At 40.6% G+C, this 144,179-nt stretch overlaps 3 protein-coding genes and 1 long non-coding RNA gene across 28 annotated transcripts; 1 reads left to right on the plus strand and 3 right to left on the minus strand.

Moving 5' to 3' along the window:
* Window positions 1-12,204: 12,204 nt before the first annotated feature.
* Window positions 12,205-22,681, minus strand: CUNH4orf33 (chromosome unknown C4orf33 homolog). 7 transcript variants are annotated; one of them, XM_087736831.1, is made up of 7 exons: window positions 22,555-22,583; window positions 22,249-22,295; window positions 18,980-19,169; window positions 17,165-17,225; window positions 16,919-16,970; window positions 16,603-16,802; window positions 12,206-14,916 (listed from the first exon to the last, which is right to left on the minus strand). In XM_087736831.1, exons 2-7 carry the CDS (start codon window positions 22,285-22,287, stop codon window positions 14,817-14,819), a joined length of 642 nt encoding a protein of 213 aa, XP_087592957.1. In that variant the 5' UTR covers window positions 22,288-22,295; window positions 22,555-22,583; the 3' UTR covers window positions 12,206-14,816. The 7 variants fall into 7 exon arrangements, with proteins under 7 accessions (XP_087592956.1, XP_087592957.1, XP_087592962.1 ...); XM_087736836.1 differs by lacking the exons at window positions 22,249-22,295; window positions 22,555-22,583 and adding exons at window positions 22,031-22,065; window positions 22,209-22,234; XM_087736830.1 differs by lacking the exon at window positions 22,555-22,583 and having other exon boundaries at window positions 12,205-14,916; window positions 22,204-22,295.
* SCLT1 (sodium channel and clathrin linker 1) lies at window positions 22,522-67,061 on the plus strand. Of its 3 annotated transcripts, none has more exons than XM_087736826.1 (22): window positions 22,522-22,536; window positions 23,119-23,201; window positions 26,351-26,418; window positions 27,120-27,172; window positions 28,087-28,156; window positions 29,294-29,349; window positions 29,722-29,854; window positions 30,648-30,770; window positions 32,774-32,839; window positions 35,505-35,575; window positions 40,591-40,681; window positions 40,835-40,926; window positions 42,608-42,785; window positions 46,252-46,350; window positions 48,024-48,095; window positions 49,034-49,108; window positions 49,620-49,765; window positions 50,714-50,906; window positions 52,301-52,497; window positions 62,358-62,436; window positions 63,522-63,617; window positions 66,396-67,061. In XM_087736826.1, exons 2-22 carry the CDS (start codon window positions 23,168-23,170, stop codon window positions 66,456-66,458), a joined length of 2,055 nt encoding a protein of 684 aa, XP_087592952.1. In that variant the 5' UTR covers window positions 22,522-22,536; window positions 23,119-23,167; the 3' UTR covers window positions 66,459-67,061. The 3 variants fall into 3 exon arrangements, with proteins under 3 accessions (XP_087592952.1, XP_087592954.1, XP_087592955.1); XM_087736828.1 differs by lacking the exon at window positions 22,522-22,536 and adding an exon at window positions 22,749-22,810; XM_087736829.1 differs by lacking the exons at window positions 22,522-22,536; window positions 23,119-23,201; window positions 26,351-26,418; window positions 27,120-27,172; window positions 28,087-28,156 and adding an exon at window positions 28,174-28,351.
* Window positions 51,915-62,337, minus strand: LOC148051571 (uncharacterized). The gene is made up of 5 exons (XR_015699755.1): window positions 62,099-62,337; window positions 58,820-58,980; window positions 55,808-55,939; window positions 52,465-52,568; window positions 51,915-52,047 (listed from the first exon to the last, which is right to left on the minus strand). It is a non-coding gene; the product is annotated as an uncharacterized LOC148051571 (long non-coding RNA).
* On the minus strand, window positions 65,828-116,062 carry JADE1 (jade family PHD finger 1). 17 transcript variants are annotated; one of them, XR_015699754.1, is made up of 12 exons: window positions 115,800-115,932; window positions 105,668-105,745; window positions 94,373-94,455; window positions 90,707-90,864; window positions 86,946-87,133; window positions 83,396-83,607; window positions 81,779-81,946; window positions 81,068-81,184; window positions 76,810-77,340; window positions 74,401-74,518; window positions 71,680-73,499; window positions 65,828-66,211 (listed from the first exon to the last, which is right to left on the minus strand). XR_015699754.1 is itself a non-coding variant. In XM_087736813.1 (11 exons), the coding sequence occupies exons 2-11, from the start codon at window positions 105,717-105,719 to the stop codon at window positions 72,598-72,600; spliced, it is 2,529 nt and encodes an 842-aa protein (XP_087592939.1). In that variant the 5' UTR covers window positions 105,720-105,745; window positions 116,042-116,062; the 3' UTR covers window positions 69,841-72,597. The 17 variants fall into 17 exon arrangements, 16 of the variants coding, with proteins under 16 accessions (XP_087592939.1, XP_087592935.1, XP_087592936.1 ...); XM_087736813.1 differs by lacking the exons at window positions 65,828-66,211; window positions 115,800-115,932 and adding an exon at window positions 116,042-116,062 and having other exon boundaries at window positions 69,841-73,499; XM_087736809.1 differs by lacking the exon at window positions 65,828-66,211 and having other exon boundaries at window positions 69,841-73,499.
* Between the last annotated feature and the right edge of the window lie 28,117 nt (window positions 116,063-144,179).

The raw sequence follows: 144,179 nt of genomic DNA on the forward strand, positions 1-144,179 counted from the left end.
TTCTTTTTAATGTGAAAAAGTACACATGCGGGTAGAATGGTTAGTGTACAAATATGAAATCACGTACTTGTATTTCTCTACCATTAACATTAGAATACTGGAGTATCTTTCCAACCCATATACTTGCCTGTTTATTCACAACTCATCATTGTGATATTTTCGTGTCTGGATGAAAACCCATAACCATCAACTTTCTACTTACTGGCCAAGAAGCTAGAACAACAAATAACTAGGAACCAGTCTCATCACTTGGCTAGCAAGGAGAAAGGACAAGGGCACCGTTTCCTCTTGTAAAATTACAGCAAGGCACAACTTAATCCCAATTCTCATGCAAGATTTACAGAGAAATGCTGTACTTACAGAAATAACTATGAAGTCAGTGACATTGTACCCAATTAGCTGTATCCAACTTATTTATAATCCAATTATTGTCCCCTATTAATGGAGGATTTTGTCGGTATTTTGGGAAATTTACAATCTGTTGTCCTGAACAGAACTCTCTTCACATGGTCTCAATTGTTTTTAAGCACTGAACACATCTAGAACTCTCCAAGACTTCCTTACTCATTGTTTTCTCTATGAAAATAACTACCTTTTTTCCACATAAGTAGTGGAAAAATATAGAAGAGGGGAACGCTGTCTGCAGAAAACTTTCTCCATCAGAATGCCTTTAATTCAGTAAAAGTTGCAATCTGGTTTTATTGTGTAAATTAAAGGGAAATGCAGTTCCTAATTAAGGCTATGAAGACATGAAAACAATGTGAACTGTGTCTTTCCAAAAACCTGAGCTTTCTGAAGTTATTTTCCCTGAAAATTCTCTGATCTCATTGATAAGAACACAAACAAGAAGTCCTTTAACTTGTAAGAAAATGAAATAAAAATAATAATGGAAACAAGAATGAGTTTCAGATGGCATTCCGTTATCCTTGCAGGATACTACTCACTGCAAAGTAGTCTCCTCCAGAGAGGGTTCCTCCATATTCAGTCAAAAAAAAAAAAAAAAAAAAAAAATCACCTGAAAACATAATTTCAATTACAACATTAAAACAAGCTCAGACTCACCACTCATTAAATACTGAATTTAACTTCACATCTAACCTCTTCTTCAGTCAGCCACTTGTCTGATCTATCCTAATTTTCCATCAATAACAAAAACCACAGGCATATGCAGTCACATAAAAGGCGGTGGTCTGTTATCCTCATGCAAATGATTGCAATAGTTACCAGCTCAAATTAAAACAGTTTCCAAATTTAAATTATGCACAGACACACAGAGCGTCAGTCAAAACTTCATCAGCTAACTTTTTTGCTCCATCAGAAGTTAATTACTAAACAGGGAAACAAATTTAAGGACCAGATGTTTGTATTCATTTTATTAATTGCTCATCATACTGTACATAACTGGTAAAGAACTCTATATACAAATTCTAAGTCAAGTGAAGTTTCAGCAATCAACAACCTCAAAATCAGTGCAATGTCTGTTACGGAAACTAAGCTGTAACTTTACTTACTCAAAACTGAAGCGACTGACAGTTTATATAAATTCTCATTGACAAAACTAGTAAAGGCACTTCAACCCTGGAGGTTTGGCAATGGCCTTGTCTTTTGGCAGCTATATGAACTTTTGTCTGGTTATCCCAAAGTGAAGCTTATGTGGTTGCACGACTTGTGTACCTGTCCTGTTCTTATTACTTTTGAATCCATGGAGCAACCTCATTTAAAAGGGGGGGCAGGGGAAGCAGAACACATTAACGGTAAACAAACTTTTACAATTTTTGTGGTGAAAAAGACAGTGAATAGGTAGAAGGAGGTTCAAGCTACTGCCCCTATAAAGTAAGCAGGGGTACAATTTTCAGTCATTTCCATTTTGTTTAACAAGCAGTTGCTAGTCAATCGGCTGACGCATGTACCCAGCATATCAAGCAGATTACTCACCAGCCCCAATAGGGTGTGCATAGCTCCAGGAGTAAACTGTCTTCTGCCTAGGATAGGCATCAGAGGACAGAAAGGCACAGGGAGCACGGAAAACAAAACTGTAAGAAACTACACTCTGCGAAACTGTTTGTAAGCAATATGTTCTAATTATGTGACAAAGGATTCTTGGTTCATAATAAAGATTGGTGGATATAATTTGCATGTTTGTGGGTTTTTATAATAACATGGCTCTGTAACTGTCAAGGGCTCTGATCCTGTCAACAAGGAAGCATCCACAGTTCCTAGAACACTAGATTAGACTACTTGCTAATCACAAGCTTGCAGATGCTGCTCAGCAAATCTCAGAATTAGGCCCAAATTTGATTCAGACTACGGATGCTTATATACTTTAAATCTAATCAATATGTCAATCATTATAGCAGGGCAATTCCAGCAGAGTTTTTTTGGGAACAACAGAGTTGATTTAACAAAGCTGTAATGGACATTTGAAATTACAACCTCATCACCCACCATAGGTTCCCCCCTGCGCCCCATGCGAACGTTGGTATGAGTTTTCTGGTTTCTGTTTTCAAATTCACTTGCACTCAAGACTGCTTGGTTCCAAACGGGCATTCTGTGCTGCAAGGTACTACTCATTGCAACTTACGGCCTGACATATCTAATCATAAATATAAATATTGCAGAGAGGGTAACCGGTAACATGGGTGGTGGGTGGATTTCTTAAAAATATAGCTCTTCTAGCGTGCAATGTCTCCTTAGACCCAGCTTTTCGGACCGACACATCACTTCAGATTCTGCCAACTTTTAACCATTAGATAAAAAAAATAACTGTCAATACCAGCACTAATGGAACTTAAACAAACGTGAAAAACTTCAGACTATCTTTTACTTCAACAAAACTCCTAAAATGTCAAATGCAAGCTTGTAGACCTTACTGAAAGCTGACGATATGCATGCAAGCAAAGAAACAGTTAATCTTTTGACCAAAAAAATCTCAACATACTCCTCTTGTCTCCATTTGCGAGAAACAGATGACTGATACTGAGCTCAATCAGAGTCTGACAGCAATTACAAGCTCCTTAAATGTCACTCTTCTAACAAGACCTAAGATTCTTAAGCGATTTCTAATGCAGATAGAAGGGCTCGGGGAACATGGAACACAAATCCAATGGAAACTAGGCTTCACAAAACAGCTTGTAATTAGTATGTTCTAATAAGATGCTGAAAGACACACCACCATGCACAATTAATTCTATTTGTGATATGGCTTAGGCAACATCACAACTAAGTTAGAAAAGACCACAAGTGCCAAAAAAAATCTGAAAGCAAGGCTAGGTGGCTCCCATTATGTGCCCTACTGAAAAACAAAAAACTCATCTTGTATAATACCTGGAATTTATTTTAAACAATCCAGTCCTTATGACCATAATTAGTTACATTACAGCTGCTGAGAAAACTAGACAATTAGTAGTTCTAATAAACTAGCCATTAACTTGTACCTATAAATGCCTGATTTTAAAAGCAGTATATTTAATAGTTTAAAAGAATCATTACATTTGTCAATTAGCACCATATTTTTTTTAATTAAATCATCTTTCCATGAGTGGAGGAAAATAAAATACAGGAAATGTTTCATGAAGTTTAAACAGAGCAGACAATTCTTCTGACTAAAATCCAATTTTTAAGGGCTGTAACGGCTAAACCAACATTTTGAGCTGTAAATGTTGATACACGAGCTAAACAGAGAAAGAAGAGAAGTTGCACAGATCTTTGGACAAAGTTCTACTTTAAGGATGTTATTCTGGTCTTGTTGATCAGGAAAAAATGGATTTCAGCAGAAAAAAAAACAGATGTTGTTGAAAACTACAGAGGGCTTTCAGAATACATTTAAGAATCATGGAAGGAAAAGGTGTTAAAAACCAAAGAGAGGAATTCAGCATCTCACATTACAGTGAACACAAAATTGGGTGAACACAGTCAATGCTTGTGATGCTGTGCAATAGTTCCCATTTTAACAGATAAATTACACATCTTATAAGCAATGCTATCATGATTTTAAGCACTTCAGGCATTGTAGACTCAGGAGGATGAAAATAAAGACTTGGCACCGTGATGCTAACACATGCAGAATATGATTACTTTTCCCTGTATCATTTACTAAACTTGCTAATTAATCTGGAGAGCCTCACCCAAGCATCAAATCCACAGATTAACTGAGATGGAAAGCAGTCAATTTACTTTTCTATTAAAACTAACTAAACAGGTGCAGAAATAAAAAAAAAAAAAATATTCCACTTCTCATTAGCTCAGATACTCTTTTCCAATCCTGAATGCTAAATCTCAATAAGTCTTGACACCACAAAGATGCAACATGTGGAAATGGACTCATGTCTGAAGGAACCTCCAGTATATAAAAAAATCCCCTTCCTTCAAAGGAAGCAAGTGCCTTACATTTGCCAATACCTTAAACTGTAGTAGTTATCCCTTTTCCCTGACCTGATGTCCATGTCTATGTTCCTTTTGTTATGTCAATACTCATTCAACTGAAGTTTACTTTGGTTTAGGGTTTTTACAGGCATTTTGGTGTTGGTTTTTTGTCCCCTCTCAGAGAGAGGACCTGGGGTCTGGGTTGGGTGGGGAAAGGCCTTATCTGCTTCTTTATAGATGGAGTTGCTGTCTATACTGATTCACCTCGTGGCTGGAAAAATTCCACTGAGGCACTGGCCAGACAAAGCTGCCCCCTTTTAAGCAGCGGCCAGCACTCAACTTTCAAAACCATCTTTCACCCAAAGACTTCACTAATGACCATCTCATCAATTGTATCTGAATAGATATAAGAGTCACCATTTCCTACCCAAAGAACACTATCACTACATGACCTGACAGAGTTTGAAGTATGAGGTCCCTTAAAGGAAGATTTGACTCTCTTCCTCTCTCCACAGATTATATCAACAATTTAAAAATTCAAATAAGATAGCCAGATCTATTTAACAATATAAGGAAAACATGATTAGCACCAGTTTGACCAGTGATTTGTGATATATTTACCTATTGTCCTCAAGGCAAAAAAGCCTGTAGAAATGACTGAAGGGTTCCATCAAACAATAATAAAGGAGCATAAAAAGCCACTGTGGCATAAACTACTCAAGAGTTCAGAAGTGATCAAGTACTCTGCAGCCTTATATATCTCATATTTAGTTTCTTGTCTATGACTATATGATCCTACACCACATTGAACTACATATACCACATGAACTACCACATTTATTCTGTACTCTCATTTCATGTGAGGGACAGCATGGAGGGAATGAATCTGTTACCAGCAAGATTTCTGCATTTACTGCAGAAGCTGGGAAGAATATCCAGAACAAACAAACAAAACAAACCAACCAAAAGAATGGAATCACAGTTCAGTAACTTTAATGATATCCTGGTAAATGGAATTGTATTTCTTCCTCTGACACAGGATTTTCTGTTGTATTTACCAAGTCACTGAAACCTAACTTTTCACAACAGACCACTAAATGTAATCCCATCCTGCCCCACATTCCACCTCCACAATTTTATTCATCAGGTTAAAATCTCCAGTACAGGTTAAAAGCAATAGCAATGAGAGGCTAGTTATGTTCTTCATGGTCCACCAGGTTAGAAAAGACAAATTTAGCACTTGGCTTTCACAGTGATCTGCTAACAGCAATAGAATGTTAAAGTATTCCTGGATCTAAAGAAAATATCCTGTACAAGTTGCTGAACTTCTTTCATTTTTTTTTCCTGGCTCTATCTCCGTTTCCCTTTTTCTCTCAAAGCTCTTTCCCTTGACTCTCCTGGACTTTTTGCCAGGCCAAGTCTGCTCTCTCCTACCTTCCCTTAGTTCTTCTGCCATGTACCCCCAGCTACCCCCTTTTGTTTTCTTGTCTAGCTGTTTTAACATTTTATATCCTTTTCCCAGAATTAGTCTTCCTTCACAGCTCCATGTCCCACCCTGCGTTTCCCATCCCCTCCTCAGTTCATGGTTCGCTCAGCCCACCATAGCTAAGACTGAGCTTCCCAATTTCCTGAATTCTAGCAGCTTTCTTCTTCCACTTCTCAGTACCTTGGTTCAGCACGAGATTTTGAGAACATCAGCAAGAAGAGTTGCTTTGTCCCTTGGTTGTAACACACAGTTCTAGTATAAATAATGAGAAACAACTGCAGGGAATTACAAAATAATTCCTTCAGCTGGATTTCCAGATATAAGAATAGATAGTGTTTCACAACACGAGTCCATCTAGCACAGTGGCCTTTATCCATAAGTAGAAGCCTAAGGAAGAGTATGAACAGGAAGTAAAGAAAGCGTATGCTTATCTTACTACACTCCCAACCTCCAATTATTTTCAGTTGAAGGGATTTCTTGAACCTGATTTGATATACTTAAAACCCTCCACTTTATCTTGCTTCCAGGTACCTTTCCCAATCTCCCACTGAGCCCACAGAAGCTTCTCAAACACACAGTGGCAATACAATGTTATGAAAAGCACCACCTTTCTCTGCTCTGAGCATGGCACTCACTAACTTCATATGATGGTCCATCCTCCTCATATAAGAACAAGTCAACCCCCACCCAGCTTCTCTTTGCTGTTACATGCATCCAGACTCTATACAGTAATTTGTAGCCCTCTACCACAGCCTCAAACCACCTCTTTTCCAGGCTGAAGACAGCCCTAGCCTAACCCGTAGATGCTCATAAAAAAAGAACATTCCCCATCACATAACCTGTCACCGGGCGGCAGAAAGACCACTCAACATTGAATAAGCAATTCTGCCTGCCAGTGGTGTATTCCCACTCCCTGCAGAATCTTCAGAGAATTCACCTGTCAAGATGCAAAAAGCTCTTTTGAAGACGTACAGAATACTTTCTGAAAAGCTGTTTCACAGAGATTACAAAAGACTCCTCCTGACAATAATACAGACCTCTCACCAAGTCTCAGGATTTCATTCTAGAAGTCGTAAGAATTTAAGAAGGTACAAGGCCACATTTTTCTCTTCTGACATCATGAACTACCTTCCTCTGAGAAACAGCTAAGTATTTTGCTGAAATTAAAAAAAGGTTTGAAGTAGATACCTGGCATAAGAGGTTACAAACCACGCTGTTAACATTTAGGAAAGTAACATGCAACTTTAAAACAGGAACCAGTTATTTAAAGTGCCAGGCACAATTAAATATAAATACCATGGCTTGTATAAGCTATAAAGCACTCAGAAAGAGAAAGCACCAGTTTCCAAAAGTGTTTAATTTGCTGATGAGAGCACACTCAGCAGTAAGAAGGAAGTGAACCAATTACATTGCCTAGACTTAAGGAGATGAATAATTTTATGATAGCTACTACTGGCACCAGGATATAAACTTCATTGCCTGCAGTGACTGAATTCAAGAGGGCAAACTCAAGAAATGAAAGACAAGATTAAACTAGCTAAAAATGTGTTCTACAGAGGGGAGTTCTGTATTTTAAAAAGACAACATCTGAAAATTCCTTTTTTTTTTTTTTTTTTTGCCCCCAAGAATCTGCTGCATATCCCAAGAAAGCCACTAAACTAGTCTGGCTAGGTTGGTTTTAAAACAGCAGTGAAGGCACGGTAATTTAGATTTTATTTCAGTGCTATTTTAAAACAATTTAGTTAGTTCTGGTTTACCACATGTGTAAGAATACATTTGTATTGGCAAATAAACTACATAACCGGCAAAAGGTATTTACACACATACTCAGTGGTAGTCTATGGCATTATTTCTGAAAATGAATCACGAACATATTTTCATATGTTTGTAGCTAGTGCAGATACAAACAGTGCCTCCTGAACCATCACCTAAAACCCTCCCACAGACCCTGCAGCTAAGGCTTTTGCTTGTTTTAAACCAGAGCAAAGAAAACAAGCAGTGCCAAGCAGTATGCTTGGATAGAACTAGCTCCTAGAACTGAATTCTCCTGATAATACTGATACTAATTTCGACAGATAGACAAGTAGATGGAAAAAGGCATAATTGCAATACACTTTATGTTTAAACTGTTGCATTGATCTCACTGGGACTATTTGTATGAGCATGTGTATAGCTGTTTATACAACCAGTGTAAATAAGGGTTCTATAATCAGGCTTAAAGCACTTCCCAGTACTTTTGCTGAAGCACTGTTCAGGGACACTGTAGTAAACCAAAGCATTCACTGAAAGCAAAAGGAAGGAATCATCAATAAAATAAATGCAGGTTAACTATCAAACTTCAATAGCATTATTATAAATGTACCATAATCAAATGCAATGAAGTCCACTTTAGAGATGGCTTTGGCAGTGTGAAAGAATAGTTTTAAATTTTACGTGCAGCAAATTATGCACTGTGCTGTTCATATTTTGAAAGTATTTTACATGGTCAGAATTTAAAACACAACCGACGTTTTGTGCTGCGCCTTTCAGAAGCACAAAACACCTCAGCCTGGGAAAAAAGGAGCAGCAAGCAACATAGTACTTAACATCACATCCACCAGTATTGTATCATCATAGTGCTGGGCAGTACAAATATTAACTGACTCGCATTTCTAATGAGTTAACTAGAACAGATAATACAGTAGCTATGCCAGCCATGGCAAACAAAACATATAATCCAGCATGAAGTTAGAGCTTACTAGCTCTAACACCTGACCTGGCATATTAGAGAAAATTATAAAAAGTATACAAGGACATCAGCAAAATTTTACTCCCATTCAGAGCTTCTGCATAAAAACCCCCTGCTGTGTGGTGTCACTACATGCAGTGCCAGATTTGATCACCTACCATACCCGACAGCCTAAGTTGCTCCACCTTTGCATTTAAGACACAAATCAGTGCTGCCAGTAGGACACATTACCACTCAAATTCTCTTTAAAGAAAACTTTCTTTTTGCATTTTTGTATCGAACAACAATAATTTTTTGTCCCTCTTAAGCTACAGTTTTCACATTGTTTCACATTCTTCTCTAAGCTTCACTCCAGAGTGTTCGCACCACTCACCCTTGAAGGGGTGCTGCATCTCTTACCAACCAGGCTGTATTTTAAAAAAAAAAAAAAAAAAAAAAATTCTTTCAGAATTAAATACAGCCTTTTTGGAAAGTTTGCAAGATACTATCCAAGATATTTGTAAAAAGAAAAGAATATTCAAATAATTTGCATATCACAACACTATGTTTTATATTACAGACTGACACCTCATGGAATTTATCTTCTGTTAATTTTGTCTCAAAATTATTTTTAGAAATACTACTGTAGGAAAAGAAACATTACAACTGTAACTACACAGCATGGCATAGTGTTTCTTTTGATAAAGATGTCTCAAAAAAAAATCAAAATAAGCCATCATCAGCTTGACTGAAACATCTTTTTTCTAAAATCAAGTATATAGTAAGAAGGAATGGATCTGGTTAAGGATAACTAGGCTGGTAGCACCAAGGCATAGTTTTGATAACCTTCTTCTTCCCCCTAGTGGCAAGAAGCACAAAAAACAAGGTCTTTGGGAGTGCAGTCAAAAGATGTTTTCAAACACCAACTCTATAAAGAGTCACTGACATTATAAGGAGGACTGAGTCACGTAGAACTCTGGTTTTCATGTTCAAATTCACAAGCAATAAACATACTATCACAAGGAGCTTAGAAATACACTTATGAGATAGAATTGTTGAAACTAACCTAAATTCTCTTTACAGGTGTATTTTTCATTCATGAAGCTCAGTATTTTTGTTTTCCAGGTTATTCAGTCTGATCATCTTGTAAGTAAGAGGTTGCAACTATCCAAATCTGCATTCTGCCTCAATTGCTCAAGTGTTTACTAAGAAGATTTAAAAAAAAAAAAAAATAAAAAACATTACAGCGAAACTGCTCAGCATTTCATTAAACTTAGTAAATCAAATACCACAATATCATAAACTAAGACAGATAATACTATTGCCCTATAGACAGGGGGTGGTTGTAGCAGAATATAAGAACTAATTAAAAGTTTCTGCTGAATTATCTGGCCACAGTGGAAAAAACATGCCTATTAGTACTGAGCACTATGTAAGCAATAGAAATATATCTGTTATCTCGACTGGAATTTTAAGTAAGAGCAGTGTTTTCAGCCTCACATTCTGCTTCTCTTTAGGATCAACATTCTCACAACAGAACCTACTGAATTAGAAAATGGATTAAACCAGAAGTGTATTTTCAGGGGCAATGATAAGTTGATAGTACATTCTTGTGTTTTCAACTAACCCTGGCATTAAGCTTGGGGAAACTCCATCCCTTATCCTTTGTGCAGGATCTTCTCCTCAAAAAGGACAGGAACAGGGAAATTGTTTCCTCAAGTTTCACACACACACACACACAAGAAAATTAAGCACTGAAAACATGCTTGGATATTTACCATGTCCGTTACCTGTTAGCAGCAGGACTAACAAAACATGGCTCCTCATACTTTTATATTTTATACATACACTCTGTCTCCTAAGCTTCTTACCTCAAGATAACACTAGGTCACAGGTCTATGAAATCTAAGCTCACCTCTGTGACAGCACCTTATATCCCTTAAGTCCCACACATTTCCTAGTTTCCTAATCAAAGTGTAAAGGTAACAGCCTATATGTACTACAGCTGAGGTTAAGCATGCACCAGCTGCTTCCAATACTGGGCACTACAGCTACAGAATAAGGGCTAAGAAATGATCTCTCCTTTCCCTCAGTTTGGGGTGCTATAGTGAGGAACTGCCTCCAGCTGTTCATGTCCACACATTTTGCAAGAACCCAGTATCTTTCGAGGTTATTTGTTCCTCCGATCCAGCTGAAATTGGCTAATGGATTTAAAAATTGTTGTGGTAGTGGGGGAAAAGGTAACGACATTGCCAGAAAGGCAAGAAGGTAGTGATAACCCACCAGCTTCATGCCCTTAGGAAGCCTGGCTAAATATGGTAAAATAATTAAAAATTGCCACAACACTGACATTTTCACATGTGAAAATGTCACACTTAAGCTTATCTAAAGCCTTTGCAGAGCTAAAAAAAAATCCCAAAACCAACAACCCCAAACCACAAATACTGTGCACTCCCCAGTGGGTATTCCCCCATTTCCAAAGTAATAAAATTCCTGCATCTTAGACGCAGTATGCCACATGATATAACTGGCACAAGGCCAAATATTATCCACAGGAAACATTTATGAGACAGGTTGGGTTTTTTTGTTTTGGTTTGGTTCTTTAAGAGAGCAATGGATAAGAGGTGCTCACAGAGCTGAAGTGTTTAAATCCATTTCAAAGTGAAATGGATTTATGGATAGAGTGCTTCCATGAGCTATGCTTTCTATCATGCAGCTCTGTATTTTAACAAATTGATATCCTACATAAAGTATATCCGGCATGATAATTTAGAGAATTTATCTGTATTATCCTTGATACAAGTTTGACATACAAAAACAGCACAATGCTGAAAGTCTATATATATGTATGCGTGTACATACACACATACACTGAGCTAGACTGGATTGAATTGCATTCCTTCTAAACCAGGATTAACAATTAATGAACACATACTTAAATGGAATTCATGCAGAACAGAGTTTGTTTTATCTTTTCCTCACATTTGCATGTCATCACAAAAGAGAGCCAATTCAGGAAAGATGGGCTACAACTGGACCCCACTGTGTAGAACAAGGCCTGGTGAAAAAGTAGATCAGAGCGAAACAGTCACGCACTAGCTAGTCGTCTCAATGAACATTGATACCCACCCCTGGAAAGTCCTGGGAGCTTGAAGTGACACTGGCAAGCATTGTATTGTCCATTGATGAGCCAGGAATTCACTGCTATGTGCCAAGACACCGTATTTCCATCTAACATATGCCTTATGTAGAGATTCCCTCCTACAGTAAGTTTCTACCAAAGGGAATAATTTAACTTTAAACCTTTAGAAACAAGTCGGTGCACGGGTTCTAACTCTGCACCCCATGAACCCATTTGGTAATCTTCTGATGAAAGCCAGCACTTACAGTTCAAACAGATTCTTAAAGCTTAGAAACATACAAGCGAACCACCTGACAGCAGTGCGGAGTAGCACGTGCCTTGAATAAAGCCTGTAGGATAATTCCCATTTTCAGAAGAACCAAGCATTACATTTTGTACTGCAGAGACAATTATTTTACTTTAAATTACTTATTTAGGGGAAGTAATCTGTTTCCCTCAAAGTCTGTAATTCACATCCAAAGTCAAATCTGAAGCAGTCAGTTTGAAGTGGGAATGAATGAGATGAAGTCTCTGAATAAATAATTTGATTTGCTGTCCTTTACATACAAAACATCATTCATCACATGAAAACAACCTTTGTGAGAAAAACAGTAAACTCATTTTGAACCTTTGCATGCACTTTTTTGACAAAGTGTTTAAAATGAAGTCTAAAAGTTTAGTGAAATGCTTTTTGCTTTTGACTGAACTTTCAAAAGCAGCTTTGAGATGCCAGTATCTAGAAGATGGTTTTAATCAACATTTATTGGATTATTCAGTATTTCAGACCGATGCCATTCTTTAAAAAACTGTACAAGGATTGAAAGTAGAAAAGAAGCCAAACAATTGAATGTACAATACTTCTCATTTTCAACAGATGGCACTTTATAGCAAGGAATTTATAGTGTCTAATTAAAAGATAGCAAAAACAACTGGATGGCTGAGTGCATTGACATGCCAAAGACTGCATCTGAAAAAGCCTAACATCCTTAAACTTGAAAGTATAGTTCTATAAAACTGCAAGTACAAAGATGGAATCTAAGCCAAACAAAAACTCTGAAGTAACATTCTGTCTCAGATATTAATCACACCAAGATGTTCTTCACAAAGGCAGGATATTCCCATCTTCTTTTCTTCTCCGGCAGAATTTACAGGTAGAGTTAAGTTTAAAGATAGCAAAGCAAACATGACCATCAGACTATGGTTATTACTGCACACAAGCTCAGAAGAGAACAGAGAATCCTTTTAGTAATATGAGTTAGAGTGCAGTCTTGTGCAAAACTTTACAGGCGTTTTGACGTCTAAAGCTACACACAAGATTTTTAGAACCATTTATGAGGTAAACAAGCAAGAAAGGCCTGGGAGCATTGCTGCCTCTGAATTACAACCCAAGTTACACTTTTAAGTTGTCTGTCAGTATTATCTGAATGGAAGTTGCTTACTAACGAGAGTCACAAAAGGTAACAGTTATCTTTAATTAACTAATCAGTAGTTATAGGGAAAAAGTCACTCTTCTTGGAGATGTACAGAGAAAGGACAAAAGGCAATGGACACAAGTTGCAGCATGGGAAACGGCAATTAGGTAAGTTTTTATAACAGAACTAGTTGAGTACTGAAACAGGCTGCCCAGAGCATTTGAAGCTCCATCTTTGGAGTTATTCAAAACTCGACAAGGCCCTGAGCAAACACATCTAGCTTCAACAATAGCCCTGCTTTGAGCAGGATGTTACACTACAAGAACACCAGTCCCTTGCAGAAACCTGTCGGATACTAAATTGTTCAGCAGAAAATGCTACACAAAAGGATGAGACCCAACACCACATCCTCGGGGCATAACTTCTGAAAGATACACCCTCAATTATGACTGAGACATATTTTCTCAGACTCCTAAAACGATCCCTCTCACAAAACCAGAGAACACGACCACCTTTTACCCTGTGACGATGACATGTCAACAGGATGCAGGAAGTCCTCTTTCTAGTAAAGGACTGAGGACCATGTCTTGGTCTGAATTCTCACTCTGAACTAAACCAAAGAAGTTTGATTTTAAAGTCATCTAACTTTCCAGATGTAGGATCTGTTTAGGGGTCAAGGTTCCCATTTTCTAAGTTAATTTATATAGGATCAAGTCAGCAGCCACAATCAAGCAGCACTTACTATGCTAGACAAAAAGGAAACATCTCATTTGTAAATCCTGTGAGAGTTTACAGATTAGATGTTACCATCTAACAGTATTCAGTACTGTTAAAAACATTCATGCCCATGTGTAGAAAATGCAGGCACATAAAATTAGAGTATTTCCAATGTTAGGTAGCATGCAAACAAAATTCTCATACGTCTGAGCTGAATCCTTAAGGTGATATGACAAGATCTTGGAACAAACAAGCTTTTGCAGGCACACAACTATATTAAAAGGTTTTACTAAACATTATTTCTCCCAGAAACTTTTCCTGGAATACATAAAACCTTTTGTAAATCTATCCTCTGTACCTAAATATCACTAGAAATTCCATACTGAATTTGAAGCAGAGATTAAGTTCCCCCTTCAGCATTGTGCAAGTGAAAACTTTAGGTACAAGAAGGTACAGGAAAGGGTAGTGTTATACCTCTGCAGCATCTTGCAATGCACGTACTGGGCCACAAAATGCCATGATAGCTATATTTTTTTCTGTTCCTGAAGGAGGCATTCTTTCTCCTGATTGCAATCAAAAAAATTAGGCAAGAAGCTCATTAAACAGCCAAGAAACAACCTAGCAGCAGTGAAAGTACAGCAGAAATGCAGCAACTACAGGAAACAAAGATTCCAAGCCAGATATTGGCCTTGTGAGGCTTAGAGCTGTCATGAAAACACAGCTGTAATTTTAGCACATTTTTCCCCCTTCATCGGTAGGAGCAGATTCATCTCTTGCATAGATGGAAAACTCCATACCCAGATGAACTGAAACACAAGCCACTGCATACTTCATACATTTAGAATCAACTAGCCCAGATACTTTACAGTTGATTTTAAGACTGATCAATGACTTTGGCGTCAAGGAAAGCCTTACTAATCCAATATTTACAAACTCTGCTCAGAATGAAGAAGTTGTTTCCATACAGCTTCATCCAACCTTAGTGCTATAAAAATTTATGCTTCAATCCATTTAATTAGTGAGAGACTTCCATATATCTGATTCAGGCTGCTTCCAATCTTCTCCCATTAGTCCCTTCAGATTCAAATCTTTGAAAACTTCCAGGCGATGACTGCAAAGAGAGGAGAAATAAACAAAAGCATTGTAAGTCTTGTAGTATGTGTCTTAATAAAAGGCAGTATCCTCAACAGGTTTAATTAATCTTTATTTTCAGGTTTTCTTGGACAGGAATGTAACCAGCATTCCATGTGTTCATTCTCCAAAACTTGAGTTTATAAACAAAAAACACTACTGTGCTTCTGAAAATCTTGTACTGGAAAACACAGGGCAAAATCCTCAACTATGAACAAGCATCACACAGCATAAAGTGAAGTTAACAAAGTGCTCACCTTTTAAACTCCCTCAACTTATGTTGCCTGGAACTGCAGTCAGAGCAAGAGCACAGTGATATCTTGCTTTATGACTTATCCACACTCCAATAGAGTAAAAATTTACAACTCTTGACCAATTGAAAAATCGTATCACAGGAATATCCTTTCCTTACAGAAAAGAGGAAGACCGGATAATGAAGCTAGTAAATGTATTTTTTCTGTAAGACTACAAGTGTTGTTTTCTTTTAAACATTATGAATCAGTTCTTGCTAAGAATGTCTCCTTTAGGCTACCACACAGAAACAATAGAAGGAAGGCACTGAAGCTAATTGCTAATTAATACTTACATTAAACAACTGCCAAACAGTAGATAGAACATCTGACACTACACTAATCATTTAAAAAGGTAAATGGAATTCTCTTATTAGGAAGTCATTTGTAAGAGTAAAGGCAAACTAAGAGCAATGAAAGTAGCAAGGAGCAACCTCTTCACATAATTGCATCTGCTAGCAACGTCTGAAAAAGTCAAGAGGTTTTTTGGAAGGGGTGCTATAGAAAGAACAGAAAGAATCCCTTCCTGAAGAATATTACAGGCATTCTCCAGTTTACCACAGAAAAATAAAAGTATCTATTTCTTACAGAACGCTGATAAAAAGCATGTATTTTATTAGAAATAGCTTAGAATTTTTTTTAAACAAACAGTTGCAGCAGCAACTTAGCTTTCTTAAATAAAGGCAAAAATGGTAACTTATCTAAAATTTACCTTACCTGGCTGTCATTGTATGTTGAGTAACAAGTTCGCATAAGCACTATAGTGTACCCTCTAGAGCTAGTTCATTTATACAAAATGCCAAGAAGTAGCTGTTTTTAATCAAATCATCTCAGCCTCACAGTCAAAGAAAATAAACAGGGCCAAAGCACAATTTAAAAATCAAGATATTCTAGTTTTTCTATTGATACTGGGTATCCTTTTATTATACTTTTCAGTTTAGTCTGCCTTCTCAAATTTTTTTCGATCATATGGAGCCACCTGTAGAGGTGAGGTTGTTTAGAACAGTAGGGGAGAAGCAGAAGAGATTTACTGGAAATTTATCTGGTGAAGTTAACACTAAACGGTGTTCCAGGAAGTGCTGGAGGCAAGGAAAAAGTAGAACCACCTATCTATGATTTAGCTGAGGAAGGTGATAAAACAGATGCCAATGGTGTTGAATGCATCATTTCCTATGCACCTGGGGGATAACATAGAAATCAAGCGCTAATTACAGCTATCTGCCACAGTGCTTTATACAAAGTACAGTGCCAATGGATCTGGGGCTAAGCAGTATAATTAAAATACTAGTGGCACTCAATCTGAAAGCCAGATTAGCTTTTTTAAGTAGTCCAAGAATAGTGCAACTATATTACAAAGGAGTTAATTTCATGCTTACAAATCTGGTTTCTGTCCTTCCTGTAGCTCATGTCGAGGCACGGGATAAAGCGCTTCATATTTTCTCTCTTCTCCTGAGCCATGAATTGCAAATGCATTGAACTTGTTCATGCACGGTGGAAAATAATTCCAAGGAAGATGAGCTTTACCCTCCCACTTGGTTTTCATTCTGGTCACCTCAAACTCTAAAGGAAGTTCTTCCTGTTAAAAGAGGGGAAGGAAAAAAAAAAAAAAGGTAATGCCACCTTCCAATCAGGCAACACGTAGCTGAAAACAATTAGTTTTTCTGTACATCATGAATGTACTTGACCACTTACTTTCCACACTCTCTTTTTGCCAGAAAGCAGCAGTAGCAAGTGTTGTCCATGGCTGGTCAAAAAAAAATCAGAGCACAATTTTCTTAAAATGATGCCAAGTTACCAGTGCACTGTCTGCCACAAGTGTGTACATTCCCCATATTGGAATAATTTCTGTATCCAGTCTTCCTCATACATATATCTTACACGCATTAGAACTGGAAACGCAAATTAACATTTGTGACTTTTTCAGAGTGCTGTACTTACGGACAAAGTTCAACTTCTAAATACTGTTCAGTTCTGTCACTCAGGAAAAATGCTTCTACAACTTAAAAAAAAAAGAACAACAGGCTGTCAGTATTTTATATTGACTATTTTGTAATATCCTGACACCTTCATATCCCACTAAAACAATTCTGTTTTCATGATTTTTGGTCTGTGCCATGCCAGAGTTTATCTAGCTGTGTCCACGCTACTGACAGCTTCCTAACTATTTGAAATGCTGTGCCATAATTGTAACTTCAAGAGCTTTCATTTTTAATGCCTATCATCATAAAGAGCTTTATAAAGCACCGTACTAATTGTATTTACTTTACCAACTCCAGCTTTGGAAACACTCGTCTTGATGCAGCAGAGAAACAGCAGATCTAATAACTCATGTTGGCTGCCAGTGCAGTAAGAAAAGCATCAGTACACAGCTGTTTCACCTAGTACGGTTGCTGTGAACAAAGCTGACCAAGATAGAGTGATCCCAGTCAATCATACTCACAGCACACACTCCAGGTAGAGCACTTAAGTGCAGAAGTCTTGTGTTTGCTGGTACCCTGAGGATTCAGAGCACCAGAGAAAAAAAAAACAAAAAAAAAAGAAAAAGAAAAAGAAATAAAATAAGAAAAGAGGAGCATCTGATACCTTGGACAGGGGATTACTGTTTCAGGTGTACCTGAAAGCCAGGTGTGACTGCTGAATCACCTTTCAGGGACACAAAGCAGAAATATAATGGTGTTTCTCACAGCAATTACATTATTAGAAACCCTGAGTTAGAATTATAATTAGATATGATTATTTTATTTTTACATAAGCCTATTTAGTGTAATATCATCAAAGAGGTGCTAATACTGTTCCAGTAGAGCTTTAATCAGAATAGCTCAATAATCAGGAAGTAGAGAGCTGCTGGAAACATTAAATTCTTGCATTATTCAAAGCAACAGGTAAAAGCGAAAGTATTGACAACAAAGGAGAAAGAAAACAGCATTACTATGAGAATATTCCCCATTCCATTTGGGTACAGTTTTGAATCATGTTTTATAAGCTGCCCTTTGTTTCATACCTTCCTATTCCTCAAATATACTTTGGAAAAGTGATTAAAATAGACAAATGTTTTAGCTATTGCTCACTACTTCTTAAAGCAAAAGTAGAACCTGTCTTTAGGATTTTACTTCTATTTGCCTACTGCAAATGCATTTAAATGTATATGCACAAAATTGTTTTGATATTCAAACAGATCAAGCCTCTATTATTCCAGTAACCCAGAAACTAAGTTTGAGTGCCTATACTATTGACAGGTTCAGGAAGAGTCAACCTCATCATTCTTGAAATCAATCCAGCTCATCGTACTTCATTTCTTCATGGCCACCGAGTGACATAACATATTAGCTTCTTTTCCCAGTCATTTGTATTGTTGCACTACAATAAAACAACCACTCACCTTACAACCAGCAGTGTTAGTGATGAAAAACAATTCACCACCTAGGAAAAGAGCATCATTCTTGATACAGTTTGGGGTGGTTTACAGCTGAATATAGCATGGGGCTTACAGTTACTTAAGGAGCTGTATAGGGGTAAGGTGGCGATTACAACTAAATTATTTCCCAGTATTCTTCCCCACAGAAACTAAATTTTTTAAATTTTTTTTTTTTAAAGAAACCAAATTGAATTAGACATCATACGCTCACAACCATTAGATCAGTTTGAAAAAATAACCATCATAGACTCTTAAACAAAGACCAGGCATATTAACTACAGAGGAACATCAGTGTCTACACAAATCAGATAAATTTGCAGCAGAACAGTTATACTTACCCTCATAGTCCCACAGTCTACTAAAAGGTTCCCCTGGCTCTCCAAGTGGTGCTGGAGGATCATTAAAGAAGGGAGCATTAACTTCCATCAGCAGTCCTGCATTGTCTGACTTCAGCACAATTGTTACTGGCTCATGGCTCACAGGTAAACCATCCCATGTGTGGTTAACTGTAAATTCCATCTTCATGTGCTACATAAATGAGAAAGGAAGTTTCTGTCAAAGAAGATCACAGATTCCATTTCAGCACCGGCTACACTGTTTGCTTGGCTAGGAAAAAAGCATGATTTCGTACAAAGTCAATCATCGAATCATGATTTTAGACATTGGAAGAGATGGGATAGTTTAGCTTCATAAAGCAACTAAATAAACAGCTACATGAATGCTTTTTATAGGTTTTCATACCTGCATGGTTACAAATCGTTCTGAAGTGTTAACAAGCTTAAGGCATTTCAACTATGTACCTAAATAAACACCTTCCAAAACCATCAAAAATATTTATCAAGAAAACAGATAAACAAAACAAAGTCTCCACCACATGATCTTAGATGATTTGGTAACATAAGAAAAACAGATTGACAAAAAACTTCCATGAATCTGAGATTCAAGAAGATGAAAGAGTTAGCTAAAACTTTCCTTTGTGGCCATTGCAAACCAGCTGAACTACAGGATTTGAAGGAAAACTACAAGCACGTCTTGTTAAACACGCTGAATGTTTGCGGAGCAGCAAGAACAGAGAACACTGCACTCCAACAGCTGTTGTTACTTAGAAATAACTGTACGAACCTGATGAATAGCCTTAATCTATTTAATAAGCAAAAGAATCAGTGGAGCCCAGTTGCCAACAAGTTTATGGCCCCTTATCCGTCCCCTTACACATCTGCTAGCCATACAAGAAGTGAACTGGCAGTACACAGCCTGAGAATTACGCACATGCTGTTAAGTCCTGTGACCAGAGAGGTGCTAGCTCAGTACCTAAGTTGTAACCACGTTTCCTTCAGTGGGGAATGCTAAATTGTGTTGTTTCATCTCTACCCAGATACCCATTTTCCTGGGACTCACAGAAAGGTAAGCGCAACTGACCACATTCTGCAGGTGTTATCAACAGATGCGGTACCATGAGACACAATGTAACCGCATGCATCACACTTCCCTATAGGCCGTAGCCTTGCTCTTATGACTACACATTAATTGCATCTCATACCCTCTGCTACAGTTGCACTAGCCAGTTTCCATTCACTCATGTTCATGCTGAAAAGCACCAGACCTCCTATCTTTGAGTTCAAGTCCATAAAACAGCTAGAGTGACATCAGGTAAGTAGATATACTCACAATCAAGGAGATAATAATGTGACCAAAGAAGTGTGACAGAGAAAATTTGAAGCAATAGATTTAGTAACTAGACACCTTAATTTAAGAAGTCCAGTAAAAAAGGAAAGTCAAATATCGGACTATCACTTTTGACAAGGTTGTATTTAAATAAACTGAAAACCAATTAAATTTTTAGGTCAGAATTTTAACTGCATGATATGCTAGACAAGCATCAGATGTGCTTTATGCAAGAGACCTGGGATAGCCCTAGAAACTATGACTCTACCATGATTAACCTTCACTGCAATTCAAGTGGCAAGTTTCTGGAAACAAGATGACACAGGTTGAAAGAAAACAGTCAGCGTACAAAGCGTGGGGAGGGAAGACACCCAGCAGTGTCCTAACGGCATCCTTAAGCCAGCAGAAACTGGCTCGTCGTCCAGCATTAGTAGTACCTCAAACAGGCAAAGCCGAATCATCCACAGTTTAAAACAAAAAGAGAGAACTAGTAAAAGGTATTCTAAGCAAGTACAGTGACAACTCTTCTGCAATAATTACCATGTACGCCACCAAATAAAAGAGCAATATGTTAAATAACAAGTCCATTTCACAACACAAACAGCTGCTGAAACATACTCAATGGGCTATTTAGCCTTAAACTGATCTAGAAAATATTAATCCACAGGAAATGTAGGCAAGTATTGTGTTTTTAATTTTCTAAGCTGCGAACACTGAGCAGCATGAGCATAAAGTATCCACAGACGGTAAGGCTCTTCCTAGAGTTTTTTGAAATGAACAGGAGAATTCCTGTAAATGGAGCGCACATGCCTTATGCACACCTACTCTGAAAGGAAACAAGACAGAATTCCACAAGTAGGATCACTTACTCAAGAGTAAAGTTTAAGAGTAGATGAGTGGATCTATAGAAAGTTAATACAGTGTTATGAACCCATCTTATACTACACTATTAAATTAACATTATGCACCTAGAAGTCAACATTTCCTTCTATTATTCTATTTTCAGTTTGTGCTAATGTATTTAACTCTTTGCATTCACTGGTCAAGGCATATATCTGAAACACCTATTTGAAAACACTGCCAGATTTCAATAGTGTTTTAAAGTAATATAGCCTTCTAATAAAAGTAGCCTGGGAAGCTCTTAAAATCCAGGGAGAATTACATGACTAGCTATTACAATTCCTGACTGAAGTAAGGAATGCGAAGCTTCTTGTGCACAAGATCTGAAAGGTTGTCTCAGGAAAAAAGTCACAACGTACCAAGTTTAAAAAAAACAGCAAAATAATAGAACGTGCTAAATTACTTTAGACGCTACTGTAACTGTAGCGTCTAAAATGAAGATGAGACACAAGATGCATCACACATTCCTATTTGTAGTGTACCAAAATGAACACACTGAAGATTTAACTGATTGTTGTAAACCGATATTACTCTTGAATAGAAGAACATGCAATTTTAAAAAGAACCATAAAGTAATAAGGAAAATTGCAAAACATTCTCTAGCTTTTGTTAGAAGTCTACCTAGTGCTAAGGTTGCTCAATTTACAGGACAGCAAATCTAAGATTTTCCAAATTAATGGCCATTGGTGCAAGTTTTAAGTTTATTACATCGCATAGACTTAGGTAAGCTGGCTACTAGCATGCTTTTCAATTATAATAAAAACAGCAACACGTAGCAATGGTGTAAAAGTCATTTAAAACAGCAAGAGGAGACCTCTCATTACCTTTTAACACTACACCTCAGCCCATTGTTAATACACTGTAAAGAGATGCAAACGCTAAATGAAATAGTTTTACAGCAAGTATTTTCTCAGCCATTTAAAAGCACTCGCACTGCACGGCTTCAAGCGACGCAGAGCTGGCAGCCCCTCAGACCTGAGCCACACGAGCGTCCCACCTCACCAGCAAGGAGAAAGCTACTGCTGCTTGCCGTTGGAATCACCTCACGCCTCTCCTCATCGAGGGGATTTACGTCTTCCATCCCAAGCCCTACCGACGTTGGTAACAAGGACAAACACAAGCAGGAAGTAATTAGCCTGGCGTTTTTCTTAATTGCCCCAGGAGGAGAGGGGGAAAGTTGGAAACCGTGCAAGAGCCAGCAGCTTGTGCGGTAGTTCATGACTAGACACAGGCGCGAGCTCCCAGAGGTTCCCGCGTCGGGTGACCCCCCCCCCAAGCTACTCCAGCCCCAAACAGCAGCAGCGGCATTTCCTGGAGAGAAACGTAACGCGTAAGCGCCTATCTTTACCCCACAAGTTTCTCAGAGAAGTTTAACGCGGATTTCTTACACCTCCAGACAGCCGCTGCGACTCCGAAGCAAAACCCGGCTCCTGAGGCAGCTGAGCGCCTCCACCTCCCGTCCTGCGCAGCGCGCATGCGCGCACGGCCTCCCTCACCCCGCCCGCCCCGCTCCGGTCGCTCCGCCGCCACGTGACCCAGGCGCCGGTTGGGGCCGCGCCGGTCGCTGAGGGAAGGGGCTGCGGTGGCCACCGCTCCGGGGGCGGGTGAGCGAGGGGAGAGCGGCGGCGGCGGCCGTTTCCCTCTCGGGTGGTGGCGTGGTTGCCGCGCCGGGCTGAGGGGAAGGGGCCGGTGCGGCGGGGGAGGTTGTGGTTGCTGCCCCCGCCTCAGCCAGCCGCAGCCGCGGCTGTACTTCCCGAAGGAAGTGCGAGGCGGTAGGCGAGGGGAGTGCGTCCCCGGCGCCCGGCGGTTGTCGCCTCCGTCTCTCTCCCGAGTGGTTCTTGCCTTCCCTCTCTGCTGGGGAGGCGAACCCCGCCGCGGGTGGCGAGCGGCTCAAGTAACCGGGTTTTTGCAGGCTTTTCTCGGGGGGAAACTCGGCGGCGGCGAAGCTTTCCACGGGAAATATGGCCACGGGGCTCGGCGGCGGGGGAGAGCCAGGTGAGGTCTCTGCCAGTGGTCGGCCTCGTGGGCCGCCCGCCGGCTCCCGAGGCACCGCGGGCCCGGGAGCTGCCCGGGGCGGGGGGAAGGAGGGAGCGGAGGAGTCCAGGCCCGGACGCTGCCTCTCGGAGCCGGGGTCAGTTTCTACAGGGGGTAGAAACCCTTTTGCCTGTGGTTGTAGCAGTGAAGGTTTATGTTCTGTAGCTCTTCCAGTGTTTGCTGTAGTGAACAGCATCAAAACTGGTTTTTTGGTTCGCTGAAGACTAATAATTAAAAGCTGCTAATGAGGGCAATAGCCAAACGCACATGCGTTTTTTGTCATAATGCCTCTTTTCTCTAGTTAAGAAACTACCGCGTTTCCTATGCTTGGCTTACACTTGAAAGGCAAAAAAGTTGTCTTGCCAGTTGCTCATAAAATGGGCTTTACAGACTAAAATCAGTATTTTTAATTAAGTGGTTTTTGTTACAATTTTGATAATTTTAACATAAGCTTAATATGATTGAATTAGAGTACACTTTAATTACTTACCAGCAAAATACTGGCAAAAATTCCTTCTGCACAGTTTATATTCCTGTAAATAGGGAACGGGTTGATGTGTTGTCCCAGGAATATTGCTGTCCCTGTCACTAATTAGCGTTATGGGAAAACTTGGTAGGGCAGAAGGAAGTAGGACAAGATCATGGTGCATAAAGTGCTATGGCTGTGCATCACTCAAAAATCAAAATTTCAATTGATACTAAACTTTGTATGGCAGCTTTGGGTGGCCAAAGTTGAAAGACCAGCTCTTAATTGCAAGGACCTTAGCAGCAGAAAAGCTTTTGTCTGAGCCAAGAGGTATCCCAGCTCAAAAGCCCATATCTTTGTCGAGTTTTGCATGAGTATTTATTATACTGTGATGTGAGAAAATCATGGATTTTCAAATATTGGTATTTTGCTTTTTCATATGTTTTTAATTTGTCTGGGTGTAGCTTCTTATTTTGTAAATCTTTAGGCTCTAAACAGAGCTCAGACTATTCACTGTGAAGTGGCAAGAGTTGCCTTTTCTGTCAAGGAGTTAAATTCCGTCTTTAAAAAACTTCATACATTTTGAAAGGTGCCAAATGACGAATTTGAAGTTGGCTTGCGTGCCAGCCGAGACAAAAGTTGTTTGAGGCCTACTCTAAGTCTGATACATGGATTGATGTTTCTCTTGTTTCATGAATGTGAAATCAAAGTTCTAAAATGCTGAATGTGTGTAATACACATAAAAAGAGATTCTCTAAGCACTATTATATTTAGCTTTGTAGAATAAGTATTTGTTGTGTTAAATGTGTAGCTGTAAAGAAGGCTCTCGGAATGAAATTCCAGTCTCTGGCACTGATCAGTTATAAATTGAGTTTTACCTGAATGCTTTCTGCAGTATCAGCAGCCAACCCTACAAATAATAATTCATCCATGCCATGACATATTTTTGTGGTAAGCTACTAAATACATAGAACTTTTATCAGAATGTATTTAATGATTCACTGTTGAAGGTGAGTACATCTGTAAGGGGTGTTTAAGATTTGTCCCCTTTTGCACCTGTGGCCTCTCATGTTTGCAGACTGCTTTGGCTGGTGAGGGCAGCTACTTTCCCCTTTCTATTCCTTGGCATCCTTTTACTATTACCTCCGTTCTGTCCCCTCTGTCTTTTTCCTATATCCTCCTTTAGAAGATCAGAACCAGAAGAAGGACCATGGGATGTGTATCAAGAAGAATAGGCAAGAAGTTATTTTTAATCAAAATGTATACGTTACCTTCCTGGCTTCCTTTTTCTTCCCCTTTACCCATTCCAGCTACAAAGGTGTCACTCAGATTCTTATAAAATAGCATGGAGTATTTCAGTTGGAAGAGAGCTACAACGATCACATAGTCCAACTGCTTGAGCAATTCAGGGCTGACCAAAAGTTAAAGCATGTTATTAAGGGTATTGTCCAAATGCCTCCTAAGCACTGCCAGGCTTGGGGCATCGACCCCCTCTCTGGGAAGCCTGTTCCAGTGTTTGACCACCCTCTCAGTAAAGCAACACTTCCTGATGTCCAGTCTAAACTTTCGCTGGTGCAGCTTTGAGACGTTCCCAGGCGTCCTGTCAGGATCCCAGGGAGAAGAGATCAGCACCTCCCTCTCCCCCTCCTCAGGAAGCTGTAGACAGCAATGAGGTTGCCCCTCAGCCTCCTTTTCTCCAAACCAGACAAGCCCAAGTCCCCAGCTGTTCCTTACAGGGCATGCCTTCCAGCCCTTTCACCTGCTTCGTTGCCCTCCTCTGGACACATGCAAGGACCTTCACAGCCTTCTTAAATTGCGGGGCCCAGAACTGCACACAGTACTCGAGGTGAGGGCGCACCAACGCTGAATGCAGCAGGATAATCACCTCTTTTCACCGGCTGGTTATACTGTTTTTGTTAGGTAAAGAACGCTCTGTGAACAAGTGGAAAGAGCTGATATTTCTCCCTTCCAGCTGTCTGCTGGTTCTTTTGTTTGTAGTACAAGTAGTAGAAACAGTAGAAATCCCAATAGCCAAAGTTAGATGGGTAAGGAAAAGTGATGCTTTAGTTGATGTTCCCAGGTCAGCAGTGTGAAACCTCATTGCTCGTTATGCTTTGCTTCTTTCAGAAAAAGCAGATGCTGACAGACGGCATTTCTTCATTCTTGTTTGGGTTTCTTCTGGATATACTTGAGTGCTCAGATCCATTTATCAGCGAAGCTCTCTTGACCTAAGTTTGTTGCAAGTTTATTGAGAACTGCAGGGTTGAGTTCCCAAGAACAGGTTAATTGTCAAACATCCAGCTAATTGAACTGGACACACAATGTGATTTGTTGCACTTAGACCTTGTGAATCATTAAGATGTGTATGTGTTTGTGACTTTTCTGGGCAGAAACTTCATTTTTTAAAATTTCTAAAAGAAAACAGAAGGAATATGAAAGAAACGGAGTTCATTATTATTACACAGTCTTTTTAGGCCTTTTCAAGCCCTATTTTCATTAAATAATTGTGCTAAATGGAAAAATTTTATGAAGCACGTGTGCCTTGAAAGCACTGCACCTTTAAACATATTTCTGACTGCCAGTCAGGTTTATCTAGATAATGGCCCGTGTCGTAGCTATGATTCTCAAACTTTGTATTTTTCAGATCAGAGGCTAAACATGGCACTTGGACAGTATGAAACAGATGAGATTTTGAGAGCTACTGCTGAGCAGGTATGTGAACTCAGGGATGGAAGTAGTGAGAATTTTTGTGATGAGGGTTTGAGACAAACATCTTTGCATACATAGAGCACAGCCCACTTCACAGCCTTGCTTTGGGTCCATCACACAACTCTAGAGCTGCTTGTTGTTTTTCCAAGCAGCAGCAGAATAAAACTGTCATAACGGTGAATTCCAGTATCTCTGGTGCGTTTTCAAAAGTTTGTCATATGCAGGAGAACACATCCCTGCAAGAATACTTGTTTTCTACTTCAGTAGACTTTTTCGCTTTTATAGGCTTCTCTTTTCCAAGAGATTGGTCTCATGTGAAGATAACTTTTTGTGCTGGGCACCATAAGCCTGTCTGAAAGTCTGTACAGAAGCTAGGGCATCAGCACTGTCCTGATGCTGAGGTGCATGGAAATGAACTTAGCATTTACACAAACTTGTGATTGTTCTTTCAAGAGCAAGATGATTCCCCCTCGGATGCAATTATGCTGTATATCAGAGCATCTCCAGGGGAAAAAAAAAAAAAATTATAATTTGTTCAGATTGGGCCAGCACTCAAGGATTTTTGAACATAAACCTGGAAGCAATCACGTGGGATATTGTGTATGATTACGGTCAGACAGAACAGCAGCTTTGGGTTGCGTATAAACATTTAAAACTACATAGACTCATGTGCAAGTACTAATTCATAAAGTATACCATTACAGAAAAATGCCCCTGGTGTTGATGGCGTATCAGGATCCAGGACGATGAACCAAAGGTAACCGATTCCAAAGGATAAGTGGGAATACTACAAAGTATTCAAAAGCAATTGTCATGTGCTTTTAGAAGTGTAAACATCCAGGTGAACGTGGTCTTACGTACACGTTAATGGCTCTGAGAACTTCTGAATGGAGGTCTGTGAAAGTGTTCCTGTAGCAGTTGTTTTTAGATGCTATTCTGTTTATTCAGTAGATTAAATATATGACTCTTCTTGCACAATCTGTAAAATAAAGGGTGAGATATGAATGAAGGAATTCTCTAGTCCAAATTTTAAGGTAATAAACAAAAGTGCAGGTAAGATTGTACTGATCTAGGTAACACAGGTAACTGCTGTCTGTTGAAGTCAGATGGATGTTTTTAAAAATGCTTATTTGACAATGTTCAACTAAGAGTTGCCTATTAGTAAATTGTTTAAAAATCGCTGTCATTTCCTTTCTGTTATAAAAATAACCTATCCTTTCTTGTTAGCTTTTAAGGCATTATCACTCCAAACTAATATAGAACTTTCAGAGAATTACTATCATTTACAAAAATATTAGGAAGGAAAAAGTGTATTAGTAGAACGACATTATTTTACATTCTTACAGGCCGCTTTACTGTTGTATGTGAAAGCAGTTATAAAGTCTAGGCTTTAATCGTTTGGGATTCTATGGATGAAATATTAATGTATTAATGCTCATTTATAATGTCCCGTGTTCTAGTTCTGTTATACAGGAAATCTGCTGTTAATGATCATACTTTAAAAGTAGTAATTAAATTTGTTCATTTGATTCTGGTCAACGTCAAGCTTGGAAATAAAGTGGCTGTTTTGTTCTCTTCTCTAGATTAAGAATTCTGTAAAACTAATTAATTATCTGAACAATGTTTCAGCATTTACAAAATTTATTCTAAGCATGTTTTTCAACTTTTTAGCTTGTCAACTCTAATCACAGAGTATGATAAACACTTGGAAGAAATGAGAGAACAGCTGCAGCTTTATCAGGTGTGGATGTTCGTAACATTTCGGACTGTATATTCTTAGTATTTTATACTGTTCGTATTTAGGCCATCAGTTTTTGTCAGTAAAGGAAAGCGTGCCCGCACCGTGCTTCACAAACTTGCTGGACTGCAGTCTGCCTCAAATGGATGAACGGAGAGCTTTCTATGAAAAGGCTGAGAGATTGTCCAAATCGCACAGGTTATTGTGTGTTTCGGGAAGTAGTGTAGGGAAATGAAACATGCATGCTTTATTTCTCTAGATGTTCTGATATGGTTGCAGGTGTTTCCCTAGGTGACATTCAGAGGAGTCAGCTGTTTCCCCCTTTCCTTACAGGTCTGATCTTGGCCACGCAGTCCAGCTCAGTCCTGCAAGTGTAGATACACCCAGCCTTCTTCATCCTTAATAATTCTTCAGATTTAAATAATTCTGTAAATGTTTATTGTCATGGAGGCTGAGGTGGAGGGGGACTGTCTTCGTTTCAACCACAGAAAAATGAAAATTTTTAATGCTTCATATGATCACCAAAAAGCGAAGTGATATGTTTAATTATTAAAAACCTGTGGCATACAGAAAGCAATTTTTACTTGTGATCTACATGCAGGAGTTATACTCTGGTTTTGGTTTAATGCACTTAATTTGCTTGCTCTGTCCATCAAAAAGATTCTGCAAATACCGTCTTCAAGCTTGACCGATTTTAGAAGGCAATAGAAGCACTATGCTGGTGGGCTATTTAGTTAACAAAACAGTCCATTTGACTCATGTAACTGAAGTTTCTCCTCAGTTAATTCCTAAACTCTTATCTCGAATGCTTAATGCATAAAAGATGAGAGTTATCCACTGTATCTCTAAAAGAACTTAGTTAATTAAGAATCAATCTGTAAAAGCTATAAGAATTCCAAAAGGTAAGTTTAGTGCTCGTAATAACTTCTGAATGCTCAGGTTTAACAGGACTTAGCAGCTGTTCAATTTAAGCGGCATCCTGTGACTTCCCTTAAAGAAGAAAGTGTCTTTCATTTACTGTATTATACTGGATTAAATTCTTCATCTTTTACAGTATCGGTCAGAATTAAAAGATGAAAGAATTACCGAAGTTTGTGTCACTTGAATGAGTGCTTACTCTTGCATGTTTTTTTGTGTTAGGCGCAAATGAGTGAGATGAGACTAAAATTTGAACAAGTCACCAAGGAAAATGAAAGGTAAATAACTGCCCTGCCCTGTTACTACTGCTGTTTTTCTTGATTTCTAAACCTTAAAAAGCTTTTTTCTAGGACCTTGAAATCTTTTGAATCCACTTAAGAATTGAAGATCTCATACTCACAAGCTTAATGTTAGAGTCTTTAAGTGCTTAATACAGATTACAGCACCAGGTTTAGGAGATTTAACCATATCTCTGGAAGAACTAGATATTAAACTATTTCAAATTGTCTGTTATGTTTATAGAACATAATGCATTTAAATCTGAGTTAGAAGTAAACAGTATGTACAGATTGAAGGTACAGTATACTTCAGTTGTTAAAAAAATCCCTGTTAAAGAAATACTTTGCTGAACTTTGTTCTTTGAATTTCAGGCTGCATGCAGAGTTGAAAGAGGGTCTTGAGAAGCAACTGGAGGCTCTTCCTTTCATGCCTCTGGGAAGTGACATTCCTGCAGATGAAGGAATAGTGAGAAACCTTCAAGAACAACTACAACTGACAAATCAAGTGTGTGAGATGAAACATTTGTACTGTTTCATTTCTCTTGTTGTGCATTCACAGATGAGGGGAAGCTGGTTTATTTCTTTGTTCAGAATTCATTTGTTCAGAGTTCCTTGAGACTACTTTGAGGTCCTCTTGACTTTCTGTAGCTAAAGAAACACATACCTATACTTCCAATTTAAAAACCTGAAAGAACTTCTCTCCTAGATTTGTATAGGAAGTTTTTAATATTAATTTGTGCCTGTAATTTTACCTAGTTGACTTGATCTTTATATTGAATTCCCGACCAGGAAATTAATGAAATACTTGGTTTGATTCATGTTTTTGTTGTAGCGTGTCATTTTAATCAAAAACGTTGTAATGTGATATAAGGAGGCAAGTATATGTGGGATATAGAAAATAATATTTAAATCTGAAAAGATAAGGAAAATTTTTTTGAGCTTATTACAATGATGTATCAATCCTGTTGCATATGATTAAGTTGAAGTGCCAGCTGAATTTTGGTATTTGAATATTATATTTACTGTAGGCCTACAGTAAATACCTGTAAAAGTTTGAGCTAGAAAAATAATCTTGAAAACTTGCAATTCACTTGTAGGTGAAATTTGAACTTGTAAGCATCTATTTTTCTGCGTCTGAATTCGGTATTTTGTCTGTGTAGTTGTAATGTGTGCAGAGAAAAGTACAGAAAATGGCATTTCTTCAAAACAGAAGTTGACTTCTCTATTTAGAGAATGATAGATGAAGGTAAATGTGCTGTAATAGAATATTTTATGCAAATCGTTGTTCTGTAACTTAGGAAAAAGAACAAGCAATAGAGCTCTGGCAGACTGTATTAGAGGAGCATGATCGACTCCAGCAGCAGTACCAGGAACGCATGACTGAAACGCAGATTCACGTGGCTGAAAGGCAGAAGCAGAAAGTAATTTTCATTTATATTTTTGTTAATTTTGGAATGTCTTTCTATACTGTAGAGAGTCTGGGTCTGTGTGGAGTCAAACTGCAGTGGGGGGGTTCTACCAGTAATGTTAATCGTTTTCCATAATAGTCATCCCAAGTTGAGTGGTCAGATGTGGTTACTGATTCATCAGCTAAATGCGCCATTACAAGTGGAAAAGTTCTTTATTTCAAATACATGGGCAGGAACTTGGGGAATGCACTGAGTCTGAGTCTTAGCATATGTATATGTGCACGAGATATGCATGTGCATATAAATAATCCTATGATTGAATTGCATGGTTGGAAATCTTCAGTAGAGTTCAACATCTGAAAAAGCTGCTAAAGATTTCTGAATTCTAAGGTGGAAGTCTTTCACGTTTTCTACTATGTTTGAATCCTGAATTTTGTCTGGAAGGTCACAGTGGGAAGGTGGGAAAAGTAGTCTCCATTTCCTGGTCGCATTCAGTAAAGCAGCATGTGTAAACAGATGAAAAATCAAGTTCACCAGCATTCTTCTAATGCTAGCTTGTGTTTAGCAGCCTGTTTCTGGGGAAGGCCTCTCAGGAAATCTTAGTTCAGAAAGGAAGCTGTTTTGCCCTGACAAGCTATATAAAAATGCTCAGTGTGTGAAGAACTAATAGAAACTTCATGCCTTTATGTACCTCGCTACAGATATTTCTAGCTCTGTAAAGAGATGCTACAAACTTTCAACATTTGCTTTCCATTTTCAACTGCACTAGACTTGTGGGTACAGTTACAGCTCACCTGTATAACAGAAATTTTTTTTACTGGTTTTTGTTCTTTTGTGGTATTAAGTCCACCTCAGCAATATGCTCTTTTCTGAGAAACAGGAAGAATATCTGTACAGCTATTGTGCTCTGTCAAGTTCCATAATTCTTTCAAGTAATAGTTACGAGGACTCTCTTATCTACATGTAGTTCCAACTTTTTGCTCCTGTTCTTTCTATTAGATTATTTCTTGCGTTGCATTGTCGGTTACTGGTAACACACACATAGTAGAGCGTACAGAGTCATTGGTAGCTGTTGGAGGGTTTAGGGCTGTCAGACTCCACTTTTCATTGGTAATGAAATTCTTGGTGGATTTTAATGCCATTGTAACAAGAACGAGGTTGAGCTGCCTTTTATTCTTAAATGCTACTGGTCTCCCACAGAAAAAGACTTTTCAGTTAAATAAACTTTTTTGGTTTAGGTTTTGCTTTTAATGGAGGAGCAGAAAATAGCTATCAGAGGTAAACAGAAGTAGTTAAGACCAACTAGAATTAGAATTGACAGAAAGCAAAGGTGAAAGAGGATATCGTTGTAAGGGTTGGACATAGTAAATAAGGGAGTTGTTGGAATAGGTTTCTGGCAAATACTTGGCCTTGAGGCTGTTAAACGCAGCACAGCTAGTAGATATTCCAGCTCAGCGACTTGAGTCCTCTCTATGCTGTGAAGACACTTGGCATGCTGCAGATGACTTTTTTGTGTTATGTTCATTTTCCTAGGAAGACAGGGTTCATGTTCAGAGACTCAGGAGTTGAATCAAACAATTTTTTTGTATGGACGCAAGACATCCTATATGGCACGGAGCAAATGAAACATGTCCATACAGGCATTTTTTAATTGAGGGGTACATGTCTGCTACTGTGCTTAGCAAAAAGGCTTATGGTAGCATTGTAGTCTGCATGGCTCTTTAAAGGCACTACTCATGTATGCTTTCATACTGTGATAGTAAGTGTGTATGAGTTTTGGAAGGAGGCAGTTTGTAACTGCGTGAAATTCAGATACGTTTTTCAGTAGTAAATCTAATTTGCCAGACTACTGGGTCAACAGCTAAAAGCAATCTAATTAAAATCTACAAAGGCATATGGAATTCCCTGCAACATGTATAAATTTCTTTGAAAATGTTTTCGGTTGACTATGAAACTCTAATTATACACTCTTTTTGATGATAATGATTATAAGCAGCTCTGAATTATCTTTTTAGGATCAACTGACTGGCTTTCAACAGTTGACTCGGCAACTGCATATAGCCAATGAGAAAATAGAGTTGGTAAGTAAAACCTTCTGAACAGTGACCTAGTAAATTATTGGTTTTTTTCTTACTAGAGCCTCAAAGTATAAAAGCAAAGCAAAAAGTCCTTCATACATACCTGGTTGGAAAAGAACTTGAGCAACACAGACTTGCCAGCTTCTCTAGGGACCAGTCAAAAATCAAGTAGTAATGGCTTTTTTCCTGAACTCCAAGCACCAGGTCAGGGTGATTGAGAGGTTAGCTCTTAATATTATGTGAGCTGTTTCTTCAGGAAGTCAGTGATAAGCTTACACACGGAATTTTAGTATATGGCGAGTGTAAGTCATGCATTCAAAACCACCTTCGGAAAGGAAAATTTTATTTAAATGATGACCTCTTACGTATGCTAGCTCTGCCACATATTTGTCAATTCCTAGTTTGGCACTGCTGGCTTCAGTGTCTGTCGTTGACCTTTTTCAGGGATTTTTCTGAGCCCTAATCGTCTTCTAGTGCTTCATCCATATCCTTAGATAGTGAGACTTCTTAGTCTCTAAGCTTTAGCCTAGGACTTTCAATATTGACAAAACAATTTAATATGGTAGAAAAATTGAGGTGAAAGACTTGAAGTTTCTAGCTGAGCAGCTTCTTCTCTGAAAGACATGATTCCTGTGTGAATTTTGATTAATGTTTGTCTTGGATACTGGGAGTGCAAAAAGACCCCTAACCTGCTCTAGGCAGTCTCCTCTCTCCTGTCTTTATCACTGGAACTTTTTTTCCTCACATGTGACCTGTTGTTAAAATATAAGTCTGTTTTGTTGGTGTGAAATATTGTAGGTATGAAGGAAAGATTACTACATTCTTTGTCGTAGTGCCCGTTATTGAACACTTTTATATTGCCATTTTTCTCTTTTCCCGCTCTTTCTATTCTGTTCAAAGCAAGTCAAGTCTTCAAATGTTCTTTGACTATGTTTTTAAGGTGTCTAACCATTCTTCTTGCTCGCCTTTAAATTCTTTCCAGTTGTGCCGTCATTCTTGAACTGTGGTGCTGGAAACAGTACAGTACTCCAATCGAGCCCTTTACAGTGTTGTGTAGTATGTTGCAGATTACTACAGAATTGTATCTTGCAAGCAGTTGTCCTGTTTACAAGCTGTTTCATTAGTATTAATAAAAGCAAAATTATGCACTCGGAGAGGAACTTTTGCCTTATGTAGTCAGTGATGGTCTCAAAATTAACCATTCTCTGAAGACAGATACTTTGGAGTTACTGGGAGGTTGCTGTCTGAAAACAGTCTCAAGCAAAAACAATGATGAGCTTTTAAAGCAGTTTTTCCTGAGGATTTGGAGGTCACAGACTGTTTGATCTGCTGTTACAAGCAAATCGGTAGTAGGTATCTCAAAAAAATAGAATCACTGAATGCTTAAAATCGTAAAATTGGAAAGAGACGATGTGGAGAGGAGAGAGTGAAACAGGTGAACTCTTTGAAGGAGATGAAACAGACGATGTTAAGATAAAGGTAATCCATTTGTTTGCGTTATCCAGAAAAACATTTGGCAAGGTCTATTGCCAAAGGCATAAAGATGTCATGGGATAAAGAAGCATGCCCTTTCTTGAACTAACAAACTGAAAAATAGGAAGTGAAGAGACAGAGTAATTAGTCAGGCTTTTTATTGTGGGAAAACAGCTGCGTTTCCTAGATGTCCTCAGGTTGGAGTTGTTCGGCATATTTATAAGTGTTCTGGAAATGAGATTCAGTATTGAGGCAACAGTGTTCACTACTGATGTTAAACTATCCAGGGTAGTGGAAAGTGAAAGTAAACTGCAGAAATTTGCAGAAAGATCTCAGGATGTTGAGTATCTTGAGTGAATTTTATGTGACATTTCATTGGTATTAATAAAAGCAAAATAATGCATGTGGGCAAGAGGGAGCTTTCACTTTGGGTACTCTGTGATGGTCTTGAATTTAACTGTTACCACTCAGTCCTGAGTGGTTACCACTCAGAACAGGTATTTTAGAAGTAGGAAGTGTCTGAAAACAATTCTTAGCAACAGTCAAAAAAGCAAGAAGGATGTTAGCAATTATTAGGAGAGGAGGGAAAAGGAATATATTGTGCCTAAGTCCACAGTACAGTAGCATCTTGAATGCTGCCTGCAGTTGTGGTCATCTCTAATATCTCAATGTGAGATATATTTAAGATCTAGAAAAGGCCAGTAGGGTAACAAAAACATGAAATGATTCTCAAATGAGAAGGCAGTTGAAGGAGAATGACACCTCCAGCACTATGACGCATAGAAAAAATGAAGGAGGAGCAATTGCTCATTGTTTCTTGCCTCTAAAACAAAGGAACTCTTTCCAGCAATATCTGGTCTACTGCGGTACTCATTGTGACAAGGTATTCTAGACACCTAAATTAGATGGGAATGTGGATGGCAGGTCTGAGCTATTACAATTCTCATCTCAGGAAGTTCTTACACTACCAAAATATGGGGACAGAAGGGGAGGATTAGGTAACATCACTCTGCATTTGTCTTTCTAAAATACTCTACATAAACCTTGGCACTTGGAGACTAGCCACAGTGTTAAATAGACCTTACTGCCTGGTTTTGTGGTATTATATTCTGTAGAAATGCCTTATAACAATTCTGAAAATGTAACAATTTCAATAGAAAAAGGAACATCTTACAAATATCTCCTTACTTTGCAGAGCAATCAACAGTTTCTGAAAACCGTAACAGAACAGAACGTGGAACTAGAGCAGCTACGAAAACAACTGAGGTATAAACCAGGCAATTTACAAAACTATTAAATATCTTTTCTATAGCTTTTTCTAACCTCCTGCTGTATCATGGGCCTTGCTTGTACTGCAAACGGACTGGATAGTGATAGTTACAATGGTTTCAGTTAATGCCTCTTCAGTTTGTTACAAATGTGTGCATCCTTAGTGTTAGGGTAGCATATTTCCAGTTAGTGGTGTTTGGTTCAGCTGTTTCCTGAAACAGTCAACATTTGACCTTTGATTTGAAAGGAACAAAGTGTCAGTATCACAACAAAACTGACTCTGAAGAAAGGTTTTCAGTCGAATACAATTTGCTCAAAATCCAGTTACATAATTACTCATTACAGCTCTGAAATTTGAATGTTCAAAGTAGTTTCAAGTTTTAATGTTTTTAATAAAACTTCAATTCATTGTTTGTCAATAAAGAGCTCTATACCATAGGCTCTTTGGAAGTTAGAGGTAAGAGAAGCATTAATCATATTCCTGAAGTATATCCAGGAAAATGAGAAAAATACCTGCGACACGATTTCATGATTATTAGCATTTACCGCCGTAGTCTGTTCAATGCCAGTTTACTGTATCTGTTAACTCTTTTTGTTAGTGGTGGTTGAGGTCAAAGTAAAATTTAATTTCAGTAAACAGTGGATTTGTGGACTGACAATAAAAAGGAAATGGATTATTATTCATTATCGACCAGTGATATTTTTTTTTCTATAGCATTACCTAAAGCTTTAAATAAGCTTTTAAAATACACTTCTAAGTTTATAAGCTTAAAATTTATAATATACTTAATTTTGGTTTAATGATTAAATTTTCCTTTGATTTTAGTGATTGTAATTTCCTTTGAGACTCTGATTAAAATATTTAATATGGTTGGACTGCTATGATGTTTTAATTAGTTTTATCTTTTGATTTTAAAGAACATCACGGTAAAAATAATTCCCGTTTTTATGTAAACAGTTAAAGATGGCTCTGTGTGTTTGTGCATGCACATGTGTTCATGCACTCAATTTTGTATGCAGCTTTTGCAGGTAATGCCGGTATTTAGAAACCTAGGTTGGCTGAACGCATGCTGGTACTGATTTTTATCCCTCCAAGAAAGCATGGCTGCATCAGGCATTCCCTCTCCTCTCTTCCAAACCCATGCAAAATATTACATGAAGAGCAATTGGTATCTGTTGTAATGCTCAGTGCTTATCACTGTAAAGATTGGGTGCTATACAAATTTCAGCATCTGTTTAATGAGTCTAGTCGTCAATTAGTAGATATTAAAGTTACTGCGTCACAATACCCACAGTAAAAGATACAGCTTTAGAGTGAATGAACAGATTAATTGGTGTTGAATATTGGTCATTGTTGAATATTTATTAACTAATTTAAAAATTGGTCTTTTTTTCAAGATTGGTTGTATCCAAACTTTCTTGCTGTGAGAGCAATAAAAATTATCTGCTTCTAGTATTAAGCTTCCACCCCCTGCTTGGTATGTTATGGTTTACTTACTAGAAGAATTTTGTTTTAAACAATGTTTATTTTTACATTTCCTTTGTATAATAAATTAGGACCAGAACCTGCTTACAAGCGCCAATTTACCTCAATGGCTGAAGATATGTTTTTGAGGGGGGCTTGTTAGCACCTCTCATTTTTATTAGCCAAGGTTTTTCCATGGAAAAACTATTTTCAACAATAGTGTGTTTTGGAGAAGGAAAACGTTGTGACAAGCAATCAAAGATTAAGGTTGTATTCAGGCTATTTGCTAAAATAAAGTATTTCCAAACTCAGTCATCACTTGCAATTTGCTTGTGCATGCTACTATTTAATTCTTAAAAGGGAAAGAACAACATTTTCACATCCCTACTTTTTTGGAATTTCTTTCCTTGCAGAAGGTATTAGTATTGAATTACTGTTTTGGTATCTCATTCAGCTATAAATCTTTGGGTATGAAAGCAATTAGCATTAACTGAACCTATTTTAGATATTCAATAAATGCTAACAGCATTCAGTTTATTACTGCATTTCTAACACTCTCAGTGGTTTTGATTTAAAAAAAAACAAACAAAAAACCCCAAAACAAACAAACAAACAAAAAAACCAAAACCAAAAACCAAACTTAAAATCATTCAGGTTATGGTTGTGCAGCCAGTTGAGTGTTTTTGTCAAAATTACAGATGTCATGATTTCCTTTGGTCTCACCTTTATTTCATTTTTTTTAAAAGGAAACTCCTTTTTAGGCTTGATCCTTAGAGTTATATGAAATTCTTTAATGATACCACTTTGATCAAATAATTTAGAATATGGCATGGCAAGCAAAATGGCCAAACTCTTTGATTCGTAGCCGTGCATACACACCAGGATCTGTATGACTGGCTATATGGCAATGAGCGTGGATAGTAGAAGGGAAGTGCTTGTTTTCTGCTTAAACCGCTGCTTCAGGAAGAAGGTGTATTAAAAGGTAGAAGTCCCTGGGACTGACTGAAAGCTAGTGGATCATCTTGCTCTGAACTTTTACTCACACATGCCCAAATATATAGGCATATTTTTGATTAGTTGCTGTTTTATAAATAGTGAAGTTGTGAGGGACTTCAGACTTCCATCTAAGTATCCCCAGGGCTGGAGGTAGTCATCTTCCTTCTCATTTCAGAACACTAGATTTCTGATTTAGTATGTTCTAGCTGGGCACGACTGCTCAGCACATGTGGCTGAAGTCAATCAAAGCAGTTAACTGCATGCCATTAATCAATAAATGGACAATCAGTGGCCTACACATTAATGACCAATGTTAATAATATAACAGGTAAACTGTGATACGAGGCATTTGCAGTATATTAATAAACAAATGCAAGTCTATAAACAGCCTTCTGCAATTAATCCCATGAAGTACTGATCTCACACGCACTTTCTTGCTTGCTCTTATATAGGTACACACACCCTCTCTCACGGGAAGCATGGATTAAAAGTGTGTGCACAGGTACTCCCTTTTGGGGACGTACATGTGCTCCACCTGCACACCCCTCGCGCTGGAGGTGCAGGTGCTCCAGCTTTGTGTGTGCTTGTGCCGCTTGCTGAAGTCTGCTAGTGGTGCCCTGCTGAGAAAGCACCCCGTGCGTTCCCACACGCACCCGATGGGTTGGTCCCCAGTTATTTCCCCCTGGGCTGCCAGCTGGGTGCAGGCTACTCACGGTGTCTGGTGGGGCGGCTGCTCTCAGGCACGAGAAGAGGTGGCAATGCCCATGGGGCGACTCCTGGCAGGGTCAAACACAGCTTCGCTTCAAACGTGTCGCCCACATTCACAAGTTCTCATGTTTCCTTTCAAGCTGTTGGCTTCTCACAAGTCTCTGTTGAATCTGGCTGGTGATGAGAACTGAGCCTTGCTTCTCATCAGTGTTAACATAAACTCAATGCAAAATGTACGGTTACACTGTACTATTTACATACTATTTACGTGCTATTGTCCTAGCTATTAAGGGGTCGTAGTCTGCCATGCGTAGAGACAATGTAATATTTGATGTATTTCTGTAGAGAATTGAGGTTTGAACAGATTTCACTTATTTATATGCTAGAATTTGTATTAAAACATTTATTAGTGCTTTAGTGTTTCGAAGCTCTGTTGGCATTGCTAGGACAGAAACTTGGCATTGCTAGGGCAGGGATCTGCATTTCAGAATCTTAAAGCTTTTAAACAGAGGTAACTTGCCAAGATTATGTTAAAGCTGCATCCCTAGAATCAATTTATTGCTTGTTAAACACACACCTCTGAATTTGATCTGGATCTGAATGTGGTCATTAAAATGCGTTTTTAATACTTAGGCTGTTGTGCATTTTATGATCCCTTTACATTTTTCTTATTTTTCCCTTCTTATGCTGGGTTTTGAGTTTTTATTTTGGGTTTTTTTGGTTTTTTTTTTTACAGCACACATTAAATATTTTGGGGGAAGCAACTTAATGTCCTCATAAACTTCACAGTACTTTTTGTAGGAGAAACGTGCATGATTCAGATAGAATAAGATCAAAGGTTTGGACCTGCAATGAGGACCATGTGTCTGGGAATAATGCTTTCATGTTTGTTTTTGCTTTTCAAAGAAATTAAAACAAAATTAGCTGTCTTGATTAATTAAGCTGAAATTAAGTATTTGCTGTAGAATTGCTGGGATTATGTATGTTTTGCTTAAGATTTTCAGATAGGTATAATATGCTCTTGTCTTTTATGCCGTTACATCAAAATTATTATTTCTCTAAGGAATTTTTGCTTGAAGTTGACCCTTAACAGCATTAAATATTTTCTAGCTTCTTTCATGGCTATTAGTGCTCCAGTTTGCATTAGCTTATCTAATACGTTTGCTCTTCTTTAACTTAATCATACATTCAATCATCGGTCTTTAAATTTAGCCGAAGATGCAGCCTGAATAATTGGGTTACGCCCCAGGTGAAGGACTCTCTCTGTCTTTCTGTTCCCAAGTCAGAGGAGTAGGAGGGTTGCTCATTTCAATGAGCTTTTCTACTGAGGAGGAAGTCTGATTCATTAACTAGTCCTTTTTTTTTTTTTTCCTTTTTTTACCCTTTTCTGTTTCAGCTCATCAAACCTCTTCAGATTACAAAGCACATCAGTTAAATTCTTCAGAAGTGGTTAATGTTTTTTTTTAAATTCCTAGTCAAATTGCTTTAAGAAGGGAAATCTAATTCTGGAAAAGACTTCTCTATTAAGTATCTGTGGCCAATTATATTTAAGTTATTGAATCCCTTAAAGTTTTTGATTGCTTAGTCCTCCAAAATATTTCATCAACACATACACCTTCTCGTTAAGCTATCTTTAAGAAGTAATTTGTTTAATAAATTTGGTATTCCTCTCTCGCTGCCACGTAGTAAGAAGGAGAAGAAGGGGGAAACCTTTACTGCCCTGTAGGAACAGTATTACGAAATCTGACTGCCCTTCACAGCTATTTCCAAACAGTTGTAATGGAGTTGTTTTTTTCCCCTATGATAATTGAAATGTAATTCATAGACTGTTTTCTTTGTGCAGGCAAGCCAAAATAGATGGGCGGACAGCAAATGCTAAGGTTGATGAAATGACCAGATTGACAGAGAAGCTTCAAGGCCAGTTGGAGAGAAAGGTATTCTTGAGAAAGGAATGATTTTCTATTGCAATGTAACGGCTAGTCAGTTATCTGAATGCTGACGTTAAATTAATTGCAAGTTGTTCTCTAACTTGTTTTATGTTCAGGGAAGCTCAGATGATGTCTGGATAACACATACATTCTTTCTAGGAAGAAGATGTGATATCTGCCCAGCAAAGAGAAACAGCATCTGACAAACGCTTGCAGGAAATGCAGTCTAGTATAAAACAATTAGAAACAAGGTAAAGATAGCTCATTCAGTGTTAATAACAGGATACGTGCAAGCGAGATAAACTGTTACGTCTTTTTCAGCCTCTCGGTTTTGTGTTTCTGAGCAGTTCTGTTTTCTCAAAATACAGATATCTTATGCTTGGCTGCTCTCCATCTTATTTGTTCTATTCTGCAGCCTTTCAGAACAGCTTCTGATTTCAGTGTGTTTAAAATGATAAAACAGACCACCTGATTTTATTGACTGTAAGTGAGAAAAAACGAGGCATATATTTTTCATTCTAGTGCAGAAATTCTAGTTACTCAACTCTAACTCTCGTTAGCTTTAGGTGGAGTTCTAAAGAAAAACATTCACACTGAAATTCGAAAATGTTTATGTAAACTAGCTGGTTTTGAGGTGAATACAGATTTTTCTTTCTGTGTTAAATAAGATTTGGTTTCAGGTCTTAGTTTAACAATCTTTATACAAAAAAGATCATTTAAGAAAACTGTTAAAGCACACTTCTTAACAATAAATGCTAGTTACAAAAGTAGTTTGAATACCTGCTAAGGAGTAGAACTTTAATTCCAGCACTATCTACTGGAAGATCTAAGACTTGATCAGGTTCTTTTGTCTGGGTTGCCCCCCCCCCCCCCCCCCGCCCTTCACTTTCCAAGGATATCACTCTTAGCTGAGCGCAGTGTTTTTGATTCAAGTATCATGAGCGGTTATTAACATCAGTCAAATGACCTGATAGCTGAGAAGAATTCATAAATTTCTTATTGAAATAACTGTATGACTGTTCATCTTCCCTTCTTGGTCACAGCCTTGCGACCGTGATTAGCAGACTCTTCAGTAACTCTGGGAACCAACCTTGTGACCGTGTGGTCAAGTACTGCCGCGAGGAGTTGCACAGACTTGTGTGGCTACCTCTGCTTGATGAATTTCACTGGCCTAAGCGTTGTGGAGGCTCTTAAGTTTATTTTAGAATGTCTTAAGGAATTAGCTAGTTTTATTATTTTCTGTAGGTTTTTGGTTCTAGAAAAATTGTGATTTGGTTCTACAAAAATAGAATGCTTGTCTTTATGTTTTATTACAAACATGTTAGAAAGTACAGAAGCGTGGCTGCTTGAAAAGGCAGCTCAAGTGTTGCCCAAGTGCTCACTGTGGATATGTAGAACCATGCACTTTATTGAACCAGCAGCACTTGTGGAACTTTCTGAGATCTTTTCGAGGATACCTCTGAGACTCTCTTGCCCTTTCTTGTGCCTGCCAATACTGACAATCATAATTAAACAATAAGAGTTTCTGAGCTGTTGTAAAATTAGCAGCGGTTTTCTTGTTCTAATGGTATAGCTGCAACTTCATTGCCCACATCCAATTATTCCATTTCCTCCACAGAGGGAAACTTTATTCCTTCTGGGGCTGTTCTGTTCTGTTTTAATATAGAACATTTTCAGTGATGTATCCCAGGATAGCAGCATTCTTCCAAGGATCTTCTGAGATTAGATATCTGAGTTAACTCCTTTAATTCTGTTTCTTTCTAGGACTTGATGAATATTAAACTCAAAGCTTCCGTCCAAAAACAGCGGAAAACCAGGATTGACGTTTTGACAACTTAGGAATAAATACTTCCTATTAGTTTAGTTTGAAAGAATTAGCGTCTTAATTAAACACCTTGTTGTTAAATGAGTAAAATTATTACTGTCTTGCAGATTACGTGTTACTGTCCAAGACGCTGAACAGCTGAGAACAGAAAGAACAGCCCTGGAGAAACAAATCGGAGAGCTTCAAACAAAGTGTGATAATCTAGAAAGGGAGAAGTACGATGCTGTTGCAAAAGTCCAAGTTTGCATACAGCTCTTAGAAGAAACTAACGTACAAAAAAGTCAGGTAAGGCAACGGATGAAGGTATTTCTTAGATATTGGAATACTTTCAGTACTTACAGTTGTGAAGTGCCTGATTATGTATTCTTACAGGCATCCGTCCATAGGCAACGAAGCTTCTTTTATGTCTGTTGTACTAAAATTAGTAATGCGTAAGATGGCAAACTGTGGTATCACCATACATTACTTAGACGTGTCAGACAGTATAAATTTCAAAGAATATGTTGAGTGCCTGGCTAAAGGTGATCTAAGTGGTAATACTCTGCCTGAACTTGAGTTTTCAAACATTTTTGACAGCGCTTCTTATCAAATACTTAAAAACAAATTAGGCTGTCAGAATAAAAAGGCACGTCCTGTTATGAATTTATAACTTACTAATGGTTAGGAAAGAGGAGCTAAAACTAAAGGGACTTTTTTGTTATATGATGGACATAGGTCACCAAGAGAGTGAGTTCTGTGTTCAGATCTCAATTATTCAGAAGTTGTCTGGAAAAGGGCCTGCGTAATGAGTGGGTGAAGTCTGCAGTCAGGAAAAAATTGCAGAGGCGTTTATTAGTGTATTATAAAATGGCAGAAGAAATTCTAATGTGCCATACTCGGTGCTGAACTTAGTCTTTACCAGTCAAAAAATGTTTTAGGAGATGGTGTGGATGTCTCAAATACATTCACGCGATCCGCAGTGGTACTTGATACAATGAATAGAATGTTCAGAATGAGAGTTAAAAATAAAGATGCCTTTAAACATAGCACCATCGTGTGCAGTTTTGATCAGCCTGTTTCAGGCAAGACACAGGAGAATTAGGAAAGTGCAGGAGGAGTCAACAAAGAAAACTAGACGTGCAGAGAAGCCTTAAAACAAATTTTTATATACAATGTGTTATTAAACTGTCATAGGATGACGTGTGTGCCAAAAGTATAGATATGAAAACAGTCAAATTCATGACAGGACAATCCACCAAAACTTCCTGAAGAACAGGGTCTAATCTAGCAAGTCTTGACATGTCTCTTGATCCAAAAAAAGTTACCGTTTCCAAGTTCTTAACTTTCCTGAAGTATCTGCTGTTTGCCCCTTTAGGATACAGGGCTTGGTAACCTTTTGTCTAGTATGGGCTCTTTGTGTTTTAACGCTAAGCTTCAGTTCGAGTTAGGCTTTTAGAAATGTAGTGTATTGTGTTTGCTGGCAAGACAGAACTTTAATGCACGTTTGGTGACTGTAGCCATCTGTAAGTGAAACCCAGTTTAGTTAACGTCTGTGGGAATAAATGGAGAATTTGGAATTGATTCTGTTTGGGCTAACACGTTGAACTGTTGAGCAGTTAAGGACATAAATGCTCCCTTTCAGTCTGAAGTCACTTTTCAAACTTGAGGAGCCTCCTGAGTATCTAAACTAGCTTTTTACTTTTAACTTCTGGAGTATTAAAGTTAGCGCTGCTCTTGCTGATTTCAGTTCTGTGACAAAGGAGGCAGACCTGCCTCCTTTTTTCTGACAGAAAAGGTAACTAACTTCTTGAAAGAGATTCTGCTACCTTCTGGCCTGCTTCCAGAATAGATTACAATATTGACAAAGCTTAGGGTTCTGGTCATTACTGCAGCTAAACGCCTGTGATTCTTCCTGTTATACAAAAGAGGATTATCATCTCGTTACAATCTTTCTTCCCATATATTTATAGCCATTTAGGAAACCCTTTGGTGGCATCTTTTCATAATTTCCTCATACCTTTCTGCATCTCATTTGCTTTATGAACGGATCTTCTACAGTTCCCTTTACCTGTTAGGCTTTGGTTCAGAAAGGGGTGAAAAATGAAGTTTTACATCCTCCAGCTCTTCATGGCCACCTTTGGACTTGTCAGTTGCTTTTTCTTAGTAAGATATTTCAACCCTTAACAGCATTCCCCTACAACTGGATAGTGGGGAGAACATGAAGAATGAAAGGTGAAAATAAAATCATTTTTTTCAGAGTTTAAAAAACCAGAAAACACTCTTTCATTTGCAGATTACTGGTAAGGAGTATAAATCGCATTTCCAGTTGGCTAACTATTAGTACATCAGAGCAGTGTTAGAACACCATTTTTCATCCAAAAGTAGTTCAGCAGATCATTTGATGCCACTTGCTATAAACTCACATGAAGCTGACAGAAAGAAGTGGTCCAGTAAAAATTGTAGTGATGTAAATTGCGTCTCGAAGACAGTAACTGAGCAGTTATGGATAAGTAAGTGGCTTGTTATAAGTAACAGTTTAGATTGATGCTGTAGTAAGAATAAACTGGAATTTGCACACACTTGTTAATTTACTGCTCTGGCTAAAGGATCCCGAATTTTTCAAACTGGGAAGTTTGTTAATGAGCAGGATAACAAAATGCAGCATAATATACATATGAGTTAACTCTTTGTGTCTTCAACTGTGGCCACAGAGGTTTCTCCCTGCTCTGTAAGAGACTGAGGAGTGGGAGTAACAGGCTGTCATAATAATGCTGCTTGTGTGCAGAAGCACACAAAGCTAAGCTTACAAAAAGACATCAGAAGAATTTTAAAAGAGTAGTTTGAGAAATAAAATACAAAGTTGAATTGAATGGGAGCAGTAAAAGAGAGTATGACGGATGAAGTGGCATGTTACTGCCTGAAGTGAGTCACCTTCTATAGGCTGAATTTATGTCATCCAATAGGGATGCTTTTATGTCTCTCTCCCGTTATGCATCTACCTATTCTTTATGTGCCACCTAGGATTTTTCATCTCGCCCATCGAGAACTCTATATTCTATGATCTTTTCAGACCAGTATCTCCTATTATACTTCAACATCAGTAGCTTTCTTGCATCCTCCAGAGGAAGGGTTCCTCGCTACACCTTTTTCTGTAATTCTTGCCATTCTTTTATGCTAAAGAGCTGTTTGGTTTATTGTTAGCCACCGTGAAAGGGACTGCATACACATTCCTTAGTTGTTCATAAATCTTTACTCCTTTACTTTTAGTTTTCTGGGAGATGAGTAATTTAGTGTGTCAACCATAAAAAATGCTTAGCTGTATGTAGGAGCACGTGTGTGTGTGTATACAGGTATTTGGTTTCCTAACAGAAAACTTTCTATGTGTCGTCGTTGGCATTTTTTTATTACAGATCCTGGCCCCAGATGAGAACACTGGAGAGTAGCTTTGCCTTTTGGTCTGGGTTCCTATGCTTTCTTCTGTATAATTCCACGCCCAGCCAAAATCTGAAGTCCCAATAATAAGTCCTAATAGAAAAAGGCACCTACTGACACTAACTTTTTGTGTAGTTCTGATTTACACGAGTGTGCATTTACTGCAAAATGTTCTCGCTGTTCTTGTTTTCTTGTTGGGTCTCTGGGTCAGCTACTCCAAAGTAAAAAGGAAAAAAGGTTTTTTGAATAGTAACCGTGTGTGGTTTCGTCTCTCAGTGCTAGATATTATGTCACCACAGAAATCTTACCAGTAGTATTTCAAGTTGTTATTTTTTTCTAGGCACTCTTTGGGGAGAAACAAAAGGAAGAGGAAATAAAAAAAATGAAAGATGAAATGTCTCAGCTTGCAGAAGATACTGCTGCAAGAATTAGAAAGGCAGTAAGTTATGATGTTTAGAAAGAATGGGAAGATTTTTTTGGTTTTCCTCAATGTGACAAGCTATTGATGGTGCATGGTCATCACGAGCAGTTTTCTTACAAGTGTTTTGATAATACAGGTAGCAAGGCAGCATGCTGACAGTACTGTACTCCAGCTTTGTTATCTAGACATATATTCTTCCAAACTAAATGATCTTAAATGTCTGAAGAACCAAAAGCGTTGATGTCGGTGCAGACACTGCTATAGAGAAGGCTGCACTGTGAAGATGTAAAGAATGGCACTTTGGTTTCAGAGACTCTGCTCAGTAGCACATCAACAGACTTGAGTGTTGTATTGGTATTGAGGTATTTAATTTATGATGCATGGCCTCATCTTGGAAGTTGCTGATGGAAGCCTATCATGCATATTAAGATGATAGGACCTGGTGAAAGTTATGCTATCAGGTTTTTGGCATCTCAGTCCTTAAAAATATTCCTCTATTGAGGCAAGTAAGACTCTTCTACCAAGTACAGCTAACAATCAAAAGGCTCAATATCACAGCATGCTTAGAAATCAAAATTTGATAGAGAAGTGACTAAAGAAAATCAAGTTGTAGTCTCTGTATGATTTTTGTTATTGTTGTTATGAGCAGCTGAAAAACTGAAGCTCTTCTGATAAAAGACTAGTCACAAAATTAATTTTCTCCATGTTGTGTCCCATCAGCAGTTAAAATGCAGACTAATCTACCTCAAGGTTCTCAGTAATTATCTGCATGTCAAAGAGCCTGCCTTTATTTTAAGGCAGACTCCAGAGGAAATAAAGGCTTGTTAGAGGCACGTGTTGGCAATGTCTTTTGTTGCAAGTGAACGACAGTGTAAAGCAATTATCTCGTTTGTAAGTTTTCAGTGGTGAAATTGATTTTGCCTCCTTTCACTTTCTTCACTGTGACACAACTTGCATATGTACTGTATAGGGATGAAAGGATTCTTTTTGTTCCCAGTCCTTTCATTTGGCGAGGTTTCAGGAATATACTGCCTAAATTTTCAGAGCCTTTACAATGAGGATAAAGACGGTTTGTGCCTTCTTTGTGGCAGTTACCCGAAAGAATCACAAAAATTGTGTGGATTACTTAAAACTGCGATATTAAATGTCATACACGATTTGGAGAAGGTGCAAGAGCTGAACAGTAATTAGGATAAGCGCTCTAGTTGTGACAGTGATTTACTGATCAGAATCTAGAAATGTCCTATTTCTTATTTTGAAATTATCTCAGTAAAAGTGAATCTATCAAAAGCATAAAAAGTAAAATTTTAAACTATGAGTTGTCATGTTTCTCCAGGTATTAACAAATACTTCTTTCGTTACGTGATCTAAAAATGTCCGTTACGCAAATTGCAAATAACTTGCACCTCACGGACAGCAGCTTTCCTGACAGTCTTTTTCTTTCTGTAAGGTCTTGTTGCGATGCCCTCCTTTCTGCTTTTTTTTCTAAACGCCCGTAGTTAAAGTAGTATGAATTGATAATAAACATTCTTTCTAACATTTACATAGTAAGACTTGTCAGTTATTGCAGTCCCGTGTATTTCCATATTTATATACATGCACCACATATGGACTATATATATGTATAAAAGCAGGATGGAAGAATAGTTCACGGGATTAATTTTTTAGTTTTACTTCGGTTTTGATCACAGGTAGACTCTGCAAAGAAGCAATATAATGTGCAGATTTCTCGACTGACAGAAGAACTCTCAGGTCTTCAGATGGTATGGTGTTGACTGACGATAGTATTTTTGAGACTTCTAGTTTTTGTTTATCAAGTAAAATACTAAATTCGGGTAAAAGTAAGTCGAGTAAAATATGATTAATGAAGAATTGTCCAGGACTATGCTTTATTACTGAATAGCACTTCACGTCCTGCATGTCTCCAGACATGAATGCAACATACAGTGTCTTTCATGTTACTTGACAAAAGCAACTGTGTGCAGTGTCTTAACAGTCAGCGCAGAGATTCATATTTAGGTATAAAGGATACTTGCTTTGAAAATTCCTTTTTAATGTGCAGATTTGCCTTATGTGTATACAATCATATCTTACTTGTACTGAGAATCTTGCCTGGCTCTGCATGAAATAATACAGTTCTGCAAATCCACGCATTTCTTTTTGTAAGTTTATTCCTTGATTTACGCATATTGTTGTCATAGTTCACAAGCATCTTGACAGTGAGATTCTGTGCTGGAAAACATTTCCCATGTGATGGCTTTTCTTAAGTATCCCTGTTTGTTTCAGGGATAAATAAAGCATGGAAAGCAGAGTATTGCCTATCTATAGCTGGGGATGTAGAAATGAAGTACATAAAAGTTGATAAAGTATGCTAAGAGAAAGCCTGTGCATCACAATCGTCGTATTCTTGAATGAACCAGGACTTGTAACAAACTATGTGGGAGACTAGAAGAGCTCGGTGCATATGCACCTATGTATGGATTAAATTTATTAAAATGGTTTCATTTTACGTGTCTTAGTCTGTATAGTGAATGAGGCTGATCCTATAGAGAAAATAATGAGCAGGTAAATACAATCAAATGCATACGTACCAGCAGCAAGAATTACATTTACAATGGCTGGGTTTTAGCTTTGGTACTTCTTGAATTTTTTTTTGAGTTATTTTTTATTAGATTTATTTAAAAATGACTTTTTAAAATAGGAATGCGGAGAAAAACAGGGACAAATTGAACGAGCCATTAGAGAAAAGAGAGCAGTGGAAGAAGAACTTGAAAAGGTAAGACAATTGCGTGCATTTTTACATCACGTTTAAGATCTCCTTTTAGAAGGAAAAGATGTATTGATTTTTCCCATTTCTTAGGGTTTTTTGGTTCCCTTAGTTTTCTTATTTTATTTTTTGAGTAGATTTTCTTAATTGTAAATTTTCAGGTAATTATTTTAATGCGTGGGGTTTTTTTTAATCTGGAAAGTATTTTAAAGCTGTAATACTAAACTGAAAAAGAGGGTTCTTTGAAAAGTGTAAAACATAAAAGGAGAGATGTTCGACATAATCAGAACGAATTTTGGTATATATTCCAGTTAAACTTAAGCTCAATAGACAGAAAACTAAATGAATGCCAGATCTTTGAAAACTTTTTTCCCAAGTAGCAGCAACAATGATAGAAATTCAGCTTTGTTTTAAATCGCTGGAAAATAGGATGCAGTGAGGAGTAGCCTCCTTGTCAGTACCACACTGCCAATCACCAGTGCAAGGTAAAGATGATCTTACATGTAAGTTCATTCTTCAGATTTGCAGGGAAGACAGAGGACATGAATCTGACCATAGAAAACTGGAGCAACTGCATCAGAAATATTTGCTTGCAGAAACTACAAAAGGTGACCTTCAGCTAAGTCTACAGACAACACAAAATAAACTGAAACAACTGGAAATGAAGTAAGTAATGGATATTACAGAAATTGGAATGGAAAGCAGTGGAAATTATTTCTGACTAATTAAATTGTTAATGATGTGTTAGGTTTTTGTCGCATCTTTTTAACCAGTAGCAGGAATAGTATCAAGATACCATAGTTCTGAGGCAAGGGCAATCATGAATTACTGTAAAAGAATTAAAGGAGATAACACACTATGGAATGAAAGATTTTCTTTACAAGATGAGAACTGCAAGCAGTTGTTTGACAAAAAAAATGAAAATATATTATTATTTGGAGTATATTATTTGGAATCTTTACTGCATTTTTAAATACTGGCTGTAGGAAATACTGTTTGTAGGAGAAGTTACTCTATGAAATATTCAGGAAGAATTTGTTACTTTATAAATTCATGTACAGTGAGGAATCTCCTAGTACATTCAGAACACTGTTTACACAGCATACTGAATTTCAGGTCTGTGTTCAGAGCTAATAGACATTATTGCAATTCCAGTAATACAGTGGTAAAAAAGTACAATATGGAACACATTTTTAGACCAGGTGGTTGTTTTCAGCATGAAAAGTGTAGGATTCTCTAGAAGCTTCAGTCATTTCTGTACTCTGATGATCATAAATGCTGTCACTTCACCAGAGCAATCCTCAGCTGGGAATCTGGAAATGTTATCAAAATGAAAATCTTGTTTCTCATTGTCATTTTACTGAGATTGCTACAATATTAGATTGGTTTTATGAATTCCGTCATCTTGATAAAATTCTTTGCTGACTTGTGCATAGTTCTAGCTGTCAAGCCTGTTAAACATGGTGAGCTGATAGAAGCTTTCAGGAAGAAACAGGGGAACAGTTGTACTGGGTCAGACCAAAGATCTGTCCCAATATATATATTTTTTTTTTCTTCTCTAGTACAGTAGTTGTTCAGCTCTTGAGTTCCAACAAGACTTTTCTTCTCTTTCAGCTCTGAGGAAGAGAAATCTCGCTGCCAGGAAGTTATCTGTAAATTGCAAAGCATTCTGGATTCAGAAAGAGAAAAGAGTGCCTTTGTCAGTGAGCAAAGGCTAAAACTTCAGCAAGAGAATGAACAACTGCAAAAAGAAATGGAGGGCTTGAGAAAACTGGCCATAGAGGCTCAAAAAAAAGCTAAAATAAGGGTATGGTTTATATGTTATTTTTCTTTTAACGTAAGACTGATATTTGCTTAATTAAGGCAGCAGTTCTAAGAGAAAATCATTGGAAGTTTAAATTCAGGATGAAAGTTTCAATGATGCTTCCTGGTTTCTGCGTAAGAGTAATTTTGTTGTAGCATTGTGTGTCCTCAGAATCTGCTGGGTAACTCAATCTCTGCTATTTAAATTGTATTTTCATATGTATTACATTCTGCTTGATAAGAAGATCCCAAATGTTCTTTGCTTTTTATAAGATTAATAGATTAAATAATAGCATATTTTCCTTCAAGTGGTTTCACTTATTCCGATTCCAGATCTTCGTTTATCTACTGTCTGTAATGTGTTAGGAATCTCTGTGTGACTTTCAGTCCAGAGCGTTCCTCTACTTGTATGTCCACCATGTTGTCAGAGCAGTGTGGAACTAATAAATAATTTAATAGTGTGGCTGTCAAACATTGGTTCTGTATTTTCTGGACAGAGAACATTTTTCTATATGAATAGGTAACAAGATAATTAGCTGAACGATGGGTGTTCTTTTTGAACGTGTTCCATTAAATGCACCTGAAGCAGACTGCAGGTGGGATAATGAATTAATAGTAACCTCAGTAGATTCATGGTACCTTTGGCTTCTGGAGGGAGTCACAGCTTTGATCCTTGATGTGATTTCTAAACGTATGAAGCTGGTACTTTTGTCATATAAAGCCCTCTGCTCTTAACTCCAGGAGTGTAAAGATACTGAAAAGGGATCTAAGAATCTGCAGCAATGAAGACGTCGGTAAGCAGTTTTACAAGTTATGAATGGGGACCGTCTCAAATCCAGCTTCCAGTTTGCACAAGAAGATAAAGGAAGCAGTCAAATTGAACAGAAAATCTTGTTCCAGCTCCGGAACCCTTTGGTCACACGTAGTTTAAAACCAAAGGATCAGAGTCTTGTAACAGATAGGTAGTGGTTATAAAGCATATCCCAGATCTTTCTTTGTCTCATTTTTAATCAGACAGGCTTCCATTATAGTCACAGATAAGATTTATTGCTTGCTTTCATTTTCCTCTGATGTACAACGGATTTTAGGTGCAGTTAAGAAACTCCTAACACATTTTAGCTAGATGAAAAAGAAAGAACGTGCTTCTGTGGAGAAAACACAAGGGAGAAGGATAAAGATTATTTACAAAAATAAGCATACGCAGCTCATTATTCTTTATTGTCAGGTGTACTATTTGCTTAAATTGGCTTTGGGAACATGTATCTATCAGAACATGTAATTACAAGTTTAATTATTGTATGTTACATGCTTTCAACAAACGTTTATAAATTTAACTCAAGTGATGTAAAAAAAAAAAAAGTGAGAGACTTGATTGTACCCGATTTGTATTTTTTCTAGATAAGCACAATGGAGCATGAGCATGCTGTGAAAGAACATGGATATGAAGCTCGACTTAAGGAAATGGAAGACACCAGTCAAAAGTCTACTGCTGAACTTAGGCGTCTGTTAGTAGCTCAGCAAAAAGCAACAAATCGGTGGAAGGAAGAAACAAAAAATCTTACTGAAACTACAGAAGCCAGGATCAGTAAGCTGAAGTGAGTGCAGTTTTATTCCTCTTCTGGAAGCTGTTACAGTTCTAGTTACTGTTTGGTGTATGGCAGTAAACCTGTGGTGAAAAACCATGAAGAGCAAACCATCCGGGCTAGATGATGTGCTTCCCGCAAAACAAGAAAGAATGCTCTCAAAAGAACTTTTGATGCTCTCTGTGAAATTAGCACTGCAGTAAAAATTTTGCATCTTGTTGATGTGTGTGAATTTTGTAATGACAAAAAGTAAATATATTCCAAAATGGAATATCTTACTTTTAATTTTCTCTTTCAAGATATAACACGCTCAATTTAGAGAATTTTAGCTTTTGGATTATGAAAACCTCTATATTTATAGCTATTCAGAACAGTCACCATAAAATCAGTTGTGGAGTGAGTCTCCAGACTTCTAAAATAAGCTGAAAAGAACCTATTGGGACACACATCTAATGTTCTCTTCTGAGCAGCTGCTGTCATAAATGAGGAGACAAATGAGTTGTGTGATTGCCCTAAGCAAAAATATGATATAAACTTTACTTTTCTCTTAATTCATACAGGTTGCCAGGTAACTAGCTGATACTTGTATTCCCAGCACACAATGTAAGAATATTTTCAGTTTTGAAAGGGCATAATAACAAGGGCGTCTCACACAACAGACACAGGTACAGATTACATGTGATTCCTAGACGCTGGGGAATATAGGCACCTATGGTGCCTGTGAGCCTGTATACAGACAAACATCAACTGATTTAGAAAAGACAGTGGCATTATTGGAAATGGGTGCGTAGAGAAGGAAGTATCCCAATGAGAAATGAGCAATTTGCAAGTTACGTCTGAAATAAATTCTGCAAACTTATCTTTGTTTTAAATGCGTGCTGCTATAGATAGTGTTTGCTTCTACTTGGATGTTAATATCCATTAAAAAATGTTAAGAATCCACACTGATCGGCTTATGAAATAAGCAGATACGGCATCTACATTCATCTGGGTTTTCCTTTCCAGTGTGTGGACACATTGCACGGTGTTAACATATAAATGAATTGATCTGCGCACAGTGTCTTGTCTTTTCTGGTGTTGCCTTCCTCCACCTCAGTTTCCTCGCATGTCTTGTGTTGGGCTGGCAAGTAACAGCCAAACTGTGGCTAGTTGTGAGCTGACGCACACGCTCGCTCACTCGCTGTGGTCAGCCAGCTAGCTGGTGCTTCTAGGAGGCCAAGTTTTAAATGGGCTTCTCTCAACAGAGGCAACGTTTGCCTCATGCTTTATTTGATTTCTAAGCTCAGGAAACTCTGTCAGTTAGATCAAGTAGACTATAAATTAGAGATTAAATTAGCCTGATATTTTTATAGAACTTCTTAGAAGTTTATGTCCTCCAGATCTCTTCCTCTTCAAAATTGGTTGAAGTTTGGGGGAGATTGACAGACTGGTACACAGTAACTTCTAAACTAGGAAGCCTGATTTCATAAGTCTCATTTCTTTAAAGTTAAAATGGTTAGAGAAGAATATGGTGTTGCAGATTTCATTATCTTTTAGGAAGTGCATTCAGTGGTTTTTAGAAGTAAAATTCAGGGTTTGCAGCTCTGTTGAGAAATTTGAAATGACCCTTTAGTTGCTTAAAGCGCAGGATGCGCTCCGGTGTAGTTCTTTGCTCAGAGTGATTTTAGGAGGTGCTTACTATCGTGTTAACAAGGAAGCAAAGCTTTTGCCCTGTTAAAATTGGAAACCTGTGAATTCTAGCATTTATTTCCTTTGGGAGTAATCTTTGGATTTGTCATGTTTTATTATTATAATGGTTTACATATTTGCCGCTCGAACCATAATAATTCCAGTATCCTATGCAAATTTTTTTGACATCTTTTGTAAATGTAGTAACTAAAGAAGAAAAATATTTTGTAATGTTTCGTGCTAAGGTAAATTTAAGCTGTTAAACTAGTAGTTTATTTTCTATAAATGAAATTACAAAAACTCTCACAGCCGAGCATCTAGGTTCATAACTAGGTCCTGAATGTAGTTCAGCAACTTCCAATTAAAAGGGAAAAATTGCAGACTTCCAAAACAATTAAAGTTGTCCGTGAAACAGCTGCTGTCCTTCTTAAAGCTTTAATGTTAAGTGTTAAAATGTTGTTATAGGGGACCAAAAGCTTTAGACCTTATTTATCTGCAGCAAAATGCTGACATAGAAAATATAACAGACATAAGAGGAAGTCTGCTTTGTGAATCTGTATGAAAAACAGGTAGTAAATTGTGAAAATGTCCCTGTTTATGTGAGAGACTGCCTATGTGGCATCATCTGGAAAACTCCTGCAATAATTTACCATCCTGCGTCAAGAGAATACTGCCTGAGGGGCAGAACAGAAAAAATGTTCATCTCCTATTAAAAATTGCAAGTCTACACTAAGTCCACATGATTCTCTGTGACTTCAGTAGATATTTTGGTGAAAGTCTAAAGGCAAAGTCGGTTACTTTTTAAGATGATTTCATAGGTGGTGCTTTTACATACCGTATAAGCTAGAAGCAGAAGTTTTTATCGGACATTTGCTCTACCTAACAAGGACACTGGCAATGGAAACAAGTTTGTTCTCTGCTGGAAGGTAGTAATTTAAACTGACATAGGGAATTTCATAATTAAATCTGTGCGGTCATGCTCTGATATTACGGTGACAAGTGGCTATAACAGAACCTACGAGTATTATCTGGAAGATTTAAAACCAGCTGATTTTTCACATTATACGTGTTACCAGGTACCTAGCTGTACAGTTGGTACAATGCAGTTGGTACGAAAATTAGCTCCTGAATTACGCAGTACTAGTTATTCAACGCAAAGTCCTTGCTTATATTATAAATGAATAATTAGCATATTTATTTTAATCTTATCACAATAACATTTTGAGTAAGTATTCTGAGTGCAAATTCAGAATGGCAAATCACTTCTTACTTTGTTGTGAACTAAAATAAAGTTGCTGATTATTTAAAAAGCAAAATAATTTTGCAGCAAATGCTTTTATCATGGAAATATCAGCAAGACCACTAAATAATAGACTGATGCTGGGTAAGCAGGATCTATTGAATTAAAGGCGCTGTTCGAAAGTCCTCTTGAGGCTAATGCAGGAAATGGTATCGCCAAGCCGTATAGAGGGGTCCAAGTGAAAGGGCGATGTTCACCCAGCTTTCCTGTATACATAATTTCTAAGTTTATGTGGTTTTGAGAGGGTTAGTTAAGCTGTGAGCTTGTAAGGAAAACTTAATATCTTCCCGAGAAACTTCATCTTGTCATGACTGCACAGCAAGGCGATGAACTTCGATGAAGATCTCAACGTACCCTTTTTGGATTTAGATAGAGAGCTCTCCAGGTTTAGCAGCATATCGTGGTTATTTAGTATATGTTGAGGACTGTCTGAGGCACTCCTTGGCACTTCATGAAGTTACTGTTTGATGTATCAGATTCATGTAACTATATGAGCAAATACAGAGATTGTGTTGGTGACATGTAGCAGAAGTTCAGTTTTTAATAAGAAATATTACTCTTACAGCATAGTAATGTGCTTTATAAGAGAATGTTTTTCAGGAAGTTCTAAACTTCCGAACAAAGTCCTATCCATGTGTACAGGGGAGGTAGTTTACATAAAGGCATTTTATACTGCATTTCACCAGAGGTTTGCTGTTAGGGCAGCTCTCGTAAGCACTGAGTCAGTGTCCCATTTGTTAGTGTAGGTGTTTCCCATTCCGTTGCCTTAAATTCATGATCTGTTGCTGGTTTTCAGTTCTATCCTCATTACTTTCGTTTTCCATGTGAAGGTGTCTGAAACATTTTGGCTTCTTTACTAACTTCCCAGCAGCAGCTGCTAACTTTTCCATATTCTGTGCTGCTCGTTTGTCATCTTTTAAGTCTCCAGTGTTTTGTTTGTGAGGTGTAATACATATACATAAAGGAATTATTATTAAATAAATACTTTTAAGAAATGAAGCAATATCAGGGAATGTTAGGTGATTTTTTAATTTTAAAAAAAATAAGAAGCAAAAGTAAATTTTGCAACCTGTAACACTAGAGCAGGGTGTGATTTTTTTAAATAATATGAGAATCTAGTAGATCAGTGAAAAACCTGTAGGTAAAAATGCTGATAAATCAACTGATAGTTTCAGGCTTCACTGAAAATTATTCCATGCTTTCTTGGACATTTGGGTCTCAGTTCAAGTTAAACATGTAATCATGGCCTATAAATCTGAACTTGGAATTACAAAACAGTGCTGAAACAGTAGGCAATGCATTGAATACCTGTAGACTAAATTCCACCATTTTCTTCATAAAAATACATTACAGTCTTCATTTATGAGAAGAGTTTTCTTCCCTCTAAGTATCTTCAGATGCTGTACGCTTTTAGAAGGATTTATTGGTAACAGACCTCGCCTTCACCTTGCAAGAGGGCAAGGAACCAGTTTTGCTTCAATATACTTGTGCCAAAAGTCAATCTTGAAGGTAACTAAGAAGGTCAGTGCTTCTTGCAACATAGGTCATCGTTCCAAATAAAAACCTTGCTCTTGGCAGCATGACTAACAACTCCTGACTAGTGTTTATTCTCTTTATTCCTGCAAAATGTCTAGTCTGGCAGACTATGAAAGGAAGCTGCTCTGACTTTTGATTGCATCCATTTTAGATGTACTTTGAGTTCTAATGACATTTACTGAGGTGAACTGAGACAGCAAATATTTACAATTATAAAACAGTTATGCAAATGAATGATTACTGTTAAGGGTTTTAAAAAAGTGGCATAGCGCTCATATTTATTTAAAGATGAGTTTTGCAAGGCTTTTCTATTGAATTTAGGTCATTTCTTTCTCTAAGAATGTGTTTGTATGTAAAAAAATATATCTGCTTATATGTGTTCATAAACACATACAAAAACTATCACCCTCAGATTAAGTCTGGGGGAACTTTATATTTTAAGTTAATGTGAATTTAATGCTTCCTAAAGACCTGTACTGGGTTTGGCGAGGATGGAGTCAATTTTCTTTATAGCAGCCTGTATGGTGCTGTGTTTTCGATTTATGACCAAAACAGTGTTGCTGAACAGTGCTAGTACAGCGTCCAGGCCTTCTCTGTTTCTCACACTGCCGCCCCACCAGCGAGCAGGCTGGGGGTGTGCAAGAAGTTGGGATGGGAACACAGCCGGGACAGCTGACCCCAACTGACCAAAGGGATATCCCATGCCGCATGACGTCACGTTCACCAATAAAACTGGGCGGAAGTTCTTCCAGCGTAGCTGTTGTTTGGATACTGGCTGGGCATTGGCCTGGTGGTGATGAGTGATGGATTTTGCATCTTTTTTGTTTTTCCCCTTCACTTATTAAACTGTCTTTCTCTTGACCCATGAGGTTTTGTCACACCTGTACCCTTTCGGTTCTCTCCCCCTTTCCTTTTGAGGAGGAGCAAGCGAGCAATTGGCTGGGGACTTACCTGCCAGTTGGGTTAACCCACCTCAAGACCAAAGGACAGATGTGGCTTTTGAGACGAAAATGCATATTAACACTTAGTTTTAGTTGAATTGGTTTGGTTACTTCGTTTGGTAATCTGAATAACCAAATTGGAATTGGATTTAATGTTTAAAAAGTTATTTTGATCTTCAGTGTTACTTCTCCACAAATTTGTGTGGAATTTGATAAGAAATAGAAGCAATCCATGTTGTTGTTGCTGATCTACAGGATGTAGAGCTTCCAGTTGTAAAGTTGTAAGCTCTAAGATCACTGTCAGTTTGAATGTCCCAAAACTTCAAGGGACTTAGGTGATCTGCCTTTGACAGCTGTGGTAAAATAATAGTATCCAGTGCTCCCAGCTTCTTTTACATTTCCTCTCTTCATTTGAAAGAATTTACTTTTGAAAGAAACGAGGAATACATACACACACTTTTAAAGGCTGTTGCTTTCACTGAAGTACTATAATCTAGAAAAATGGTTCCTGTGCCCATAAGGATAGATTGAGAAGGGGTAAGAAAGTTCCGACACCAGAATTTAAGCAAAAACAGGGTAATCAGATCTGCCAGCATTTACTAAAAGAAAATCAAGTGAAAGACTGTATGCAAGTTTAAAAAATAAGGGCAGATTATTCATTCATTCAGTAAAGTCCACCGTGACTGGTCTGTACTTATGTTAACTAGGTTAAACAAATAATTAAAAAAGAGGTCATAATACAAGTAGTAATAGATGGTTAATCCCATCTAATGGGCATATGAGTATTTTTCATAGATTTTTATGTTCTAATCCCGAGAACTGAGAAAAGAATTCAGGTAAATTGAGAAAGAATTTGGCAGAGAACCAGTGGTTACACATAAACTCTTACCGGGCTCCTCACCAGTGGCCAACACCAAGAGCATATTTCTGTTAAACCTGATTCTGGAGCAGAGATCGGAACAAGATTCACACTGATAAGCAAAGTGTCGTAGTTCAATCAAATGACTGAATTATCCACAGAATGCCCTTCAGCGGAGTAGATCTTGAAATCTGCAGATGGGAAAAAGGTAGATCTTGTAACTGGAAAACATGACAGGAAATTGACAGTTCTCTCAGCTTCGCTATTGCTATTACTTTGGCCTGTTAGAGGTGTGGCTGATTGCTCTGTTAAGGTACAGTTTAGCCTGAGTAGGGGTAGGAACAGGTATACACAAGTCTGTTCTCTTTTCAGAAATATAAACTGAATCTACAAAACAAACAGTACATGAGACAATTTATAAACGTTGGCTTAGATGATAGAGGGCAAATACTTTAGAAGTTACTTCCATGTAACAATGCATTTGAGGAGCTTTAAAAATCTTAACTTGTTAACTAATAAAAAAAGCAATAAAATTTAACGCTAATGCATAGTATGAACAAATTGGTAAATTAATAATCTTAACCATCTGACACTATAGTCTAGTAGTAAGATATGACTGGGGGGGAAAATAAAAAATACTTGTTGTAATATAAACCCATTATATTTGAACAACTGTACTGAATGGCTTCATTTTTTTAATATTCACTTGAATTATAATTGTCAGTACTTAACAAAAAGGGAATCCTTGCCATATTGTTTTTAAATTTAAATACTCTGCTTAGCTTAAGTCATCTGATGGCAGCTATTTTGGGTGTCTTTGTTCCAGTTTCTGCTTCCGAAACATTCCTGTGTCATAGTTAGAGTCCCTGACTCATCGGGAGCCGTGCGTGGTTTTTGGAGCGCTCGGTTTTCTCTTTTCTACAATGGAAAAGAATCTGCCTCTGAAGAACGACCTGTTTTGGTGCCTGTGTATGAAGTGCTGGCCAGGGCTGCCTTCTCCTTCTCCCTACATCCTGTACAGTCCATTAAGTGAATTGCACAGCATCTTGAGATGAAGAAGTTTCCTCTGTTTCTAAAACATTATTCTTGGCTGCACTTCTGTAATGTTTGGCAGCCATAGCTGCTTATTTTAAGATGTTCATTAAAGAAAAAAATTAACAGGATGAGAGACAGCTGCAGGTACTGGCAGTATACAAAATTCATAATTACTAAGAGTAACTGAAGCATATTATAGTATAATTCAACCAAAAAAACAGCTGGCACATGCTATATTTGTCAGATGAGAGCTTTGCAGAACGTACTTGCTACAGCTGGCCGATTTATCACCCGTCTGCCGAAATGCTAGAAGCTCACCTTTTGTTTCCCACTCACTTAACAAAGACAATATGGAGTAGGGACCGATTCGGTTATTCAGCAGTTGGGGTTACTGCTCAATTTTAATATTAAAATCTCATAATGTGTGTTTGGGGGAGGGTTAACAATCAGAACGGATTGTCTAGCCCAATGAATGTCTAGCTCAGTAGCCATCATGGTTCCGTAGGCTTACAAGGTTAAACTGTTTTCTTTAAATACGTGTTCAGTGTGATCTAATTATAAAAATAATTTCTTGATATACAGCTGTATATGAGCATGTAAACTCTGTTTATGGCCTGTGCTGCTAAGAATGCTAACTCCACACCCCAGCACAAGCATAGGAGACAGACTGGTTTCAGTAACTAAGACTTTTTAATTTAGAAAATTAATCTATTTGGATAGTCTTCTAAGATGACGTAGAATTTCCTTATTTTCAAAGCCTTTTTAACTAGCGTAGTTAAACTTGAACATAAACAGTCTACACGTTATAAGGAGTAGTGTTTGAATAGCTTTCTAGGGAGTTTGTTTTGAAAAGGTATGTATGAAAAGGTATGACAGGAATTGAATAAAATTGTATAAAATTTCTGCTAATAAAACAGTTTATAAAAACTGAACTTTCAAAAAACAGCTGTTCATTAGGGCTTCTGTATTGAAAATGCTTCATCTTGATGCTTGATACTGATTACAGAGGACAAATTGCAGTAATAGTGTTAAGTATTAACATACTATTTTGATCCTGCAATTGTAATCCATCTTTAGTTTCAATTTAATTTGATATAAAAATGTTCACATGTGGTCACACGGGTATAATCTATATAGAATTTTAACTGTTTAACATCGTTTAAATATCTGGCTATGTACTCTCATTTTTATAGCGGCTAGTCAAAAGATGTTGACCTGTTTTTAGGATATCTACCTGGGATGGGTAAAAGGGGTTGGCTGAGAACAAGGCAGTGGAAACTACCAGCTAGGTGTACTCGCAACCTTATGTTAACCGATATATTGCCACCTTGTATTTCAAGTGCCATATAGCTGTTTTCAGTCAAACTGTTACGAAATACTAAGTTTAAAAATTTTTAAGAGTAAATTATTGTTGAGAACTAAATGCCATCATTAAAATAGCAGAGGCTTTTTCAGATGGAGATCTGAGGTTAAAGTATCTCCTACCTGGCCTCCACTCCCCCAGAAAGAATAAGGGCTTTAGCTTCCATTGCAGTGCATGGCAGTAACAGGCAGAGCACCTAAAGGTTAGGTATCAGCTTTCTGAGTGTTGTCAAGGTGCTACATATTCATGAAGGTGATTGTATTTCGGCATACGTGCAAGTTGGGAAAAGAAGGTAAAGTGAGAATAGATTTGAAAATTCTTCACAAACATGCTTGAATCTCAATGTAGGAGGCGAAACTGGTGGCAAGAATCTTGATCACACCATTTTTTGTGATGGCTGTTGCTAGTGGGGTAGAGACTGGTCAAAGGTTAGAGCAGCTCATTTAGTTTTGTGTCTTCCTCTGGCTAAAATTACCAAAGTTCAGAGATTTTTCCATCTTTAGTCATCCCTCCTCTTCAGTGGCTTGTGATGACAGGAGGCAAGAAGTGTTTCCTTTGAGCACCAACACAAAGATGTCCACCATAACCCAGATATTTTTTGTCTTCAATACTATACAAATTCAGGATCACTCAAACTCATTCAGTATGAAAGTAAAAAGACCACTTTGAAGAAGGTGGCATTTTCCTTTTCCTCATGAAGTGTTAAATTGTTGTCTCATCTCACCAGTATAGAATGATTTGGTTTTAGGTACTTCAAAGCACCTTCAAAAATGTCTACGTTGAAGTCTGGTTATGGGACACTAATTAGAATATTAATCTAAATATTGAATGCACTGTGCAAATGCAGCTTATATTTATAGCATAACATGCCTGCAAAATAAGTTTCAATAAACAGGAAAAAAAAACCAAACCTGTAAAATGTCAAATGCTCTTGACAAAGTTCTGTTGATTCGAACAAAGACATCTCATTCCTCTGCCATTGTAGTTTTGAATACGCATCATGAAGAAGTGCTAGCTGCGTAGTGCTTTTGAAATCAATGTTTTAAGAGCAACGCTGTAATTAAAAATACACCATAAGCCCCTGCAATGCAAGAAGGTACCTATGAAGTTATATTCCAATAACTGATGCGCTACTGTATGTTAATCAGCATCTTTTTTTCTGATTAATAGAAGTGAGCTGAGTCAACAAAAACTTCGTAGCCAGGAGCTCATTTCTCAGCTGGAAATGGCAAATGAAAAGGTAACTGAGGTAAGATAATGACTGATACGACAACTACTTTCAGTTACAACCTGATGCATGCACACTAGGATCTTAACAGAAACCTATGTAGATGAGGTATGTTGCTGGTTTAGAAAAAATTAAGAAATTTTGACAGGACTAGTCATAGCTGGAAAACCGCAGTGTTTCTGCTGACTGACATGTTCAGAGGGCAGGAAGACAAATTAACTTCACTCTCAAATTACAAGAAAAGGTAAAGGAGAGATCATCTTTCATGGTTAGTAATCTAGCAATTTCAGGCAATTCAGGTAATGTTTCTGAAGTCACTTATGCCTATGTATGCATGCATACCTCTAAAAAGGAGTAGGCGTCGTGTTATGCATAATGTAGCCTATGCAGAGATATCAAATTCTCAGCATGCTATGCGTATAGTAGGGTATGTTACACGGTATGTGCATATATGCATATAGATAAAAGCATTATCCATTAAAGATTAAGGGCAGGATTGTTTTGGAATGTGCGTTGTTCAATAATTAACGGCCACTTTAGAAACCAGCTATCCTGTCAGCCTCGTAAATCTGGGATAATATCCAGTTCTACCTAGGATAAGTTCTGTGTTGTCTTTTGTAGAGCTGTATTATTCAGCGGAGAAAAATGGGGCTAATGCGAGAATAGATTTCTGTAAGTAAAGGATGGTTAAGACAGACTTTATACCCTTTGATGAAGAAAGCAGAAGAAATCTGTAGCAAGATTATAATCTCATTTGTATTATCTAGTATATTCTTTTTCCCTTTGAGTATAGCGAAAACATTTCTGTTGTAAGATTGTGTAAATTAAATTACCTGGATTAAAATGTCAGTTTTTATGCATCTTACTTGAAGATGGTGAAATGAGTAGAACTTCCTCGGCAGATTGCTCTGCTTGCAAAAGTCATATGATGTCATATTTGAGCTGGAAATTCTCTATAATGTGTCAGCAGTATGTCTTCAGTCTTATTGTAAGTGGTAAACAGTTCTGCTTCTTAAGTTCCTCTTGTTTTAAGCTTTTTCACTAGAGTATGTATGGATCCAGTAAAAAGAACTTTGCATTTGTAATGAGATGTTTCATTTGCACAGGATGAAAAATTAATGATGGAATATCGAGAATACATCAATAGGCTTCAAAGGCGACTGAGCCAGGCAGAACAGAGGGCAGCTACCGCATCTCAAAAGGTACAAAACTAACAAAAGCCACGTTATCTAAGTGCATTTAAAAAAACCCATTGAATATTACAAAAATATTCACTTTGTATCATTCCTGAGGCAGAGGTGATCATTTATGTGCATTATTACTAATATAATTTTAACAGCAAGCTTGTGTTTTGGATGCATCATCACAAAACTGAGGCATATTCAATTAAATGCCACCTTCTGACAGGATGCTTAAGTGACAGTATAGATTTGTTTATGGAAACAAATTTGATGCGAATTAAACGTGTGTGGTTCAAAATGTGTGAATGCAGGTGTGTACGATCATTTCCATCTTCAGGAATGGCAGCAAGTTAACAAAGAGAAAAAAAACTCCTTAAATAACTGCAGCTCCCGTTTACATAAAGCGGGCTTTTTTAGCTTGGTGTAACCTACTGCAGCAGTCGCAGATGATGGCTTCACATGATAAAGAGCAAACATTGTGCTAATTCCTACACCTGTCTCCTGGGGAGTCTGATTTACAACAAAGCTTCTCTTGAGTTGACGGCTGGAGAGCTGCCTTTATAAAAATTGCTAGGAAGCATAGCTGTTTTGTGGGAATTCTGTGGATTTTTTCAGCCAAGTTCGTTCCCTGGTCTAATTCATTGTGTGGCTGCACAAAAAACATGGGGAAGTGGTGTGCAGCGGTCACAGGACAGAACTGATAGTGTGGAGCTGTTCAGTGTTGATCAAATTGCATGCACCCTTGAGTACCTTCTGCCATGTCATGTGAACTCCCGGAGTTGTTAACTTCTTGTCTGTCTTAGTGGCCTCCAGCAGCTGTGTCCCCTAAGATTGTTGGAGAAGTACACCCCGTGCAGTTATCAGCAGTTATGTATAACAGACATAATAAGTCCTGCAATGTCAAAAATATTGAAAATTGTGCAGACAGAATAGGAAATACTTGGTTTTTTTCCAGGCCATGGGAAGGGAGGAAGGAAGGGACGGTGTATCTATCTCGCTACTACAGTAAACGTGCCTAGCACGTGTTTCAGTGATTCTGGAAAGTTCAGCCAGGGTGGGTCTGTTAGAGCCATTTATGTGCCGAAGACCTCCTTGTGCACCATTGCCATCACTTAATGAGCTGAATTGTTGCTGCCTTCTTTTTCTAGTTCTCTTACAACCCAGTGCCAACTTTGAGCAGTACTATGCAATATTTGTAGACATAAGAGAGATTGGGAGGAAGGGTTTTCTTCAGAGAGAGAAACTTCAGGCTTTAATTGTCTAAACCCCGTGCTACTTATAATTCTTTATTTTCTCTGCTGGAGACTAGGTGAGTTTTTTCCATCCAGCTTTCTTTTTTATATACTATTCAAGCTATACATCTTGAAGCAAATCCCATGGCGGGTTTATACACTGGGTTCACTTATTTGCCACGCAAATTTGTTACTCGGGTTGGTCTCCTATTAAGTAGAGGTGGTCTTTCTGCCTTCTGATTTTTTACAGTGATTTAGGAAACCCATTTGCAAATTACAGCTTTTTAATGTGGGCGATCCCATGTGAGTTGCAGAGAGGAAATGTTTGGTTGATGTAAATTGTCCAATTAGGACAAAGGGCATTTTTTCCCCAACAGCAGTGAATAAATGGGCATGGCTGCCAAGCTATCATAACATAAGCTGTCTTTCCTGGCTGTAAATGCTCTCTGTCATGACAGGGTCTACCCAGCTGGTGAAGAATTGCTCTGAAAGAGTGATTTAGGTTTTTTTACCTCCTGTTTGTTATATGTAGCTGTTCAGCTCTCATACTTCTGAGGTGCTGTCTTCCCTTAAAAAACATGGTCACATCACCTTTCAGGTGTTCAGGAGTAAATTCCTGGCCTCAGTGCCCATATAGGAAGAGGTCTTGCTGTTCTGAGAACATCGATAATTAATTGTTCCTCACCAGTCTCCCTCTGAAAGGTAACAAAGAGATACGATGTTTAGCAGCTAAATTGTTGTCCAGATCTTATTGCCCGTCTTCAGAACTGCCTTGCCCTCTTCAGGCTTGGCAGAGGTTACTGCTGCCAGCCGTCAGGCACGGCTTTTTTGTAGGCACTTACCAACTTCTGTGCCAAGCCCCTTCCTCTCCCTCTACACCCCCCAAAAGCCCAGACGTACCAGCACTGTTCCCACTAAAGGCTGGACAAAGCGGTCTCCAGGAGTACTGCTACAAGAATGTCTGCTCTTCTGAATCTGAAGAAACAAGGTGTTCATTCTCTTCTAGCTCTCAGAAGACCGAATGTTCATGTGTGTGCTTCCTCACATTCAGAATGGCAACTCTTCTCAGTACGCTGAATCTGCAGATTGAGGGCTACTTTCTGACTTAATTGTGTATCCTCATTACATTATCCAGCTTACTTGTAAAATTAAATCAAATATCGGCTAGAGCTGGACTGTTAGGGAATCTAGAAATTACATTCTTAATGTGGTTAGTTCAATGACTATGAATCTTAGCTTATTATTAAAGAATAGTAATTCAGTAAGAAACATCAAAAACACAGGATAATGTTTGCGCAGGTTTAAAATGTGTGTATTCTGTGTAGATGCCTTTAAAGTGTGCTCCTGCTACCTCATCTTTCATCGTCTTGAATTCTTTGGGATCTGAAATAAGACAAGCGCAGTAGTCATCTGTAGAGCACGTTGTAAATTCTACTGTCAACCCCAAATTCCCACATACCTGTGCTTCTTCCCTCTCCTTCGTGACACCTTACATATTGAAGTTCTGCCGATACTTTGATCTTACAAAAAATTATATACGGAACTATCTGCTTGTTTTTAATTACAGCTCAGCCTGATAACTACACAGAAGAAAAAAGCCGCTTCCCTGAAGGATCTGGAAAATATTTAACCATATGTATTGATCATTCACACCATGTTTGGAGTTAGGAAGATTGCTGGAGAAACTTCACATTGGAGCATTAAAGTCAAATGCGTAGCAAGGCTTGTAAAACTTAAACATTTTCTGGTTTATTCAGGTAAGAAAGGGGGTGGATGAAGATACTGTATCTGTATGCATAGTAAAGATTGGAAGAAGACTGCAAAACGATGTAATTGAAGTCCTTTAACGTAGCAGATGAAACAGTCCGATACAGTGCTGTGGCATATTGGTCCTTTTGGTCTAAAACCCACCAGCTCCAACTATGACAAGATTGTGTACAGGGAACAGATAACGTTATTCTGAAATTCACAAACAAACAGCTTTGCTCATGTGCACTCGATACCTTTCATTATTCTTTGTAGCGCAGTAACTTGGGAACGTTTTGAAGATCTTTTATGAATTGTAGTAAGACACTAATTACATCATGAACGTCAAATAGTTGTTGGTTTTACGGTAGGCGTTGCAGCTGCGAAATGCCTCCATTGCCTTCCAGTTTTAAGAATTCGGTTCCGTTTGTTGTGGTATCCCTGGGAAAGAGTCAATAAATAAAATGTTGCTGTGGCTGTTCATACAGCTTGTTTCTAAGGACCATCATCTTTCTTCGGTTGTGCTTTTTCTTCCTAATTACTATTTTACAATTGTTCCTTGCTTTTCTGTTGATCTGCTCTCTTGGTTTGTACGCGTCTAGGAACTTCAGTTCCCTATTACTGCAGTTTGCACAGAGCTGGTGAAGTCATCCAGCTTTAATGCATTTTGAAATAGCGTGTTTGAATTCTACAGATGCCGGTATGTGGGAATCCTCTTGTGCGCACGTTTTTCTTTGGTAGTTGAGAAACTTCATGTATATCACTCTAAAATTAGAGCTGAACTCTGTTTTCTCTTTCAGCACATATTATAAACATTTGATAGGTGTTAACTGACTTTTGAAGTGCTCCCATCTTGGACTTACTTAAGTGACGTAATTTCTTGTCCTTGCTCTTAAATGTGAAGAGTATAATTCTGGTTTGTAAGTTCTAATTCAGTTGAATGGATAATGCTTACCCAATGCTTGATGAAAACCGTTGTTTTGGACTAACAAACCCATATGTCTGTCGCAGTGGATCTTCACCGTATTTGCATTTTAGAGGACAGACCTGGGTTGATCACCACATGGAAGTAACAGTTTGTGCCACCTCCTGAAAACCTGGCTCTTCAAGCAGAGCCTGCAAGATGGACGCAACCTCAAGAACAATTTCTGCTTAGCGCAGAGGAATTTACTATTTCCTACACTTGTCCACACTTGTTTCTTTACTAGTGCTTTCTATGTGCCTGTATCCATTGCAATCTCTGATTTTGCTAAAAGGCTTCCAAGATTTTTCAAAGCAACATGGATACATTGTCCAGAAGCGCCAAACGTCTGTTGCGGTGAGATTTTCATCAGTCAACCACGCATATGATACGGAGGGCAGTAAGTACCAAGCACCTTATTGTCATTTGCATAACGCACATCTGAGATGATGACAGACCACCTGGAAGATTCTGTGTGAGCTATTAATCCCATTCGCTCCATAGAGAGAGGCTCTAGCTGTGAAGTGAAACCCAGCTGGAAATGGCAGGTTTTGAGCAACGGTATTTGTGTATTTGTTCCTTGAGGCACAGAAGGGCACCTGCTTGGTTCCCTTTTAATTATGGGTATATTCATTTCAGCTTGCGGCGTAGCTCTTGTGGAATGGTTATTTGCCAGAACATGAACTGCAGCCATGACACAAGCACCTAACAGTAAAGTTAAGGGGCAGCAGAGCAATTATGGCAGGTGACACAGGAAAGAAAAAGATTTCCCGTCCATCATCTGTCTGCCTGATCCTCTGAGCAGCTAAAAATTGACCAAATATACCTGTCTGAACCACCCAAGGGAACGTGGTCAGGTTAAGCTCGTCATCCTTGCATCACCTCCTTTCATTTCCGTTTGGCTTCTAGAGGAGGCTGCTGGCATGTTGCTCACAAACTGGACTTTCAGAGGAAAGGCACTTGTTGAGGCAATTAAAATTTGAGGTTTGCTGGTTAGGGAAGTGTTGCTCTTTCCCTCCCGTTACTAGATTGTTTCATGGAATCGAGCAGCAGGCTTTTCAAGCCCGTCTTGGTTGGTTTATGTTTGTTTCTGTGTATTTCTTGTCACTCTTCCATTGAAAAGTTTTTGTTTTCCCTACTTCCCTTTCCCACCCCAACACCAGTTTTTGAGTGTTTTAAAGATTCCCTAGTGTGATATTAACACTTCCCATTGAGTAAAACTTTGTTCTTGACTATGTTTGTTTAGAGTTTCTAGGTGAATAGCTACTTCCCTTCAACAGGTGAGAGAAACTGACTATGAAGGCAGTACGCGTTTCATTTGGGGTCTTCCCAAGAGCCCCGTACCTTCTGGCACAGGCCAGGTCTTGAAATACCTATCACTGCATACAAGGAATTTTTTCATAGACTATTTAAGTGGTTAGCATGCTGCCCTCAGCTCTGACCCAGCCTGACTCAGGTAACCCCAGCGGTGCAGCAGCTGTCAGCAAGATCTATAAAGCAGCTGCAAGAACATCTCTCAGGCTTTCATTCACGCCTTGAAGAGCTTGTACTGGTGACTCTTAGGAGGGGGCCATCCTTTCATCTTCATTCTTTGAAATGTGTTTTTGAGGGGTGCCACCTGCAGTTGCCCACAGTGTGAATGCATGTGATACAAGTACAGATCTGAGAAAAATTATTTACCCTTAGCTGGTTTTCAAGATGTATTGCTAGGTATATGTCTTCACAGCCTTTTCCTTTTCTTGCCCTACTCCAAGTCCCTTCCATGTTTCCACGTCTTGAGTTTAGAGGAAGCAAGAGGAAAGGATCTACTGTGCCCTTCGTGCCGTGTCTCCTAGAGATCCTGCCGTAGCAGCAAATGTTCTCTGTCAGCGTTGCTTGACTATCTATAGGCAGTTCATAGCGTGAAGGTGCATTCAGCGTGCTTATCTTCAAGATCTACAGGTAAGAACCCTCATGTTCCTCTTCCAGAGGAACATGTACGAAGAGTATGGACTTTGGAAGGACGTCATATGTCAACAAACGTAAACTATTTGAGGTAAGCAACATCTCTTGGAGGATCTCAAGGAAAAAAGCATACCGTTTTCTGTTGATGGGATGGGCACAGCTGTCAGTAACAAGACCCTATACTATTCCTCAAAGAGGAAAAAAAATCTTTCTCTTGCAACCGCAGTGTGCATTTTGATACCTGTAATAATCCAAATTAAATGCTTGTTTTAACCAGTTGTTCAGATCATCGCAGTGAAGTGTTTATGTAAAAACCCAAACAAAATAACTGCTGCAAATTCTAAAACACTGCTGGCGAGGATACTGCAAAAATGTACAGCATTTATTCACATACAGACAAAAAGGCACAATTCTACTGAATATTTTAACAAAAAATACAGCTGTCTTCAACTAGGTCTTTATAAATACTTCAAAAAAGGGAGAAAATAAATACAGGATTGGGCCATGTAATATAAAATAGTTATCTCTACATATACTTTTTATTTCTATCTGTTTCTCTTCATGCACCTTTTTTAATTAATTTCAGCTGAATGGACACCGAAGCTAGGCACATAGTGAAAAATCTTCTGTACAAGGTTTTACAAATGTAATGACAATTTTCTCAAATTTCCGAAATTAAGATTTATACACAACACGTATAACCCTTCATTTAACTTGTGTGAGTTTATAACCTAACAAACGGCATTCCAGGCAACTTTACAGAAGTTCAACTAGCCTACAGGTTGACAGAATACACCAATCATAATCAAAGATCTCTTGGTCAGTCTGCACAAGGAAAGGTAATGCTTAAAAACAGAAATTCAGCAAATGGTTCTATCCCAATAAAATACAGGGGTGGGTTTGTATCGTCACTGCTGTACTTACGACACCTCTCCTGCTGAGCGCTAAGCATGGGAGACAGAACTAACCTACAGAGCTGGTCATACTGCAGTCTTCTTACAGCTTTTTTGGTTTTGGTTCAGCTTAACTTGAAACATTAGAAAGCTTATTAACCTAAACGTTGGGGAGCAAAACAGATAAGGCATTAAGTCTGCACAACGTTAGCATTCAAAATAGTGCAAATTAACAAGGTACCTCTTCCAAACTGGTGTGAGGTTAAATGTTTACTTAGAATCAAAATTTAGATTATTTCAGCTATGGCTTGACAAACAATTCCCTATATGGTCATCAGCTTCTTTCTTACAGAAAGTAACAGCGCCTGTCTGGAAAACTGTGCTGTATGTCAAGTAGAACCTACCTGCATTTACCTTTTGTCTGTCTGTTGTTGTTTGATCAAATAAGCACTTTTTTCTTTTAACGCATCCCAAGAGTGACTATGTAATTTCAGATTCACCCTGTTTGAGTTTCACCTCTCTAAGTCATGAAGTTAATCTAACTTCTTGGGACCAGCAATGGGATTTTAAAAGTATGCTATCATCTTACACAAAATTCCCCTTCCTCAACATCATCCCGAAAGGTATCAAAAAGGTTAAGACTCCAAAGCTTTAAAACAAATGATAGGGATGCATTCTGTTGCAGTAGTTAATTAAGTGATAACTTGCATAGCAAGACAGGGTGTCAACAAGCCTTTTTTTTTTTTTGTCTTTGTTTTGATTGAATCCTCTGGAAGACTCAGTTATGGCAGATTTCTACTGTTTTAAATGTTCCCTGCTCAAGAGGCAAGGGTCTAACACGAAACAGTGAGTGGATGTGGTAACAGCAGGCTAGGAGTAGGGAAGGGGGAGAAGGGGGCTCTTTATGCCTGTCTTTCTGTAACACACTGCTGCTTAAACTTTTTCACCAGTACCTACCCTGACTTACATCTATGCAGAATTCCAAAATTTACAGGCTCCTAACACTCCACTGTTATATGTGCCCTCTACTCGGTACAAAACAGTATCCTAATGATCTGTTAATATTATTGCTCATAGCTTACTAGTTATTGCCATTTGCACTTATTAAAAAAGTACACAATCAGAATATGAGTTCCCTCTTCCATCAAATCTAGTCCAGAATAGAATGAAATATTTTTTCTTCATTTGACTGTAAAGAGCTAATCACAATTTATTGCCTTTCCATTTTATTCTATTTAAAAATATATATTCTTGTCCACTTTAAAGCAACCCTTTAGTGTCATAAGCCTGGCTTTCCCAATACGTACCATTAGTGCATATGTGGTGGGCTTTGGGAAATCCTACTGACTAGTGCCTTAGAAATGTTTGTCTTGAATTGTCATCGTACTCCCGGAGGCAGGTGACTGACTAAACGGTGACGGGTTATTCCACAGGGTGCAGTAGCCCACAAGCCTGCCCCCTTTCTTAGAACTGAGCCGTTCCAGAGTGTCCTCCGTGCTCGGTCTGAGTCTTTTTGAGCTGTTGCACTGTAAGGCAGCTGCAGCCCTGACCTGTCCCTTCCTCCTTCTCCAGTATAATGTCATGGTGAAATCTGGTCATCTCGTAGGTGTATTTATTTACATGTAAACTCTGGAGCTTACGGAGGGGTTTGAGCTGCCGTCTACGCTCAAAGTGAATGCAACAGAAAACATTCTGCAAATGGAGGAGAAAGACCTACCACCATCCAAGGAAAGTGACCATTTGTAATGGGCTTCAGCAGTGCAGTATGGTTAAGCAACCATCTTCGATTCAGTACACACTAGTTAAATTAAGAGCTTGTGCTTTTCCAGAAGGCAGGGGAAGGGAATAAAATTTTATCAGTGCTTTTTAGCTAAAAGGGATGAACACAGCCTACTTCCCCCTACCCACCCTAGCCCCTTCTAAAAGGTTTCTGAGAGTTACTTTAGTGTTCATCACAAATCCTATTTTAGTAGTGATGTAATTTCTCCGCTTACTCAGGGAAGTTGCAAATAAAGGAGATTCAAAATTTTTGCGGGGGCAAAAAAAAACCAGCTTTAAGTGCATGTAAACATGTTTATACAGCTCAGGAATAATGGGTTATCAATTTTGTCAGTCTGTAGCCATGTCTAAGAACTCTCCTTTCTCACACCAATAAATAATGTGGAGTTGGCTTGTAGGCAGTGACTCTACTGACCACGGTGCTGACACCGTGTCCCTGTGTCCAGTCAGGATGCCAGGATGCTTCTCCTAATAATGTCCGTCCTTCTGCTGATAGTGCTGTTTGGACTGAGCCTCTGCTGCCTGCACTTTTTTTCAGCCACTTCAGTCTCCGAGTCGCTCATTTCAGCATCGGGGATGTACCCATCATTCTCACTGTCAGGCTTTAGCTTGCTTTTTGCCCTGTCCTTCGGTGAAACTCTGCCCATGCCCAGGTAGGGGTAGCTGGAGTTCTGGCGGCAGGTCTCCTCCGGGCTCTCCCCCTGCTGCTGCCTCTCCCCCTTCTTTGGAATTCGGAATCCGCCCCAGTTTTTCACTGGGCTGGTGGGCGTCGTAGGCACTTTAACTACTGTCTGATTAGAGTTTACTTTGACAAGACCCCCGTTGCATTTAGGCACTATATCCCTCCGCGTGCCAGGTGCTGACCTACCACTGGAGTGGTTCACAGCCCTTTTGTTTTCCGATTGCCTCTGAGAGAGTTCCGTGGGTCTCAGTGGTTTGTGGTTGTGTTTAGAAGTCTTTTCCTTTAGTTCTGCCTTGATCACCTCACACTGTGGACGATTGTCTCTTCTTTTCCTGTGGTCTGGTATAACTATGCCATTTTTCTGCTGCGCTGATACAATCCGTGTTTCTGCAAAGGTCTTGTCAAAATTCAAAAAGCTCCCTGGAGCTGCACCGCCTTCCCTTTGGCTGGGCTGCCTCAGCATGGATTTGCTGTCGTTCCCAGAGCTGTTTCTTACTCTGTCTCTCTTGTGCGATTTTTTCAAGGAGTGGGTTAGAGATGTGCCCATTTGTTTCCTGAAGAACGCAGAATGCCACTTCAGATCCTCGATCTTAGGGGCATTGGGGCCCAAAGATGGACTATTGAACAACACTGTGTTTTCCATTGAGGAGAATGAGGAAGGCACACCTAAATGTAAACAAATTAAGTTAAAGTCAAGCAATTCCACGTTTGGGTAAATACCGCTTTCAAATGTACCTATTTTAACTCTGGTCCTCATGCCCGGTGTGTTCTTCCACATAAGTGGGTCTCTGGTAGCCACATAATATCAGCCATTATGTGGCTACGTCGTGGTTTCACAACATACTGCTGGTGGAGTTTACCTTCCTGTAGCTGTGCTGCACCTAATGACACTTGTAGCAAACATAAATCCTCGCACTACTATGGCCACTAAGACAGAGAGATGATTCGGGGAGGGGGGGGGGAAGCCACCAGCAAGTGCATCTCATCGATTCTGTCTAAAATACGGTTTGTTAGTTACTGAATACTTCAAGGATAATCTAGTTAATGCAATAACTTTGAAGTTATTAATCTTTCTCAGAAAAGACTACTATCAGCGAGATTAGGCAGAAAAACCATGTTGTTTTAAAACCAGAGTGCTACCTTTTTAAAATTCATTTCTTTCAACTGCCATCTATGATGCAAAGAAGCACATACTAAACACTAATGCAGCGGCACTAATAAACCCAGACTTACTAGGTACCATATGGCACTTGAATGTAAGTCATGGTCTCTCTGTCGTAAGGAGCCATTAAAGGATCAGAGCAGAAAGGACCTGAAGCAGCAAGCCCTTCGGTGCCCCATGGATAAGAACACAGGCTCACCAGTTTCTATAGCAATGTGCCCACCATTAGAGCCGCACAGATTGTCATTTTTTTCTCCAACTGCTGATGCATGGTGGACTACACAAGATTTTAATGAGAATAAATGAGGTCCTGTTTGTCCTTCAAAATTAGTCATTAGCCTGTAACCAAACCTTTCAATGTTTGTGCCTGTGGTCTTCCATGAAAAAGATAACCCTGAAGCATACCTGAAACTCTTTCTTGTTCCAACTGCTTTGCGTAGATATTAAATATCTGTTCTTGAACTTTGCAAACAGATCTCTTGATTTTTTCCCTTCGGGTCACCATGTAAGTGAGGTTACGCACCTAGAAGACATCAAGTTGATGAGTTTTACAGGTATTGTGTTTCTAGAATGTTGTCAATCTGTGCTTTGCATTAATTCAGTTTAAGTACTATACACCATTTAAACAAGTTAGTAATGCATTTAAATTTAACCTTCTTCAACACACTTCTTAGATTCTTAAATACCATTTAGTTGACAGATTTGGGAGGGACACAGCACAGAAGTAACTTCTATGAACACCTGAATCATTCATGAGATAGATATATATATATATATAGGAAATCCAGAGAAATGCTGGAAATGCTTAAATATACGCAGTATTAAATAGCCTAGCACCATTTCCTTCTTATTGTTTGAGACACAACAGAAAATTATACTTAATTAATAGCATGAAAACGTGGAGAGCTATTCAACAGTACCAGTCTTTCTGATGACCCTGCCAGTGCAGTATGATTGGTCAAAATGAAGGCAGGCCAGTCTGTTCATGCCATAGCATAATGGAAGTAGCAGGGACTGGAAACAGTAATGAAATGATTATTTATTTATCTCAGGTTTTTTTAGAAGAAAACTACATTTCTGCCCTTGAAATGTGACTGTCTAATCTAGACAGCTGCCTAAGTTTCACCACCACCGCTCTCCTGGAGCTTAGAAGTTATTGCTTTCCTGGATGAGGGAAGTGCCGAGAAGTATACGCGGGTGTTTCCCAGGCTGCTCTCGCAGTTCAGCGTGGCTGCAGACAGCGTGGTGCCCTGTGGGTTACAACCTTGTAGCCTGATCTCACAAGCATTGAGGAGGAGACTTTTAACCAGTGCGACTGGTTTTGCTAAGGTTCTGCTCTATTTAAGGCTTCCAGTCCTGGGACAGCCAGCACTTCCAAGTAACTGTCATTACTCTGTGGATTTGAGTTAGAAGGGATTCGTCGAGCCTGGGACCCCTTCTGATACAGTCCCTGGCCTTTTGTTCTTTGCCTTCTCTGATCCAAGCTGCACAGCAGATGCATCGTGTCCACAGAAGTACCTGTTTCATGAGGTAAACTGGATGACACGATTTCAAAACCAGTTTCCGGATGGATGACGCTGTCACTAATGTCATTCATATTCAAGTCCACCCGACTATCTTGAAGAGGAGAAAAAAATGTAGGCCCCATTTTTTATTTTTTTTTTTCCATCCAAGTTCTCTTGGAGGTACAACGAGTGGGAACAACGGAGTAGTAAAACATTAAAAATATTACTAGAAAGACGTATCCTGTTTTGACATGACACTTAAAAATGGATATATACATACAGAATAATTTAAGATCCAGAGAACACAGTGACAAACTCAACTTATTTAGCTGATCAAAGAGAAGATTAAAAGAAATCTTGAGCACACGGAGCAGAAACAAAAGAGACTAGGTAGCAGCTATCGCACCGAGCTAGAAAAGGGTCATGGGCTGGAAGTTAAAACTAGAGAAAAACTTCAAAAGAAAAACTGCACTGATTCATTAGAAGAGTAATTAGCCATCAGGATCCTTTACAAAGAGTGCAGTAGATGCATGAGCACCTGCTCTCCTGATTTAAAGGCTAGATCTTTAAAGACTTTCTGGAAGAAAGGCCCTAGTTCACCCACCAGTTACTGAGCCTGAGGCAGGGCCTCCTGAGCCGGGTTCCGTACCTGGCCTACACAAGCTTGCTGGCTCTAATGTACCTTAACGCGCCACCCCCTCCCCAAAACCAAAAAGGAAGGAATTCAGGTCATTACAGGATCAGATGTACTTAAGATAGAATACCAAACTGATCCTACTGAACTGTTCTTTAAACATTCAAAACGTAACTGAGTGGGATATCACGTGCCTCCAAACCTACGACACAGTCCAGTGAAACATCACCCTACTACGCTGTGTCAATGAAAAACAGATCTGCTGCAAATCAAGGTAAGTTTCATCATCTTGTCCTTCCTGGGCACCAGATGACAGGAGCAGGGAGAGCCCTTAAAGGCTAAAAAAGCTCGGGCTGGGGGATGCAGTACAGTCCACAGCCATCAGAGTTAATCAGTAAAAAAGCATAAGCGGAAATATGACAACCCAGTCATAAGGAGACTGGCTACTACAAGCCAAGACCTGCTGGCCCTGTGAACTAACCCTCTATTTGAAAAGGGTAATTGGTGTGCTCTGTAGAAATCTAGTGTTAACGGTCTTTCCCGACAATACAACCTTGAGTTAAGACGCAGGATGGAGTGCCGGACTGCCAGGGCAGTAACCGAGAGCGTAGTTTGGAAAGTCGGCTAAGGCAGGCCAGCGCACCTCGCACAAGCGCAGGCAGTGCAGTGGCTTACCCGCTCTAGATCCTGCCGGAGGTGCGTGAAGAGCTGCAACCTTCTGAACAGAACGTCCTGTTCCCGTTTAGCCAGATTGTCCTCTTCATCCTTCTTTGGGGTAATCAAAGGCTTATTGAAGTTGGCTTTTCTCTTCAGCTTCCAGTACTGGTAAAGGAATCCCACCGGCTCCTCGGGCAGCCGCAGCGCTTTAGCCACTTCCAAAGACTCAACAAACGTATAAAACTCATCCTCCAGCTGCTGGAGCTTCTGCTTGCGGAGGCTGACTCTGTGGGCCTCCTCCTGGTTTTGATCCATGCTGTGGAAAGGGTCGATGTGGGCAGGAAGAGAGCTGTCCTGAATCCCGTTCCCGTTCTCCTGACCTGGGCTTTCACTGAAAGTCTCGTCATCCGCTTTCTTGGTGGAGCTGTGCTTGGGACAGTATGACTTAAATTTCACCTCATCGTTCTCTGCCAGTATGGTCTTCATCTCCAAGCCACGGTCAAACGCACAGGTGACGTGAAAGGCTGTTCTGCAGTTCTTCACCGAACACTACAGAAATTAAATTAAAATTAATCAAATATAAATTTAAGAAGCCACACTGCCTAAAACTATTCAAGCAGCCAGGACTGCTTTGGAAGAACAACCCTGCTACCACGCTCTGCTTCTAAGCTGCATGTACTTTCTTGCTCTCTTTTAATTAGGTTTACGATTTAGTGCTTTCAGGCTAGGCAACGATCAAGTGGCCCAGTGGGACAGGAGTGGTTAACCCCTCCCTACCCCAATCACGCTATTCAATAACCAGTAAATCCACAAGAGGAGCGTTCTTGCCGTCACCAGAGCCACTCGTGTAAGGCAATGTTACACAAAGGAAAACGTTCCCCCTTTGACTGTGCCAGCATGAGAGAGAGGGAAAAACATCTCGGCGGCTCCAGGCCAGTCTGGTACTTTTAATTAAAAGGCTTTCCCAGCAGCCAGACCCATGCTACCCGAAAGGCCTCAACCAAGGGGGATTTTTTTTCCCTGTTATCCCAATTTTATAATGTCAAATATTAAATCACTGTCAATCACTACTTCACTAACTACAGCCTTCATTTCACCTGGGGAACGAGGAGAACAGGAAATCCAATTTTTTTGTCCTTTTTCTTCCCTCCCAGTGAACCCCGCCGTCATGCAGTGATGGGGACTAGTTCAGCTGATTTAGCACTTCATTTCCATTATATGTAACTTTCTCTTGCAAAATGCTGTCATTGCTATTGCCAGCCACAAACTGAAAGGTTTAAATATATATATGCATGTACATACACACACGCATACATATGCATTTGTATCAACTCACACCTCTGCCTCCAGTGAAAAGAAATTCAAGTGGAAATGAACATTAGTGCTATTAATGCGAAGGAAACAAAACTATGCAAACGCAAGTCATCTAACCTTAAAGAGAAACACATTGCGCTAGGATGTTTATACAGTACTTTGTAAAGAAGCCAAGTATCTTTCTCCTCTGGGTTTTCCTGCTCAGGTTGACTCAGCAGCCAGATGGCATATAAAAGTACAACAGAGTGTAAGCTGCAGAAGTTTCAAATGAACATTCTTTAATAAAATCAACAGATAAAAGGAATTAAAAAATACCAAGGCATCTTTTGCCCTTTCCTCTCTCTCACTAACAAACGGGACCAAAGCAGCCCAACTGGAACACCAAACAGTACAGAAGAGTACTTCAGCCACGGTTTCCAAGCTGCTATCATTGAGAATAATCAGCTCTTCGTGCAGCTGATGTTTTATTGGGAGAAGAGGGGAAAGCCTGTCTCATCGGAAGGAAATCTGCTGAACCTGGGAGAACACACAGCCTCGTTTTTCCCAGCTTACTGCAGCTGCTCTCTGCCCAGCCTGATGCAGACTTCCAGCTGCCGGGCTTTTTTAATTGCTGTGCACATCTCCTAACATCTCTGGAGGATCTCTCTCTCTCAGTTCATCCAGTTAATGCTACTTCCTTTCTATTGCCATGGCTTTATGTTCTTCTCTGCTGTATAAAATTTCACAACACAAATCTAAATATTTCTCACTGATAGCCTTAATGATACCAAGATTTACACAACTCCTGTAAAATGCCAGGCAAAACTGTAATTTTTTGTCTCTCCCCCGTAATTTCAAATGTAGAACTGTCTGAAGTGGCAGCCATCGTGCCTGCGTGTCATCCTGTGTTGTCACTAGAAGGGGAGAGGTGGTATGAGAAGAAATACGGAAGGACACTCCCCTCTCCCCTGCGCACTGACATACATAAACACTCAAGTGTTCGACTTCAATTACTCTAAGTTACCCCTCAGAACAGGTCTGGAGAATGGACAAAACAACTACCTAACAGCAGCCAAGAGGAAGGGCACAGCTCTGCAAGGAGGTATTACGATTGCAAATTTATATGCTGTGGACAGATTTATTTTCTCTACTTAACATTTACTATTTTATACATTCCTTAAATGGAAACGGACTGATAGGTTTCACTGGAACTACTGTTGCATTGCTGTTTTACAACTTTTTCTGGCAACCTCATCAAATGACTCAGAGCAGAGGAAAAAAGGAAATGGATAAAACCGAATTTTAAAAAAGTGTAGGACTTCAGAAATTTCTGTGTCTTAATGCTGGTCTTATCGGCGTGGATCCTGTAACATTAGGCTAGCCACAAAACAGGAAGAGCTCCACTTATTCAGACTTCTGAAACAGTAATATCTTCCTCTGTCTCAGAGAGCTTTCTGAGGATCATTTTGCTGAAGTATAAGCAGCACTTTGAAGCTGAAGAACGTTACCACAATGCTAAGCTACATTTTACTGTCATCTTCTACACAGCCACAACACTGCCCCGAGTGGGTCACCTGTCCTTATTCTCATCGTTTTTTCTCGAGTACGGTACATCAAAGCTTTGTCCCGTGTCTCAGGAAACCAAGTATCTCCTCTTTCAAAAATCTGGGGCTTGGTAATGTGTTTTCACAATCTCTCTAGATTTTGCAACTGTTCTTAAAATTATTTAACATTTCTGAGTGAAGCACTGCAAAGGATCTCCAAGTGCTTTACAGCTAACAACCCAATATAAATATGCCCGTGAAACCACACTTCCCAGTCTGAAATGCTCTGGTGCAGATCAGCTCAGTTATTTAACAGCAACAATTCACAGGCTACGGTGAGAAAGGCTGAATCCAAATCCAGCTGAAACTGCAGTGAATTTCAGAAGTCTGCAATGAGACAAATTGGCACTGGCCCAAGAATGTGAGTTGTTGGTATGAAACAAATGGCTTTATACTGCTGGCTTTATAGTTCAATTATTTATTGCATACGGAAATCATTCTTTTTGGAACCATGAAGACTAGACATTTGTTTTGATTCTGCCCTGTCTTGCTGTTTCGAGCAGTCATCACCCCTGAGCTCAAGTGAGTACCAGAAGTCAGAACGGTAACGTGGCACTGCTGCTACAGCAACGGGAACTGGGAAACCCACGCCCAGGAGGCTTCTCCCCCCTTAGAAACACCAAGAGCTCCAGAATCTACCCACAACCAATGGAGGAAATGGGGCTCATTTCCTCAGCTTGTGGCTTGCTTGAATCTCAGAGCAGACCAGTCAAACAATCTGTTTCTTTCCTACTGCTCAAAAAGCCTAATATTAAATGATTGGATATTCTCCTCAGCAACTTAAAAGCTGGACCAACAATAAAACAGTTACAGAAAAAATAGTTACAGCCAAAACAGTCCGATGTTAAGTAGTACCTAAAATTAGAAATTCAAAGCTACAACTAGCTTTATCATCAAAGTGAAGGTGTTCGCTTCCACTGACTTCACTGAGAGCTGGGCATGCCCAGCACCTTAAAAGTTCAGGTTGTTACAGGAAATACTCAACTCCCACCGAGGTATCCCACTTGTCTTAGAAGCTACTAAACAGGGACTAGCAGATGGGTTTCAGCACAGAAGCTTTCAGCATTCAAGTTTCATTTTTGTATGTGGTGCATCACAGAAATATAGGTTTTTTCCTCTACTCAACAACATTTAAGTTTTATTTCAGTGTACTAATAAAGGTATCAGCGTATCTACAAATTAGGAAGTCTCATGGGATGACCTGCCTATTATTAAGGTTTTACTAGAAAGTAAGAGCACACAAACATTCAAAAGCACTTTGTGTGCAATTAAGTCCATTGTAACAAACAGGAAATCAAAGTTTACTGCGGATGCAGATTTTGTGTATCTATTAAAAGCTGACAAAACAAAACCCAAGGACATTTGTGCGATTAAATTACCTGTATAGATGCTCCAACTTTTTCATTACAAAGGCTGCACACCAGTGCCCATCTACTGCTGGGAATGTGAGAAACCTTGGTAATGGGCTCCATTTTTTCTGGGCTTCCAATGCTCACCTAAGAAAGGAAAAGTTAAAAAACACAGAGTGACTATAGCACTGTTAACTGAAAAGGGAAACAATTTTATCAAAGAAATCAAATTCCTTGCGTGCATGTGCAAAACGTTCCAAGTTCCTCAGTTTATAAGGAACTAAAAAAATGAAAATTCCTTTTTTAACAAATCAGTTCCTCCCTGCATGAACAAAACAGTTTCAAGGTGAAGCCCTCCAATTTAAAATTATCATACAGGATGAGTATTTTGATTACGAGAACCCACAGGAATTCTCACTGTCACATCCAAACCTTCCTGATTCACCTTTAATGTTCCATTTACAAAATAAAACGGTACTTTGTGTGCTTGTTAAATGAGCTTTGCCATCAGCAAAGGCCTAATTTTGGTTGACAAAGGTAATGTAATTACTTTCTTTGCAGATGATGCTTCATCCTGCCAGACTTTACATATAATTGAAAATCTTTTATACTGTCTTCCTAAGTACCATATATATGCTACACTCGGTGTAGCAACACGCACTAGGTTGAACAATGTTTTAAATAGATTTCTTCTCTCCCAGAGTCACTGCAGGCCTGAGCTCCCAAAGGGTCAGCACCTACCTCTGGAATCCACAGAGCACAGCTAACGTGGACCCACTTGGTGCCACTCCGGGTCGGCTTCATGGCACCACCCTTCTTGGGACAGAGCAAACACTTGGGCTGAACGCCAAGCGCGCAGGTCCTGCACAGCCAGCTGCCTTCCGGCACCTTCAGGATCCCGTAACATGCCTGTATTCCCATTTACAGAAAAGGGAAAGAAAAAAAAGGAAACAACATGCATTTCTGTTACTTTTTAGCTGTTTACGCATAGCCTCTCACAACTCTCCAAATGTTCTTTACAGAATTTCTAACGCTATAGAACCATTAGCTTGTGGAGGATCTCAGGACGCTTTCATAAACTTAGCCAACCACATTGCCCATTCTTTCCCCAAAAAGATCTTTCAGTGAAAGGAGCAGAAGTCATGACCAGCTGTTATGCAGCAAACCACTGCCCACTTCAGCTGCGAAAACGAAGAATGTGTTTGCCAGACCAAAGAGCAAGGGGGCTCCTGACAGACAAGCCTGACAGCAGTGAGCTAGGATGAAGTTCAGTATCACAAAGTCTACAAGTAACAGGAACTGGCCTGTATCTAATTCAAAAGGCAAGAACCACAAATTCAAGAGCTCTGCTGTGCAATACTCAATGTTATTCCAAAGCATTGGGGTTTACTTCTTATGCAGAGGGAAAAGTGCAGAAACAGCAACTAATTAAGACCACTTTTTTCAGAGGACTGCATCTTTATGGAGACCTCTGGCCAAATTACTGTCCATTTTAACCCTCTTAAGTTTCAGGTCTGATGTGATCAGAGACTAAGGATCAGAGAACTGCTACAGGTCTGAAAACATCCGCTCTATTCTGAGTATCTTGCAAGATAGCCATTTGTACCTTACAGCTGTCATAGGCGTATTTCTTTATCATTAGCACAAATGCATTTAAGTAACACACGCAAGAAAATGCCATTCTTGCTCATTGGACAACGCAGTTTTCCGAACACTGAATGACAAAGCAAACTTCTTAAAGCTGGGAAGGAAGGACAGGCTGACAGGAAGGCATCTACCACAGTAAGTAGCATCCACGGAAACAGATATGCTAAAATTGTATCTGTTATTTCATGCTAAGAGGACTTTTTAACTGCCACAAAAAGGTGGCCCATAATAGTGCTTCATTAGCTCAGCTCAGGTCAGTAGGTTCTCCATGAAATTAAAATGACTATAATAAATCCTACCTGTGTCCCTACTGATTGCCTCTCTGCTGAGCCTAAGTTGCTGATACTAAAGGTGTGTTAGCCCCCGAAGCGTGCAGAAAGAGAGGAAAAGAATATAGCAAGGGAAGTGACCAGGGGAGAATAAAATGCACAGATGTATGTTTTGGGGGGGCTATTCCTCACCTTGTAACTTCCTCCACACAGACACAATACCACTTTTAACCCTCTTAGCATGACATTTCTAGAATTACATCTCACAATTCTCCTCAATTATGTAATTTCTGAATTCCTCCCACCGCTCAATGGTGAACTCTGCAAGAACTTAACAGATCAATGTCTGTCACTGGAAAAAATCCAACCTGTTATCTTTAATGGTTTGGAAAAGTTTCTGTCCCCACCCCTACACTCCCCCACTGTACCCTGGCCGCTGTACCTGGTGCACACAAATATTGCATTTGTCACAAAACACCATTTCGTTGCCATCCTCTCCATCTGGAGACTGACAGACGTCACAGACAACATCTTCATCATATTCGATCCCAAGTCCTTCTTCCGTCTCGATAGCATGATTCATGTTATCGTAGCATCGTTGTTCAAACTCCTCTATGACCCTTTCCATCGTGTACTCGTCCAGCTCAGGCATCCCTGGGAAACAGGAATTGTTACTTACTTAAAGGAAAAAGTGATAACCACCACCACACACAACTCCAGCTTCTTTTTTAACAGCTGAGTAGGTACGGCCGACCCCCGCACGTACACATGTCATTCCTAGACAATCATGCCTATTCCAGCATAAACTAGGGAAACTGGAAAAAAAAAAAAGGCAAAAGAGTCTTAGAACTGTATTAAACTAACAGAAGTGGAGTATCCAAACCAATCTTTCAAAATCCTGAGAAAAACTTTCCTAAACTGATTTTGGCTTCCTGGTCTTGTTCTCATTTTTCCTTCTGGGACAGCGCTGTCTATGGCTTTTGCTTCAATTTTGCAACCCAGATGTTGACTCTTTGGTGAAAGATTTGAGTGTTTTGAACCAAAAGCGATGGGGGCAGAGGGGGGAAATCAATGACAAAATCTGCTATGATACTTGTAGCAAACTTGCAGTTTCTAACAACAGTTGATTTTTTGACAAGTCCCAACCCAACAGGGTGCAACCCCAATCGAGGTCTCCCTCAGACCCTGCTGCACCAATAAATTAGTTTGTTTTAAAAAGTGAAAAACACAATGCAACATCAAATCTGGGACAATAAATAAATGCAACATCTAATCTGGGATTTGGTCTTTTCAAACAGCATCCATCAGAAAATTTTTCATGATACCACAGCTACAGGCTGATTACATTATAGTATTCTATAATTCAAATTTGTTAACTGTATTAAATTACTATTATAGACCCAAAAAAATATCTATCATAGAAGCAGCAAGGAAAAATCAAAGAAGAGCACAGTGCTTCCTTCCCCCTCTGGCTTCCATCTCTCACTTGCGGTGACAATGAGCTGGCTGTAATAGTTCCAAGTTGGTACTACACCAACCTTTACCACAAAATCATGCCACACAAACACCTGTGAAACCAAGAAAGCTACGCTACTGCAAACAATCATTTTCCTCTTGCAAAGTCAGTTTAACACAAGCATTTCCATAGACTTAAATCACTACAGTGAAGTGTAGGCTTAGGATATCCTGCTTTTGTTCTAATTCCCAATACCTAAGGTTTACCGTGACATACAGAAGATAGCAACCTCCTGATGGGTGTTTTAACAAGAAAATCCCCCTTTGGCTCTCCCTGTGAATAACTGAGCCACAAATTCCACAAAACAAAGAAGAAAAAAAACCTCTCTAGCTCCCCCAGATCAGAAGACAAACACTACAAAAGTACTTGCAGCTTCCCTTACTGGCAGGTAAACCCTTGCAGCAGAGATCAATGCATCCCACACTACCCGAACTGAGCAGCTGAAAGGTAGCAAGAGGGAACATCCAAAATCCTGCTGATGAAAGAGAGCGAACTTTGCCCTGCAGCCCAGAAATACTGCACCAGCAAAGCAGGTGATGGCAGGGTTTAGACCAGTTTGCAACTAAATTCTAACCTCCCGATTGCTAGCACTTTCTAAAAAACCCTTAGAGATATGTCATTGACTGTGCATTTGTAAGGGTTAAAAAAAGGGAATCAAGGGACTGCGGCTTCAGTTCAAATGTTTACGTTCGTTCTTTTAAAGACAGAATATACATTTGCAGTACCTGAAGCACTCCAACAGGTATCAAAGAAAACACAGGGAATTCATAGCTGCAGGGACACCATAAAGGAAGTGCTACAACTGCAGATGAGGAAATATTTCACTTTCCAAATGCCCATTAACAATATCTGTAGAGTGCAGTGTCTGACAGAGCACCCAGGTACATATTTCAAGACCCACAATGTACTGCCTGCTACTGACAGGAGCATTTCCTTCCCTCTGCATACAGCAAAACTGAGTGGATAAAGATTCAGAGCAAACGAACTACAGAAAACTACACCAAAACACAGCATCAAAGATTAGATCTGTCAAATCCTAGCTGTGCAGCCTTTCACGTGCAACGTGTACTTTTGAAGGATATGTTGGTGTAGCAGAATGGCTACCACAAGGCTTCACGCACAGGTACAAATCTGCACAATGAAGAGCCCCTCTTGTGCACTTTATCACTAATGTTATCCACCTCCCCAGCATAACACTGTGGTACCCCTCCTCTGGTTTTGGCACAAGACAGACAGACTGAGGCGATTATCTACATTGGACAGACTGATATCAATTACAAATCATAAAAAGTATTTTTAATTTTTCTTTGAAGAAAGCTCAGGGGACTTGCTGCTGCTGTTTTCCTGACGATAACAGGAAAAGTAACCTAAACTCTTAAATCATGAACTATTTTGAAATCACCTAAGCCCAAACACTAATCCTGAGCAGGCCTGACTTGAGATCTGGAAAAAAGGCGTGGGTAAGAGACCAGGTCAAGGCTGGGTTTGAAACGGAGAAACTTCTGAAGAGTTATAAATGGTCAGTTTGTGGTTTACCAGGTCTTGAGCCACGCCATGTATGGGCTACAGCCAGGTAAAACCCGTATGACGAAACTGTAACCCAAAGCAGGGAACTGCCACAATTCTAAAACAAAAATGAACAATGTTCACCAACATGTCCAAACCTTTTCCGTCTGGCACAGCATCTTTTCCCTTATCTAAACAATGCGATAAAAGTTCTGTGCTGACTTACATCCTCTTCAATTCCACTGAAATCCTCTCCTGAAGCACACACCTTACCAAAGAAACGTTCCTCTTCTTGCCCTGCTCCCCTACCCCTTCACACGCACAAGCCATCCTGTAGAAAAGGGAACAGTTGCTCCCCTTTGACAGCTCCTCTTCCTGCTTTGGAATTGGAGCACACCGTCACAGCAAGGTTTAGGAAGTTCCTCCAATAAATCACTGCAGGAATTCCTTACTGTCTCATTCCCTGTGCAGCTGGCGTAGGTTCTCTAAACTTCCCAAGACTCTTTGTCTACCTTCTTCGCACTGAACACCACTAGCTAAAAAGATGATACGGGTATGTGACACAGAAAAATAAATAAATAAATAAGTAAAAAGGGCTAACTGGAAAAACTACCTGAATGGTCTATCTGATGTTCTCTTCAAGTACCTCGATAGCAAAATGGGAACTTTGTGAGAATTCCCTTATGAAATGGAGAGAAGCAGAGAAAAAAAAAAAAACCAAACACGTGACCAGATTCTGACCTGTCTAAGCAGATACAACTCAGCAGTTACGAAAGTATATATCTTAGGGCTTAATCACATCAGGTCTGGTTTGCCACAGCTACCCCAACTCATATGATTACTATCTCTTCATACCTCTATCATCTCTTCCCACTGCTGCCCTTCTTATTCTTAAGTCTTATTCTGAAGACTGCCAGCTTTAAAAAAAAAAAAAAAAAGGGCGATAAGAACACAAGCACTCATTGCTCACCCATTTCTTTGAATTCTTCATTGGCCAGCTGCAACCATGCTACGTCCACATCATTGAGATCGTAGCGACACACGCTGTCTGCTAAGGTTCGAATGTCAACGTAGCCCAGCTCTGGAGGCTCCGAGCCTGATGAAACAATATACTTCCTGGGACGTGTAAAGGTGACAGCTTTCATCTCAGACACAACCCTAAAACAAACAGACAAGCAGATGTCAGGTACGCTAGGCTGCTGAGAGACTTGTTTCTAGAGAATTCAAAATGCCTCATTCTAAGCGACTAACAATCATCAGCAATCATCTGACCATCTAAGCAATCATCTTGCACCACTGAGATGGGAAGAGAGATTGGCAGTATTATAAGACATTAATTGGAGTTGTCTAGAAACCCAATTCTTTACCAGAATTCTAAATAAAATAAAAAGATTAGAGGATAGAGCTGTGCTTACTCTTACCTGAAATTCACGCTTGTTTAAAGCTAGAGTAGGAACGCTGTATTTATGTAGCGATGGCTGCCATATACACAGATGTTAAACTCCATTTTAAGACTTTTTTTAAATCCATCTGTTTAACTACAATACCAAGATCAAGAAAATTCAAGGAAAAAAGTACTATTTCCTGCTACATTTGAAGTTTTCTTTCTTACAGTATGTTTCTTCTGAATTTTTTTTTGGTGTGTGCGTAGCTATGGAATTGCCATCTTTGTGAAATTCAGAAGACCTTTCCACAGAGAATCAGTAATTTGCACTAGCTTCACCTTCACTTACCCAAGCAGATCCAAGCTCTGGCATCCTGGGTCTGCATTTCCTCTTTGACAATCACTAATGTCATGCTGGGCCAAGCACAAATATTAATCAGCCGCTGCTGAAACTACCTTCTCTCAGGTTTTGGAGGCTCCAGCTGGCCAACAACCAACAACGAAAGTGTCTTTTAGCTGCAAGCCAACTGAAATTTAGTTCGACCACAGGCATTGATTCAGGAAACGGTAAAGTACCTACAGCACGTAACCTGTTCTAAGTTAGATTCCTGCAATGCTGCAACTTTGCAAAGCCAGGAGCTGGGGGCAAAACCACCTGATTCACAAAGGACAGCAGTCATTCCACCAGCAAGCTGGTCACTTGCCCCCAAACAGCAAGATAACTCTGTCAGTCCACCTGCAGCACGGTTCTCTCGGCAGAGGACACTGTGCCTTCTCTTAGTTAACTGCACACACTGAAGTTCAGTTTGGATGAAACCCACTTCACGATGTAATGCTGGTACCTCCAGGAGCGACACGGCACACTGCCAAATGACTGGCTCCGGCAGCACCAGCGTTGATGATTTTTTGGTGCTTTAGTGCTACAAGGGAGGAGATAGCACCACTCCGTGTAGACACAACTTTCTGCTGGGAACAGCCTAAGCTCCACAACAAGCAGGACATCCTCCACCCTATTTTGCCCCCATCTGAGGTCCAACAAGTTAACTCCTCCTATCAGAAGACCCTGATCTGCCGCTACTGTATCCGCACACATAGGTCTCAGTAAATCCTCTACCTATTTCAGCCTCCTGCACAGCTCTAAATCTTCCCCTCATCTAGTGTATTTCAGATAACAATCCAAGAAATAGTGGGCAAGAGCCAAACACTGAATTTGGGGTTTCTGAGGTGCAGAAGGGGACTGTGGAAGAATACGAATCCGAATCATCTGTACCGTAAATTCCTTCCTGAGTACCTCTCCATGTGGAAATCATAACCTCTGGGCAGCATCCTGCATGTGCTGTCTAAATACCACTGTAGTGGCACAGAATAAACAAGCACAGGTAGTTTGGCTTCAAAGCAAACCACCTTCATCTCTTTATTTCTGTGACAGAAAGAAGTAAGAAATAGCAACACTTACTACATACCAAAAAAACACATTCAACTGAATTATCCATCTGACCGCGTGCTTACACTGAATCACCACACGGACTCGCTCCTTTCCCCACCCCTCTGAACCTGCTCTTGCTGCCCTGACCAGTCGCTACAAGGCCAAAACCTTTTATTCTCTACTACGTACCTCACTAGCATCAGCTATCCATACTATATTTTACTTCTGTCCTACACCACCTACTATTTGACTATGGCTGATTCAATTTACAGAACATCTCCCTCCCGTCCCAAAGTTAAGCACAGAAGAGTTCCAGCACTCCAGCACCACCACAGCAAGGCTCTCCAAGGGTTTTGTGAGGTAGCAAACAGGATAATAATCAAGCATCAGAGGGCCACTCTGACCCGCAGGTACTCATCAGTAGGACCATACAAGATAGCTCAGCAACTAAAAAAAGAGTGGTGCCTCCTTTGCTGATACCTACAACTGCAGGTGCCTTCTTTCCCTATTACAGAAGATATCTTAAATTTAGAGCAACATCTCTGTTGCCCATTGGCAGAGAAAAGCTCTCTCCTAAGTGAGTACCTGGATCTCATATAGCCACCCAACCACCTCCCTGAAAGATACGGGGTGGGAATCCCCTGGAAGATCTCCCTCTGCTAAAGTCCACAGGTCTCCTGGCCCTCCTGCAGCCTTGGGAGATGCTTGAAAGAGAAAGCAGTGAGGAGAAGACAACGTGAGCACACATGTACACTGGGTGTGCATTCATGCAGGGACTGGGTGAGGTCAGCGTGGAGCAGGCGACGAGCACTGCAGGGAAACGGTATGCTCTGATGTTCTAAACTGCACAGCAGAGAGGAAAATGCCGAGTTCTCCTCAGAGCTCCAGGTCCGATCCTTCAGAAGAAGAAGGAAGGAAAGGGTTTACCTGCTGTGCGGCTAAGTTCCCCATTATACAGACCTAGCGCTGCTGTGCAGCGGTCTGCAGGTTGCTGCACAGAACACAAAAAGCGCTAACAAACATTCCTGTAGTCCCCCTACTCCAAGGTTAAAGCTGGCAGATGCAGACCTAACAGAAGCAGTGTAGTGTCACCCAGAGTCAAAGACTGGCTGCTCTGGCCCCACCCGCGCTGGCAGGTCATTTGGCAACACCTTATGGGCCAGCCTGGACTTACTCAGAGATCTGCTATGATTAAATGGCAATAATCCTCGTTCTTCTCACTTTCTCCAACTCCAATCCCAACTAAGCATAAAACAGATGGGCTGCAGCACGCTCCTGCCCTCACAACTGTACTGCTTAATTTGAAACAGAAAACAATCTCTAAGTGTAACAAAAAAGGTAAGGAAAATAAGGGTTTCTTGGATAAGAGCTAGAAAATCTCACATTAATGTATTTAGTTACATGCACATCTGGATGGTTCTTAAAACAGCTGAATGTTGTACAACAAACAATTTCCTAAGTTAGTAAATGAAACAACCAAAAAAATAACGTGAAACCAACATAAATGCTGTATTTTCTCTAGCCCTTAAATCTGGCTTGTCTAACTGTTCCTTGAAGGGAACCTATGGCTCGGAACTAAGCACAAGAAGCATCAGACAAGGGCTCTCCCCAGCAATGCTGAGTGAGGTCAAGTCTGGGCTTAAAAATAGAAGCTATTTTTAAGGTTCTGTCACCACGCTCCATCCTAATGTAATGCCAAAAATGATTCTCTGACATTCATATTTCAACGCCCAGGCAGAACAGGCCTGACTCTTGACCTCTCCGACCATTCAAAAAGTTGAGGCAGGTTGCTCTTCGTCTCTGAGAACCAAGACCTTTCTAGCTAGACACCGTGGAATAAAGCTCAAGAAGCCAAGGCAATGTAGACATAAGCTGCTAGCAAAAACGTACGTGTATTTGTTTACATTCCTCCAAACTATACCTGGCTACTGGTTCTGGGATGGTCCCTGGGCTAACTGGCACCTGAACTCCCTTTTCCCACTCCTGCCTCCAGGGGTCTGCCAGCACATAGTATTCATCAGGGTTCAGCTGGAAGGAGTCATGTAACTTCATGGCAGTGATCAGGTCCGTTCTGAACACCTGCAAAGAGAGTGACCAAGAGAGAAAAATAGAGACACTGACATTTGATATTTACACTCTATGATTCACAGCTTCAGGGTAACCATGGAGCACAGTGTAACAAGGTCACTGTATGAACAGTGAACTAACCCAACCCACTGCAGGACAGAAGTTTAGCTTCATCGCAGGGAAAGGGGTGGCTGAAGGTGCAAATACTGGTAGAATGACTTCCAGCTAACTCCACTACAAGTCCTGGCGCTCCCCCTGCACTGGAGACATGATGCTAAAAGGTGTCACCCACTTCTACCTCCGTTTTGGCTGCAATAAAAGCTGCAGGAGCTTTGCATCCTAAAACAGCAGCACAAGGAAGACTCATTTTTGCTCCAAGATTTTTGGGTTTTTTTGATTATTGGAGCTCTGACTAATCCAAAGACATTCTAGAAATTCCCTGTGGTAGAAATCAAGGCGTGACTCTACCATGACCAGCCGCAAGAGGAAATTCTAAGGAGATGACTCTTTGTGCAAGTATTTAAAATAATAATCCAAAAGCTCAAATAAAATAAGGCCCAAACTGGAATTCTGGTGGCAGTTCCATGTTCAGCACAGGTGCTTGTTATTCAATCAGCTACAGGCACCTCTGCATCATAGCTGTAATTTTACTTTGCCTTTGCAAAGGCATCCACCTCTAAAATGAGCAGGATGTTTGGCAACTTTGGGGTTAGCAGCCATAAACAATAAACAAGCAGCGATGCTGCCTTCAACAAGCCATAGACTGAAATAAAAAGGGATTCACTCTTGTAGCCGGCATGCTGTGGTATTGCTGTGGCAGCTTTGGCTGGGTTTGCCACTGCCTGTCAGCCCTGCAGAAAGCAAAGGGTGCTAGCACAGGCATCAGAACTACAAGCCTGCACTTGTTTACACGTATTCCAGCTCTCCCCACCCTGTAAGGCAAGGCTGCTGTAGACTACAGCAACTGCACTCGGCACTCCTCACCTCCACAACCACCAATTTTTAACTACTCAATGCCATGTTCAAAGGAAAGGGTTAAAAAGCAACCAGGTGACAGAAAATAAGCCCCACCAGGACAAGAAAAAGGTAGGTAACGTCTTAAGGAAAGTTCTTCTGCAGACTTCTCAGTTTGTGGTAGACAGGCTCAACATCCACCCAGCCCCACATTGCGGAGTTACAAAGGAAAAGACAGATTATCAGGGCAGTGCTCCTAGATACTCTTACGGGGCTGCTAAGGGGGCCAAGTGACACAACCTCCCAGTCTCCTACCCAGTCCCAAACCAATGGCGACGCTGGCTGTTTTACGTTAGCTCCAGCCAACTATTGCGTATGGCTGAGGAAGAGCCAGATCTGCACAGAGCGCTAATTAGGCAGGCCTCCCTGGGACAGCAATTTCTGTCGTACTCTATTCACACACCTGAAATCTCAATAGATTCCCTATGATTTTTGGAAAGTATTTTAGGGAAACAGTGAACCTGATGGTTAATTATACTTCTGAGAATATTTCAAAGTGTGATTTGCCTTACCACACTGCACATCTTGAAACCTCTCCTCCCTCCCAACACACACATACTATCCCACTTCTGTCTCAGTATGTTTCCGCTTCCACTCTGGTTTTGTCACAAAAATAGCATAAAATCATGACATTTTTCTTAACACTTGTCTTGACATGTTCAGAAAACCTGCCAACGTTAAAAAATAAAGAATAATATTACCATATGAAGGAAAGGGTGAATGCAGGTAATGAAATATAATGAAATGTTTTAAACAATCGAATTACAAGTCCTGTGAGGCTCCAATCAAGAAATGAAAAATAAGCCACAAAGTAAACTGGCTCACAAAACAAACAAGCACAGCTGGCCAGGGGATTCTGCACTTCGAAGTGATTTGAATTAAAGCAATCAAATGTCAAATGAAAAGAAGACTCAAAATACAAAATGGAACGCAAAACTTGCTCAATCTGAGAGCCAAAGTAACTCAGGCTCTCAGATAAATTTGTCGCAAAACTCCCTTAAAAGCAAAGCTAATGCAGCACCTGGCAGCCAAGAAACTCCTTCCCAGGCCAGTGGCCCTGTGACACCATTCTTTCTGCTCTAATTTCTGATGCAATCAGACTGCCTGGAGCAAAGCAGAGCTTACAGAAGTGCTGGCTCTCAGAAGCACTGAACACTTCAAAGCTAAAGGGTGAAACCCTGGCCACGCTGAAGTCAATGGGAATTTTGCCACCAACTTCAACGAGATCAGGATTTCACCCCGGGAGTTTAGCAAGTGTCACTTTTCTGCCAGCACACATCATCAGAATAGTCTGCTGTGGCGAGCGGAGACAATGCAAATGGAGGGAGGGAGGGAGAGGGGGAAAAGACCGTGAAACAGAGCTAAAGGGAAGTATACGAGAATTCCATCCAGGCTGAGGAAAGAAGAGAGAACAGCACAAAACTGCAAAGTGCAAAGATTCTGACAACAAATGCAAGGAAAGGGAGAGGAGAAAACAGAAGCACACAAAAAGCAACAGCAAGATTCATAATTATCTCAGATTATTTCTTGATAGCCTTTTATGAGGTGGTTTTAAAACTGGGTCTCTAAGGGGCTACTTCTAAGGGATGTACAGAAGATAACTAAGGAAAGCAAGCCTATCACCAGCAAGAATAAATTCACCAGGGGTCTCCACATTCACCAAAAAATAAAAAAGTCTTTAACAGCCAACAATCAAAAAAGAAGACTGGAAAACACCAGTACTAGGTGTAGTTCACACTGACCAATGAATGGGATTCTTCTTGTGAGAACACTTCTCTGGGACTTAGGTATACTGTCACTGGGGAGATTAATAAAGCATGTTTTTTCTCAACATCAAGCACTCTCTAACGCATCAGAAATACATGTATTGGGCAAGTAAGTTAAATGAAGAAATTCCACCTCCCAAAGCTAATGCTTTCTTTGCAGCCTCTACAAAGTCCACAGTGTAGTATTTGCCTGAAGATAGGGAGATTGAGCAAGAATATTTCCAAAGAACTGGATCGCATTTATTTATGTGTTAGTAACAGTTGATCCATCCTGGAAAGTTCCAAGATTTCTATCTCCCTTGATAGGATATCCTCAAAGCACTATGCAAGACAGAACTGTCAGGAAGCAGATTTGTAGTTTGACAAGCGCTTTAACAAAGATCACATAGCAAGACCCAGTACCAACTATGAAATAAATGTACCTAATGTAAATTTTCACTGTTCACAAATCAAGCTACAAATAAACCCTGATGCTTGAAATACTAGAAGACAGACTCCACAGCTATGTTGAATGGGTGTCAGACTATAACAAAATTCACAGATAGAATCTGGTGCTGGCAGTGCCTGTGCCAACAGCTGAACTCCCTTCTCTCCTGGCAAATAGAAAAAAAAGGGGGGGAGGGGGGCAGATGCCAGCTAAAATGTAGCAAAAAGAAAAGAAAATGTAAATCAGAAGAAATGGATCCATTACCAGAGCACGTATACGGCTTTGTATTTCATAGATGTAATTTGTTACATACCTCAGAAGGTTTTCGATCTTCATGTCTGGAACACGAAGTCCTCCGATGTCGAGATCTGGAATGCTGGGACCAGGTGGACAGACCTAGGATACAGAAATGATCATTTGCAGACACTGCTGACACCTATCAATAAAAGCCTTTGCTCGCTCCATACACCCAAGATGACCAATTGACTTCAGTGGGACTACAGGAGTAAGGCAAGCCATAGTCAGGCTTCTATGACAAACCTCCAAAAGACTCTTTCAAAATGAACCAGAAAATAACAGTTACTCAGTCGTAAACTTCTGTGACCACTCTTCTGGTTTTGTTTTCTTTATCATTTTCTACTGATACACGCATGTATTGGCTGCACTCCACTTATCGGCCTTCCACCCAGCATTTGAAGAACGCTACCTCATAACATGCTTCCCCCCGAGCATCAATAAACCACTTTCTGCAGATTAATAACTGAGCAGGAGGTCTGCTGATAGCCTGAGATGTACTCTTTGAAGCTAATGTATTGATGTCCTAAATATCTGTATTGGTTACCCAACTTTTACCAGAGCAAGCCTTTTCAACATGAAGCACAATGCCTTGCACACACAAGAGAGCCCACAAAACAAGCTGTTGTCTCTTCTGCTGAGCAAATCTCTCACTATGGTTGTACAATTTTTGTCTGCATAATTATTCATTACATTCCAAACAAATTATACCTTTTTTGCCTTGAAACCTTTTGACAGAGTCTCTTGTCAGCTTTCAGAAATATTGTAACGGGAGAAAAGGAAAAAGAGAAAGAATCTACACTCGATTGACAAGGTAGTGCTTTGACACCACAGTATATTACACCTGTGCAAATCAACTAATCTTAATTCAGTAAGATTTACAGGTAGAGCAGGTATTTTGCACTGCCAACTACACAGCAGTAATGAAAAAAAAGCCAATAAATTCTTATGGGTTGGAGAGATGAAGGACTTGTAATAAGGTCCATATGACATGGAAGCTAGGACCTACATGTTGAACTCTGAAGGATGAACACAGATTTTGCAACTCTGGGCATTAATCGTAGACGAATAAAACGGAACCAATGCAAAGGCCTTCCCACACTGCTCATTTCTTCACTGCCTGTATACATAGATGCTAGGAGTAAAAACTGTAAGGCTACAGTCCCTAAGAGCAACATCACCTCACATCATCCAGCAGAAACCTCTTGGGGATCAGAAAGCACTGCTGAAAAACAGACTGCATAGGATGGGATAAGTTCTCTATTAAAAACAAAAGTCATTTTCAACGTGAAGTGACTGTCCAAGACTTTCATTGGAAAGACATGACTGAGTAACAAGTCATCAGAAGAATTTGTTATGTTGTAGTTATGCTTCTGTCTTCTCTTTTCAGTTAGTAATACGTTAAGGAATCTGCCCCAATAAAAACCACTCTGTAACACAGCAATGAATAACAGACATTACGCAGAACATGCATAATGGTTAAAACAAGCAAGGTACGCAGCAAACGGCTATAAATCTTATCTTCTGAGGTAAGAATACAGAAAAGATCATTTTAATAAAATGTTAGTGTTTTAATATAAAAGCTGGTGATTTGAAAGGTTTTTAAAGTCATGGGCACTTTTCCTAAGCCCCTCTGTTTGACAATTTTAGTTTTCCATTTCTGTGAAGGGGAAAAAAAAAAAAAAGAAGAAAAAAAAAAAGGAAAAAACTGACCAACTGCCATTTATTAAAGCTGTGCGGAAAGCCAGACTCCCAAGATCATTTAACTACCACTCCATTTAAATGTTCTCTTGAAAACTAAAGAAAAAACACAAGCAGCAGTATAAACTCCTTATCCTAAAAAAAGGCAAGAGGGGAATAAGTGAAATCACTCAAAAAGCGGCAGATATACAGCTAAAATTCATGACAGAAAAACGAATTTTTCCTGCAATATAACAATATAAATATCAACATTAGAAGTCACAGACCACATACATATCCACATAGATTAGTATTTGGTTCTCGTGGGTTTTTGTATTTTCCATCAGCGAGACGTTAACATCTGACCAACTATCTGCCACTGAGGTATTCAGCAAGTTAGACCACTGCACCAGCAAGTCAGACACTTTGAAATTTCTAATTCATTTGTGGATCTGTTTTGTACACTGTTGGACCTGGGGGAGGGAGCCTGCATACAAGATAAGGAATGAAGAACAAGAAGCTGTATTGGCAAAGCGTTGCTTGATTCTGAAGGTTCTGTGGGAGAAGAGCTGCTGAGTCTGGAGGCTTAATAACACTTGTTCCTAAGTAATGCACGTATCTGGCAAAATGAGAGCAGCAGCAGTATGATGTTCTTCTGGGTCTTTACCCGTGTGCTTAAGTTGTCACCAGAGCTCAATTAATCATAAACCGAAGACAAGTAAGCAAGCATATGGGCTTCTTTTTTTCTAACGTGGGTATTAGAAGATGGATTTCCAGGTCTCCCTCACGCCACAGACAAGCTACAAAGGTGAGGAGTACAACAATCACCACCATATCTTGCATCTCCGTTTCTTTACTGTGTCATCTGCAGATGCTACATATCAAAAGAGTCTCTTAAATGTGTACTTCTATTTTAGACACAGTCCATGTACACAAGGGTTAGGCCACTGGATTTATTAACTATTCCATGTAACATGAAAGGTTAACTCTTGGCACCAAAACTATAGAATCTTCATTTTAAATTACTTTTTTAAAGCACTACACAAAAGCACACTACGTAAAATTTCCATGCATAAGGGACAACTCAAACGCAGCCAGCCTTCCTCAGGATATATTATAATGAGTATTTTTTCCATGCCAACTAACTTTCTACAATGAGTAAGGGAAGAAACAGCTTCTTACATAGTTCTGTAATAGCTGTTTCCTCGCACATAAAATTGGTGAATGCACAGTGAAAACACACGATGTTTTTCGTAAGTTACTGAAGAGACCGTTGTATTTTTCTGAGCAGTGTAAACTGACTGTGCATAATACTAGGAGAAAAAGGTGGAAGAACTTCTCATGGGACTGAGATTTTACTACCCACTAAGATCTGTAACTGTAGCTAACAGATGACCTCTGGCAAGGGCTTCACTTCAATAGGGAGAACATTTACTTACTGGATAAACAAAACCCAACTATAAGGCACGCATTCACGGATTCAACCAACCACCACACAAAAGTGCAAGACATTGAAGGAGCCAGTCAAATGATAGTACAATACCCAGTCCATAACAGTATCAAATTTAACTACTTTTGAAATCTCAAATAAGAGTTTCAACTCTGCATCCAGTAAAGTTAACGGCAAAATATCACTGCCTTCAACAGTGCCAAGACCAGGTCACTGAATTACCCAAAGCTGCTTTCATTAATAAACAGTCCACCCACTCTGAGTATACCAATGAAAGTGCAGGAGGAAAATGAAGGCTGTCATTTGTCTTTTAAGCAGCCTTTCCATATTTTCATACCTAATCCAGAAGAGGGACCTCACTGAAAGAAGAAGTTCACAGGCAATTACAGCTACTTCAGTGATTCATGATCCGATTTTTACGTCTAAATACATGAAGTAAGAACCATTCCTGGATCATACGGAAGGAACAATCTACTGTGGTCAAAACAAATGCAGGATCCAAAACAGCTCCTCTGTATTACAAAAGCACATGAACCTAATCGAGTTATTTTAGAAAGATTCCAGACACTTTTCACCAAAATTATCCTCTTGCATTAAGTATCCAAAATGACCATATTCATCAACAGTTTTCTGAACACTAGCCTTAGTCCCAAACTGGATTAGGATCACCAAGACTAGAAAAACAACTAAAGATCAAGACAGAGTTAAACCCGGGTTTGGTAAAATAACAAAAAAACATAAGGGAAGCCTGAATCACTGGGATTTGGAAGACGTAAAACTTTGGTAAGATAATGTTATATACCTCATGGGAGAAATGAGTTCTACAGCAGATGGAAAATTAATGAGATGTTAAGAGAGCCCATACTACCAAAAGCCACGTAACACTGAATATGAAAAATACACGACTCCAAAGCACGAAGCTAAATAAACACATCCAAAACATGCATCACTATCATCATTAGACATCAGAGATAAAAGGTGTCTTATTAAGCGCCTATCCTGTTACACGACCGTGCAAGTTAAGGATGAACATAGTAGCCCGGCTAGCATCATCACTCCAGGAGATACACCAAGACCATTCTGATTCTTTTAGTCAGGATCCTTTCAGGTGGCCTAGGTGTTCATATGTTTTAAAAGGTTTTCATCACGGAGAACAATGGGAGGAGGATCATACTACAAGTCTCAGTTTTCCTAATTTCCCATTTATCCACTTACAGACAGAAAGCAAAAAGAAATCCCAAACCACTAACGAGGTGTAACTCACAGCAAGAGAGGCAAAGCTCTAACACACTACTGGTGCTGGAAAGGCGACTTCTAAGACTCGAGTAGGAAAACTTTCTCTTCCCCTAGGCTATTATATACAACTTACGCTGTAAACCCGGTGTTTTTATAATACCGCTACAGGGTGTATATAACACATACACCTCCTGATAATAAAAGAAAGCAATCAAAGAGTGTGAATTCTTTTTCTGTATTTGTGAAGAACACACACTTCCCAAAAGGAAAAACATAATCAATTTTAACTGTATCAATTTATTAAATGATCTGCCAAGAATATGTTTTGATTCCAAAAACACCCATCAAAAGAGAAAATTCCGCAGGACCAATAAAGCAATTCAAGCCCCCGGGGAATTCTACCCCACAACTAATACACTACTCGGCAGGAGCAGAAAAGGCTCAGCTATTATGTATCATGCACAAGGCTGTTGTAAAGCCACCTGCAAGGCACCCAGCTGTGTCCCTGGAGAACTACCTGCTGCTATAGCCTCTGAACACTTCAAAGCCTCAGATCACTGGGCGTCTGAAAGCACTTCTCCCACCGTAAATACGCTCCCGCTACACCATTACAGCAGGCAGCACAACAGAGCAAAATATCCCCGACATGGATGGATGTCTGGCTGTCACTTCTGCTTAACACGGGCATTTCCAGATGCCAATACCATTCCTTAGCTCACTCCGAGACCAACTAGGTGCTGCTGCCAACACTCTGTCAGAAAGATCTGCAGCCTGAAGAGAAAACATAGATGCTCAGAGTCTCCCCATTTACTGCCTGGCCTACAACTCTCTACAGTAAGGCTTTATATCACTTAGACATAACTCCACATGTCTAGACCCAAATTCCAGCACAAATAAAACAGAAGCGGACTATTCTAAGGGCAGTTTTCCATTATGTTAGGTATAGAAGGAGCTGCCTGCAGAAGTCTTCAGGCCTTACAACAGAGAAAGCAGCATGTATGCAAACACAACCTATGACATCATTTCACATAGCCAAATTCCCCTTCTCATGTTTCTGTTGCTGGAGGATTTGCCCATCTATCTTCCTTATCTTTATATAATAGTGTATTATTATACAATAACCTCATTCAAGATCAAAACAGAAAAGGCAACGGCCATTTATCTCTCGTCAACACCGATCCTACTCAAAATTTAGTGTCATTTGACAGCTGCCCAATTGCAGCTGCTGAACAATGCATGGATCCATATGATCTCTGCAGTGCCTTACAACACCACCACACAAATGCTCAGTATCTGACACACATAATGAACCGTCTTTGCAGCTCCCTGCCACAGCAGTTCAATACAAGTTCCCTTTCCTCAGTAGCACACATTTGAGTGTTATGATCTCAAAGAACACACACATAACCACGCACAGGCACACGCCACTCTTCCAACAGTGAGGAATTCCTAGGCTTCATCTTATTTTTTATCACAAGACCCTACCCCAAGGCTTCCCTCTGTAACAATGTTTTACCATAACAGGATACAAAGTTTTAGCGCAAGTTTAATACGGATTATCCAAGACAGTTTGAGCACCTCCCAAGCTAGCATTCATAGGTTGATAACATGATGTTGTCAGGCCTTAAAACTCCAGTGTTGTTAGCTGTACTCAATATTAGCAGTCTTGTAAAGAAAAATGTCCCTCTCCAAAAACAACACTGATGATTATGCGATGTCCCTTCCTCAGGTGCGATATCCTAACAGCCCAGGTAAGTCTTTCAAGACACTCCTCCAGAGCGCTCAAAAGTGTAACGACTTCACCAAAAGTCACCCTGTCCCAGTGAGCCTAACCTTCAGGGAAGATGCTAGTTCTGACCATTTGCCATCACTCCGAATGCCACAACCCTTTTTCAAAAGCACAGTAGTGACCACTGAACTTGCTGCTTTGCCCGAATTCTAGCCCTGTAACTCCGTTACATTCGGTTGTTTAATCACCACCCCTCACCTACCAGCCAGTTCAACTGAAAACCGAAAAATCTTCTTCGCTCCCTTTTCATAAAATGCTGCACAGCATTACGCGTGCTGCTAAGCGATTGCCACATTTCAGGCCAGCAGCGGCTGCAATTCTGTGGTAAATGACGTACACACCTAGGGTTATGTACTCGGCAACCTTTGTGAAGGCACTCTGGGATCCATCTCAAACACAACGGGAATCCGCTGGGATGAAAAGCCCTTTCTAATCTAAGATCCCCATCATTCAGTCAGAGCAATGGATATTGGCAAAATATGTTTAACTTTAAAATAACATTTGTTTAGTAACGATAGAATAAGGGTCCATCTAAATTACAGAACTATATTCCATAATCCCTAAGTATTAAATCTTTCATTTCTCAGAACTGATGTGAAACCTTGGAAATCTTAGAAATATTTTTCATCTGCAAGTGTCTTCAGTTCTTCTCTCAGATGCTCTGCATGTAGGAGTATGATGAATTGATAACCTCTCCAAGAATAAATGAAGAGGCATCGTGGGAGCAAGTAAAGTGTGAAGAAAATCATGCTCTGAATTCCTTGCTCATGGAAAACAGTGACCAAACCCTCTTTGACATCAAGGAGGGCCTGGATCTCACCCAAGCTCCCTACGATACAACTGTCTGAGCTTCAGATCTTGTCTCAAACAATCTGTCCATGTGTCCAAGCAATTTGTGCAAAAGGAATGCCCTGAAACTACAAATGGAAACTCCGCTGCACAACTTTATCTCACCAGGAAACAAAGCACATGGAATATTCAGCACAAACCACCTTTGCAGATTTACAGACCAAGGAGGCTAAAAGGTCAGGTCAAACACTGAGCAGGGAAGATAAAACAGCTTCAGTATCTAACATTTAATTAGAGTGAGAGCTGGAATCATAAAGAGAAGTTTTTGCAATGGAATAGCAAGCTGAAACACAATGTAACAAAAATTGCTTAAAAACTATCAAAGCCACACACGCACACACTCACCCCCGATGCAGATAACAAGGCGGTAATTGAGTCTGAGGTAAACACGACAAATTTACTGAACACAGGTTTTGAAGAAGATGGCACGTACATCACAAGGCTTTTATGATGGGCCTGGCTAATATTAACGTCTATTATAGCTGCTGTAATACATTATCTGGAAAGGGACAGAAACTAACAAGCTGCCAGATGACAAAAAAAGGATTACTTTGAGGTGCCAATAATCTCAAACCCTTCCCCAAGCCTCCCCCAATACCATTCCTCTGTATTTAGACAAAAGTTCAAAATCCAGAAGCATGCCTGCAGCCATTTTTCATTCAATTATATTTCACGGATAAAATGTTCAAAAGTGACCTATAATTTCAGAAAACGAAATGTCTGAGGACACTCTCAGATATCCAGGGACTAACTGCTGAACTGCTGTGCACAACTTTCACTGACACCTCTTGCTCAGTTCTTCAAATATGCTATTTTGGCCTCATGTCTAAATGAGGATTTAGAGCTCTGATTTTAAGGGGACACAGCTCAACGATTTTCAGTAGTTAGGCTGAAGGATGCGAAATAAACACTTCCGAGGGCTTGAAGTCTGCACTTAGCTTTTGGGGAAGAATCAAGTCAGAGAGCAAAAAAGAAGTGATGAGAAAAGCAAAGGTTCTGTCTTTAAGCTGCAAGGCTTTAAAATACTGCAAATAATATATAACCACCCACACTAAATATATCTTACATAAGTCAGTAAATATATGTATGCACTCCAGGACTCCAGCCATGTTGTTAAGGGTTCTTCTGTTCTGTATTTCACCCCTAAATGAAAACAATTCTCCCTTCTTTCATCTCACAGAAGGACAGCACCTTTTCCTTCCTCTGAAGAACTACAGATATGCTTATATCTTCAGTACAATACGTTTTTAGCGCTTGGGGTACGAGGTTTGTTTTTCTATCACCTTAGTGAGTACTGAGGAAACTGATTCAGTTCAGTGATCAAATTGAAAACGAACTTTGTGTGTTCATTTATTTGTTTAGATAAATTCCATTATTAGTAGCATCATTATTATTACCCTATAAATATTCAGGTTCCCGAGTTCAATAAAATAAAATGCGTATTTCTTCCTGCCAAAATATTTTCCAGGTGGCACTAGTCTACACGCTGGAGTCTACCCCAGACAACCATCATCATTCAGGCTACTCCAACGACATTTATCCAGTGACCCTCGTGATGAATCTGAAACACCCGATCACACCGTCTACTAAAGGCACAGTGTGAAAACTCAGCCTCGGCACTGAAGAAAAGTAAGGCCCAGTCCTCACCTTGCGAGATGAGGGGGAGCAGTGCTGAGCTCCAAGCTGAGGACTATTGAGTTCAGTATGGTGGGAATGCAAGAAGCGCACCAGAGGGTCAAGAGGTGCCACTGACTGAAGGGAAGCAGATGTTTGGCAACAGGAGTCCAACTAAGTGTTGATTAAAAATACAACTTTTCAATTAGAAGATGGCTGTTTGAAGTGCTCAGAATAGTTTATCTAATTGTCTTCTGCCTCTGGAAACTCTGAGAAGGAAAAATAGCTAGTGAAAAACTTAAAACCTTCAACATGGAACCCAGAAACACATAGAGATTTTTACCTTTTATTTTCTAGGCAACAAAATTTGCTTACCTTTCTAACACTAGTATCAGTACAGTGAATCAGAGATACTACTGACAAAGTAATAATACAGAAATTAACATACTGAGAGTAACCAGTAATTCTGCAAAAGACAAGAAGATTAAATGAAGGTGAAACCTGTAAGGGGAGACCCTTGACATTCAAACATAGTTGCAAGGAACCACTGGTATCTCCTAGCACAGGAAAAGTGGAGAGAAAGGGCCAGAGCATCAGACATTGTTGTCAGGGAAGTGGGAGTGACAAAAAGCCTTGGAGATGCTGACCCTACATTAAATGTTATCTCAGCTTCTGATTATCAACCCTTGATCGTTTTGAACATGTATATAGTAATAGAACGAATATGCAGGAACCTGTATCTGAATTTGCCCAGTAACTTCACAAGGGGGAAAAAAACATAATCGAGTCAAGAAAAAAAAAAGCGTAATGAAAAGGAAGTGGTATATATTTCCAACAATACTTGAAAATACTTTTAAAATTTCACTGCCTTTTGCCATTTAATTTATTCAACAAATAGTTATTCATATTAATTAGGCTTTAAAATACAGAAATCATAAGAGGGCAAGGGTTTGTTTTTCTTTCCCTAACTCATTTTCTTAGATCTTCATCTATGGAACAGATGAAAATACAGTTTTTTGCAAAACATAATTCAGTAAGGCGACAGCTCTATTCCAGATAGTTATATATCAAATGACATTATAATCAAGCATTATAATCAGCAACAGATCAGTCAACTGTATCTATTTCAGAACTTCAATTCCAAGATTATCTGCTTCATATTTTATTTGGTAAAGCCTGTAATACAAGGCATATGAAGGGATCAAAGAGTAAAAAAAAAAAACAAACAGGTAAGAGTGTGAAAATAAACACTATTATCAAAGCGAAACACTATTATATAAAGCTGCTAGGGAATGAAAAAAGGGTAAAGCAAAATTCTAATGAAAGACATCACATTTCCTGCTACTTGTCTATTTTACAAGTAAAATCACACCTTTATTTTGGGGAAGTACACATCACCTTTGAGGAAATACACTGACTTCAATTTCTATAACCCCAAATAAACTCCTCACCAAGAAAAAAGAGGTCTGATTTGGGATATTTTTCTTCCAAAATCCCCCAACTGCAGGTAGTTCTCCAAAACCAAGCCAAATCCCACACCGCTTTAATAGATTTTACTCAATCCTTATTTGGCCTAACTCCTAATCAGCTTGCTATTTCTCACCTCCTCCAATCCTTTTACCACTCCTTCATTTCAGCAATAGTTTACCTAAGGTTGTTTTAAGGTGCAGATTTGGCCATACCTGAGCAGATTCCCATGCAGCACAGACACACCTAAGAAATGCATGCAGATAAAGCAGTCACCTACGCAGGGCCACAGTGCAGCACAGGGCTACGTTCTCAAGAGTAAAGCTTTCAAAAGCACCTGGAAGACCTCCCTGATCATTTTCTGTTACATTTCAGACTGAAGTCTCACAAAAGACCTCAGATTTGAAGATGTGCACCCAGACAGATCAAATGAAAACCAGGAAAATCTCTCTGACAACTGGCTAAGCTGCACTATTGTCAAGTACAATCAACTTGCTTGTTTGGGCAAATAAAACACCTTGGCACATTTCCCAAACTGCCATTTTATCTCCCTGCCCCCCCTCCTTTTTTTTTTTTTTCTGCTTAAATGAAAGATTATCAGTCCCTGGAATTCATACACAAGACACCTATATATACCCTACAGAGCTCAGTATTAGCTATGTCACTACAGAAACAGTTACAAAAAATAAATACATTCTGTATGCAAATTACTGATTTACTGAATTCAAATTCTCAAAAGTTATTCCTCAAATAAAATAATCTTCAAACAAAGTAAGGAACAACTTTTATGCACCATCAATCTTTTCTGCTTAAGTTTGAAGCAATATACCTTTCCATTGCCTAAGAGAGCATGAGAGAACTGAAGCAAATTCAAAATCCTAATGCAAACTTCTATTAAATACTAAGCTGTGGACAATGTTAGCAGATGCCTCCATGCAAGTTCTGTCCTTGTAATGATAAATTATACTGCTTGCAAAGATTTTAAAGACAACCAACTTTTTCACTTGTTTTATCTTATTAACTAACACTGTATAGTCAATACAGTGGGGGGAATCCTGAATCTACTGTCCACCTGTGCTCAGAGTGACCGAGTTCAAAACTAGATCTTTATAATACACGCTTCCACCAGTCCAACCAATATGCAAAATGCCTCTGTCACAGAAAACACTGCATTAGAACATGTTCTCAAACTCATAACCTACTGCACTCTACAACAAAGGAGCACTTACTGCCATTGTCGTCAGAATCCTCACTGCTGCTAGGAAGCCGACGTCGTTTCATGATCTCCACGGGAAACAGCAGGCAGCCTGCAAAGCAATGAGACAGCACTTAACCCAAGATAATAACACACAGTCATCAAGTTGTGTTTCTGATGGCATTCGAGGATTTACAGCACACAAAGGAAAACAAACAACTTTAAACAGCCTCTGAAATATGAACAGTGAATATCTCAAGGATGCTTAATTAGGCAGTCATCATACCAGCAGGTGAACAAAATTGGAGAGTATCAACGACAACCCCACCAACACTTCCACCCCAAAACAAAAGCGTATTTTGTTCTGAGAGGTCTTTAAATCACTAAATATCTGCAGTCAGTGTGCTTAACTTCCCCTGCCCATTCTGACACTAGATTTGCAACACAATAACATTTTTACTGCTTGTGTAAATATTTACTTTGGCTAATATGTTTTTGGAACCATTTTATTCCTGTTTAAAGTGCCAGATTTACGAAATCGAAGATTAAAGTCATCCACTTATACATAAAAAAAAAAGAAACATCAGCAGTAGCAAGCCAAATTTTCCCAGATTAACTGAACACGCATCGTCTATGCCTTGGAAGGCACCACCCACTAAAGTAAGAGAGTTGGTTACTTCCTCCTGCAGGCACATTTCTAGTGCCATGCCTAACACCAGCTGTTTTTCAGGAATCAGACCACCAATCGATTACGCAGAAGCTCCTCCAAACTGCCAGACTTCTAGCAATACTGAGTTCAACTGCACGTGAACCAGTGATGTACAGGCAAAAAGGTCCGTATCTTTCTAACTGCTATTCACAGGGTGTTGGTATTTTTGCACGTGTTCTCTGTGGAAACCAAATTCAGAAAAATTACAAAAGCTGTGAATAGCTAGTCAGCATTTACATGTAAAAAGCTATTAAAAAGTCTAAGTTGGAAAGCAGAAAAAACATGACAAGTGCAGAAAGGCATATCCACTGGTTAAACTGACAAGGACTCTGGATGCACGTCAAATCCCCGAGTCTTTGCTTACCACATATCAATTGTGTTAGCAACAAGGTCTGGGTGTTCTGCTTGCAGCAAAGCCCTCGTACATAACTCTGGGGTGAAGATTTGGAAATCAGATGCCAAAATACTTTTTTGCTTCTAGGTAGGTGCATAAAATCTAACCTCCTCATTTTCAGGTGAGTTGGGATTTCCTAGAAACTTTTCAACAAAACTCTTTTCATTGACCCTTCAGCATACAGTTAACTACTACAACTTTGTTCACTGAGACGATATCTCCTTGTAGTAAACACAATAATGCTTTCAACTTTTGTAAGACTAATTCCCAAATAAGGAAACCCAAAAAGCCTAACCAAAGCCTGACACTATTTCCAAAAAAAAGCACAAAAATATCTTCTCTCCCAAAAGGGGTTCATATAAAAAGAAATAAGCATTTTTTTGAGGGAATTCATTTTATCATCACTAGCAAATCACAAGCAACTGAACCTGAGACTCTATTTTACACTTCCAGTGAACTTAATATAGTTGTAAGAGCCCAAGCATTGCAAGATTGCCTCCTCTTTCATATTACACATGCAGCCAGAGCTGGGGGGGCAGCGACCCTCCCACAGTGACTCTCCAGAGTGGGTTTTAATATGGCTGCCTTTGAAACATGTAACAGTTTGAGCTGCACACTTCGCTGGCTAAAGAGCAGCTGAATGGTTCACTTCACCAAGACCTTTTGTCACCATTTCATAGAGTAAAAGTTCACATATAATGCCTGATGCCAGAGAATGAAGAATCATAAATGACAACCTCTGACAGTGCTAGAAGAATTCTCTCCAAAAGAATTGCTTTGAAGCAGACCAGAACTTTGTGTGTATGGCAGATGGAAACGCTGCCAATGAATAAATACACAGACCAGCCTGCACCATCAAAACCATCTGAATACAGATCTGGTATAAATATAGTAGATCCAGAGCCAAATTCTGATATGGTCACTTACAAAGACAGAAAGCCAACATTCAGACCCAAAACAAGCTAAGACAGAACTGAAAAATCAATTAACTGCTACAAGGCCAAATCTAGGGGGATAAATATCTATTCTGTAAGGTACTTTTTCTAGTAGTTCACATGCTTTAATTAAAGGAAATATTAACAACAGCAATGTAAAACAACATACTCGCTTAGAATGGAAATATCTCCCGTGAACAAAGTAAAGAGGATATGGAAGAAAACAAAGAAAAATTATCTTAGAAATGTAACTTGTATATTCCTGGTCAAAATCCTCCCTTCTTGGTTCATTCCCACATGGTCTGAAAAGTACTGTGCACCATAAAGCAAAATAACATAGCTTGTATACACTGAGACACACTCATGAGCTTGCAATGAACAAGAAAATTTGAAATTCTGCTCCTCCACATCTTTTTGGGTAAGTGTGTTTTGAGTTCATCTTCTCCTAGCCATGCTTTCTGCAAATTCAGAAAGTAAGAAAAGACCCAGAAGCTTCTCCTTCCTACCACATCATCTTTACAAAACAAACATCTTTGTTGTTGTTATTTAAAGGAGAGAGTGGTATTCACACCTCCCAATTCAAGCACTCTCCACGGTCCTTCAGAAAGTAAGAGAAGCCAGAAGAGAAGCCACTTTCCTGGAGTACAGAGTATTAGATAAGGCAGCTAACTTCCTTGTCCACTCTAGTCAGGTTTCTGAAGTCGGCTACAATGAAAAGCCTGTGTTCTCAAAAGTAACATTAAAAGAAATACCCCATTTGATGAAGCTTCTGTGAGATTCCTTTACAGATGCACATCCTTTACAGATGCACATGGGGGGGGGGGGGGCGGAGAAGAGTTAAAATCCAGAGATCTGATTTTCCCATCTTTGAACCTAACTTGAGTTTACAGGGAGCTAAATCAGAGTTGGAAAAGCAGCATTTGGCTTCTTAGAGCAAGTCTCAAATCTCATAAGATTAACCCCCTAGAATTTTTGTCATTAGAAGTAATAAAACAGCTTTTTCCAGCTTCTAAAGTAATTTTAAACTGGTCCCACCAGATGTTCATATCCACAGTTCAGAACACACATTCTAGAGATAACACTAGAACGGCTAATAAGAATTACAACCACACAGATTGAAATGCTGCTGCTCTTAAGGGTACCACAGTGCCTGTGCCTCAAAGACTATCGGTTTCTACCAGGCGATGGTGACCTCAAAGTCACGTAAGAGCTGCATTAAAAATAAACACGGATTACGGATAGTGATGGTTAGGTGCAGATTGAAGGCGCAGGCTTTCCCTGTTCAACCACAGACATTTTCCCAGCATGTTTAGAGAATACTGTGAATTCAAGTAACGCTTTTTTAATGTTCAAGAGGAAAAAAAAAAAAACCAAAACCCAAACAAACTATAGTAACTCATTCTTCATGGGACATCTGGGACAACCTTAGCTACAAATAAGGAGGTATTTTTATACTGGAAAAGGCAGAATGAAAAAAACCCACACTTTTCAGTAAAATTACTTATTCTCTTTCCTTTCCTGATCTGAGATTTGAGTGCCAGCAATATTAATTTTCTTTGAAATTCTCACTCTTCACAGTCGTGAAAACGTTGGTATTTTTCTCTTGACTTTGACATACACTTAATATACTCAGGTGCACATACAATGCATCTGATCCAACTCTGCTCTCATTAAAACATATTCCGAAACTGAAGTAGGTCTGTCAGTTCCAACGGGTCAGAACTAAAGGCAGGTTCATCAAGACTAACTGTACCACAGCTAGTTTAACGGTACAAATTGGCTATGCCTGCAAGCAAAGAGAATTCACATGTAAGCATAAAAAGGGTGAAACATTTACGTCAAGCTTTAAGATTCATACCAATAGCAAGTAAAAACTATGCACTTAGCCTGCAACACTTGCAGGACAGGACGAGACCACCCAGGTTACTGAGCTCAATTCCCAACAACTGCATGCAACCACATAGTTGCTGTTTAGTCCAGAAGTTCCCACAAAACATTCACTGCACCCACACATGCCACAGAACGACTTCCCAACCCCCTCTGTAAAATGAATGCTGCTCTGAAGGAAGGAAGGAAGCAGCCAACCAAGCAGTGCCCTTGAACCCTGTATCTTCTACCACAAACGTTTCTACAGCTGTTTTTCCCAAATTCTTACACCAGCCCCAAAAGGGCATTTGCCCATATATTGGTTACCTGCAGAGTAAGCCCAACACTTGAAAAGCTACAACGGAGTCCAGCAGCCCAACTGTAACAAAGGCTGCTGCATCACCAAGCCAAACATTCCCCGAGTTTTCAGTAACACATGTAAATCCCTAATAACCGGGAACTTTTGTACATCATTTCAGTTTCATTTCCTTGAAAGATGATTGTTTCCTCATATTAAAACCACCCTTTCAGAAATCAGACAGACCAACACACAGCACGCTGATAGGTATTTCTCCTGAGGACTCTATCATAACATTTACCTATTTATTGAGGGAGTGAGAGGGAAGTGGACTCAGGCAAACGCCAGCCTTCAAACCGAGCACAGCTTTACCGAAACAGCCATGAGTCTGCTGGCAATGTTACCCCACTGCCAAGGGTGGAGAAAGCATCTAAGAGTGCTTCGTGCAATCACACCACCACCACAAATGGCATAGATGGGGCAAAGGCCATCACTTTTTAGCCACCAAGCACCCCCAGACGAGCTAGCCATACCAGGGCGGTACTGGTGAGGCTGGGACAGCTTACAACATGCTCTGCTGCACCGCTCCTGAGGCTGAAGGTGCTGTGCTTTACAGAGACACATCACCAGAGGCTCTTCCATCCTTTTTCATCATGCTAGCTCTGAAAGCTAAGCTCTGGGTTTCATTCATTGATTAGGTACAAACTTCAGACGTGCAAATGTAACTCTGGACTTACATGGTACGATTGCTCAGATCATTTTTAAAGGCGAGATTACAACGCCTGAAACCTTTCTTCTGGCTACTGTATTTTGGAGAGAGTGCTAAGCCTTTTTCAAAATACATGTAAAATGCTATGCAAATGAAATGACTAGATGATAATCCAATATAATCAATGTCAGGCCACAAAATAACAATTGGATTTAAATATCCATATGGAGGTGAGCAACAAACATCTAACTCTACACAAATAACTAGATACAGTTAGGAATACAGACATTTCTGCCTACTTCCCAGTATTTGCTGGCAGATGCAGTGCAATGGGTTAGAATCAGCAACGTGACACAGTACAGCAAATTTACTACTTTTACCAGAATGCGTTATCACGCTCCTCCGTTCTTCGCTCTGCGAGAGATTAATTTAATAGAACCAACAAAAACCACACTGGACAGCAATGCCAAGATCTTTCCTCTTACTTTTTTTCCTCCCAAACTGAAGTCCCAGGAGTTGCACAGATAAGAGCGAAAAAAAATCTGAATCCTTTTTCCTAGCTTCCTCAGAGCAGAAACCCAGACATTACCCCATAAAACTGGCATGGTAGCATGCACACACGTACCCCCACGTGCAACACACCACGGAACTTCTTATGCTACTACTGCACGGTTAAGAGAACCATATACTTTTTCACTCAGTTCGACCCTAAGTAGAGAGATGAGAAAGATGTAAAGTGTGTCAGCCTTTGTTATGCAAATAGCTAAACAGAACCAGATTTTAAAAAATAATTATACATGACAAAATCTACGTCCTCGGGTCAAAGGTTTTACATAGCGCAATTCTTACGGAAGTATTTTTAACTGTATAAACCTCTGGGTAAAAAGAGTGTATAATTCAAACTCTGACAGACAATTAACTGTAACCGTGTTAACGGGTGTCACTACAACAAACTGCACTGAACAGCTGCAGAGACAGAACGGGAAGAAAGCAGAATTATGACAGATGTACACCCTGAAGACAAACTGAAAAACTGGCTTTTCCTGGAAGTAACCAGCTAACTGCAATGAAACGAAGACCTAATTATCTCTAGTACACGAGAAATCACTTCAAAACACTTATTGTACAAATGGAAGTGTGACATAGTCTTAGTGAAATGAATAGTAGATGAAAGCATTTGGCTTCTACTACTGTACTCTTTTTAAATACCTTGTTTATGACACCACCCCAGTCTTCACCAACCGACACCTGACATAGGAAGAAAAAAACCTGTTTTTTTCCTCCTACGCCCAGACCAAAAAGACCCCAAACCTACATCAGAAGTAAGTTATACTATTAAAATCCACCTAAAACTTTGTAATTCCTCTTTATCAGCTATGAAAGCTTCAACAGCAACATTTTATAGACACGGAGATGCAAGAAGAGTTCTTAAATGAAATACTACAGTATTATGTAGCACAGTCCATAGTACCAAAAAGCCACAGACCTTAAATTTGGAGAAAAAAAATCCTCCAAGTCTCATGAAACAAAAAGATATGTTCCAAGGCCAAGAGTGTTCTCCACAAGGAACATTCTACTGACTTCAGCACACCTATCCAAAATTTCACAAGGCAAGGCAGAAGTACAATTTGGACCTATCAGCCCAGCGCTTCTCAGCAATCCACATGCTCATTTATGCACCTGTGCAAGGCAGCTCATAATGTTACCTTACAGTCTGGGCAGCGGCAGCAAATTATTCCCAAACTGTGCTGGTGAAACTGACTGCCCAAAATCTCAAGCAATGATAAACTGGGCTCCACGAATTAATTCAACCCACCCTGCACCCATTGCAGTTCATCTCTTCCATCTAGAAAAAGCTGTCAGCTTGGTCAGCTCCAGCTGAAAACAGGAGCGCGAAGCAGCAGTGCTAACCACATGGAGAAAACATCTGAGGAAGGACTGGAAGTTTTTTTTTTTACTGTATTCTGAGAATTGGGAATGAAACCAGAGAAGCTGGAAGGGAAATTTGCAGCTGTGAGGGGAAAGGGGAGTTTATTATTATTATTTTAAACATATGTATTAAACGTAGCTCAAAAGCAGGGAGCGAGTGGTATCTGAAGCCAGAGGGAAAATCCTGCCACTAAAAAGTACAACCCTTGCTGTTTCAACAATATCCCACTGAGTGTGAGAAACCTCTAGAAATAGAATCATAACAAGCGTATTTTGGCACAACTTTTATGAAGGTTTTTAGGTTTGCAACTGTGGGCAGCTTTTGACTTACTTAAAACACAGCGCCTGCTTAAAAAGTAAATTATTCCAAATCACAGCTAAACCTTTCTCTAAAAAGAAAAAATGGGGCTAGCAAAAAAGCATCTTCCTACTTTAACATTAAAACGTCAACTAAAATGTGTTGCTAAACGCTATCATAATTTCTAATACTACCTCACAGCTATCCAAGGAGAAGCAATCTATTTTTAACGCTTGCGGAGCAGCCACACCAACCAGCCGTTTGCATATCAGACATGGCCGGTTCTTCCTGGTCGACTGACAGGTCTCGAGATCCCACGGGCAGGATCCCACCCACGGGTGAATCTAATAAACTTTATTAGAATAAAGCCGTCAGCTGAAGGAAAAGAAAGAGGCCGAGGGAGAAGTTAGTCAGCGCAGGCACTGCGCCCGGGAAGCCTGGCTTTTTGAAGCCATCTCACAGATGAGCAGGGCCCCTACCGATCCTAACGGGCGGTCGCCACCCGTCGAGCCAACGGTTGCCAACGCAGGGCCGCCTTTCCAGAGGGCAGGAGCCGGGGCTTGAAGAGTAAATTCAAAAGCGGCGCCTCACGCCCCCCGCCCGGGGCGGCTCTCCTCCTCCTCCTCCTCCTCCTCCTCCTCCCGCAGCGATCCCACCTCAGCTCCCGGCCCGGGCAGGCGGTGCCTCAGGCGCCCGCCGGCCGTTAACGGCCGCGCCGAGGGCTCCTGGCGCCGGCTCCGGAGGCGCCGAGACGCGGCCAGCGGCGGGGAGAGGAAAGGGAGCCACCACCTCCCTGCCCGGGTGCCGCCGGGCTACGCCTCCCCCGCGGGGGTGGCACCTTCCCGGGCAGCGGCACGGCCGCCGGTTCCCATTTGAAACGGCCCGGCCCGCCTCCTCCTCCTCCCGGCTCCCTCTCCTGCTCCTCCCCGCCGCCGGCCGCACCAATCCGCTCGGCCCCGGCTGCAAATCAAACTTGGTGCCCCCGGCTCCGCTCCCTCTCCCCCAAGCCCCTGTGACAGCCGACAACGGCCAAAGCACCTTCCCCACCCATCCGCCCCCCCGCCCCATCGCCACGCTGCGGTGGAGGGCGCGGGGAGGCGGGGGACGGGACGGCGGTCTGGCGGATTGAGCAGCAGCGGCAGCAGCACGGAGGAGACTTGAGCTCGTTTTCTGTGTCTGTCTCTCCTCCCACTCCCAGACAGTTCTGGAAACTGTGTATCACCTCTTGTCACAGGAAACCAACCAGCAGGCGGTGCAAACAAACAAACACCCTGCGCCTCCACCCTCCCCAAAATAATGAACACCCCGCCGCCCAGCGCTCACCAACCGGCGGGCGCCAACGGGAAGGGAAAAGCAAAAAATAAAAAAAATTAAAAAAAAGAAAAGAAGAACCATCATCCTCCGAGCCGGCAACCACCCGAGCGCAGGGACGGGCAGGGTGGCAGCGGCAGCAGCATCAGGGCGGCTTTGTCTAATTTCAGCAAGCGGAGCAGCCGCGGGGGCCGCGCTGGGCCCGGCGCACAGAGGCACCGCGGGGACCGCCGCACGGCGGCCCGGACCCGCCTCGCTCCCCGCGCCCCGGGGCAACAGCGGAATCGCCGAGCGGCCCTGACTGGTGCCCGGGCAACTTCAGGCGTTTGCCGCCGCTCCCCCGCGCTTGTTGTTCTGTTACGTTACGTTCGCGTTTCAATACCGCCGGTGACGTTCCGCTCCCTCGTCAACAAACTCCGGCACGGCCACGCCGAGTCACAGCCGGGCGGCCGGCGGCGCAACCTCCTGCCCCGAGGCACCGGCCGGAGGGGGGCTCGTCCCGGAGTCCGCACCGCCGCCCCCTCCCGCCCTCGCACTTCGGCTCCCCGGCCCGGGGCGGGGGGCGGGCCCCGGGCGCCGCCGTGCACCTGCTGGCCGCTGCCCCGCCCGGCCCGGCCCGGCCCGGCGGCAGGGATGCCGCCCCCCGCCCCGGGCGGCGCGGCCCGCCTCCCCCCGCGCACACACACGCTCCCCAACACGGGCGCCTCGGGGCTCTGGCGAGTTGCTCCCCGGCGGGAGGCACCGTGCGCTCGCCTCGGGCGGGACACGGACGCGGGACGCGGGCAGGGGCACGCACCGGAGCGCCCGTGACAGCCCGCCGCTCTCCACCGCCGGCGGAGCGGCCACCGGCGCCCCGCAGCACGCCCTCCCGCGCCCAGCGAGCGCGCCGCTAACCGCCTGCGGCTCCCCCGCTCCGACAGGCAACTTGTGCTTCATTTCACCGATGAGCAGTTTTTATGCTTTCCAAGCGGTTTTTTTTTTCTACAAGGGGAAAGCCGGCGGGGGGGGGGGGGGGGTGTCAGTGTAACTACAAAGCTGCTTCTGCACATCAACACCTCCTCCCCCACGCACAGACCCCCGCCCCCGGCGAGAGGCGACGGGTCTGGTGGACATGTGGGTGACACGGCGACAGACGCTGGCCATGGCTCCCCCCGCCCCCTTCCCGCACATCAGTACCCGAGCAGGACCTGCGCTCTGCCATTGCCATCTGTCCGCCAAGTTGCTCCAACGCCTCCTTACTTCCCGCGGAGGGCGATGCCCGGCGGTGCCCCCCCCCCCCGCCCCCAGCCCGCAGCGACGCCCGAGGCGCGGGGCCGGCAGCGCGGTACGCCGCCGGCTCGCCCGGCCGCGGCACCTTCAAACCTGCGCGGTCCGGGAGCCCGCAGCGGGAACAAAAAGCCGCCCGCCGCTGCCGGCACCGGCCCGCCGCCCCTCCCTCCTCCCACCGCCCCAGCCCGGCACAAGTTGCTGGTGGGATAGCGGAGCCGCAACTCGGCCGCCTCCCCTCGCCCCGCACCGCACCGAGCCGCGCGGCTCTTGGCGCCATGTTAATGACGTACTATCTTATTTCCACTAGGCAGCGACCTTCGGCACGAAACTGCTCTCTCGCCGCCTCCGGAGCGACAAAAAAAAAACCCCATCAAATATGGCTGTGCTGGCGGCTCCCCCGGCTGGCGCTGCGGCGGCGGCGGCGCGGCGGCGGCGGGCACACGGTTACCTGCTGGCGGCGGCGAGGCGGCGGCGGCGAGGGCGGGCGGCGCGGCCGGGCTCCCCCTGCGCGGAGGGCGCGGGGCCGCCTCATGAGTTCGGCGCGGCGGCGGGGAGCGGGCGCGGAGAGCGGCTGCCTGCGCCACACACGCACTCACACACACACACACACATACACACACAGAGCCCGAGCCGCGCTCACTCTCCCTCTCTCTCTCTCTCACACACACACAGAGACTCCCTCTGACTGACGTTTGTACTTGTTATGGAGGAAGGACTCCGTGAATCAAACTCGTTTCTGGGTCACTGCTGCCACAGGGGGGAGCTGCTTTAATCCCCTGCCAAAACTGGAAGGCGAGGGAAGGGGGGGGATAATCATCGTGTAGCGCCGGGCTGGGGGGGCGGCGGCGGCGGCGGCCCCGGGGGAGCCGCCGTTAACTCCTGGCGGGCTTGCCCCGGGGGCTGCCGCCGCCTCCCCCGCTCCCTGGGCGGCGGGCGGCTTGCCGGGGAGCCCCTCTCTCCCGGGGAGCCCCTGGCTCCCCGTTGCGCCGACCTGGCCCGAGCGCGGGGGTGCGCGGCCGCCCGGCTCCTGCCGCCTCCTGGCTGCGATCGAGGCGGGCTGGGAGATGAAGCTGGGAGGCCAGGCTGCGGGGCGGGCTGCGGGGAAGCCATCCGCGCCCGGGGCCCGCCGTGGCACTGCTGCCCTGCCACGATTCGCTCTTCGCTCCGGAAAATTGAAGCCCATTCCACAACCAGGCATTATAACGCTCCACGGGCTCCCCACGCGTAACACGAAATTCACTATTTTTCAGGCGGAGAAACCGAGGCACGCAAGAGTTAAACGCTGTGGCCACATACGTAGCGCGTAATTGCCAGGGCGAGAATAAAACGGCAGGCTCCCTCTTCTCAGCCCCCCCGCGTTATCCCCCAGCTCCCTAACTTCAGTACTTCTCAAAGACTAGAAAGAGCTAACGCACACGGCGGTTCCGTTCACGTCTTTCTAGCAGGGAACGAAATTATCTGAAATTGGCACCAAATTACATACTAAACTTCCCATTCTCACAAAAGTATGTTTGAGCGCAGATTTCTTTATTTTCCACATAAATCGCTTTACCTCGCGCCATGCACCTGTGCTCCCTGGGTGAAGAACTCCCCCTTTTGAGCAGAATTCCCGAGCAAATACAGTGTGAGGTCATAAACACCACAGAGAAGATCCAGCATAATCTCAGGCACAGAATTAAGGCGATCTGTGGAAAGCAATGCCCCTAGTATGCAAATACCAATTAACGCAGCCTCCACAGCAATATTAGCCTGCCAAAGAATCACACCTCAGATCAACAGAGGAATTGGGTCGTTACTCATCCACGCAAACCGAGTCCTTTATCCTGCCGTCTCACCCACCTCCCTACCTACCCACCCAATAATGAAACAGTACTTGCATTGCCACACATCCTCAAAAGTTGTCGTTCACTACAAAAACATCCTTCCCCCCCCCCCCAAGATATTTTTTTCACTGTGAAAATAAGACAGTCGTGGTTTTATTCATAGGACAGCCTGAAGTAGCTTCAGATTTCAGAGCCTAAACCAAGACTTTGATTCCCCTTGTTTTCATCTGCACGACTATAAAAAACCCACACGCATTCTCTACGTTCTCCCGCACTTACCTGGGCGTCCAGACCTGGCAAGATACCTGACGGAGCAGCTTTGCACACATCAGCAGTCTAATTAGAAGTAGCTCCACTGATGTCATTCATATTTGCGGGACCGGGGCCTTAGCTTTCTGCCATTCATGGTGCGGCCATCAGGCACCTGTGATCACCTGTGCGACACACCACTGTTACCTGCTAAACAGTCCGCTTGTCGCCAGAATTACACTCATCCGCTCATCCTCTTGCCCCTGAGCTGCCAGGAACTACCCCATGCGCTCATTTTCAATACTGCCAAAGGATTCAGTGACTGGAGACTTTGTGGATCTGTATTACCTAAACAGCACGCGCCCACCGCTGTGCTTTGGAATAGATGAGGTCAGAGTTTTTTCACGCCGTGGCCTGCAGGCTCCTTGGGAGCTCCTGGACTACTTCTCATAAATCCATAAAAAGTAATCAGGATTGGCAAAGCTACTGTCGGTTGGCACTTCCTATACAGAGGTACGCACCTCTACTGGACGAATAGGATTTTTTTTTTTTCTTTTAAATATTGTCCATTGTAAAAGACTGAAGAATCACAGGAAACGCTGTTTGTCCCACTTTTCGGAATTCTTTCCAAGAAAGTTCAGAACTGGCTTCTGAGAAAACCTTAAATGTGAATGTGCTCTAACTTCTAAAGAAGAATGACAGAAACTTTCCTGTCTCAAACTCCTTGGATTTGAGGCAATATTTTTGTTTTTCTGGTATTAGTTTTCCTTTGCATATACAGCCAAGTTTAAGTTACATCTTATATTTTAGGAAACATTTCTCTTGGAAGCCATGCGAGGCCATACATGTAGGAACAGAACATGAGTGTTTGCAGAATGGAGGGCTGTGTTTTTGAAAGTAGCGAGTAAAAATGCTATCTAAATTACTGTAGAAAACTCACCAAATGCGAGCGCTCAAGCCGCTAGTCCAGCCTTTACGAGGAAGGTAACGCAACTGGAACACAGATGCTATTTTGTCTCTGCGTGCAGCGTATCACCGAGACTGTTCTGGAATAACATACTCATGTTTTAAAAGGAAATATTGAAAAATTGATGAGCTAGTAGCTGGAAGAATAATTTTGGAGATTATTGGAAAACGCTTCACAAAGAAAAGGTTACATCCTGTACTACTTCAACACTACAGATATAAAGTTGTAGACTAACGTAGCTATGGTCAAACAGGGAAGAATATAATAGAGCATGCCAGAGTAAGCCACTGGCATCATAACTACAAAACAGTGCTAAAAAAAAAAAAAGGGTCTACACAGGATCTAAATAAAGCAATGAGTTGTTCACTTCAGAATCAGCTCCAGCAGCTTAAGACACTGTTATGAACCCTGCCTGAGAATACCCGGGGCAGACACCGGGATGGACTGTATGAGCGGTCCTCACGTGCTTCTCTACAGGCTCAGTGCCCAGCTCAGCCTGCCCGAGCAGGCAGGCTGCCTGACAGTGAAACGGAGGAGGATGGGAAAAGCAAGCCACACAAGGCAAAGAGAGAAATCTTAATTCTGCATTAAACATCTGACTACCATCTGATTCTAAAGATTAGGAACCAAAACAGTGAGAGACGACCTCACAGTAGTCTTCTGCTACCTCCACGGGCTAAACTTCCACTTCCAAACCTCCACGGGTGATGGGTAAAATTCTGCTGGAGATAGAGTCAGTAGAAGTTTTGCCACGGACATCAGTGGGGCCAGAATTTCACCCTTCATCTCTAAGAGCTATTTACCCCCTCAGCAAAGCAGGCATTTTGTTATAATAAATAACGTCATTAGACTCTGTGCCTCACTCAGTCATCTTTACATCAGCATTAACACTCATTCCAGGAGCACGCAGAGAGTATGTATCAGGCTTGGAGTTAGGCTTTGTACTAACACACAGAGCTTCTGGTCCCTTCTCCAAGTTGTTTCATCAGATATAGTCACTCATATATTGCATTTTATTTAAATTTTTTGATCATTTATATAGTTTCTTAATGTCTCCTTCTTGACTGTTATTTCCGAGCAGATGCACAAAGCCAAGGAAAGACTATGTGGCTTTTCAGCACTTTTTTGCCAGCCTTTTGCAGAAATCTGTTGCTGCAGCAGTGTCTGATAAAATATTTTTTACTTCTTGCTTTCTTTTTTTATTTTTTTTTTCTCTTTTAATTTGATAATATTCCTTTTACACTTGGAATCTTTTCCACTAATTCTTGTAGAGTCTCTGCACATGATGGTGAAGCTAATGAAGTTGAGTTTCTCTCCACTGTTAAACTTAGCCCAAGTATTACTTCAAACTCAAAACTGTTCTTTTGCTCTTTTGGCTCCAGTTTTTAAGAACCTCTACTTCCATTTGCTCCTTTTTTATTTTGAAGATTAGAAAGTTGAGGGGAAGAACAAGGTACGGATCCAAACCAGCACTGTCAAGACTTTAGCTTGTACTTAATCTTCAAGAGTAAGAACTCCCAGAGAGCTTTCACATCTCCTGTGAGAGATGCATGTATTGCAGAGAGCTAAGGCAAATGCACAGTTAGTCCAAATCCTGTTGAGGTCCATTTTGTCTCTAGTTGGTCTACTCACATGAGCAAGGAGAAGAAAGAAAAAAAAAAAAAAAAAAAAAAGATTTTGACTCATGCATATGTAAATCTATACCGCTTACAAATTGCGTAAGTGCAATGTTTTTAACTCCTGCAGAAATAAAACTTGCTCACACGGCTTACGTGTGGTCCATAGAGGAAGACAGTTGTCACAGTTTTTTCTAATCCAAATACATCATTTATGGCAACATGGCACCTGACCACAAAATTATGCACAAAAAAAATTAATCGGTGCTCTGGCTTTTTCTTCCTTCTCCTTATCTACAAGCACTGAATTTTGGTGTGTCTGGTAGTACGTTATTTCCTTTTACTCTGAAGCTGAGGTTTACAGCTACTACCAGGATTGCTTGTGGGAGTGATTTGCAGATTCACAGGCCATACTCCAAAGACGTGCTTTCTGCTGCGCTCGCAAGCCTCATTCTTCTGGTTTATAGTTCCTTTGTTTTATTGCAACGTAGTTGTTGTGAGAGGTCACTAACTGGGTGTATGAGCCAGTACCCCAGTAAGTAGAAGCTGTGCCATTAAGGGATGTGGATGGAGAGGGATGAAAATGCACCTTTAGTGCTGAACTTCAACACGCTATCCAGCAGGGTGCTTGCAACAGAGAGACTAGTGTAGTCTTTTTAATGACAAAACTGGAGAAGTAGAGATTATAGTATTCATTTTCTGTGTAGGTAGGCAGGGGCATACAAAGGTTAAATCACTCGCACAAGTCACATGTTAAGTCAGCATTAAAACCAAGAATAGAAACCTAAAGTCATGCCTCTCAGTCCAAGGTTTCTAATGATTAAACTATATCCTCTCCTTTGGCCTGGTCTATAGCACATAACACAGTACAAAGTATTCCTCCATGACATTTTGCACATAGGTATCTTAAAATATTTTTTGCAAGTCAAACACAATCATTGCACGGATATGCAACCGCTGACGTTGTATATTCATCTGAAAGTGAAATGGGAACAGGTATGCCCAATAGGTAACATTTACTGAATTTCAAAATTTAAAAGTACAGCTACTGACATCAAGTGTTTCCAAATTATTCTAATTGAAAAGTGGAAGCTGACAGGAATCCAGTAGAACGAGAACCTCCGGGGAATAACTAGAAGCAGGCAGTTAACTTGCAGGTCTGCGAGTTAAGCGGGATGAAGCTGATGCATCACCTTGAAGGTAAACAACACGATTTCGTACATGATGAGAGAAGTAATTAGCAGCCAAGGTAATGCCCTAAGTACAGGAAGAATGGATTGTGAAAACCTCAGGCAAGTGAGAGTTTAGCAGCAACAGATCAAATCTCAGTTGAAGTATATACACGTGCCTATCTGGCAGCTCATCAAGCAACATTACACTGGCTAATCTAAATGAACTTCAATATTAAGTTGTGTTTGTGCAGGCAGAAATCATGTAGCGAAAGAAAGGTGCTGCGACAAGACTCGTAGAAGAGTTCAAAAGAACCTGATTACAGATTTCCTGATTGCAGAGTGTGTCCTGATAACTGATTGCTAAAAGTGGAGTAGTGGTACCAGTTTATTGGGGAAGTACAACAAAAATCAATTTCTTTTTTCAGTAACTACCTAGTGCCAAAATGACTTTAAAAAATAAAAAAAAGGCAACTTCAACTCTGGATCCTTAACAGTCAGAAAAAGATTAAACTAAAAAAAAAAAAAGACGATCAGCTGTTGAAATTGCTCTGAGCAGCTTGTGGTAACATTTCTGGAAAGAGCAGAAACCTTGGAAGTAGCTTCCCATGTGGCCCTTCTGGGTTCCACTCAGTACTTTATCGAATTGCCCCAGAGTTGCCTCTATTTGTGGTCTCTCCTCTGACAGCCTCTTCCAAATGCAATGACTCACAGTTTATTGAATTTAAAGCTGTTTCCAGACCATGAAACCGAGGTCTGCCGCAAGGGCCAAGAGATCATACACCCTCCGTGGCAGAAAACAGATCTAGGACAATTAGACAGAAGTTACAATGCAGAGGAGATATTCTGTTTATCCTCAATAGGTATAGCTCCCTCTCCTCAGTTTACCAGTTATCAGTTTCCATGCTTGAAGTCCCCCTTAGGGGATGTGTCAATCATCATTTTGACAAAGGGCAAACTTTCTCCCTTAATAGTTAAGAGTCCACTCATTTCAGGTGCAGTTGTCCTGAAAGTTTCCACTTTGCCAAGAGCTTATCAGAAATACGCACCCAGTAAAAAATTCACAAACATAAGAAAAAGCCGCAGTACCCTTATCAGGTAGAGAATTATTATCTATTTTGCAAATAAGACATTGAGACATAACGGTAAAGAGAGAGAAATGAAACGTGCCCCTGGCAAAGCAAAGAGACTCAATCTCACGATTCAGCCCTAACATACTACAATAGCGTAATCCTTCAGTGCTGTTTCAAACATACACAATACAAAAGGTCAGCTATCCTTAACACTGCATTTGCACACAGGATGTGTCTAACCCCAAATTTCTGCTTCAGACTCTAGGAGAGCAATGCGAGTTACAGGAGGTGGCAGAGTCTTTGCACATGAAGATGTTCAGAGGCAGAACCTCAGACAGCTGCGTAATAAATTTTCAGTGCACACAATGCAAGCACTCAGGATGTAAACAGCCCTCGAGTCACTTTGTACCATTTTTAACAGTAATTCTGAAGTTACCTTTTTTTTTTTTTTAAATGGACAAAGGAGTTTATTGCTTATTTAGAAGTGCCAGCTTCTTTGCTACTGCTCAAAGCCAAGACTGCCACAGGTATGTTTAACTAAGCACACAGAGAAGAATGAAGAAAACTTGGAAATCAAATCATTACTCTGGCTCCTGTGAACTTTGCTTCACTAAGCAAAAAAACCTGCAGCAAACAAAATGGTCTCTGACCTTCCAGAACAACATTTAAAAAAAAAAAAGTCTGATCTGCTTATGTGGGCAGATTTTGGCACAGGGTAAACATCTGTGTTTGCTCCTCAAATTGCACAAGTCAGAAAAGAACCTCTCTCTCTCTCTCTTTTATCCAGGGCATGCTTTTAAGCCGTTGTGCATTTATGTTTCTTTGCCAATCTGAGGCAGGTTACTTTCTTGACGTGGAAGTGCGAGTACAGGGGCAAAGTAAACGTGCCAACTGCCTGTAATCTGCTATCTGTAAAGGAGGAACCGGCACATCCTGCAGCGAGCACACGTACCCTTACGTAAGTGCCAAAACCGCAGGTCCAGCCCACTCGCCTTCTCAAATATTCAGCCAACCATAGCAGCATCTCTGCCCTCAGCCAAAGCTAAAGGTGAGCCCACAGTGTCTCAGATCTCCTCTGGAAAAAGGCCCAACTACTTAAGGGAGGCAGGCAGAGTCTTCGGCCGCAGCACACAGAGGGGAAAAAAAGTTTACAGAAGATAAGTTCAGGAAAGCCTGAAAGAGCACCAGCCCCGTAGCAGACAGTCCCATGCCAGAGTACAACTTGTACTGGCACTCTGGTGTAGTACTTTGGATCAATAACATCTGTAATAAAGCCCATATTGACTGCGAGGCTGGACAGATGCACAGAGAGCTTTGTCCTCTCGCAACATGCTGGCGCTGGAGCCCAGAGCAATGATTTGGCTCTACCTTTACATGTTCATCTTTATTTCATGCTTTTCAAAAAGCTGCTCCTGTGGGTTCTTTAGGGTCCCCGCCGTCCCCCCCCTTTTTTTAAGGAAATTAAGCACCTTTCATGACTGCCTTAATAAAATATTGCAAGTATTGTGCACTGAGTAGTGCCTGACACACGCCTCAGACATCCTAGTTAGCTTGTTTGCACGAGTTCGATTTCAGTGAAGGAAATCAGGGACAGCAAAAAGGTCCCAAGACTCGGGCAATGAAATGAGAGACCAAGATCACCAATTGTGTAAGCCCTGTCGCTTCATGTGAACAGAATGAATAAGTACTGAAGATGTGTACATCTGTCATGTACTGGCCCCAGCGAGGGAGCCCCATTAACTGAGTGAGCTGGTTACCCTTCAGAATACAATTAACATCAGCTGGTTGAACGTTTTAAATCCTTTTAAAGTTGCCAAAGATACACTAATACCCTGAATTCCGTATTCTTCCATGAAAAAATAGCAGTCCAGAAAATCAAGCTACAACATACACACAAAACCCTTTTCTACTCCATACACACACGCATGCTTTCTTTCCGCAAGTATCTCAAAGTCAGGAAGCCTCCAAGCCCAGCTAAGGGAAAAGCCACCGATACTTGTCTTACTTTAAAAATTCCTTCCACGTACCTACAGTTTGTAAGCAACCATTGAAACCAAAAGCACGAGTTGAAATTCTCTTTTCGCTGGGAATGAGTGTTTATGCCACTGCCTTCCACGGAGCTAGGATTTTCCCCGAGCCTTCGTTTTATAATTGCAGAGAATTCTATATAGCCGTTGCCATTCAAACTGTAGGATATTTTTTAATAAACTGATGTATCAAACACAACACACTGTACTCTGATTGAAGACCACCCTCTCACCCTGACTAGCAAACGAGGAGTTAGTTGACAGAGGGTTTGAAAGCTGCATGTCGTTTCCAGCACACGCACCAAATGAAATCATCCTCAGCAAGATGTTTGCTACACTAACCCTGTTGACACTTCATAGCACAAAACCAGACACATTTAACCCTGTGAAAATTTAGGCCAGGTCTGAGAGCATTAAGCACAAGTAAAGTGAAAAACGTGCTAGGTTACGGAGACTAAGTTCACAGGACTTTGATGTCCAGGGCTAAAAATGTAGTTCAGCAAATTCTTGCTCATTTGCCTGGCTCTGGAATAGTCTAAACTTACTTAGTACCTCCCTGCACGATTGCAACATTCCTTGAAGATCTGCAGCTCTTATTTTTTTGGCATGATCTGAACCGCTTCAGTTTGCATAATGAGGTCATGGCTTCAGTCTCAGCCCAACAAAGCCAGATGCGATGGTCCAGGGCTACCTATTGGTTAGATGCTTCCACCTTCTCCAAGCTGAATTTCGCAACGCTGGGCTGCAGAGCCAAAGGGCCTGCTTGTTCTCATCCCACTTCATGACTCTGTTGCACAATGCCTCGACTTTAATAAAGGGGATGGAGAACACGCATCTCAGCCCAACTTTTGGGCTAAATCATTATCTCTCATATCTTTGTACTTACTAATTTTGTTCTGATTATACTACTTTTTTAAAAACTGCAGGAAAAAACTCGTAGTGCTTGACTCGTTTTTTAAAACGACACTAATATTTTAGGTCTGCGACTTGCATAAGACTTTTGCTAGATATGCTACAGACATAGGACACCAACTAAAATATCTTTTTTGTATTTTTAACATCTATTAATAATACCAGTACGTTCAGCTTACACTTCCCTATTGAGAAATCCTTTTGTTCCACGTACAGGAAAATCTCCTGTATACGTAGGCCGCAGCTTGCAAAAATAAACAAATAATACATTTTTTAGAAGATCAAGTTCATAAGTATGTTACACTGCTTGACAGTGACAACAAACAGCATGAATTTCCTCGAGAAAAAAAAAAACAAACAACCCTTTTTCAAGAAACAAGTGAAGTTGCAATTTTTTTTTCTTTGCCCTAGAGTTACGTCACTTATCTCTTGGGTACAGATGACACTAATAACCACATGCCTGGACTCCAGCTAAATTATCAGTTTCCTTTAAATAGTTTGAGGGAAGAAAAACAGCAAGAATGCTGTATAGGAAAGTAGGAAGGCTTGGTCTTGAGCCTAATTTTGAAAATTCTTTCAGTTTAGCCTCTGAATTTTGTTCTACAGGTTTTCATATACAAAAATTTATCATTTGTGTATGCAGACGCAGTAGCTGCGTATGTAGCTACCCAAACTGCACACAATGTGGGCACAGCACAAATGTTTGTAAGTCAAGTTCTGAAGAGGACACCTTAATCCCTTGACTCCCATAAAATGCATCACACTTAAAAAATTGTGTCATGTAGTTGCCACTGAATTAACTGCTGATACCAGATACTCAGGCTGAATTCTCCATGTCTCTACAAACACCCTCTAAAGCTAAAAGAGTATCTACCCATAACACAGGGCCCCGTCCACCAGGATGCAGCTAAGCATTCAGGTCCTATTCGTGATCGGAAATTCACAGCCAAACACAGGTAGTACCAAGAGCATTCTGATTTCTACAGCAAAATGTAATGACTTCATTTTAATAGGTAAACATGATGAGCTCCACAAACGACTGCTGAGGCATTAGAGATCATTAGTCCCGCAGAGAAAGCACTAACATCCTGCAGTATCAAATTGTTTATCACTAATTTACAGCGACTGAATCCACAAATACATTTCTATCACTTTGCAGTTGCTTAATTAATTACATATATTAAGCAAATTAAACTGAAGGATGCAGCGAGTACTCCCAGGGCAACCAATGGCTATGTCACCAGCAATTTGCTTCTTTTCCATGCAGAGAAGTCCTCCCAATTTTCTTTTTCTTTTAGTGGCAAAGAGGATCATAAAAGGATGAAAGCTGCGATCTGACTAGCACAGCAGAAATCAAGAGAGACTTCTATTGCCTTAAGATCAGTGAGATAACTCCAAGAGAAGAACTTCAGAAACACGTGCATGAGTGAACAAGCAACCCAAACTTTGGGGAATCTTCAGATCGCAATCAGAACATCCCCGTGCAGCTTTTCATTATGATAAGACCAGAAGAAGCCCACAGATAGCGATAAAGCACATCGTTATTTGCAAATTCATTCCAAACTTCATATGTGGAGTCTTCCAGAAAAGTATGATTTATGAAAACTAACATTTAAATAGTTTAATTGTTTTAATATACCAGATTAACACTAACAACTATGATATTTACTGATTTGTTATCTTTATGTAAAATGTTGTTAGAGGCAATTGTAAGCTTGTAGTTAACAACTTTTTGGATAAAGCTGTTTGGCTAATTCATTTTCCTCTTTTCTTGTATAAAATAATGCAAAAGAAAAATCAACACTCAGATCTCAAGTAGTTAAAAAAATAGAATGTTATTTTCCTTGAAAACAAAGCAAAAACAACAACAAAAAAATTTTTGTCCACTATTTTCAATACCATGCAGGCTGCTATGAAGAAAGTGAACTGCCTGCCAGGCAGACCCAGTACCTCCACAAACACTGTTTTACACACATTTAGGTCCAGAGGCACCAAATGGACTATTATCATACCTAAAATTAGACAAATTCATAAGTTTTTGTCAGACTGGGTGCTAATGTGCCCCAGGCAATTAACAATTTACTTTTTTTAAAAAAAGAAAGCAATATACTGATGATTTCATAGAATCATAGAATCGTTTAGGTTGGAAAAGACCTTTAAGATCATCGAGTCCAACCGTTAACCCAGCACTGCCAAGTCCACCACTAAACCACGTCCCTAAGCACCACGTCTACCCGCCTTTTAAATACCTCCAGGGATGGGGACTCAACCACTTCCCTGGGCAGCCTGGTCCAGTGCCTGACTACCCTTTCGGTGAAGAAATTTTTTCCTAATTTCCAACCTAAACTTCCCCTGGTGCAACTTGAGGCCGTTTCCTCTCGTCCTATCGCTTGGTTACTTGGGAGAAGAGACCGACCCCCACCTCGCTACAGCCTCCTTTTGGGTAGCTGTAGAGAGCAATAAGGTCTCCCCTCAGCCTCCTTTTCTCCAAGGGGCCCAAAACTGAGCACAGTACTCGAGGTGTGGCCTCACCAGTGCTGACTACGGGGGCACTATCACCTCCCTGGTCCTGCTGGCCACACTATTCCTGATACAAGCCAGGATGCTATTGGCCTTCTTGGCCACCTGGGCACACTGCCGGCTCATATTCAGTTGGCTGTCGACCAGCACCCCCAGGTCCTTTTCTGCTGGGCAGCTCTCCAGCCACTCCTCCCCCAGCCTGTAGTGTTACATGGGGTTGTTGTGCCCCAAGTGCAGGACCCAGCACTGAGCCTTGTTGAACCTCATACAGTTGGCCTCGGCCCATTGATCCAGCCTGGCCAGGTCCCTCTGTAGGGCCTTCCTGCCCTCAGGCAGATCAACACTCCCGCCCAACTTGATGTTGTCTGCAAACTCGGTGTACTCAATCCCCTCGTCCAGATCATTGATAAAGATATTGATCAGAACTGGGGCCAGTACTGAGCCCTGGGGAACAGCACTTGTGACCAGCCACCAACTGGACTTAACCCCATTCACCACACCTCTTTGGGCCTGGCGTCCAGCCAGTTTTTTACCCAGTGAAGAGTACGTCTGTCCAAGCCATGAGCAGCCAGTTTCTCCAGCAGAATGCTGTGGGAAACAACGTCAAAGGCTTTACTAAAGTCCAGGTAGACAACATCCACAGCCTTTCCCTCATCTGCTAAGCGGGTCACCTTGCCATAGGAGGAGATCAGGTCAGTCAAGCAGGACCTGCCTTTCATAAACCCATGCTGACTGGGCCTGATCATCTGGTTGTCCTGTACGTGCCGTGTGATGGCACTCAGGATGATCTGCTCCATAACCTTCCCTGGCACCGAGGTCAGGCTGACAGGTCTGTAGTTCCCCAGATCCTCCTTCCAGCCCCATTTCAATTTAAATGTTTAGGAGGTAGTTCTCCTTTTGATATTATTCCTTAACACATGGTCAGTTCTTGTAGTGTTACGCCTATTGTGCGTACATATGTATTTGTGGTCACACAGACAACAGAACCTATACATGAAATATCGCCACAGTCAGTTTGTTTAAAATGTATTTTTTGTTAATTTAAAAAATATAGATTTCTCCTGATAATTCAAAATAATCTTATAAAAATAATTTCTGATATTTGTGGAGCTCTATTTGGATTTTGAAAAAAATATTATTGGCGTTCATTTTTCCTGTACTGTAAGAGTACAGGACATTTGAGCATCATGTCTTCCTCTCTCATACAAAAAAAAAAAAAAAACAAAAAAAACCAAAAAACAAGCCTGAACACCACCCCCCCAAAAAAACCCCAAAAACCCAAACCAAACAACAACAACAAAAAACCCACCACCCAAACCAGAAGGGAACATACATAAAAGGCAATTCCACAGCTATGTTGTGGTAAATGATAAACCACAAAGTGTCCCTTAGGCAATGTGCGGAATGTATGATCCAGAGTTTGGAATGTCCTCATTTCCTGACACTTTTCCCTTTTTTCATCTATGTAAGAACTGCTGACTGCTACATTTCATAGGGAGAGGCAACTTTATTCTTCACTGCTTTAGGTGCCAGACTTAGGAATGACTAAGTCTTCTGTTCTAGTATTACAGTAGCAGTTCTGAAAGGAAAAAGACATAAAATACAAAAGCTGAGGGTTAATGCCTCTCCCCATCCTTTTTACCCCAATCTGGGGACATAATTTTTAGAATCTTCTTGGAATACTCTGTGAAATGTTGCATTTTCCTCATGATACAAGGTCAAAGCACTTCTTCCAAGCTTGTTGATACCAGCCCTCATACTTTGAATTAAAGGTCAAATGAATCAAACAACTTAAATCTTAAGCAAAAGGAAAACAGAACAGAAGTTGATGACCAGAACAGCAGAACATTTGAACTCTCTCACTCCAGGTCCTTCAGACCCTTGTAGTGGTTTTACTTTGGTGTCCAAATCTATGCCATGGTTACACTAAACCTTGTCTTGAATGAACAAAAAGTTCTCTCATAAACAGCAAAAACAGTAGATGAACTAAAGAATTTCATTGATACAGACCCACAGCAATAACATTTTCAGGAGAAAATTCCTCGTTAGATATACCTAGCTCCAACTGTCTAAGAAAACAATCTGCAGTTTCGTTTCTTACTTCAAAGCAGGAGCTGGCTATACAAATTTTCCTAGAAAACGTACAAGCTTGAACCCAAAATCTGATGAGCCATCCCTTCCTATGAATAGGTAAGTAAAGCATAACAGCATTTTACTAATATACTTATATTCTACACGGTCAAAGTAAATAGCACTTTTCACTTGGACTCTGCTGGCCACGCAAAAGCATCACGCTGGTTGTCCCCTGCTTACTAAACGCAGCATGGATAGCTGAGCAAGAGCACCCTCTTTCTGAAGCAATTTTTGTGCCAGGAAGCCTTGCTGGTTTTCACAGTGGGCGAGTATCTTGGGACCGAATGAGATTTGGACTTCTCCAGCCAGCTCAGTGTTCTAAACACATCACAGTCTGAAAGAGCTGTCTAGACATTCATCATGCCGTTGGGTTTCAGCCCTCCATATTTAGTCTGTGTGTGTCTAGGCTTGCTTGGATTGAACAGGCTTAAGTATTCTCTCTTTCTTTGGCATCTTTGGTACATTTCCAGGGTACTCACTAGCTCTCTATCAGTCACTCTTTCACGAGACTTCCTGGTCCAACTGCTGTTCTGAATCAACTGATACTAACCTGCCTCAAAATAGGCCCCGTTCTACATCTGCGCCTCAGGACACTGATTTTCAGCTCATTGCTTCAGGAGGCACGTGGCTACTGAAGCAAACTGATCCTTGACTCCATGGGCAACATAATACCTGCAAACCTCCATTTTAGGAAGCATAAGCAGTTTGTAGATTTAGCTTTTTAAAATGTCTTATATACTAAGTACACCCATGTACATACCTACCTGATTCTCTAAATAGTCTAAAAGGTGTCCAAGGCCGAGATTAAAGTCTTCTAAGTAGTATACAATTATCCCTGTTCTACACAGAGCTGCTTCTCTGACACAGAAGGCCCACCAAACATTAGCTTTTCCTCACTTCTCAGTTAGTGTACTTGTTTTCTCCATTCCAAATATGGCTAACAAAAGACCTGTAAATCCAGATTTCTTTTCATGGTATTACACAGATAAGCTTTAAGGTTCCTTCTTCTGCCAGGTGAGCCATTACTTGCTTACCTGGCAGAATGAATAGGTTTTTTTTCCTGACCGCTACTTCTAGCGTGTTTGTTAAATTGCACTCCTAAATTCAAATGTCATTGAGTTACAATAGCCCAGGCACCTAGTACATAGTAGCCAGTGCAGAGACAGTTGCATCTTTTCTTCTTCCACTCCCAGGAATCATTTGCAGAGGGAAGGGCATACACTGATCTCAATTAATAAAGCTACACAGAAAAAAAGGGTCACGTAAGACTTGCGGAGAACTACGTAGAAATAATGCAGAAGTGGCCTTATTCTTTGCATTGTAAAGCTGACATGTCTCTGAGTGCATTTTCTCAATTATTGTACGCTTTGTAAGAATTAAAGAGAATTCAGAAAGTAAATGGAGTTTACTAATTTATCAGTAAATATTGAGGTTTATACTTTAGGACTACCTCCATAGTAAAGGCAATCTGCCGAAATCAGGCAAAAAGCAGCAGGAATCATTTTTGTGTAGTTTGATTGGCTTTAGCAACAAACATTCAGAGAAAAATCAGGATGGCAACTTTTTTAAAAGCATCTGTGCCATAGTTTGAGCTGTGGCAGGAGTTACGTATCTATATTCTTGCCGTTTAGAAGGAAAGCCACCATGCAAAAACAAACAGCCCAAGATTTGAAAGAGGAAAGCTTTGGTCTGGAGTTCTACGATGCCAGTGAGTGAAATTCAGGTCTGCAAGTACAGTTCCATTAAAGTCATCGCCATTAAGAAATAGCTCTCCTGCACTTCAGAAATGTGTTCTCTCAGTACAGATAAGAGTCCTTTGCCTTTATTTTAGTGATGAAAATAAGATCTACTGCTCTTTTAACTCAGCAAAGAACATCTATGGAAGAACTGAATTCTGTTTCACTCTGGTAACCATCGATAGAATTCCTTACTAAACTTCCGTCACATACATCTGATAACAGCAGGATTAAACAGATGCTGAATATTAAGCATCTGCTTTAAAGACTAAGACACCAAACTACTGTGCTGGCGACCTGCATTTTTCAGTAGGCTTTAAGGTCTAAACTGAGCTTGTAGGCTATCATTTATCAAAATGCCATTCTGTTGAAAACAGCACCAAAATGCTAATATTTAAGCCTGTTTTTAGGACTCATGCCTCACTTTAAATACTTTTTCTTTTGAAGTTGATGAGAATACAGCATAATTGTGGCTACGCTTTCATTAGCGAGTCGTGCAGCACAATCAGCACAAGTCTGAAGAGCAAAACAGGTGTTGCTGGAAACCAAAAACCCATGCTACAGGTGTTTCTGGGGGGAAGGGGAAATGCTTTATACTAGCTTTACCCCAGTCTCCTGCACTGAATGACCATTAGCAGTTAAAGAACTTAAAACATGCTCCTGTAGCCTGCCTCTTGTTTTAGTTTAATCTAAAAGGAACTCAGTTTGTGTCCTCCAAGACAATTTGACAACACGCACCGATGTGAGGCAAGGAAGGAAAGACATTTTTTCTTTGACAGAAAAGCAATTGCCTGCAGCAATATGGACACAGGTGTTTTCAGATACAGATAAAAAACGCAGATGCTGGAGACTAAGTGAACTTCATATCTGTATGTGAGTCTAGATTGTCGCAAGAAGAAGGAGAAGCAGATTCTGCTCTTCATTTCATGTGTGCACCATCACTAAAGCACCAAGAGGGTCTCCAAGGTCTAAATTCGTTCATCATTACGTCTACGAGTGGGACATCTCTTGGTAAGTCTGACCATTCAACATTCATCCCCGCTAAATTTAAAGAATATAACAAGTCAGTGTAACTAAACAGGAATTCTGACATATTGAGCCATTGCCATCTCTCCTCTGTAAATTGAACCCAGACCCATGGCCCCGGAGTTCAGATTTCTGTGGTCTGAGGCCGAGTTCTGCAAAACACAGAGGTATGACCTTGGCTCAGCTTTATGGAAAAATTATTGTTGAGCTGTGAGAGAGTATGCAAGCTAAAACAATGCAAGATAAGAAGTAGTAAATGTAGTAAGAAGTAAAAGAAGTAAAAACAAAGACTAAAGTGAAATTTTTAAGTTGAGAGCAGTAACTCAAGGACTCAAGAGACAAATACTGCCATGAAAATATATGAAGCCCCAAAGAAGTAATAGTCAAAAGTCAGCAAGATCAAGGAATGGTTTGTTCCAAGAAGCAGCAGAGGCCAGTGCTTCTCTACCTGACTGACCAGCAGAGACTCATCAGATGTTTGCATTAGGGGTGGTGCACACAGTTCTGGTTGGCCTGACAGAATGTTGTTCCTACCAATGTGCTAGCCAATAAATAATTACTGGGTACACATTGGTTGTATATGCTCCCACTTGCAAGTCTCTAGGCATACTAAAGATACCAATACTATCAATTTTGATAACTATTTTGATACCAATAGGCATTGCTACTTATTGATTTCAATATCCATTGGCATTGCTACACACTGATGCCTGTCAATTTCAAAACTTTGATACTGACAGGCATTGATACCTATATGCATCATTACCTTTTGATATCAATAGGCATCAACAGGCATCAATACCTATCAACAGGTATCAATACTGATAGGCATCAATACCTATAATTTTTAATTCTCATTTCAATATCTATCAAAAAGCATTGATACCTACCAATAAGTACAGTTATCAGTACCTCTTGATTTTGAAACCAAATTTCAATATTAGTATGCATCAAAACCTATTTCAATACCAATTTTGATAACAATAGGCATTCAAAGAGTATGGTACCTATTGAAAGGAATCAATACCTGTTAATATCAATGTCCATCAATACCAATCTCAGTATTGGTAGGCATCGATAGCTATCAATTTCAATACTGATTTTGATATCATTTGGCATTGATACTTACTGATATCAATAGGTATCAAAAGGTAGGCACTGATACCTATCAATTTCTATACTGATTTTGAAATCAATAGGCATCAATAGACACTGATAGGCATCAATATTTATCAGTTTCAAGAGCTACTGATTTCAACAGTCATCTAACCTACTGATTTTGATATCAATAGGCATCTATACCTGTCGATATTGATACCTTTCAATAGCAATAGTCCTTAATATCTATCATTTTTAATATCTATTGATAGGTAGGTATTAATAGACTGATTTAGATAAGCATTGATACCTATAAATACCTAGCAATAGCGATACCTTTTGGTAGCCATAGATACTTATTGTTACGGTAATCATCAGTAGACATCAATACCAATTGATAGGCATCGCTACCTATGAATTTTGATATCAATTCATAGGGATGTTTACCTTCTGGCCAAAGAGCCATATGAAGTTTTGGTATGTATGTTATAGGTGGTATTATTTGGTATGGAGCTTGTTCACTTCTGCTCTACCTCCCAGAGCAAAATACTGAAGGAAAAGCATATTATCCTATAAGATATTTTACATTCACAATCAGGTGTGCAAAATCCTGCATTGCAAGGGTCAGTGAGCATGTGCAAAATCACAGGCAGAGATGCGGGGCTCATTTGTTAATAACTGTTCCTTGATATTTAGACAGAGGACAAAAATATAATAGTCTTGTTATTTCATTATTTCCAGGAATTCTGAGTACTTACATATTGTTCAAATTCATTTGGTTTTCTTAGAAGTCAGTTCTCCTGAAAACAGGTAAGTTTCCCTTAAGCATCTCTCCAGATAGCTCAGTTTCAGCCTCTAGAGGTGTACTTCCTTCTTTCAGTTTTTGCAGAGTTATTAGTTCTATTAGATTTCTCTCTGTAGGACTGGGTCCTCTGACATGCCCACAGTTTTATTTCTGAAGGCTGACAACACAGCCAGCCATATCAGCTTTTTTACTTTCAGCTGCAAACATCATTTCTCAGTCCCACACACACACCTCCAAACGCAGCAGGGCGAGACAGACACACTCCCACAGAACTGCCTAAGAAGCGACAGTGCCACATGGAAAGACAGTTGGATTTACTGGCATTGTTTCTCATTTTCAATATTTTGTCAACTCTGGATTTTGGGTTTAAATTTGCTTATGTGACTAAAGGAAAACTGATAGCTACAAAAGATAGTGCTTGCTCATGTTATCCTAACACGGATCAGCGTTGCAACCAGAGTATCAGCATATGTGGTGTCACTGGCACCTCCTGAAGAGGCAAGCTTTCAAAGTTCACCTCTTGCCTGCTGGAGAAAGCTGGGATCCCCAGAGTAATGCTTCTTGCTGATGGTAAATGTCACCATGGTATCGCATTACTACAACTAGTTTAAAAAAGTCTGACATTTAAAAGATACCAACTTAGAAATCGCCTCCCAACGACACCACTGATGAAGTACTGAGTTGCAAGGAAAAACCACTATCTAGCAATTCAGACAACCTTCCTTCAGCACTTTTGGTTTTTCCAAGGGCATTTCCCATGCAAATACTGACTCTGCCCAAATCCCGTTACCTTAAAAACATTAACAAGGTCACAACCTTCAGGAGCACGGCTGATGGCTGATACCGAATCAGGTAAGTCAGGATGGATATAATGCACTATAGCAACACCTGCCACGCCAAACCTGAGAATCAAAAATAAGAGCGGTCTCCACCCGTAAGTAATGTATTCCAATACAAATGGCATCCCAACATCTGTGCAGTTGCTTCATTAAGAAAACAGTCACGAAATGCGACAGAGGTTTTTAGTACAAACTGGCATAGTTTTCACAAGTTATAACAGATCTTTTTATGAGTATTTAGCTACGGGAACAGGGTGATGCACTTTGCAAACAAAATGAGTTAAAGATTAAATGGCTAAAAGGACTCAGAGCAAGCACCCTAGCTGTTAGGTTATTTCACATCAGAGAGCAACTTAGCCCAAAGCGAGCAGTTTAGCCGGTCTGTGAGGTTGGTGCTGAAATGCCTCTTATCTCCATCATATCTGGTTTAGGAGGGTTGCTTTGGATCAGAGCCTGGCCTAGGGCCAAAACACTTTCACAAAACTGTTCAAAGCTTTCTGAAGGGAAGTTATCCTCCAGGGCTTCACAACCTAAACTACAGGTCTCTCCAAGAAGCACTGCACTGTCTTCTCATGTCTTACAAATGTTTCAGCACCACATTAATACCACTTAGGAATGCAGTGAGACAGAAAGGAGAGAGGATCATTTGCAGCATTTGGGTGCCCATTTACACCATGGGACATGCTGCAGACCCACTGGGACACCGGACTCTTGTACTGGGTCTGTCTGGGATGGAGTTAACTTTCTTCATAGCAGCACGTATGGTGCTGTGTTTCAGATTTGCGACTAAAACAGTGTTGATAACACAACAACGTTTTGGCTATGGCTGAACAGTGCTTGCACAGTGTCAAGGCCGCCTTTTTTTCCTCACTCTGCACTGGAAAGCAGGTTGGGGGCAGGGAAGAAATTGGGAGGGGGCACAGCCAGGACAGGTGACCCGAACAGTCCAGAGGGATATCCCATACCATATAACATCATGCTCAACAATAAAAACTGGGAGGTTTTGTCTTCCAAGGTAACCATTGCTCAGAGGCTAGGTGGGCATAGGTGTGATGATAGGAAGAGGCGAGTGGTTGCCCTCACATCACTCGGGGATTTTTGCCCCCTCTTTCCATCACTTATGAGCCTGTCTTTATCTCGACCCATGATTTTTTTTGCTTTTGCTCTTCAAATTCTCTCTCTCATCCCACTGAGGGGGGGACCAAGCGAGCTGCTGTGTGGGTGCTTACCTGCTGCCTGGAGTCAAACCACAACAGTCAAAGTCATACCCCTCTACCATCAAGCTGCTAAGAGAAAGGACAGGTGAAGGAAGGCGTGATAAGAGCTGCTAAAGCAGCAGCCTTAGCACAGCAGAGGGAAAATTAATAACAGTTAGGGAATCAGATGGCAGAGCCAGCTTGGGCGGGCAGGATGACACCCTTTCATCAAGAAAACCTTCTCTTTCTCTCTTTTATTGAGCCATGAACTTCTGTCTCATCCTGCACCCCCCCTTTTTCTAGCCTGTGCCATAGAGGAAGGAGGTAGAAAACCTGTTGCCCAAGAGTAATGGGTAAGTGATCGCAGGACACAGGGGCCTCTTACCAGCATTTGCTGGGAATCTACTCAGTTCCCTGCAGACTCACATGTATTCTTCACGGGCTGTGAAGAATGCTGTGGGCTGCCCTCTCTGGCATTCCTGCTGGTGCACAAGTCTGCCTACACCTCCATCCCGTACTGGTAACAGTATGGTACTGTATGAACTCAGCATATGAACTCTAGCGTAATGGCAGGCCAGCACACAATAGCCAATAATAGCCCTTTCTCTCTTTCCCACCTCAAGAGACTTATAACTGATCCTGTCTGCAAGCTGTTTGCTGAAACTAGGAACCAACGCAGCTCCCAGCCTCCTAAAATGAGAGGGATGACTCTGCGCTGCACAGCATTTCCGCAGAGGGACTCACGACTACAGAGCGTCGCAGCAGCACGATTGCACCCTTGCAGCTCCCCTTCAGGGGCTGACTGAGGATGGGTGACACAGCAGCTCCTGCTTGTCGAGGCATGCAGGGGAGAGAGGCGTTACTGCAGTCAACCAGCACTTCAGCCAATAACTGCTTTGTATTTCGGATGAACAGAAACCTCCAAAAGGTACTACTCTTGCGTTTGTGGGTCAGGGACAGGCTCCGCAAAGTCACTGCCCTGTGAGCAGGCTAATCCCTGGCAGTTAGTATGAAAAAGGGGCTGCACTGTAGGTTCTCAGTGCAGAAGCCTAGGAGAGAGCTGTGCTTTCACAGCATGCGTTAAGCACAGCTCCCCAGTACTGGGGCTGAGCTAGGCACTCACACAGAGTTGGGACTGGAGAGGTAATTTCTGAGATAGCTGTTCCACGGAAGAATTTTTCCACAGCTGATGGCTCCGAAGGAAGTGTTTTAAATGGCCTCAGTCAGACCAGCAGTGTGCACAGTTTCACTGTGGCTCTGAGCCTGATGCTGTAAAGCCTACCAGAAAGGTCAGGCACCGACTCCCCCCGCCCCAGAGCGACATACAGAAAAAGCAGCACGCTTTGTGGGGCTGGAATCCAGAGCATTGGCACAAGGGGTTGTTGACGCCAGAGCTGGCTGGCAACATGGAAGGAGGTATTTCTTGGCCTGCCCCTGCAGGAGCCTTCTATAGGGAACGAGGATCCTGGAGCAAATGCCAGAATGGGCGCTCTCCTCTGGATTCTCCTACGTGGTGTTTCTGTCCTAGAGGGTGACGGAGTCCAGACATGACACCAGCTTGCTGGCATGCTCCCAAGCAAAGATCCTTTCAAGCTCCACAGAAAGAGTGCACATCTGTGGTGTTCCCAAGCATGCCTGTTGCTCCTGACCCTCAAGGACTCCACCTTCACTTCTTTATCTGGTTGAATTCCTCATTGCTTGCCAGTCTCCTCTATCAGCAGCCACCCTGAGATTAATGACTTCCAGGTAGGCAGCAGGATTATTTGATGGCACTAAAATCCCAACCCTTGCACAACTCAAAGACTATCAGTTCCTTGGGGCCCCAAGTTGCAAGTCTCCGAATTTTGTGAGGTAAAACACGTAACTATAAACTTGGCAGAAGGTGGTGAACAAAGTCGAAAAGGCATTCCAGAAAGTGGAAACAAAAAGAAATGGGAATTCAGCAAGGGAAGACGGCAAGATAGGCAGTTATAAGAGGAAAAGGATTCCAAATCCAAATAGGTACAGATGAATGAGGAAAGAGCACCAGAATTGCAAGAAAGAGCAGAGGGCTGGCAGTCAGCAGCAAATAGGAAAGCATTCATGGCATTTAGCCCCTTATAGAGAGCCAGAACTAATTCAGGGTGCTGTGAGAGCCGTCAGCGTTTGGGATCCTTATCTTAACCCTTGTGTATTGGGTCTTGCCAGATGACCTCATGGTGGCAAAACCCAAACTGGGGGGGGGATAGAGCCTAAGGGACTCCAACAAACACTGGAGCATATTTGGACCTGAGCTTCCAGTTTTGTTTTCTCCTAGAGGGGTCTAGTTGATCCTAGCCCACTTTGAGAACTGAACCAATATGCAGTAAATTGGGACAATCAAGGGCTTCACTTCAAAACCATACTCTTATTTACAATCCAGCTGCTAATATAGACACTGCTTTAGTCTTCCCATTACTGCTCTAAACCTTGGCCAGATATTTTCTCTCTTCTCTCTTCTCTATTTATTTACAAACTGGTAATTATTTTCTTGTACTTATATCTGGAGAACCCAGTATTTGACATTTACAAAGATTCTTGTCCACCACTAAATGAACTGCAGCCATTGCCTAGCTAACAAACACCTCTCTTCCCCCATCACCACAGATCTCCAAATACCAGTTTAACCTCAGTCTAAGCATTAAATAGATACAGGATCTGATGTAAAAATTATGGTTTCTATTGAAAAGTATCTAAACACTAAAATTAGGGATTAGACTCCCTTTGTACTGGTCACTGGATAAATATGTTATCCACTCCGTTGAGTTCCCATGTTTTCAGAATAAAAAAATGTCTGTAAAAATTGCAGGGCTTTGCATTATAGCACTTGAATGGTTTGGGAGAACTGGGTGGAGCTGTTAGTTTTTCACCTTGCTCTAAGAGTCAGGGTTGAAGGATACATATTAGGCAGTGTAAGTAAACTTGTAAAATCATTGCCTGTGCTATACGTATTTTAGACACAAATTGAGACTACTCCACCTTTTGGGGAAAAAAAAAAGTGTCTTCAAGTTTCATTACAAAAAATAAAAATCAATCACTGTAAATTCTAAGGACTGCAAAGTCTAACCTACATCCTCAGTTTTGTGGTGTTAAACTAGGAAGGGTCACATGCAATGTTTGACCTACATAGTCACTCCACATATGCATTTACATAAGTGCTCCAAAGCTTTCCAAGGGCAGAGGGTTCTAGAAAAAGAGCAAAGAGGGGGCATCCCCAAAGAATTTCCCTGCCACGTACAAATCTTCCCAAACCCACATTATTGGCCACAGCTCTTGTGCGTGGTTCAGCTGAGAAAGCCTTTAATTGCAAAGCACTACTGATCTTCTCATGGATTTAGGAGCCTCTGGAAAATGCAAACAGCAAGCTGCAATTCAGCAGCTAATAAGAACACACAAAAATTCTTTCTCTGAATAGAGCTGACAAGCTCACATAAATTTCAGTGTCCTTGAGATACTGTAACTGCACCCGAGGTCATTTCCAACTGATGTTGGTCCCACAGGGAATTTCTTTAAATACTGTTCACTAGGATGTAGTCACTCCTATTTTTTATGTCAATAAATCATGGTATTCATGTGGTCAGCCAGAAGTAGCTGTGGCTTGGTAGCCCAGTCTCATCATCATATTGGGATCTAATATAATTTAGATAACCAGCACAGAACAGGCCAAAAGATGCCGAGTGAGTCTTGCCTAATTATTTTGTCCAGGATTTAGGCACGTGTTCACTCAAATCTGCTAAGTTCATTTTTGATACAATCTACTTTAGCTACAATTACATTAAAAGCAGTATTTTCAAAGTTTTGTTGAAGGCCAAGGAGAGGCTGACCATAGTCGACCTTTTTCCAATAGCCCACTTTAAATAACACATCTTCTCCACTGCTATAAGCAAGTCCCAGGAATCTTGAAGGAAGATCAAAGAATCAATGAAATTATCCTCTTGGCCCTCCTGGACTCTCCATCTGCGTACCCACTCCTACTTCTAACTTAGGATCTATACGTATCTTTGCAAATACATTGCTTCCAGCACTGCTTGGGACTTTACTATTACTATTGTACTTGCCCATTCATCTGCATCCTGGTCCTAATCTGTTTGTCTTTCTTGTCGAATAACTCCTTTAAAGGGAAAGTTTAAATTTGCGATTGATACTTATGAAGACTCTATCTGGCAGAATGCAGTTTATATCTTAAGATACTGCACTTCTGTTAAGCTCCCTCTATAAAAATGTTTAGGTCACCACATAGGAAAAGGTATGATACTGTAAGAGATACTACATACATACGCACTAAGACAAGCCCCTATCACTTACAAACATCAGAATTGTGGGGTTTCTTCCTGTGATGAGTTTACCACAAGAGCACTACTGAAAGATAAGGTCTGGCTTATTTTGCAGCCTCCCAAACTTTTGGTGCGAAGTGCCACATTTTTTACAATTCTTTCTTTTTCTTCAGCAATAGGCTTTGCCAAATAATCTTGAAATTAAAAAAAAAAAAAAGAAAAACCCCTAGCTTTTGAAACACTGTAGCTATTTAATATTAGAGTTACTTCAAATACTGTGAGCCATCTGGAACATGATGGCTCTGTCTTGACTGCCAGAAATAGGTTTCTTTTGTTTATTCACTAGTAGAGCCAGTTTCTAGTCTACAGAGAGTCTTTAGTCTTCTCACAAAACAAACCAGATAGTCAGCCACGAGCAAATGAGTACAGTGAACCCTGTCCTTAAATATCCCACAGAAACAGCCTGCCTCCCTTGGGATTTCACGGTAGGTAGTTCATCTACCACAGGTAGGCAAAGCCTGAAATCACATTATTGCTGATGTTAGAATTGTTTTTTCCTTTATTTCATTTTTCTGCAAAGGCAAAACCCAGTACTTGAGAACTTGTCATTTCTAGTGAATTTTCTGGAGAAAATATAGACCCTACGTAGAAGGAAAAGGACACCTTAATGCATAGGGACCTCAGCATAAAAATGTGTGGTGCAACCAAGGCCTTTTGTCTTAGCTCTCAAGAAGGCATCTAAAACTATATGCTAATATAATACACGATGCAAACACCTTTGTATGTGTGGTATGGGTGTAAGATCTTTGTTACCGAAATTTAAAGCAAACAAAAGAGCCCCAAAACCCCACAGCTTGTAAACTTAACGTTTCTTTCATTATTAGAAAGCAAGCGTAGAAAAAAAATTCTCTTTAAAAAGGAAAAAAAAAAAACAAACAAACACACTGCCTCAAAACTATTCACCACAGAAACAAAAAGCTACAATTGAGACACCACCTTTTTGGTACCCTTAGCCAGACACGAAATGGAGCTGCCTTGTTTTACAAAGCAAGTTGACATCTGTTTGACCAAGCCAAGCCTGTCCTGCCCCAACGCATTCTCATGCTCGCAGTGTAACCTGCGGCTAGCAGCATCCTCAAGGCCAGATCTGATAACTACCAGAGCCCAGAGGAAATCTGTCTCAGTACTAGAAAAGAAATCAAGCCATTTTAAAGCAGATGTATGTTCTTATCATTGTTTGCGTGTAAAGCAATAAAGCAACTTACTCTCACCTAATCAATCTCAACTGTTAAGGGTAAATACATTTGCTTTAGACATGGTCTTCATTGTTCAGCTACTTTAGTGCCTCTCTGTCTCTCTCCCCCCTCCTTCTTTTTTGACAATACAAGAACATTGCTTTATTTTCACACTCTGGGGAAGCTTCTGCTGGGAAAGGTGGGAGAAAAAGCCAAACAAAGCCAAAAATCAAAACAACTTCTTTTTCCCTTTCCCTTCACTCCTGTCCAGTAACAGCCATACAGTAAATCTTTGTAAAGTTATTTCCTTTTCCCTTTAATCCTCACAACTTTGTACATAGAAATTTAATAAGTGACTATATCTAAAAAACTGTGATGTTCTATTGAATTTTAAACTTGCACCTGCAGGATAGAAAAGAAGCAGCCAACGGATTTCTGCCCCAAACCAGAAAGAGGTTAACAGCAACAACCTCATCAGCTTTTTTCTCTGCCATTAGATTACCAGAGGTTACATCCTGCAGCTCTCAGCTACAGCTTCTCCCTTCCCGATGAACTACTACGTGTCCGATTCAAAAGCCCCCTATGAAGCCAGATAGCACCAGCATCCCATTTCTTATCAAACACCTCTTCGATCCTTTTTGTGACCTTTTCTGGCCATGGCATTCAAGGAGCTTATTTCTGCCGATTAAATCATTAAAGCATTTGGGAAATTTGCCTTAAAGTATTTGGGAAAAGGTTGCATCTATAAAAACCAAACCAACAAACAACAACTTCTTTGTACCAGCCTGCCAGCAGCTGAGCACTACGGCAGGAATGCCACTAAAAGAAGGCAGATGTGCGCTCGTTGCTGTGGCCCCCCAGTTCGAGAACTTGCACCCCCACCCGCTACAACCTAGTTCTAGTTGACTGACTTTCAGGGCACACTAAAAGGCCCATTTGTTTTCCCTAGCTGCGAGAAGACTGGGAGGACCCTGGTAAGAGATCATAAAATCTCTCCATTCTCACTTACAGCAGTAGTGATTTGTATGCTAATAATAGGAAAACTGAGGGAGAGGAGTCTCCAGAGAAGTCTGCGTGTAAAACTATTCCCCAAGCGTGTCAGAAACAAAGCCAGACGCTTTATTTCTAAACATTTAGTTAGAAAGAAAGAAATCCACGTTGGTGCCTAAATAAGAAAGTTCTCTTATTTTCAGAGGTGCATAGCACATACAAAATCCCGCTAGCCCAGCATTCATTTGTACAGCGCGTAACATTTTGCTCAGCTTTTTGGATTTGACCAGGCAGGAAGATAAAACGATACCAACCATTAAACTAATTTAGTACATGTGCTCAATTTAAGAGTACCATAGGTCTGCATTTGCCTACACAAAGTTTTCCATTGCTCCAGTCTCTCTGGCAACTGATGTGCTCCTTCAGCCACATGAGGTTTCAAATGCGGCAACATGACTTAGTTTCATTATTTCAGTCAAATTAGAGATCTTTTCTCCACTCTGAGCTGAACGTGGATGAAATTAACTGTAAGTGGGGGAGGGAGGAAGATGGAGCAAGACATTCTATTTAAAAGCATTTCTCTGTCTATCTATCTGAACATGAGAAATTCTGAATAATGTATCCGATGGGTGAAAACTCGTGCTAATGTTCTAGCCATAAGTGGGCAGAACCCTCATAATTTTGGTGAGAAACAAAAGTGGAATGGAAAGAATTAGGAACTGTACCATTACTGAAGGAGTATATGAAAACCAGGTAGTGACGAACAGAGGAGAGGGACTTCAGCGGTTACCACGGGAAGGGAGGAGCTTCCAGAGGCATCGTGACAGGCAATCTAACACCCAACATGGAATCATGGGCAAATTAACACACACGATCACTACACCTCTGTGAATTAAAAAAAGAAGCATAAAGTAAGGTTTTAAAAGCAACAGCACCGAGGAAAGAACTTGCGAGAAGCGAAAGTGCAATAAAAGAAAGGAATATGATTAACAGTGAAATAAATTTTGGGTTTCAAAACAAAGATTTTCAGAAGCTAAATTGTATACATTAAAATAATGAGTCCCAAGGACCATGGGGGGGGGGGGGGGGGGGGAAATGCTTATTAGCTGGTATGTAGTTGAA

Source organism: Nipponia nippon, unplaced genomic scaffold (genome assembly GCF_047370975.1).
Source record: "Nipponia nippon isolate SJK-2023a ecotype South Korea unplaced genomic scaffold, ASM4737097v1 scaffold_6, whole genome shotgun sequence".
NCBI classification, from domain to species: Eukaryota; Metazoa; Chordata; class Aves; order Pelecaniformes; family Threskiornithidae; genus Nipponia; species Nipponia nippon.

What these genes read in the sequence shown, in the direction of transcription:
- CUNH4orf33 (XM_087736830.1), bottom strand. Translation starts at nt 22,287, where the DNA reads ATGGAAGACGTAAATCCCCTCGATGAGGAGAGGCGTGAGGTGATTCCA. An exon ending in TAGACTGTGGGACTATGAGG is followed by an intron (nt 17,226 to 18,979) that starts GTAAGTATAACT and finishes TTTTTTTTTAAG; the next exon opens with TTGTAGAAGCATTTTTCCTG. An exon ending in GCAAAAAGAGAGTGTGGAAA is followed by an intron (nt 16,803 to 16,918) that starts GTAAGTGGTCAA and finishes CTCTTTTAACAG; the next exon opens with GAAGAACTTCCTTTAGAGTT.
- SCLT1 (XM_087736826.1), top strand. Translation starts at nt 23,168, where the DNA reads ATGGCCACGGGGCTCGGCGGCGGGGGAGAGCCAG. An exon ending in CTGAAACAACTGGAAATGAA is followed by an intron (nt 49,766 to 50,713) that starts GTAAGTAATGGA and finishes CTTCTCTTTCAG; the next exon opens with CTCTGAGGAAGAGAAATCTC. An exon ending in CAAATGAAAAGGTAACTGAG is followed by an intron (nt 62,437 to 63,521) that starts GTAAGATAATGA and finishes TCATTTGCACAG; the next exon opens with GATGAAAAATTAATGATGGA.
- JADE1 (XM_087736813.1), bottom strand. Translation starts at nt 105,719, where the DNA reads ATGAAACGACGTCGGCTTCCTAGCAGCAGTGAGGATTCTGACGACAAT. An exon ending in AAGTTGGAGCATCTATACAG is followed by an intron (nt 77,341 to 81,067) that starts GTAATTTAATCG and finishes TAATTTCTGTAG; the next exon opens with TGTTCGGTGAAGAACTGCAG. An exon ending in GGAACAAGAAAGAGTTTCAG is followed by an intron (nt 73,500 to 74,400) that starts GTATGCTTCAGG and finishes GTTTACATTTAG; the next exon opens with GTGTGCCTTCCTCATTCTCC.